This window comes from Lichenostomus cassidix, chromosome 6 (assembly GCF_008360975.1).
Source record: "Lichenostomus cassidix isolate B80296 chromosome 6, HeHo_3.0, whole genome shotgun sequence".
In the NCBI taxonomy this organism is placed as follows: Eukaryota; Metazoa; Chordata; class Aves; order Passeriformes; family Meliphagidae; genus Lichenostomus; species Lichenostomus cassidix.
In genome coordinates, this window is record NC_139487.1 from 18,283,667 (window position 1) to 18,409,522 (window position 125,856).

The window sequence follows — 125,856 nt, forward strand, 5'->3', positions numbered from 1 at the left end:
GGCAGGCACACCCCGCCAAGGCTGCCCCTGTGCCTGGGGTTACTGCAGGTTAATTCCAGCCGGGGCCCCTTGCCAGGGCCTTGCGGCTGGCGGATACACATGCGGCACAACACGTAATACCGGCAGCCACCTCCCGTCAGGCGGGTTCATCAACCTCAGCAAGGGGAATTTTCCTCATGCAAGAGTGACTGTCCCTGCTTCTCCCCACCCCTTTTGCAGCTGGAGGGAAGTGAAAGGAAAAGGGGGAAATCCCCATACCAAATCTCACTTTAATTGATAGTAGCTTCCCCACTTCCCCACCCAAACATCTGTTGATCACAGTGGCAAGTAAGGCCATCTCTGCATGGCACCAGCTTGCTCCATGCACAAGTGGGCAGAGGAGATGGCCTTGCTTGTGGCATCTTTGCCACCTGTAGCACACAGGGACCCCTAAGCCAGCCCATGTTTGCTGGCACCACCAGATCCGTGCAGCTGGGAATGCTGCATTCCTTGGAAAAACAGGCCTATGCTTTGGTTTCCAGCTGCAGCTACTGCTGCTGGAAAGCCCTTTGGGTGGGAAGGCCAGAGCCAGCACACTGCAAACTGGAGCACAGGGGAGAAGAGAGTTGAGACAGAAGGTTGAGGCTCTTCCAGCAGCTGTGTTCTTCCACCTGGAGGTGTTGTGACCAGCCCAACCAATTTGTCATGTGCCTGCTCCGAGCTGTGGGAAAAAGCAAGCCAAACGCTCCTGCTCTTCGGCTGGTCACAGCAGTATGTCCCTGGAAGTGACAGAGAGGTGCTGCTTCTGGTAATCCGGTGTGCTTTTGATCCCAGCTATGACAGCACAGCCCCTCCTAACACAAGTGAAACAGAGAAGGCCAGTCAAGTCTTCAAAACTCCTGATTATTCAACCAAGCCTAAAAATAAAGTTAATGATCCCTCTGTCTGGATTTCATGAGTGCAACTCAAATCGCGGCCTCTCCCTCTTCGTTAAAGACTGTTATTAAATCCCCTGCCCAAAATATGTTTTGCTACACTATCAAGCCCTTCAGCAGTGCCAGCTCAGCAATTCTCGATCATTGCCTGGAAGTATTTAATGCATGATCATTCCTGGTTTCCTATGTAATCTGCACATTTGGGTTGCAATTCCAGTGCACCCCAACTTTGCTCCTCTGAAAATCTCCCACCCACCAGAGAAGGAAAGGGAAAGGAAGAGTTAATGTACAAGCCAGCTCTGCTGGGTAGGAGAGGACAGGCAAACAAGTGCCTGCTTGTTCAGACCCAAGGGAGGGAGAGCAGGGAGGGCTGCAGGCTGTCAGGGGAGAGTTTGCTGCATCTTTTCACTCAGAACACAACATGCAGAAGATGACAATGTGATCTTTAGGGGAGACCAGGTTCCAGCTGCCATTCACTCCCCGGATATGGGATGCAGTGAACACAGTATGTGTGTCTGGCCCAGGACGCTGGAATCAGGACCAGGGAGGGTGCCCTAGGGAGGGCAGCAGTCCCCCCGGCAGCTGCCCAGGAGCAGGACTGGGCACCAGCTCTGCACCGAGCTGTGGGCTCCAACCACAGTGAGAAAGCACCAGCTGCTGCTGAGCCTCCATGAGGGCACCACAAGCCTGTGGGGACTTTCAAAAGGAGGGAGCGAAGAAGGAGAGCACGTGGAGGAGATGACACCCCAGCAGCCCTGCAGAGCAGAGGGATGGATGGAGTGGCATGTGCTGAAGGCCCAACCGAGCGGCCTCAGCCCAGTCCCTGAGGGAGCTCTTCTCCCGGGGGCCGCGGCAGCGCCCCGTCCCGCGGCTGCCCAAGCAAAGCAGCGCCGTGCGGGCGGCGCAGGCCCCGGGGCAGCCAGGCGCCCTCGGGCGGCAGCCGGGGCGGAGCCAGGGCCGGCACCGGGGGGGACACCCGCGGTGGGCTGGGCTTCCCTGGGGTTACTGCCGGTCAGCGGGCCCGGAGCCGCGTGTGTGAACAGCCCACAGCGCCTGACAGCGCCGGGCCAATCCCGCCCGCCGCCCAGCCCGGCCCGGCCCGGCCCTGCCCGCTCCCCTGCCATGCCTGCCCCAGCACCTGCTCCTGCCCCGGCCCGCCCTTGGGCTCTCAAAAAATCACCACAAGCTGGAGCCGTGGGAAATGCGAGCACTTCAACTTGTGTTTAAAAATCGGCTCCGCTTTTAGCTTTAAAAAGACAGTATAAACAATCCGAGAGGCAAAAAATTGTAATTCAGTATGCATGTGTAGTCACACTCAAATATAGACACTTATATACATACAAGAACAACTAGTATCATTCATAAAGTAGAATACTTAGATTTGGGATGGAAGCTTAAAAGTATGATTTTCATACATATAAATGTTAGCTGTGTTACAATCTGGTGATTTTGTAACTGTGTATTGAAAGCTGGCATTACATGAAGACAATCAAATCCTCACTCACTTCTAAACTGAATTAACTCAATTCTTAACTGAAAACCCCCCCTGTATAACTATGTCCTTTATTTATTTTAACTGCATGGAAAGATACAGCACTTTGCAGAACAAATAGTATTTCATAATAGAGACCACAATGATGACAGCTCTTACATGCCACTTTGGCTTTGTAACAAACACAGCTGTTTGTTTTACTTTTTTTTTTCAGTTCTCCTAAAATAGCTTTTTTACAAAACTCTGGTCTTTATCGCTCAAACAGAAGAAACGCCTCTTTTGAAAATGTCTATGACCTTCAGGCAGTTTTTATGGTGACTTAGTGAAGTAGTTATTTTGACAAAATGATCCTAAATAATTTTTCCTTCATCTACAGAGAGGTCTAACATTCTGTCACATTTACACAGTTATGTAAAATTAAAACTTTCTAAGCTAGTCACACAATTCTGGTAACCCCTGCCACGTAACTTTTGACATTCAGAAACAGGAGGAGACTTGCACAACATTGCTCTTCTTTGTCTTTCCAAGTTGCCTAATTAAATACTGGTGATTCAAATGTCACACATTTGACAAGCATATTGTCAGCTAAAATAGATTTGGCCTGATCCTGAATCCCAAAGAAATTATGCTTGGATAATTATTCTTGGGTGATCACTGGTAAGTGCATCATTAGAAAACCAAGATAATTAATTTGAATGCCCTAAAAGACTACAACTGTGACTGAGGTCAAGACATTTTCTCACCTCAAGCAGGTGACGAAGCATCAGGCTGCCCTGCACTCACTCCACTATCCCCCTTCAGCCAAAAGTCTTTCAAGATGACTTAGAATTCATGTGTCTCTTTTCAGAGGACAAAGATGGTGGGGGCAGGTTTCAATTAACTTCAGCAATTTTAAACATGTGTGAAATCCACTTTGGTTAAATAAGCATCCTCTAGTCAGGGGAGACAGGGAGGCGGTGCCCACAGTGACTCACAGCAGCAATCTGAAGATACCTGTTTTAGAAAAGGGTGAATCACCTGCTGATGGTGCATCTGTAACTTCTATATACGGATACCTGGATTAGTTTTTGGATGCCTGTCTTTTAGATCATGAGTTTGGTGCAATGAGTTCCACAACTGGATTTTAATGAGGAAAGCTCTCAACTTTAAGCATGGGCTCTGAGTACTCAGAGTGAGAAATATGTCATCTGAAGCATTTGGTGGCTTTGGCCTATGACTAAGCTTGCTTGTTTGAAGCTAAGGAGGTTTAAAAGGCCTCAAGAATCACTGGAAATTTGAAATGCACTTAACATGTAAGAGTACTTTTGTTTTTCCTGACTTCAGGTGATCAGCTTCTTGAAATTATTCCTATAGGATGTCATGGCAGCAGACAGCATCAACAGGTTCACCAAAGCTTTAGGGAGACTCACAGCAAAAAAGGTCCATAACCAGATGGTAAAAGCAGAGATGTGCCCTCTAACACACACACACAAAAAAGGTTTGTGGACACAGGTCTGAGTGGAGCAGAGCTGGAACAGCCTCAAAGAGAGCCTACAGAGAGTTTGTAAGCTCTCCCTAAACAGTCTCATCTGGCTGCCACTGAGGGAAAATATGACATGTCAGGCAGGTACAGCAGGATCATGAGTAGTTGCCAGTAGTTGCTGTGCTCTAAATTCTACTTTCATGATGGCCCCTATTGCAGCATGGGGACACGGAGGGCTGGAATCACTGTGGATCCCATGATCCCATCCAGCTTTGGAGGCAGCACTCCTATTCCTCCATGTCATTCCTTCCAGATCTTCCAGTTCTCTTCCCCAGGCTTTGTTTGAATGCTCCAAGCCTCTGAGAAGGACAGCCATCAAATTATCAAGATGTTTGATGGCACATAATAAATATTGAATCTTTGGGAATGAAGCTCATAACTGAGTTTGCCACTCCTGACTAACAAGCCCGTCTCAGACTCATAAATGAATATATTCTTTGGACTAACGACCACATAACATACTGGGATTAATGTTGTGGAAGATACTGCAGACATGAGAGTTTTCAAGAAATAAGTCTCTAGAACTGGTAGTAACAATGTGGGAGCTTTGTTTTAATATTTATGTGGTATTTATTTTCTGTGTTTATGAAGTTTTTTTGTCTCTAGTTGCTCTAATGCCAATTAAGCTGAGTCATATGCAAGCAGAGTGTAAGGGATTATAATACAGAAGCATCAAAAAAGGAAATTTTGGTTTCACAACTAGCTGTAATTTAGATTCAGAAAGGTGAAAAATTGAAGGAAACACTTTACAAACTTTTTTGATTTATCTTAAACAGACAAAAACCTGTGATCTCCCAGCTTTCTTGTGTTCTTGATTGTTCATGAGGCAGCTTCACCCTTAAGTGTTTGCCTTCCTTTGTCTTTGATTTTACTCTTTCCATTCCACATAATAGTATATAAGATCACCACCTTTGCATGCAAATGCAGCTGAAGAAACTTTTCCAAGCAACATCTAGAAACATTTCATTTTGAAAATACCCAAACCAGGAAGTTTCAAGATGTCCAGGACATCTTTTTTCTCCTTCTGGTTTCAGACATTTCAGTTATGAAGACCACACTTTCTGCTGGCAAGTGGCCCCCTCCAGAATTTATCCAGTCAGAGGGATGATGCAGTTTTATATGCTGTGGGCTGGGCCAGCCTCTAGTCTGAATCACTCCTAATGAATTGTTTGGTTCCCACTCTGCTCTTGAATTCCTACGTGATGCTGTGCAGGTCTCTTAATGCTCCAAGAACTGGGAAAATGCTGCTTTCCTCATTCCCAAGTTTTCTGCTGTACTCTGTGGACAAAAGACTTCATGTTCCACATCCAACACAGGGAAGACAGAGCATGGTTAGGGATGTTTTAAGACAAAGAGCCATCATGGAAACGTTCCATCTTACCTGCTCTACTTATAGTTCAGCCATTCCTGTTTCTGTGAAGTTCACAGGTCCTCAGTCTTTGAGGAAAACCAGAGCATAGTATCCTATCCTTTGCTACTGCAGAAACCCTTGCCATAACAAAACACCTGTGCAATGAAAGAAGCACTGAAGCACAGAAACTAAAGCACCTTCTCCCAGGAGAGGCACGCATGGTTTTTCCTCTCAATAGACTCAAATCAGTTCTGATTGTACATTTAAATACATAATGTTTTTGAATGATTGGTGGGTTTAGATACAGCTCTCCTACCTTATTCTATGCTCCCATATTCTATGCATCCTTCTCCTACCTTATTCTATGCATCTTTATCTGGATGCCTTGAGCTAACAGAACAGCACAGACTGATAATAAATGCTTCTGCCATGAGAAGTGGACACATTTTACTTTTTAACAGCTTGTTTACTGTCAGCTCCTTCTTCTATCTGAGCAGGTACAGGACTTCCTGCAAGGATCACTAATTGCCCAACACATCTTTGTCAGTAACCCCTTCGGCTGAGTTTTCTCTGCCATGATGAGTTACTTTCATTCAGCTGTAGTATGTGTTGTGCTGTGATAGATTTCTGTTTGGCTGGAGAAACATTTCTGCATCTCCTGCCCAGTGTTGCTTAGCCACCCAGCAGCAGAGCCACTGAGCTGGGGTACAGGAGAAGTCTAAGCTCAGCCTCTTTGTCCTTTATCTACACCTCCATCCCATATGGCCAGCACATACAGACATTTCCAACCCAAGTGTTTGCCTGGACACAGTGTATGGTGTCAATGCCAATGGCCTCCAGCCTTTTCTGGTCCCCAAGAGATAGGGCAGAGAGCTTTCCTGGCCTTATGTCATCAGCTCCAGCACAAGGGTGGTACTGCACACATCCTTATAAATATGCTTGCTGTTCAATGCCAACGTTTAAATGCACAGTACTGCTCAAGACACATCAAATAGGAAATATTTATAAGATCAGTCTAGGATCAGGCATTGCATCTTTAGCACAAACCCCACTTCAGAGCACATTAGCTTATTAAATGCACTCAATTCCCTTCTGTGAGGAACTGCTGGGGAGAAAGAACTGATTCGTGGTCATGAGGAGGCCACAGGGCAGCAGTAAAAGAGAACAGTGCTCACTTAGAAAGTGAGTTAGCTTAAAGATAATTACCCTTGTCCTCAACATAAAGTACTGAGATACTCTGGATTAGCTGGCATAGATAAATCACCTCCAGTAAAAGCTCAGGTTTATAACTACTGAAAAATTACCTCCTTCCTGATGTATTTGCAAATAGCTTTTCCATGGCTGAGAGGACAGGGTTAGGCAGCTCTTCCTGTTGGGGGAGATAGGGACGCTGATACAAAAATGTTCTTAATGCAAGACAGTGATTATGAGAGTTCCATCATAGAGAAATGAGCAGCAAAAGCTGAGAAATAACCTGGCTGCCGAAGAGCCATTTGACAGAACCAGCAGGGAAAGGTGGGTGGGAGCTAATTCCAGTTAAGGGCATGACAGAGAACAAATGCTTTAGTTGCCATGGCTGGCAGAGTGTCTCTCACAGTGACAAACAAATAAAGAGAAGGCACTTAGCACTGCAAACCACCAGCAAAGTCAGTGCAGAGCATGGTCTGTCCATAAGGGCTGCATGTGCCTCTGATTTCCGAAATGACAGCTCTGTAGTAAGCTGAGTAAGAAACTTGGCTTTGTGAAACAATCTGTAGCACTTCATTTAGCACTTAAATCCATAGCTAGTGACTCTGCTTCTCTGACATGTCAGCATGGCCTTTTCACACTTTCCTGCTGCTTAATACTTTTTATCATATGAGCCACAAGCTACCACATGTTTTAAATTTGTAATTCTGTGTGGAACTTCTGAATGTTGTTGAAAACTAACAGAAAATGCCAGCAATGTAAAGACATGCCATGTATGCTAACCTACACACCTTCTGACCTCACCTCCACCATCACAGGTAGTAGCTACAGAATCAACTATCACATACAGCAGCACAGCCCTCTCAGTTTTCTCCACTGTACTATGTGGTGAATGAAGTTAGTAATCCAGAGTGTTTCACCGTTTTACTTCCTCCTAAAAAGCCCATTCCCCATGTTTCCTTGGTTACACTTGTCAGATCTGCCCTGTGCATCCTGGTTCCCCTGCTGCTGGCTGTAATGTGGATCAGAGCATCAGGCTGCTGATAGATCAGATCCACTGGGTCTGCTGCAGTTGCACTGAAAGACAGCCCTCCTGGTAAAAGGGGGAACAAGATCTGAGGAATCCTGCAGTAGGGAAGGGCCCATGCAATGGTGATCAGGAACCCTCAAGCTTCTCTATCTCAGTGCTCCTTTAACTCAACCCTTATTTCCATCCACTGTGGCTTTTCAGGACAGGAGGCTCTTCAGAGGGCCAAACTCCATGGAGGTGAAAAGGCAAGGATGGATTTAGGAAGAATTTCAGAGCACTCACCCCTTTCCTTCACTGTGGGCACCCAAGATGATAACACTCCTTTCTCCAGGTTTGCTGGCTGGCTTCACATTCAGGCTTGCCAGCTCCATACCAACTGACAACTCAGACTTCTTTGGAGATGCTTGCTATGCAGCCAGCAATAGAGTTTCTTCTTGCAGCAGCAGGAGACCAAGACTCATCTCGGCAAGACCAGGGAAAGCCAACCAGGAGCACTAGCAAAGCTACCAGCACAAGGCAGTGCTGCTCAGAAAGGAGCCAGGTTAATTGAGCCCTGCTAAAAGAGCAGACTGTCTCATTAACCATACATATAGGAAAGCCCCAAGCAAACCTATTCAGGCGTAACCAGCACCGCGTGCCATATGGCTAAGATCCCACAGAGCTCTCTCCTGGTTTGAAAGCTTGGGCCATCCCACTCTGCTAAGTTCCCACACAGGGCAGAGATGTATATTGGTGTCTGCTGTGTGCCCCACAGTTACACTGCTCCTCCCAGCCCTTCTAGAGTCTGCAAAGAACTCTCTCCTTCACCAGCAACTTTACAGCACAACTGTCAGAGGAGGTCACTACTCCATGTATAAGAGGGCTGGATGACCATGGGGACCTCAACCAGCCTGCAAAACACAAAGAGGAGCTGTGGCAAGGAATCTTTCTATGTGTTATGTACTGGCTCTTAAACCAGTTGGAGTAGGTAAATGTCAACTCCATCCATAGAAAGATGACAGCATCAGTGTGCCCAAGTACTGGTATCCATCCAGCTTATTCCCAATGAATTTGAGCCCACCTCATGCCATAATATCACATATTCTGTAGAGGACATACATCTTCCACTACCCCAGTTGAGGACTACCTTCTGGTATAATAGAAGTCCCCTTTGTGCCAGTTTATGTGTTTAAGGTTTGTATGTTTCTATAGATTCAGATGGAGAAATAGTTACCAAGAAATATTACAGGCCAAAGTCAAGATAGATATATGCTAAGGAAATATTATGTGAAAGTTTCCTAGAGGCTGATAAGCTTCAGAGTTAAGTAATCCTCGTGAATTTGCAAGAAATTATAAATTTAGACCATCAGTGTTTAATGCTGTACAAGGCTGCCAGCACACATTAGCACCTGCAATAGGTTGTATAACTTGGATGACACCCAGGAGGGCAGTGGCTGCTCTACACAGATTAAGAATGCAGGGTTATGTGTACAGGTGGTGAAACAAAGTGCCCTCTGAAGGAATTTCTAAAGACCTACCCAGAAGGCAGTGGTGCGTCAGGATGACCTTCTGCTTTCAAGCGTGCACATTGGGATTGGCCTTCTAACAGCTGCTCCTGCTAACAAGTGAACATGAATGAGTGGTGTGTTGTGTGAATAGTTACCTGCTTTTACTAACACCTTGATTCTATTAATAATAGCAGCTAATAAATAAAAAATATTTTAAGAAATAGCAGTTGTAATCTGTGTTCCCCCTAAGAGTATTCCGTATCAGAGAAAAATGGAGTTTATACAACCCATTTGGGAAAAAAAATGTTGAAGGCAGTGTGGTACTCATAACTCTTCATGGTGGCACTCGCAGATCCAACTAGCACAGACAGTGCTAGCACAGGACATCTTCTGTGACTAAACCATCCATGAAATGGTTTGTGGAAAGCCAAGTGAAACTGAAACACCTGCTACTGTTTGCCAGAGAGAATCGGTGACTGTGGGAATACATTCATCCTCCTGAAATGTACTATAGGAAATTCAGTCAAATTCAGCCCTGTGGAGGGACTTGACAGGAACCACGTGCACGTCTGTAAGGGTAAGATCTGTTCAAAGGGAGAAGGTCCCACATAAGAGCCACCTAAGTGCTTTCTGCTCTGTCACCCACACGTTTTCTTCTCTTCATGCTTCAGTGCATGGCTATGGACCGTGAACTGGCACACCCAACTCTGCCACTTCATCACTCTGAAAACATGGGTATCACTTGAGTCTGCTGTTTTACTAAAGCATCTCCATAGGCAATGCCTTGTGGCTTCCACAGATGCCCAGAGAATCTGTGCAAACTCAGCACTTCTTGTGCTGAAAAGTAGCAAGTGTTGCAAGTCAGGCTGCTGCAAATAAGTGATACCAATGACAATTTATGTTGTGAGTCTCCCTTTTAATCTGCCTCCAGGTAACCTGCATTCCCATCTCTCCAGGGCTGTCAAGTTTGTACCTCCAATTAAGGAACAGCCAGATTTTTCCATCTGTAAAAAGAACGTGAAGAACTATTGCAAAAAAACTAGCTTTATTGAGTCAGACCAATAGTATTTTCTGATGAATTACAGCCAGCAGCAGATGCTTTGAGCCCTATAGAAGAACAGCCAGATTATATCTGGACCTCTATTTTTAATGACTACTATTAACCTCACCTTCTCTGAGGTCCATGTAAGTGCTGAGAGGTGTGAGCAGATCACACAATCTTGCAGCTCCTTCCCTGGAGAGAGTTTATAACGCAAGAGGCAAAATTCCTATATACAAATGCAGGCATGGAGCTACCTTGTAAGAGGCAGCCCAGAGCATTCATGGCAAAGCTGAAAATCAAATGCAGTCTCTTGCCACTAGGTTATATTTTCAAAACTATCTGTCCAAAACATGATGGGAGTGATAAAACTAAAGAAACAGAGGCTTTGACAGATGAAATTTCCTTCCAGATTTTCTGGCGCAGTTTCAGCCTGATCACTGAAATCCCTCATGCACACCTGACCTCCAAATGTGCACAAGCACAGTGCTAACACATGCTCAGTTGATGCACCATTCAAGCAAAACTTTCTGCTTGATGAGCTATCTGCTATTGCCTCCAGTAACTCCTTCAATACCAGCACACTGATATCAGCAACATTATGATTTATTAAGGCATGGAACAGACTTTTTCCAGTGTTTCCCCTCCCCCACCATAGTCATCACTGATGAGGTCCTGGCTTTGAGAGCTTTCTGGGTGCTGGCAGCCGCAGCTGGCAAGCTGTGGTCAGCAAACGTTTGCAATCAGCCGCTGACTTACCACTGTCACCTGCCTGCTCGGGCAGACAATGAAATGCTTTGCTTTTGTGCCCAGCATCTCACTTTGAGGGCAAAAGAAGGCCCCCCAGGCTGCAGGACCTCCTGGGCCTATATAGTACCTATAGCTGTTGGATTTGTTTAGCACTCAAGTAAAAAAACCCTAATTGTGTGTGATTGAAGAACGAGGGAAAGTGAGCTGACTCAGCTATGCTTTAATGATATTAGTCATGAATTTTTACTTACTCAATGTTCTCAAAGTTTGCTTTCCTTTTTTCTTCTTATCTCTTTCATCTGTGTGAAATGGGTGATATCCGTCCTTCTGAGACAGTCCTGAAACCTTTGCTTAGCTTTGTTACTTCCACCTCTGCCTCAGACTTTAAGGAAAGCCTTTGGGGTGTCAGCACCTGTAGAGCTTGAGGAACTCATTTCCAATCCTCTCTACCAGTGCCAAAACATTGTTAAATCTCCACACTTCAAGCAGAAGCCTCCCAGCTTCAGAAAGCCACATGCCTTTATCTCTCCCTGTGCACCAGCAAGTAAGGTAGCTTATGACATGGCTCCAGTGCCCTCTAAAGCTTCCATACTTCTGCTGCCAGCAACCCAAACAGATGTCACCTCCTGTAGAATTTAGAAAGCCTTATAGTATCAAGTGAGAGCTCTCCAAGGCTTTATTGCCAGAAATGCCAGAGGGGAGCCAGCAAGAACACTAAGATTAAATCCCATCACTTTAGGACTTAATTACAGTGCAGATGGAGTGGGCGAGGGAACCTGTATGAGGTAATTTATACACCTACTCAAGTTAAACCCCAGTTACATCCACTCCCTCCTCCCAGAGAACTGTCTCTGGTCTGGCTCTGTATGCAACAAGGTAAGCATATCAGCTTCTCCATCAATAGGGGAGAAATTGTCTGTAAAAGTTTCATGAGGATTTAAAAAAATGTGCTTTTTTTCCACCTGATGCATAAAACATGAACTGGACTGGATCTCATTCCCACTCTGCCACTGATCAGCCTCAGCCATGTCTTCTTGTTCCTTCCTCACAAGAAGTGCTAATCCCCACTGCATGGAGCCCTCTGCAACTGTGATCCTGCTGTAAGCCTGTGATCCTGCTGCACCCATTAAAGGAATAACTGGGCCTATACTAAATGGCCAGAGGCTTGGCAGAGCAGTTGGCTTTGAACCATCCACAGCCTATTTAATTCTGCGATCTTTTAGCAAATGAAGGAACAAGTTAATTTCAGGCCCAAAAGCCTTTAAAAATTTCACATCATTAAGTAATAAAAAGATTTGCAAACTGTTTATTTGCCTAGTGATGAAACAGCAAGGGTACAGCCACTGGCAGCCTTTCAGCTAAGATACCTGCTTTTCAGATAACAGAGGAGATATGATAGCTGTTCAGATTTAGTAGGTGTCCCTTTGGACACTGTTTGAAGATCAAACGTCTGTGATTTTCCATCAAACAGGACATCCTGTCAGCCACTGCAGGGACATGGTCAGACTAATGCAGGTGCCAGATTTTCTGTTTGGCTGCAAGTGCCAGGGAACTGCCAAGCCTTTGGCTGACCACAGAAACCTGAGAACCATCAGATAAGACCAGTGCCAGGCAAATGGTTGATGCACCCCCTGCATGTGACAAGCAAGGGGTTACTTAAGGGAAATGTCCTGAACCAGGCACTGCCAGCACACAAACCCTTGCTAAGCATGACATCACCCAACCAAGATAGCTTAGTGATAGACCTCATCCAAGGATGGCTTCAGTCTCCAGCAGTTCTGATGGCACTGCCTGGAGCTCTGCCCCTCCACCCCAGTATCTGAGAGGTCATCAGCTGAGAAATACTCCTGGCTTGCCCAAAGAGATCCCACAGCAAACCTGCTCTGGCACAGGGAAGGGCCTGCAAATCAACTATTAATGTTGATGTTCAGAGACCTAAAAACCATAGCTTTCCTGTGCTCCTGGAAGAGGGCAGAAAGGCAGTTAAAATAGCAGCTGTGCCCCCAGAACTAATTCATAAACTTATAGACCCTGATGATATCCCAGCAATAAGCAGAGAAGTGCCACAAGGGAGGTCAGACTGCCACATCATCATCAGAAGAGAGACTTTCACAAGCCTTCATGGCATGTAAGGCCAGGGACAAGGGCACTGCTTTCCACAACAGCGGGAGACCCGAAACCTCTTAGAAACACTTACAGGCTCTGGAGCCTCAGGGTTGCTTCAGACTCCCAGTCTCAGAGCCAAAAAGTTTCCTTTCCACTACCCAGAGCATACCTAACTACATAAAAGGGACAGAAACAAGGGAGAATTAAAGCAGGTAGGTCTCTACTCAACCAAGTATGCTTCCCTCGCTGAGAGCAGACCATGCATTGCTTTTCTCCCCTTCCTCTACACAGTACCATTTATAATAAGTGGTTTTCAAATTCATCTGCTTCCCCTTTTCTCTAGCAGCTGCTTTACCAGCCTTAAACAACGACCTAAACCACAAAACAGCATTACAATTTTGCAGAAGCCCATCCTTTCCCTAGCACATATCATCAATACCCTACATATCCACGTCACCCAAACAGTCTTCCAGAAGTTCTTGTCCCAGTGGACTCTTTCTGTAGGGAAATCCAACTGCTTAGCTGCCCTCTATTCCCTAGAAATCCCCCCACCTGGAAGGAGGGATAAGTCACAGCTGAGGCTCAGAGGGGGTCAGTCTACTTTTCTTCAGCAGAGAAGTTTCCACCTTGGGCTAATTTCAGTACAGACTCTCTAAAATGCACAGGCTGAGCTCCTAACTATGCCTGAAAGTAATTTATTAAGATATTTGACTGACCATAAGAGAATGATCCACCATCTTAGCCTTACACAGAGGACACCCAGCCCAAGGCTTTTATGTACAGGTGATTTTGAAAATCCTACCAAAGATAGTGTGAAGCACAGTTTTCAGAGGGCAGGGACTCTTGTTTTGGTTTTTTTCCGCAGAAATCAGAGATTTTATGACTAGGTTTTTTTTTTCCTTAGATGTTTCTGAGTTTTGTCCTTGGAAACCCACTAGTAATTGCTAGTTCCTCAGGAATTCTGGCTTTTGTTCTGTCAAGATAACCCAGAAAAGTAGGAGGAAGAAAAGCTCCAAATTAGCATTTAGCTGATGCTACAAACAACATATTTGGGGCCACCTTCTCCCTGTTATTATAGGGCTTAGCAAATTTTGAATGTGTGTGCTTTGACTCAGCTCAGATGAAGCCTCAGCAGTGTCTGCTGGTGGTCCAAGCCAGAAGAGTCACTCAGCTCGCAATGCGATCTATCACATCTAGGGCGTACTGTGGCTGAGGTTACAAGAGGACATGGCAGTGGACACTGTTCCCATTTGTTGGGACACCAAGGGCAGAAATCTTAGAGGATTCAGTGATTTTATTGCCTCTCTTGAGGCACATAAGGCTCTTGTTCCTTTGGTTTTTGGGGAGGATGGTGGACGTGGTAAGATGCTGCTGAATTCTCCTCTACTACATCATTAATGCGGTTTCTTTCCAAGAGAAGGGGGAAGAGACCCCCCAGTTTACTGGAATTGCTGACTGAATCCTGATATCCAGATGCTTCCTCTGAGAGCAGAACCTTGCTACTGGGGTCAGCTTAGCAAGCCAGATGCCATTTGATTAGTCAGTTGTTTTCCGGCAGTAGGGCCAGAAGTGATTGCAAACTGCTATGCCTTTGGCCAGACATTTGAGAGATTGCCACATTAGGTATTTATTAAAGGAGTGAAGAAATCTGAACTGGATAAAAATAGCAAGGCTGGGATTAGAAAGTGGCTGGCAAATGAGGAACAGAGGTTCACTGTTGCTTCAGGATACCTAGTGTTGCCAGGAAGATCCTGCACAATATGCATATGGGTCTGTTGAGCTGGGGTGAAGGAGACACATAAGACACAAAACTGGCCTAAGGAAGCACTACCAGGTCTTTTGGATGACTGACTGATGTATTGATCAAGACAGGTAGTACACCAATGAAATAAACTCTCTCTGGTAGAGGCTTCACACAGGTCTGCTCCTTGCAGCCCAGCAAAGCTGGAAGGCATTCTCTTGGAGGCCAGGTACACAGTGGGGTCTGCTCTTCTGCCACACTAGATGGGAAGTTCACTCTCTTCATGACGATGATGCAGCGTTAATGGTCCTCACACCGCTTATGCTAAAACCTTCCCATTAAAATGTCCTTTGGGAGACTTTTAGTCAAAAGGGAGTTTTCTGTAAGAACTGATGCTTCCTATCTCCTGTGGTACTTAAAAATAGAAAAGGGACCAGAGGGCTGGAGGGTCCAGTCTCCTGAAACCTTTGGTTTTGTTCCCTCCTAGGATGGGTCGAGTATCCCCTTGTAATGGAGGTACCAGTTCATTCTCTGGTGCCAGCATAGTATTAGTTCAGTATTAGTATTAGTTCAGCCCTCTAAGGAGTTGCTCCCTGCAGAGAGCCGCCACAAGTGCTATGAAATTGCCCTTTGGGATCCAAGACTTGGAGTTAACTTCTTTTTCTACTCAGAAGAAAGCTTCTAGCAGGCAATGGAGATGGCACACACATTGTGTCTGAGGTGCAGCGCTGCCACTTGGAGGGCAGTCACCTCCACTCAGAACCCAGAAGTTACACCTTCAGTCATTGCAAAGACAAAAAATGGTTTTATATCTTCACACTTTCCCCTGTCACTTCTTATCACTCTTCTGATCTGGAGTCAGTATGGCCAAAGGATTGTTCAGATAAGTTTTTTCATCTATAGACTTGGATGCTTCTCTTAAGATAATGAATGAAGGCTGCCATCAAGATCAAAGTCTCCATTGTTCTGGTGCTGTACAGTATCTATACTACCTTCTGTATCTCCACGCCATGAGACACCCACTGTCTCCAAAAGCTTACAGTCTAAGTAGGCATTTGAATGGGGAGGGAGACTGAGGCGTGCGAAAGAAGAATAATTTATCCATGATCAAAGGCTGAGCTAGAAGAGCCTGTGTCCTGGGTGGGATCTGTTATCTCCTCTTAGCATAACCATCTACCAATGACTGACACCATCTGTAAATACTCATAATAAAAAGCATCCCAGAAAAAAGACACACGTAATTCCTTAGGACATTCTGTTCTTCCTCTGGTTACAATCCATGGGCAGGTAAGGGCTGTTTCAGCAGCTGCATGCAAGGCTTCAGACGTAGCAACAGCAGGCAGACCGTGGCTGTAAGAATGACTCCTGTCGTGTGCAATCATCTCTTAGCACACCCTGTGGTGATAATAAAAAAATCCCTTCACAGAGTGCACAGTGTGCATTATTAGCTGGAGTAAGAACTGAGGCAGCATCGCCATCCCGGAGTCAGACAGGGAACTGCAGGTGCAATATGTTTGAATTACAGATTCTTCTTCAGTGACCCTGATGGTATGAGGTCTGAATTACGTTGCCAGATTTCTGAAAACTGAGGAGAGGAAAAGTTGGACTCTGTCTCCAAACAACACAACAGACAACACAAAGTCTGGGAGTCAGTACAACTTTCACAGTGGCAACGGGTTAGGGTAAAGCTACGTAAAGAACATTATTCAAAAAAATATCACCCTGTGATGGATAAATATGAACATTTGTATAAAGAAATTATATAAATAGTTTATTCCAGTGTGGTGGCTGGGGTCTTTTGCACCTTCTCTCTTGGTGTGGAAATGAATGCTTTGCCCTCCACACATAGGGTTCATTCCTACTTTACATATGTTAATGTGAAACAAGTGCAAATTTTGCTGCTGATTTTCATTCTAACACCGGATACAGGTCCCCATATAAATGCCAATGTTTGGGAACAGTTGACTTTATACAGGATCCTTTTTTGCTCCTGAAGCAGTGCCATCCCAGTGTTCGAGGGTCTCAGCCCCCAGCAACCTCTGGCCAGAAGCCAGGATGTTCTTGCAACTTCTGCTATAGGGTACCCACCTTCTGAGCAATGATACCTTGTATGGGCACCCTCAGCTCCCTCTTCTTCTCCCTATTAGCAGGCTATACTCTGGTCTGTTTTCAGCTCAGATGTACTATGTGAATTACCATTGGGCTGCCTGAGTCTGGGCAAATCATTATCTATGTCATGCCTCAGTTACCAGCCTCTAGTCAATAGCTGACACTTCATATATGTACTGAGAGGTTGCAGTACACCATGTCCTGAGATGCTGCAGTGATGGAGGGGACACAAGGATGACTTTTTGATGTTGTAAAACATTTATACAAAGCCAGCTTGACTGCTGTCAGTTGTGACAAATGAATATAACCAGCCAAAAGTTTGTCACCATGTATTGACTCCCCTCAGCAGCATCTGACTCCCCTCAGCAGCAGGAAGCCATCTTTTCTACCTGTGATTTAACAGTGGCACTCAAAGTTTATTATTTCTAGCCACAATTCTTTGTCCTTCACTCTCTGCATCGCTGGTTTTTAGGACTCAGGGAAAATCTTGATTAGGACACAGACCATGCTCTTACCTTGTAACCAAAATATCTAGTCCATTTTATATGGGAAAAGAAACATCTTCAGAGAGTGTTGTGCTTCAATAAAGCACCTCTTTGTCGTGGCCCATGTCAGCAGTGAAACCTTGTCCAGGCTGGCAGTATGAAAGCCAAGGGGTTTGTTCCAAACAGGCAAACAAAAGTGATGCTTTATTATTTTTGCCTGTTTCTTGGGAACGCACAAAAGGGGTCAACAATCCAACAACAGTCTGTCTGCAACATTTTTCCAACAACCATCAATAAAAGTGCTTCATGTTTAAGATTGTGACACAGAGCTGGATAGTAGCTCTGTCAGCAGTGGTATTTGCAAAGGATTGGTGATAGATTTTGTGGTGCCAGTTTATCCTGACCATCTTGGAGCTGTTTCTTCATCTTGGCTACTTGATTCAGCCTCCAAGCTCATAGTCATCATCATTTATTGGGACTGGCTGACTATTCTGGCAAAAGAAATAGTCCTAGTCAATGCAGATGACTGGGGAATGCTGGAGCTGGAGCCAGATCCTGCACCCTGGGTTTTATGGGGAAATGATTCAGCTTTCCTTACAGCTCGCTGGGAGCTACCGCACCCCATGGGCTGATCTGATGTTCACCACTAAAATACAGCCACTCCCAAGGTGAAGAGTAGCAACAAGCAATACACGGAAGGCCAAGAGAAGTTCTTGGTCAAGGACAGAGCAATAATGATCCAGTATTTTAATGTACAAACACTGAACGTGTGAGATTTCCCAGGCAAACACACAGGACCCACACTCAGCAAATTTTGGTCAACACAGAGAGGCCCTACATACCTCACTACCCCCATAATTTCTGGCAAGCCTTTTGACATTGGGTGTTCATTGGAAAATCCAATTGCCTGGAGCCCAGGACTGTCAGCTTGCCCTTCACACGAGAGAACAGTATGTTCCCAGCTCTGCCATTTCCAGAGGAAACAAGTCCCAAGAGTACCTTAAAGACTTGGACACAAATAGCTCACACTGTGTATTATTTTCAAGCTGATCTCATGATTTTACAGGTCTGACTCATTCTGGGTAAATGCAGAAGGTTAGTCATTATAGCCCGCTGTAGGCAAAGAGGAAGGATCTTACTGGACTTACCCCAAACCAGTTTTGTTGCTGTTGAAAGGCACAGAGCTGAGCCAGATTTGCCAGTCCCTGGCCTTGGGGTTTGTCCCAGGACCTGTTAGGGGGCACACCAGTGAGAAAGTGTGGATACAGATCTGTGCATACTACTGACAGCCTTATATCCATCTCTCCACTGAGAGTTGTTGAGCATGTGCTCCTTCCTGAGCAGGAAGGTGTCGGTAGGAGTCTCATGGGCTACCACAGTGAATGGCTGGGAAGTGTGCCATATGGCTGCACCATGGCACTGTGTGGCAGAGAGCTCACACCAGGGCACTGCTGACATCTACCCAGGGGCACAGCCACCAGCAGCTCCACACAGCTGCTGTGACACAACCAGTCAGAATCATCTTTGGACTTTACCGACTCTGAGGCCTCAAGATACTTGGCCTGGAGAAACAGGGAGGAAGAAAGGAGAATTTTTAAGCTTGGGTCTTGTGCAGAGCCCGTTGTCTGTGCTGGACATGGCCATGTTTAGCACAGCAGCATTTCCCTGCACCCCTGCAATCTAGGGATGCTCTTCCACAGCAGCACTGAGCTGCAGCCCGGCCGCCGGCCAAGCTGGGAGCACCATCTGCTGGCTTCGACATGGCAGGCTGGCTCGACAGAGGGACAAATTACAGGGTAACCCAGAGCTGTGTATGCCGCCGCACGGTCATTAGACCGCATAGCAAATTAGAGATGAAAAAGATCACAGGGTTGGACAAACCCCTCAGCTAAACCTCCTCCTGTCAGCCTCACAAAAGGGACTCCAAACCAGTCAGTCTTTCTGCACTAGAGCCGAGCAAACTGATTTGGGTGAAGGAGATCCAGTCGTGAGTTAGGTGGAGTAATCTAGGGCTCTTGCAGAGCTTGTGAACAGTTTCAGCTAAAGAAGTCTGAAGCATGTCACTGGGCAGTCTTATTAATGCTTAATTCTTACAGTTCAAAATGCAGTTTTGTTTACAAATATTCCTGAACATAATAATGTTGAGGGGAGCACTGGGAGCCTGAAGGGGCAACAAAATGTCTCTCTCTGGTACAACACTGGACCCATTTAAGCAGGTCCCATGTAGGTTTTTCTTGGGTTCCTCAGGTCAGCCAAAGACCCGAACTACCAATTACTGACACCATGCTGCTGAACCATCTTCCTGCTTTACCTGCCTTATCCTCCGGTCCACAGAGCTCTACATACCTGGCAAATCCATAGCACTTTCCTCTTCCAGCTACTAATATTTCTGGCCAGTACAGAAGGATTCCTCTGCCTTTTTTTTTTTTTGTCATGTCCCAGATTTCATGTGGAGGGCCAAGCATGTTTCCACCTTGAGAGACAGAGCCCTCGTGGGTGTTGAAGGGAGGCTCCTTTTGTGGAGCTGCCCACACTGATGCCTGTGACATTTATCCCCCATAACCCCGATCTTGTCTGTGGTGGCCCCAGCAAGGCTCTCTGAAGGATGGTGGCAGTGTCCAGGATGAGCAGTAGCATGCAGCCTGGGCTCCTGGTCCCCAAAGGGCCATGCTGGGGAACACTGCAGATGCCACTCCACATGGAACTCAGGCTTTCGTTTGGAGTGCATGGGGACAGGAGTGAAGTGTGGCTGGTGAGCTGCCAGGGTGTGTTGCTAGACCTGAGAGCTCAGTATGGTCCCTCCCAGCTCCAGGGGTTATCTCACCAACTGCCAGCCAGCCGGGAGTGTGCTTTCACTTGCTCAGTCCTGCTCAACTTAATTATACCTTCCTGGTGTGCTGTATGTAATTTCCCTCCCACCCCCACTGTCCTTTCTCTCCAAGCTGATCTTGTTTATCCTTTAGTGGCACACCACCTTCCCACTTTTATTTTCATCCCATACCCACCTCTCAGAACTTCTGTCCCTTTCCCCCTCATAGCTCTCAGCTGCCTGGTTTGTGAGTGCTGGAAAAAGATGCCCTAGCCATGTACTTACTTTCTGAACTGTCAAAAGAAGTACTCTTTTTGGCCAAGACAGCATAAGTCTGTGCAAGTCATTTTCCCAGCAAGACCATTCCTCTAGTACTGTAACAGAATATGTGATAAAGGAATCACTGTTGCTCATGTAAGAATGAATTGGAGATTTTGAAATGCCCTAAACTCACTTGCTGTGGGGCACAGGCAATGTCCTCATACCATGACTAAACCAAATGTTTCCCTAAAGATCTTTATCTCTCCCTTGAAACTGGCTGCCTTGAATGTCAGCTGGAGGCTGGGGTCATCCTAGGATGCAGGACACTGGATCTATCCCCAAACCACTGTCTGGCTTGCACTAGGCCTCAGTTTTGCATCCTGTAAAATGGGAAAAGTGGGGAAGCTGTTTCACTGAGGCACTTTCACTGCAGATGGAAAATGCCTTGTAGGTGTCCATGCCTTGAACCCTGAAGCAGCCCTCCATAGCCATCGCAATATTTCTGACCCTTCTGATGTGATTTTCCTTAAACTTTTCTCCAGCAAATGAAGAACAGCCTAAATCTCTGACCTTTCTGCCTTCTCCACAGTTGGGCAGAAGTCACTTCCTTTGAGATGTGTGATGGATGTGTGCTGTCCCACAGCTCACTGCAGTGGACAAGGATCCACTGAACTGTCCCTGCATGAGCCCTGTGGAGAGTCTACAAATGTGAGGGTACTTTCAAAACTGGTAAAGCACAAACAGACCTCACAGGAGGCTGCTCTGCGTGCGTCATCCATGTGTTAGGGAACAACATTAGGTTACAAAATCAAGCTTACAGCAAAGAATTCACTCAGCCGTTAGCGTGTCCTGGTGTGTCAATACTATCTTTAATGGCCCAATCTCAGGCTGATGTAGCTAAACACAAAAACAAACAGAGAGGCTTCTGGGTACACCAGCACCTTTCCTGCCTTTGCAGAGCCAAAATGCTAAAAATCCCATGTTTGCTTCCATTGCATATAAGTCAATCTCATGAAAGCTATTGTATTTCCCCAGCCTTTATCTGGCTTTATTTCTGGAGCCACTTGACTGAAGAAGCAGCATAGCACAGGCATGTTCAGTACAGGATTGTGTGCAACACGGACACCTTCTTGGGGTGCTGGTGTATGTTTTCACAAGCTTTAGACACTATTGAAGCTGCATTTAGCTGGTCCAAAAGACAAAGCTGCAGTCAAATCAATTAAAATTCATTTACTGCACTGGAAGTTAGACCTTCTTGAGACTATTTCAGCCCTTTCAGTGTTGAATTCTGTGTGCTGCCTGGGCATATCTTTACATATCTTTTAACATAAGAGTCTTCGAATTCTTTCTTGACCTTTTTAATGGCTTTTTTTTTTTTAGCAAATATGTCCTTTGGGCACTTTGCATTGACACCAAGAAATTTCTGAGATATCTGTGAGCCAGACTTGGAATTATTACCCCATTTCTTAACTTCTTTTTTCTTATCCATCAGTTGCATTGGTACCAGGGTGGAAGGCAGTAGAGGAGTTAGAAGCCTTATTTTTCATGTTTTCTGTGATTTTTGTGATTACTTGTACAAGTTCTTTTAGGATAGTTCAGATTTTCTCTGTACCCTGGAAATTAAACCTAGACATATATTAAAATTTTGTTGGTGTGCTTTTTTGTTTTTTTTTTTTTTAACAGACTGGAAGCAATTACTGCAGATAGTGGCAGGTTCTCTATCTGCTGTTGTCCTCAAGCCCTGCCTGGGTTTCTGGGAGGTGAACAAATAGTCAAACACACATTACAGTACTCAGTGCAAAGGTCAGAAGAGATCTGCATTGGCCAGTGGGTCAAGTGGGGTAAAGTACCAGTCCTGGCCATAAAATGTATTTTATTGCTCTCTGCATCCATTTAGTAAATTTACAGAGCTTTTGTCAGTAACAATAACAAAATTTGAGGAACATTACAAAACAGTTTTGCATCCCGTTTCTTTAGATAGTGCTCATAGAATCTTTTCAACAGCTTTTGAGAACTGTAATTAAATTCTTTGAAACATGTTTGGGACAGTTTCACTTTTAGGTTTTGCCTCCAGCTCCTTCGGTTTGAAAAACATGCTTGTTTCCAGGAAAGCAAGTATTGAATTTAATTAGAATTAGATGTTGACAGAGGAGGCTGATGTTTCCAAAGTTGCTGGTGCTTCTGTGAGCTTGGAGAAAGGCCGGGCTGCCTCTTGCAACAGTTAATGAAAACAATTAATTGCGCCTGTTTATTTTGGATCCACCTACTATTAATTTTTTCCTACTTTTTTGCAATCCTCTTACTTAATTTGTCTAAGAGTAACAAAAACAGCTCACCCCAGTTAACCCAGTGGTGTCCTTCCTTTTCAGGTAGTCAAGAAACGTCAGAAGTGCTGCATGATTTCAAAATGATGCTGCTGCTGGACCTGAAAAATGTGAAAACTCCAGTTCAAGAGTCCTGAAACAGACAGCTGGAGACTTACAAGAAACAACTGAAAATTCTTCACCTTCCTACCATCAGAAACAGATGCCAAGTGCAGGATGGTGGCATCTCCTGCATACCACCAGCACTGTCCCAGTGGGAATGAGCCCCTTGGCAGACCCTCAGCTCTCCTGAGGCAGCATCAGCCTCTGCAGCTGCTCCCTATAGTGAGTCCAGAACAACCTGCAAGGGGGAGCACAGCCACCTCCACTACTTGAATTAGACCACCAAAGCCATTAAACTGTTCTAAACATCACAGCATTGAAATTTTGTTTCAATCTAATTCATAATTTAAAATAGTAGTTTTAAAAAATAAATTAAGAATAAATAGAGGGCTCATTTCCCTCACCCTTCAGTTACTGGGGTTTTATCGTCTACTAGACAAACTTTCAAGCTTTTTCTCAGCATACATATCACCTTAGTTTTAAAAATGCTCACAGCCCCAGGAGCTGGAGCTTTAATGAGTGGAAATACCATCAGTCTTGCCATAATAGGACACATCTGGGGGCACAGCTGGCTCTGGGATAAATTGCTGGCACCTGCATTTTCTCTTCCTCTGGGTGCCCACAAATTGCCCAGCCACCCCTGGCATGAGGGGCTGTCCTGGCTGGGTGGGTAGGGCTCTGGACAAAGGTAGTATTTTGCCAGCAGTGTTCTGTGTGCTGTGCCTGGTCAGGGGTCCCTGAATGGTGCATAGCTGCACTCAATGTGAGATGGCCAAAGTCCATCAGAGAGCAAATCTCTGCTGGGCAGGTTGCCCTTCCTGAGACTGTGCAACCCAGAAGGGACTTTCATCCACCTGAAGTGTCCCCAAGCAAAGCTCAGGCTCCAGCCAGCTCTGCCTGAGGGCTCAGCCACAGGGTCTCAGTCCTCTTCAAATCCTGCCTGGATGCAGCCCTGCTGCTTGGCACCTGTGCCCTGGAGGAAATGAGTTTCACTGATCTCAGCCCATGTTTTGGCTGATCACGTCCACAGCACAAAATTCAACTGTGTAGTGTGGAAATCTTCCTATAGCTTTGGGACATGGTGGTAAAACTAGTCACGTTGATCGAGGGCCAGTCAGGGTGTCTGTGGTGGGTGCTGGGACGGAAAATGGGATATCCCACATGGCCAGCCGCCACAGGCTGGATGAATTTCTAAGTAGCTTCAGCAGCTGTTGGCCTCGGATAAGCCCTCAGTGAGAGACTGCTAACCCTCCCAAGCCAAAGACCCCCTCCCATGGACTTTATAGGAAATGCCAAAAGCAAAAAATTAGGGGAATGGGAAGGTTTAGTCAGAGGTCTTTCTCCTGGCCTGATGCAAATAGGAGGAGGGAAGAAAGAGCAGGTCACAATGATGAAGGAGAAGCAGATAGAAGTAGGAACTGGCCCTGATCCTCCTTAAACTCCTGGGAGAGCCTGAGGCAGAGACAATGATCACATATCTGTGACCCAAGCAGCAGATGCAGACAGCCTGAACCCAATCCCCCCATCCAAGAGCATCCAGTGCACCCCAGCTCAGTGGTGTCTCCAAGGCAGGAGGAGGAGAGGACACTCCAAAAGCAGCCCTTCCAGTTGCCTTTGCGGGGGATGGAGAGCCAGGGCTGTGCTGGTAGAGACTGAATTTAGTGATTGCTTTAAGGGATTTGCTGTCTCTTTCTTTATCCCTCTCTCTCTCTCTCTTTTTTTTCCTTTCTTTTTCCCCCCCTTTTCCCTCCCTCTTATCCCTTTCGTGGTGCATTTGTCTTCGAGGAACCTGGGGTGTTCTTTTCATCAGTTCAATCTCTCTCTGGCACTTGAGTCCTGATTGGCTAAAGGACTTAGGGGAAAAAAAATCTTTAATTAAGTAGATAATCTCTTCTTAGGAAGTTCTGCGGCTCCATTTCACCAGCCCCCTTTAGCTCTTACTTTAGGATTGGTTACCCTTTGCAGAAGGTGGGATTCAGGAGGCATCCGCCTCTTCATCACACCAGGACTGCCGGGTGGAAAATAACTCCATCCCTTCCCTAATTTAGTTGTGTTTCTTTTTTTTTTCACTGGTGGTAGTGGTGGTACCCAAGTTTCTTTTTTTTTTCTTTTTATTTTTTTTTTTTTTTTAGAATTTCATTTCTCCCTCTTTATTTGGATTTTATATTTCACATGGACCCTTATCTGGGCATCTTCTTCCTCACTCCCTTCTTCCAGTCCTGCTATGCCTGGTGAGTATCAAGAGCACCTCAGTCTGTGTCACAGGCAGGTGCTCTTCCCAGATACCCTCTGGGAATTCCTCTTCACCTTCCTAAATGTCCCCTCTTTCTCACCTAGTTCAGTTCTGTCTTTAATGGAATCAGATATTTAACCAAGTCCCTACACACTCACTGGCAGAGAGGTTAGATCTATGAAAGTCCCCTTTTTCCCCTGCAACTCCCAAAAATAACTATGGCCAAATCTTGAGCTGGGGTAAAACAGAGGAGTATAGATGCTGAGGACCTAACTCCTCACTTTCAAGTGGGAAGATAACCCAATGGAAGAGCCAGGGACTTCTGTTTTTCCAAAGGCTCCCAGTCAGCGTGTCTCTTGTCTTAATTAAATCAAGTGGGGCTTCTCTTGTGCTCCCCAAAGAGGACAGTCCCTGATTAAGAGCTCAGAGCCAGCAGGGGTGACTTAGATCCACAGGACTGTCATTCTGGATGAGCAGCCTGAGACCCAGGCTCCTTGGCACACACAGGGTCAGAATTACACGTCCGAAATTCGTATATTAAGATTTCCTTAGGAGAAGCTTTTGGAAATTGCTACGGCTTGGTTTCCAACCACCTGAGCCCCATCAGAACAGTTCTGCCGTGCACAAATCTGTGGTCATCCCCTGTGGACCTCTTGCTTTGTCCTGAGAGTGGTGTTGTATTTATTTCCCAAAAAGTTTCTATAAGGGTGAACAGAAAGAGATTATGCTTTCATCAAATCTCCTATTATTCCTTGTGGGATATATCAGCCCCATTCCCAAAAGGAGATGGGCTCTGCAGGTATTTTTCCTGTGTGATTTTTACAGAGTACCCAAACTTTATTCTCCGTTGCTGTGATGCCCTGGGGAATCTGCTTAGCGGATTACAGACTTATCTCTAACGGCAAGGAACGTCTTTTTCCATTCAATTACTAAAATCCCCTGCCTTCCCCATAGCAGATCTCTATGGTCATTACTATGGATAGAGAAATAAAAATTACAGAAAGAGAAACTAAAGAGTAAATAGGAACTCATTCATGTTAGTCTGGGAGTGAAATTTATGTTTTTTCAGAGATTTTCTACTCCCTTCATAAAAAGAATGTGCAACAATTTGTATATGTCTAAATACTATAAAGTTGCAAACTGAAGATAAACCTCCCTTCTGGAACAAGGGGAATATGTACGTTCTACAGAGAGGCTAGGCAAGAGCTCATGCTGATTTTATTGTTATTTTTCTGCTCTTCCTGTGTCTTGCTTTCCTCAGTAAAAACAGGTTTAGAATAAATTAAAAGAAAAAAAATCAACATTTTAAAGAAACAGTTCAAAGGAGAGAAAATTCAGTGCACAAAGTAGAGCTAAATACGGAAATCCAAGACATTTTCAGTCCAAAGCTGGATGTTTAAATTACCTGTCTGTGTCGCAGCAGCTTTTATCTAAGAGAAAAGTTTATAGATCAAGACAACCCTGCTTCTCTCTGCATGTTGCTCATAGGTCATGAGTTCCAGAGAGAAAGGAATACTGCAACCTTTATTTGAAATTATCATTTTGCAGACACTATCCCTTAACTCTTGAGGAGAAAAAAGACAAGTTTGTGGGAATCATAATATAATTCTGCTTGAAATTGGCACTGGTTTTCTTTATCTGATCCAACAGCTTAAAACACAAGAAGTTCTTTTTTTTTTTAATAGGATTTAATCACAAGAATTGGGAGTGGGAGCATGGCAGGGAGCAATATCAAACAACAAATATATATATACATATATATATATATATATATATATATATCTATGGCCACTTCATTTCTTTGAGTGTGGATTAGATTTTATGATTTAACTAACCATTCAATCGGTGTATTTCTAGGTGATCAAAATGTCAGGGTTGCACTTAGGAACAAACCCCCCTCCCCCAAATAAATATAATGAAATAGAAAAAAAAAGAAGAAAAAAGAAGCAAAGTTCCAAATGTTATGGAGTAGCCGCCCAATCTCTTCTCCTGTGAGAATAATATAACAGTAGCCTGAGTGGGTGGTAAGGTATCAGATATTTATCAGAAATAATTGTAATGAGAGATTAGATAAGGCTCTTAGGGCATATTAAACTGACGAGTGCGGTGCTGTTATTGGTTAAAGCTGTAACTGAGATAGAATTATCAGAGGCTTATTAGTATTTGATATGTATAAAATATAATGGGACAGCTGCTTGGCAGGGTTCTTTGCTTTCAGATTCAATAAAACTATGATAGAAAACTCCTGCTAAAGATATTAATTAGCTTTGAGATAATTTCCTGATACTGGATTGAATGAAAATCTCTTGCCCTAAATTTGCTTTTTACCTGGAGACACAGAGTTGTGGTGAGGAAAGCAGCATACCCTGGCCAGGGCCCTGCACAGCCTGGGGAGGGGGCAGAGGAATTCGGGGGTCTTTTCTCTCGACCTGCTGAGCTTTGAGTCTCCTCCGCTTCAGTCTGTGCTATGTTGTGCTGGAGTTTGAAGGTGGAGAGAAAGGGGTTTACACAGCTAAAAACCTTGTGAACTTTCTCAGAGAAGAGAAGTTACTTCAAGTGTCTCTTTTCGTATGTGTGATACAAAAAATCACCAAAGTCAAGGGAATTGGGCTGGTTAACACCAGCTGTGAATGCAACTACTTAGTTTAGTAATACATTCTGCTTTCCCTTACAATGGAATGAAAATCTAGTAGAAATACAAAATTTCTTTTTAAAAATTCCACCTCAAATAAAAAAAAATTAAGAGAATTTAGTAGTGATTCCTATTTGCAGCACAGAGGTGATTGTAGAGACATAGTCACTATTGCACTACATGTGTGTAAGTAATGGCTTAATTGCTCTCTGCCCTTACTGGAGACTGAATACAGAATGGAGATGCATTTCTTAGCTAAATCATAAGAGCAAAGACAGAGTACGCAGATTCTGTCTCCACCATTATTTTATTTCCTCCTCCCTCAACACAAGAAAAATTGTGCCATAAGACACTCCTATCTTCCCTTCTGAACGCACTTGCAGCCGCAAGAGTTAAATGTTGGGGTGTTAAGTGTGCCAAACACTTGAATCTTTGTGAATTCTTTACTTGTCTAAGTCCTACAAATGAAGCCAGCAGCATGCCTGCCTGTTGATCTGAGAGCTCAAATGTTTTCAAAATGCCTTCTGTTTCTGACTTTATAAAATGTTTAGAATATCCTGCTGGGAAATTGCTACTGTATCATTTGCTCAGCTGCAGATAGAGAATTGGCATATCCTGAATTTGGCCTTTTTGTGAACTTTGAAGTTTATCCTGGAAGGAACAGATCCTCTGCTTCAATGCAGTCATGTCAATTGACTCCCGCTAACAAGCTGGTTTGCTGCAAACTCTGAACTTGTGGATTACTGTCCTCCTCCTAAAGTCATCCTTACAAGCACTAGGATGTTCCTAATCCAAGGGTTTGAGGCAAATCCCTCCTATACACTGTGAATTTGGGTTTTCTTACTCACACTGGAAGCAATGCAGACAGGATATATCTCTTGTTTTGGTGACAAAAGCAAGATAAGAGAGGACTTGTAATTTTCTAGCTCTTGTCTATGCAGGAGCACTTTACCAGAGTTTTCTCACAGCTGCTACCAGGGGCTCAGATTCACACTGACACCATCCTGAGTGTGGTCCCCATAGCAAAGCACTTAAGGTCAAGGCAAAGGACAGAAGGGAAACCAGATGGAAAAATGACTTGTTCATGCTGCTACCCAGTTGCGTTGGGATGGGGACCCATGGAGCTTACACAGTCTGATTAGCCCCAGGTTCATGGCCCTGTGTGATTCAGGTCACCCGATGCTCTAATCACTTGGCTACAGATGCCGTCTCTCCAAGTCCCAGGAAATATTTAATTAGCTGTACAATGCAGAAGCAGCTTCCAAAGGAAAATTCCTCTGCAAAACATCTATCAACTTTGTGCTAAAGTACCCACAGGAGCTGGAGCACTGCCGGGTCTGAATCCCAAGCCTGGAACAAAGGGAAAGAATCTGCTGTTCCCACAGTGCCCTGGCACAGCATACTCCTGTTTTGACCCAGGGGAATCTTTCCCAAAGCAAGCTTGGTCAATATAAACACACTTTCACCAAAAAAACCACAAAACCCAAACCAATACAAAAGAAAGCTAGACTTGCCAGAACAAAATGTTGCAAACTCATCCTCTCAACTCTGTCTAAACTGTAACAGCAAAGATCAAGTTTCTTGTGATTTTGACCAAGCTAAAGTAAGGAGACCTCCTTTTGTGGTGTACTTTGGGAAAGATCTCTGTGTGCGCAATTCTCGTGGAGGTGAAACAGGCTCACTAACTGCACGAGTGGTTTTCCAGGGCAGGACAACATCTTCTCTCAATCTCTAACGTGTCTGATGTCTGGACACCAGTCCTGCCACCCTGTCTGTCCCTGTGTCTATGGCCGGGCTGCACTGTGACCCTCAGCTTGGGACAGCAGTGCATGCTTTCTGCCTGTGCTTGAGCCCACCCTGGGGTGCCCCACAGTGCCTGTGCTGGATTTGTAGCACAAAAGGACAGTAACTTTCTCTCCCTTACCAGGGGATACCTGTGGCTCATTTGAAGCAGAATATCATCTTGAGAAGAAGATGAAGAGCCAAATTTCCATCAGTGCATGCTATATCATTTTCCCAATCACTAACTTACTGCAAGGTCTTAATCCATTCATGCCTCCTCTCCGGCCTCAGGGTCCTCTCTGGGTGATAATAGCACTCACCCATTTCTCTGAAGTGCAGGGGTGCCAGCAGGGAAAATGCTCCAGAGATCCACCAGAAATAGTGATGCATGGTATTTCACAAACCCGGAAGGACTGGAATTAGGTATTTTTAGGAGACATCTCCCTTTTCTCACTTCATTTCTGACTCAGGATATTTGGAGTAGGCTCTTGGGCTTTTTCAAAGTGTCAGTCCTTTCTGCCACAACGCAGCTTAGCAGGATTCACCCAGCCATTCTCCAGATTCTGTAGGTGGTCACTGCACCATATGGAGTCCTAATGCTGACTAACCATTTGCACAGAAACAGTCTTTCGTACTGGAAAAAGACCTAGACTGGACAGCATCAGTTCCACAATCCCCTGGGGACAGTGTTGGAGAGAAGCCACACTGCCTGCCCCTTGGAGATGATTCCTCCACAGCTTCAGTGGGAACACAAGAAAGCTTAATTTGGTTTAAGACCTCCCACCCACCCCAAACCCCCAGGGTCCCTTGGACAGTGTCCAGGAGGATGAGGAGGATGAGGAGGATGTGTATATTTCTGCTCAACCATCACCATAACCTGACCAAGAGGAGAGTGTGATCAGTCAGAACTGGCACTACAGGGACAGAACTGGCAAGGGACTGTGATGGGAAAAGATGCATCTGGACACACATTGCAAAGGAGCAGCGGTGTGCTCAGTGGTGTCCTCATTCCCTGAGAATGGTCCCACAGGGAGAATGGTGCTAGCACACAGTCCCGCTCCTGGGGCTGGGGAAAATGCTACCCTGAGTTCAGTCAAGTAAGGTAAAAAGCAAGGCTAGGGGAACAGGAAAGCACTAAAATAATGGGTGGATTGGCACAAAGGGTAGCTGAGCAGAGGAAGCAAAAGGAGGGAGCAGTGAAGGAACTGCAGCCCAGTACAGCCTGATTGAGGGGAGCAGGGTGGGGGGAAGGAGACAGCACTGTCCTGTCCCTCAGGGAGCAGCAAGGGGACATAAGGGAGAGACCAGAGGTTCCTGCAGCCAGGAGACAGGCAGACTGTGGGGGCGGTGAGAGGAGAGCCCTGGGATGCCTGGCATTCCCCAGGCCCCTCCGCCATCACCCCCTCCCGGCTGACACTGTCTCTGTCTTCCAGGTCAGTGAATAATTTCCTGATGACGGGCCCCAAGGTAAGAGAAATCCCTTTGATCTCTGTCCCTGATTCCACTAAACCCAGGGAGGGAAGGAGAGAAAGAGGGGCTCCTCCTTCCCACTCCTCTCTACCCAGCCTTGGCCAGAGCTCCCCTCACTCCCAGGTTTCCAGCAATAAGGCAGAGAAAGGCCAGGAAAGATCTACCGTGATCTGCAATTTGTGACCTCCTTGGGCTGCATCAGCCCTGAGCAATGCTGCCCTGTAGTTGTTTTAAGCTGGGTGGGGCAAATTTTGACAATTTGTCTATTGACACCAGCCAAGGCTCTCACCAACCTCGATTGCTTCCTGAGGATCAGGTTGGCATCAAGGCCCACACTGATCCGGCTGGAAGTACTTTCTGTAGGCTTTGTAAAACATACTTCCTCAAGGAGCACAACTAGAATTGCCAGGACTTTGTTCCATATTTTTGACCCCTCACATCCTTGCGCTCCTCTTTCAGAGGCTTTTTTTCTTAGCTGGGACCAGTTGTAAAATTTACCCAGTTTTTGTTCTGGCTATTCCCCAGGGACACCTCCAGGCCCATCTAGCTCCCAATGCACTTGTGGAGCAACCTTACCCCACAGCACTAGCTCTCCCCCTGGGGCTGTGAAGAAGAAGAAAAAGGCAGATTGAGGCATCTGCTGACCTGGAGCTCCCTGATCTCCGAGCAGAAGGTTCCACTTCCTCTGATGGTGGAGAGATAAGGAGTTCCCCACGGCAGAGACTAGCTGGCACATTTCCTAATGTGGCTAACAGCCAAGAGCTCAGCCTTCTCCCCCAGGAGGCTCAGGTTCTGATCCAGCACAGCAGGAAATTGGTTTGCTGCTGCTGGTCATGAACACCACCTCCCAGGGAAGCCAAGCCTGGGAGACCTCCTCAGCCCTGTATGCCTTATCTTTGTAAGATGGCATGCAGGTTTCTTTCAGTTGAAAATCCACATCGTCCCCGTGCTGACCCCCAGCTCTGCTCCTAGGCCTATCTCATCTACTCCAGCAGTGTGGCAGCCGGGGCACAGAGTGGCATCGAGGAGTGCAAGTTTCAGTTCGCCTGGGACCGCTGGAACTGCCCGGAGAGGGCACTGCAGCTCTCCAGCCACGGTGGGCTGCGCAGTGGTAAGGAAAGCATTGGATACCACTACTGGGACCCCCTCGCTACAGGTTAGAGCCCATGGCCCCTCCTCTCTTCCCAAGTACCTCCTTTTCTTCCCCATCCCCACCTGAGATGTGCCTCTCCTAGGAATCCCCCAGAGGGATCTCTTCAGGAGACCCCTTCGCCCATCAGCTCCCAGACACACTGGGATCTAGCTCCAAGACAAGGCAGCCTTGTCTCTGGACCTGCGGAACCCCAGCTAACGCAGGACCAAACCACACACAACTGCCTCCCCACAAGGATGCATCCCCCTGACCTGCAGATGGGCTGCTGGACACACTGTGCCTAGATGGTGTCCCAGGGTATCCCAGGGAGGCTGAGAACCAGCGCAGGCAGGCTGGGTGGCAAGCAGAGGGATAAGGCTAAAGGAAGCAGGAAAGAGTTCATCAGTGGCTATGCTGTGGCCAAGAGGCAGGAGAAAATTCTTCCTACATCTTCCAGATACCAGAATCATCCTAGGCAGAAACCCAGCATCCCTGACCTGGGCCACTGTAGGGCATGGGGCTGTGGTAATTGTCACTCTATCCCATTCTTTACCTATTTGCAGGTCCCAGGAAATATTTCAGTGCATATCTGGCTCTCTAGACTCACGTTTGAGGCTGGACTGGGTTCATACCTGCTCTGTAAAGGCAGGACCTGGGTGTGGAGGAGAGCCTCAGGCCTCTGGTGGGACTGACAGCAGACAAGGGATCAGAGCACCAGGCAGAGGTGGACAAAGGTTTCAAAGTGGGGCCTTGAGATAATTGCAGCACAAGACCCACTCTGAGACCAGAAGCAGGTCCCTAAATCATTCCTGTCAAGGTTATCTGCTCAGATCCACACCTTGCTGGTATTAAATGAAAGCCAAAGGCTTAGTGATTTCAGCTGATGATTCACAAAATTATCCTGGTGGGTAGGTATGGCCAGAGCCCTTCCAGCAGAAGGTGAGGCTCGAGGGGGCTGTGGGGAAGGAGCTCTTTGATCCTTGGAAAGGACCCCTTCCCATCAGGGGTGTTTTAGTGAGAGGTGTGGGACATTTGGCTGTCTGTGCCATATTGCCATTGTTGAGCTCCCACAGCCAGGTGCTATCTCATCCACACCCTTTGAAATGGCTTGAGTCTCTCTGGGTCATATTTGGGAGCTTCTGTCTTCATGCAGTTCAAGCCCAAACTAAGCTAATCTGACATGTAGGGCCTCTTCTCCACCCCACAAAATCTTCCCCACTGCAGATGTCCAGTGCAGACTCCAGCATGATAGGAGCAATTTCTAACACTGCCCTTGCTGTGAAACCTTTAGCACATCTACTCTCTTTGTATTCCCCCTTGACAGCAAACCGAGAAACAGCCTTTGTCCATGCCATCAGCTCTGCAGGCGTCATGTACACGCTGACCCGCAACTGCAGCCTGGGGGATTTTGACAACTGTGGCTGCGATGACTCCCGCAATGGACAGCTGGGTAAGGAGAGATGAGCTGCTGCCGCTCACTCATCCCAAGTGGCAGGAGAAGCTCTTCTCTCCTCCACTGAGGCCTGCAGAAACACTTCCCCTTCCTGGTCCCCACACCCAGGAATAATGCTCCAAGCAGAGCTTTCCCTGGTTCAAACCAAAGTAGCTCTGTGGAAGCTAACAGAGCGACCTCCAGTTTACACCAGCCATTGCACTAAATCCAAGTTGGTGAAAGGTTTTCATTCTTCCTTTGGTCCCGGCTCTTAACTTGGACTGCATCATCCACTGCAATTACCCACCTCCCACGAAACACTCCTGCTTTTCCCTGGGAGAAGGGATCACAATGCCCTTGGGAAGGCCAGGCAAGCACCAGGCCTTTCCAGAGAGGCACAAGGCCATTAAACCACAACTCCCAAGACGTACCAATGTTGCACGTCAGGGTCAGAATGTTCCAGATTTCACATCTTCAGGAATAATTTGGCATCTTTCTCTAGGATGAAAAGAAAAAAAACGCATGATGTTTTTCCAGTCAGCTCCCCCTCAGGGAAAGTACCCTCCACATATTTCTGTGCAGTTTCACAGTTCTGTACTGACTCCCTTGTTTCTTTACGATAACTAGAAAATCAGACCCTTCTAAGATGCCAAACATCCTCTCAGAATCCTGGGTGTGCCAAAACCAGGGCCTCCTTGATACTCATGTGTCAGGCTTGGGCTGTTTCAGGCAGAGGGGAATCTGCTCCCTCTGACCAGGATGCTTCCACCAGTTTGCTAATCCAAGTTAGCAAGATGCTGTCCTTGAAAGCCACACTGAAGCAGCTGAAGTCAAGGTTTGAGAGGTGATTCAAGACCCAAAGACTTATCTGCATGTCTGCTAATGCATGATAAGTGACAGCTTCTAAATCCTGCTCTGTAGAAAGCCTGGAAAGCCCTGCATTTGTTGTACAGGACATATCCCTTTGCTGCCTGCCCGAGCCATTTACTACCCAGGCCTCAGTAGAAATGTCATTAACTCAGTGGGAGGGAATCTGGGAGTATTGCAAGGTGAAAGGCTGGATTTTCCCCACAGCCTCCATTCCCTCCCATCACTTCTGACACCCCTTCTGGTTCTTTGACAGCACACATCTCATCTCCTTTCTTAGGGGGACAAGGCTGGCTGTGGGGAGGCTGCAGCGATAACGTGGGCTTTGGGGAAGCCATTTCCAAGCAGTTTGTGGATGCCCTGGAGACTGGACAAGATGCCAGAGCTGCTATGAACCTGCATAACAACGAGGCAGGTAGAAAGGTGAGCTCCTCTCTCCCTCCAGAACTGACAGTGCATCCCAAATTGGCTCTGAACATGCACTGTGAGAGTCACAATTTGCTGGGGCTAAAAACACATGTCCAGAAGAACCAGCTTCTGGGGGGGATGGCAGCAGTACAATGGTGTCCTCTCTAAGGTAGCAAAGCTTCTGTGTTACAGTGTTAACGGCTTCCTACAGCCCCCTTTCTCCCAGTTCAAGGAAGGGAGCACTGTGGAAAAGCAAATCTGTGCACTTCAGGGGTACTGTGCAGGGAGAGTTGATGCTGAACTCCTCCACAGGCCTGCAGCCATGTTTCTGCATGCACTGCAGTACAGATATGATCCCTCTGGGCTTTTTTCCTTGAATCCCTCTCTCTGCTCACCCTGTAGGCAGTGAAAGGGACCATGAAGCGGACTTGCAAATGCCATGGTGTGTCGGGGAGCTGCACCACCCAGACCTGCTGGCTGCAGTTACCCGAGTTTCGGGAGGTAGGCACTTACCTTAAGGAGAGGTACCACAAAGCCCTGAAGGTGGACTTGCTGCAGGGAGCAGGGAACAGCGCTGCCAGCCGGGGTGCCATCGCTGAGACCTTCAGTTCCATCTCCAAGAAGGAACTGGTCCATTTGGAAGACTCTCCTGACTACTGCCTGGAGAACAAGACACTGGGGCTGCTGGGCACAGAGGGCAGAGAGTGCCTGAAGAGGGGCAAGGCGCTCAGCAAGTGGGAGAAGCGGAGCTGCCGGCGGCTGTGTGGGGACTGCGGGCTGGCAGTAGAGGAGAGGCGGGCCGAGATGGTGTCCAGCTGCAACTGCAAGTTCCACTGGTGCTGCGCCGTGCGCTGCGAGCAGTGCCGCAAGCGGGTCACCAAGTACTTCTGCGTCCGCAAGGAGAAGCGGGAGCGCAGCGGAGGTGGCGGAGCCAGCCGCAAGCTCAAGAGAAAGCTCTGACTTGCTTCTGCTCCTCCACAGTCCTGTCTGCCCCTCTCCTCTCCTGCCCTCCCCATCAGCCCCTGGCACCATTTCCGTTTGGCATAGTTTTATCTCATTCCCACTGCTGCCTCACTGGGGCTTGGGCAAGGCAAAAGGGCCTTGTATGAGTCCCCAGGCCTTGCCCATACAGGGCATTAGTGCAATGGGTGAGGTCTTCTGGGGAGACCTTCAAGCATTGACAAAACAAGATGAAATTTGGTCCCTTCAACTCCGTGTCACTCTATCCAGTGACTATGGTTTTATCTCTGAAAATACAGGAGGTCTTGGTGGCTCCTGTGCTTTTGAGCTTGTCTGTTCCCCAAACAAGCATCTGCTCTGGGCTTTTGAGTTAGATAAAATGTATAAGGAAACTGAGATGGCACCAACACTTGGGCAACTCAGATCAGTAATCTGTAAATGAGAAGAGGCTTTTAAAAAATAGAGGCACTAAGATACTTATTGCCTCAGGCCTACACTATGAGGAAATAGAAAAGGCATGCAACTCCTTTCTCAGCAAGCCAGCTTCCAGGAACCCCACAGCTTTGCTAAGCTCTCCAGCGCTTTACTTTGCATTTGCAATGGCAGCAGCAAAATCGAACCTGCTGCTTGACCTGCCCAGTACACAGCTGTCCAAAAAAGGGGTCCCATCATTCAGTTTTTACATGCTTTCTTTGTGTCTTCCAAGCCCCCAGGTCTGGTCTCCCTTTTTAGGCTAACATTCCTACCAACGCCCCTGACTGATGCCATAAAGATGCCCCCACACTTCTCCAGTCCCTCTTTCCTCCCCAGTCTCTTCCAGAGAGGAACTGCCAGCTGAGCCTACTCCCCATGTCCTGGTGTACTTCCCAAGCACTCTTACCCTGCCAGCTAACTAACTAAATACTTCTTCCTAGTCTGAGAAAATAATGTCAGTTACTATTTAATGGTGGTGTAAATAGGAAAGTGAAGCACTTTGAAGTTTAATTTATTGCACAGTTACTGTGATGTATACATAACAGTTTTTCCTCTACCACTTATTGTATATATTCTATAGGCTAAGCAAGCAGCAGGAAGATTTGGTTGATGCATCTCTGTTCCCTTGCTGTGGTTAGGGGAGGGAGGTAAGAAGCTGCCAGCTACAGGACTTGGGGAAGCTCACTGCACCATCACAGCAATCTTCCCCAGTGCTGTGATAACATCATCTACGTTGCTGTATGAATTGTCCTATAGCCAGATGAGAAGCCATCAGAGCTGTTACTGGCCATTAGACCCATCTTGTAGCCAATATTTGTAAACCAATAGCCAATGCAATAAATCAGTAGCCAAGTGCTTGCAAAACACTGTTGTGTCTACGTAGCTGTGTGTTCTTTCATCCCATTGCATGTACGTATAAATTTATGAGTCCTGGGCATTAATACTCAACTGCTTACCCGTCTGTTGAGCCCAGGAAGACCTAACCAGTTCCAGTCAGCACAACCTCAGCCCGTACCAGGAGGGGAAAGGGTGGGCTCTCTGCTGAGCTTGCCTGAGGATGCATCCAACTGCAATGCAGCTGCTAGGAGGAAATGGGGTGGGAGGTGGGCAGGCAGGGCCCAGTTGCCCACTTCATAGATGATATTAAAGACACTCAGCAGCCTTCAATATCAATTAGCTCCTTGATCCAAGGACTACCTCACAGCGAACAGGAATTTGGACTTAGGGTCTCACCAGGGCAAGAGCATTCATGTCAAGCAAGAATCTGGCCTTTCAAAAATTGCAAGAAATATGGCCCATTCTCAGGGAAAACTGAAACAGTTCCACTTCACACACAAGCCACCAGCTGTTTGCACAGAAGTTCTTATTAACACAGTGACGCTGCCCTAGGTATCTCTTGCATCCCCATCAGCAGTTCCTCTACGTCCCTGTGGTTGGCCAGGAAAGGAAAGAGGTGGCAGGAGGACCACGGCAAGTCACAGAGGACACCTTCTACTCCATTTTCCTTCTGGGCCATCCCTGTTCCACAGCCAGCTGGAAAAGCTGTAGAAGCGGTTTCCCTTTTCCTCCCACTTGTGCTCTGTGCCTCTCCTGTTCACACAGCTGCCCGTGAAGGCCGTGGCACAGCCCGGGGCGACACGGTGCCGGCTGCTGGCGAGGGGGCCGTGTGGGGCAGCTCAGTGCCAGCCCCACCGCCACACGCTGCTTCCGCTGGGGAACGGCGACACCGCAGCTGCAGAATGTGCTGACCTCAGCAGCGGCTCCCCCCCGCCCGGCGCACGGAGCCCTCAGCGGTAAAGGCCCTGCTGCCATTGTGGGCAGGATTGGATGCTTCCATGTATTCATTTCGGTTTAATGAAGGCGCATTCCTCAGAGGAGAAATATTTACATTCAGCTTCCCAGGTGGTCACCTTCGCCCAGATGACACACAAACAGGCAGCCCCCCGCTCCCTTTTCCAATCCAAACCTCTTTAGAGGGCTCGGGAGGAGGGGAGACAGGGGAGGGGGGCTGCTGGGGGAGCAGAATAGAGAAGGGAACAAAATGCTAATAAATCAGCCAGCCAACCCTTTTCCCCTCCCCTCAGTGGAGTCAATGGAAAGTGTCATTTCACATGCTAATCCCCCTCCGATCTCTTTACAACACCTTTTCCGAAAAGTGTTTGGGAAAAGTCCTTGTGGCCCGTTTACAGCTCCCCGCCGCTTCAGATTCCTTCTTGTCTAAGGCCGCAGCCCCGGTGTGGGTCTCTCCCTCCAGCAGGGCTCCTTACAAAAAACATCTCAACAAAGACTTTGGAGTTCATCAGCCTCCCACTGAAATTCACAGCTGCTGAACAAACTAATCCCCTCTCTTGGCCTTTCTTCCTTTCAATGGGTTCTTGGCTTCAAAGACACTTTGGGAAAGGACTTTGTGGGGACTCACACTGCTCCCTCAATAGAAGTTAGTGCAAGCATTATCTTCAGAGCAAGTGGCTTTACAAACAAATACTGCCTAACAATCTCTGCCCCTCCTGCTCCCCCAAACACACACAAGCCTAGCCTGCAGACATGATGTTATCTGCCACAGGATTAGAGCTCTGTTCTCTGTGCCCAGGGATCCTTTCCTACTACCCCCTTCCCCCCCCAAATTCTTTGTCAACCCAAAGACCTTCTCACCCAACTGAAAATGCTTTCTCTAGTGCCTGGGTGCTGTGAAACCATATGCCCATATGGGAGGGGGCAGTGCCCACTGCCCATAGACCAGGAGCTGTTGCCAGCCAGCAAAGTATATGTGCCATAAATGGAGGAGCACTTTTCAGCGGGGTTTAAAGGATAATATACCACACCAGGGCTGCAGAACTTCAGCCACAAGCCTCTCCAAGACTTTCAAGCAAATCACATCACTTCCCCCCCCACTCCTGCTTGCTTTCACTACCAAGACCTTCACAGATGGTGCTTACAGAGGTAAATATGGAGCACAACACAGCAACAAAGGCATAGGTGGGAAGGACTCGTATGAAAGGCAGGATAAACAGCCAGTCTCTGCACAAGTCCTGGGTAGAAGTAACTCTGCGTGCTGGAGGGAACTAATGTCATACGTATCTGAGAAATACATGGAAAATCTGTGCTTATTTCTCAGCAGCAGAAGTGGCCTGAGTTAAAGCAAGCAAGGGGCTAGGCTGCACAGGGTTTTATAACTGGATCCTGAAAGGCAGAATTGAAGAAATGCCAGGCTTGTTAAGTGATCTCAGAAAGCTGGGACTTTCCTTATACACTCATTAACCAAATGTATGCCACCTGGACTACCTGTGTTATGACCCCTTTCTAATGCTCCACAAGTGTTACCTTTGAAAATCAGCTTTGCATGTCCCTGCTGGGGGACAGCTGTTAGGCCAGGCTGTCTGCTAACTGCTCCAGACCAAGCTGCAAAGGCTTTTCAGAACTCCTTCCCATTGGGTGTTTGCTTCTGCCAGCAGCAGACCTAAAAAAGGTTTGTTTTCCCTGAATGCATGTCCTGTGTCTCTAAGACCCAAAACTCTCATAAACCCATGGCTCTTCCCACCAACAGCCCTTCAAATTTTCACCATCCAAACAACCGTTCCAAGCCTTTGCTTTCTCCCACATCCTCCAACCTCAGTCCAGGTACTACAGTCCTGCATGTTTCAGAGTTTCATGAGTGCTGACTGGCAGGCTTGTACATACATACTAGCTAGCTGACATGGGAAAAAAAAAATCAGAATTTCTTTCTTCTATAAGAAGCAAGTTTGATTCCCTCTAAATTTATCTCAGTACTGTTTCAACTCAGCCTTCTTACCTCCTTAAAAGCTTAAATTAAATCAGCCAACAGATTCCTAAGTTACTAACTAATGGAAGAACTGACAATTCAAAGGTATAAATTTCCACACAGGTCCAATCCTTATTCTAGTTCAAGCTGCATTGCTTCAGTGGTCTAACATTTATTTCCAACAGGAGAGGATGTGAGCAAGGGCTCTGTTTACTTACTGACATACTTGCAACTCCTGATGTCAAGTGCAAAATCCCCAACACTGCTGAGATTCCCCAAGAACACCTGAGCTCGTCGTGGGGCCTTCTTGTGTCTGATGCAGATGAACAGTCACAACTGATGCAAATGATCTGGAGAAGATCAGTACTCTGACCCTGCACCCTCAGGGAGTGGGTAAAACATGAGGTCTCACCACACCAGGATGGATGCTGCCCATAGCAGCAGAGCCCAAAATCTGGTATGCCCCACACAGTTTTCAATTGCCCCCTCACCAAAGCTGAAAACTCAGCTCTCAATGGGTGGCCATGAAGAATGAGGAAGGCCCCTGTAGCCAGAGGTGACAAGCCTATGAAAAAAAAGCATCACAAAACACAGCTTTTATTTCACCGTTCTGTAATTTCTCAGTGCATCAAACCGCAGCAATAGAAACAACACAGCAGCAACAAGGAGGCACTTTGACCTGGAAAGGAGAGAAGGAGACATGTCCTCTTCCTCCCTTCTCTGATTCTCCTCCCTCCTAAATCTCATGGTAGAGTAGGCTGATTTGTGTACGTCACTGAACCACAGGCCCATGATAGCATTATCACTCAAGCAGCTAGCAGAGAAAGCAGGGGCTGGCTGCACCCAAATCTTGCAAAGAAGCCTTGCTCCCAGCTATGGATCAATGATTATGCTGCCTGGTTCGTAAGAAGGATGTTAAGAGAGAAGGCAAGGAGGGCGGAAGAGAGGGAAATACACACACACACACACACACACACAGATGTACCCTAAAATCCCATCTGCATTCCCAGACTTCTTCATCAGAACAGATACGCTTCATTCATCTATTCCCAGAGGAATTGCCACAGTGATGACAAGTCTCAGCACAATCTATATCATCAAGTCCTGACAGCACCACCTCCTGCAGGATAGTCCTACCACCATAATGCCAAGGGGCCTTTGAGAACCACCTTTGCACGTATCTGTTATTTTAGGCAGTATAAATGCACCATATCCGGAGCAATGAGCTGTCTCTCTCTGCTCAAGTCTGGGCTGGTCAGAGTAGCTCAAGGGAAATCTTTCTTGGACTTAAACAATCCCAGCTGCTCTTGAAGTCCCTAGGCCATCTGAAAAGCCTGAAGTAGGAATCCTTTAGATAACACCAGTGGGTAAAAGTCCAGCTGTGCTAAAATAAAAGAAGTGAAAAAGGCCAGGAGCCAGAGAGGGCCGCTTTTAGGCCCAAGACAGGATGTGACCAGCTCTGGGGAGAAGTGCACAAAGCTGACCAAACTGCCAACATTCCTGAATAGGAGAGTCCCAGGAACTGAAAAGGGAAACCATCCCTGGACCTGAAAGATAATGGGTTTGAGCCTGCAGCTGATGGGGAAAAAGACAGAAAGGAAGGTAGACAGCGGGTAAACTGGAGACTTGACTTTTGCAAACAAGAGAGCTATGTGAAGAAGAGAACCAAAGCTGGCCCAGAGCAGACTAGTAGTTAGCCCTAGTTGTAGCAGGGTATGGATAGAGAGAGGTGAAAGGGTGAGTCAAGGATGAGAATGAAGAGAAAGCAGGAGCCAGGAGAGATCCTTGCTGCAGCCCAACAGAGTGAGGGGACACTAGCCGAGGTCCCCAAGGCAGCTCAGCTACCACTCAAGAAGTTTACTCTGCAGCAGGGAATAGAGCCTGAAGCTCTTCTGTGGTGGTGCTGCAGGTATCAGCCCTGTTTGTTTCCTGAAAAATAAACAGCAATGTCAGCCTAGGAGGGAAGGAGTTTCCCCTTTGTGCTGGGGATAAAAGGAAGAAGGAGCACCTCTGTGCAACCTGGACAGCCTGAAATTGAGATCCCTGGGCTGGAAAGTGGTCTCAGACTAGTAAGAAAGAAGAGAGAAAGAACAGTCTCCAGGAGCAGCAGGCACCAGTGGGCTGTCTGGAGAGTGGATGGGGCCAGGTGTGCTGGTCTAGCACAGTTCCAGGCACTGGCACAGATCTGTTTCTCCGGAGTCAGGAGGAGAGTCCACAACCTGCAGCACATCAACAGGCAAGGCAATCCACCAGCTCTTGGTGTGTACTGTTCCAGCTGCTCCACAATTTACACATTCAGCTTTCCTGCAATGGTCATGAGGACTTTCAGGATGGGCATGAAACCAGACACCTCACTGAAACTGCTGCTGCTCACCACTTGGGTATGAACCAGGAGACCTTGTGGGTAGTTCTTAGCCTCAATGCATCGGGCAATTTCATGGAGACCCATGAGGATGTTTGGAGAGAGCTGTGGAGAGGAAGCAGAAATTAGTTAGCACATTCAGCAACATAACACAGGTCTCTCTCCCTCCATACCCTTCCTTACTGCTCTCCACTTCATCTTCACCAAAAAGCATCTATACAGCCAAGCACTGGCAGGAAGAACAGTCTGCTTGTTCTCTTGCTTTCCCAGGATACAAAAACTGCCAGCTGGCACCAGCAGCTTCAGGGTTTTCTAAGCCAGTTACACTATGTTCACACTTAACCACCTCCAACTGCCCCTTCCCATCTGGGATCTGTCTGTGTGCCAGCATACCCTTCTTGAAGGGTAAAAGCACCCTGCAGATACCTCCTTAGCTTTTCCTTACACTATGTCTGGGCCAAAGTTAAGAAAGAAGATACAAGGCTGGCTGGATTCATGGTCATCACAAGGTTTGGCACTCCGCTTGTGTTTCAAGACAATTTGTGCTGATTACCTTTGTACAGACACCAAAACCCACACCACCAGTGCAAAGGTGGGCTGGACCTCATGGAATGGTGGCATCTACTTACTGCCTGCTCACGGAGCTTCTCATACAAACACTCCAGCCGCTGCAACGCGTCCTCCAGCTTCCTTCGTGTTTTCTGAAATGAAAAGACAGGTATTGCCTGTCTGCCAGAGCTTCAAAGCCACCTCTCCAGAGCCAAAGTGCTCTCACTCAGTCCCTCCCTTCCTCTGTCTTTCCATACCACCTTACAATTCAGCTGCATCTCAGCCTCTGGCAGCCAAGGACTGTGATATAAGCCAGCCATGCCCTCACTGTGCACATACATGTACATGTAGATACATACACATTCTCTCCTCAGGACAGAAAGATGGATTGCCCCTTTTCCCATCCCCCACCCTAGGCATTCCTCCCTTCTGCCAGTACTTGCAGACCACACCATAGAGTGACTATTTCCAAAGTGTGAGAAACATTCACTAGTTGACCCACGGGGCGTTCAGACAGCCTCACCCTGACTGACCCAAGAAAGAGCTTCTTCCAGGTCTCCTTAAAGAAAAAAAGGAATATCCTTCCCAGTCTAGGTAACCACCAAGGAAGGTGCCTGAGTACTGAAGCTCTGATGAGACTGACCTCATTAACCCCATCCTGAATAATCCACTCACAGGTAAGTTATTCCATGAACAGAAATGCCTGGCTCTGGGCACTGCTGGAACAGGCCTGGAAGCCACAGGAGTTCAGGTCCCTTGCACTGCTCTACAGAGCCAGCTATTCAACCAGCACCTGAGTCAAGTGCTTAAGCTCAAACCAACAGGCTTCTCTGCCCACAGAGGGAACCTTTAGGTTATCCCCCAGAAATTGCTAAGCTGCACTCTCAGAAAGCACAGAGCAAATACACTGATGATGCTGCTCCGATTGCCTGACTCCGGGATAGCAGTCTGGGCTTAGTGCTCATCCTACCACCTATCAAGCAGAGGTACTCTGGAAGGCTTCTTAGTGGCCCCAAGCCCTGGGAAGACTTAGCAACCTATCACGATGTGCAAACACTGCTCTTGTGCTTCCAGACAGTCTGCACTGACGCATTCATGCAATGTGACATGTGCCAACAGCGTTCCAGGAACGAGGGTGGAGAAATTACAGTGATTCGGACACAAAGATTGTTTGGCTTTCTCTTCCACCTGGGATATCTCAGCCTTTCCCTCTAAGCTCTAAGGACAGCTGGTAATACCAGCTCTGCAGGAACTATCTGCAGATCAAGCCAGTGAAATGGAATTAACTGAGTAAATTCTTCTACTTTCCTTGAAAGAGAGAACCAGGAGGACAGAATCATTGCTCCAAGAAGGCAATGAGAAGCAGTGGATAAATGCTAGAGAATGCACTGCAGTTCCCGAAGATGAATAAGCCTGCAGCCTAAAGGAAGGAGGTAGATGGAGATTAACTTGGTTATAGGGATAAGACTCTTCCTCTCTTTACCCAACCAAAAGAAGGAAGCACCAGTCAAACATCCATAGTCAAAGGATCCGTCTAAAGGATCAGCATCTAAAGGCAAAAGTCAAAGATCAGAGAAGGAAGCACTTACTGGATCAGTGGCAACAGCTGAGCAGCGTTGCACCAACCCTTCAAATGTGGCCTTCAAAGGCTGGTGCTCAGGGGGCAGCTCCTTCTTCTCAATGCTCTCCACAGGTAGCTGGTGATACTGACAGAAAAAAAAAGCAGCTGAATGAATGCAACAGGAGCATGAAAGGCTGGAGCAGGTAGATTCCCCTCCTGAAATTAAGAGAACAGAAGGAATTTCACCCCTTCGCAAACCCAGAGAATATCTGAAAGACACAGAGTTAGATTATCATCTTCAGACTGTCATACAGCTCCAGGCCTCTGTGGATCCCAATTCCCAATAGGCTGACAGCCTGTCTGGTCTCCCTCTCTCTCTCCCACCCATACCCAAGTGTCATTTTTCCAGCCTAGCAACTCCTCTAATGCTCACGCAGAGATGCCTTGTGAGGGCTAGGGAGCAACATAAGCCCTCTGCAGCTGCCAAGTAATAAGAACCTCAAAAGCTGAGGTGTTTTTCTACTTGACAAGATGCTGGTGGCTGGGGAATGCTGCACTTTCCCTGGTACCTGCAGGCTGCCTTCCTTGGGTGCTCCTGGGGGTGACTGACCCGATTCTTGCAACCTGGATAGCTGAGGATGGATCCCTTGGGGTTCAGCAGGCAGGCCCATTACTGGAGCAGTGATGGGGGCCAGAGGAGTAAATTTCTCAGGCAACTGTCAGCAAAGAAAGGAAAAAAAAAAAAAAAAAAAATCAAGAAAATCAAGTCCAAGGAAGAAGGGTTGGTTACCTCTCCACAGAAAAATTCAACCTCCTTTCTAATTTGAAGAGTCTCCAGTTCTCAAGATGATGTGTAACACATCCCTGTTCTTTCATCCCCCTGACTCAGAGAATGGGGCCCTTCCTCTTGCATCCTAGATGAACAGCCAAACGACAGCAAGAAAACCCCTCTGGAATTGTTCAATCAAACAGATCCGTTACCCCTGAAAGCACTGGTCCTCAGAAAGCCGCCTGGTCTCTGCAACGGCACGAGTCCTGAATGTAGAGATTAGCAGCAGTAAAGTGTCCAACTGAGCAAGTATTGGGGAAAATCCCACGACATGGGGGGAGATTCCTCTTGCAAACACTTCATCGTGCCCCTGTTAAGCCAGAGAGTCATGACAGATTCTCTCCAACAGGGCTAGATCAAAAGGAGATGGCTTTAACAAGAGGCTAATCCTGTTGTAGTGAGCACAGCCTGAAGCAGGTTCCCAGCTATGCTGCCAGAAAAAAGGGCGAGAAGTCTGTTCCAAGCTAAAGAAGAGGAGTGGGGGGTGGGAAGGATGCCAAAGAAGCTTCTTGTCACACCTGCCAGCAGGCAGCAGTGATAGAAATGGGGTACTGAAAGAAGAGCTCAGCTCACAGTCCCTCCAGTGCAATCATGACAAGGCAGAGAGCTGCAGGACCAACACGGCAGGCAGCTCACAGCTACACCTGTCCCACCTTCTCTCAGGTCAAGTGCCTTATCATTTGGTATCAGCATCTGGGGAAAATCACTGTTGGTCCCACTGTACTGAGGGAAAATGCTGCCCCCAGCTGTCAGGTGTGAAGGGAACATGACCTCCTCAGCCACTACAAAAAAATTCTATAGGCGAGGGCATAAGACTAAATCTGTATTTCTAACAATAAATGGCTGTAGCCAGCCTGGGAAGTACTAACAGAGGATGTAACACTAGAGCTGACAACCATGTTACAAAACAGCCACCCTGCAGAACAGCATGTGACTTTGGATGGCAAAGAGTCAGGATTACTTATACTCCAGTCCTAGCTATATGCATGCAGTGCAGATGTAGACAGAGCAACAGAGATAGAGACCTGCTGAGTTTGACAGTGAGCATTTATAGGAATGTATCTCTTACATGGAACTCCCCGGCTAAAAGACAACCAACACATATTGTACGTGGAAACTTACCTTTTTCTTTTGAAGGCTTCCTCTTCCAGTAGAGGGATCACTCCAAGATTCCTGAGCTGCCAGGACAGAAAACAAGACACAAACCTCAGACTGTGAGAAGGCGGCTGCAGCAACAATCCATGGCTGCTTGCACAGTTTAGAACTTCATTCAGGAAAAGGCCCTTTGGCTTCAATTCCCTTGTCATTTACACCTTTAGACTGTTCTAACTGAGGAATTTCAGACCCAGCCCAAAGACCCTTGCTTCCCTTTCCTTAATTTCATTCTTAGTATCCAAGTATGTGCACAGCCTTCATGAGGTGATGTCTGATCAGACTGAACTGGCACACACCCACTTCCAAACAGAAAACTTTTTTTGGAACTACCTGAAAGCTTTCTGGATCCTGTATAAGCTGCAGAAGTCAGCCTCAGAGTCAGGCCTGAACCTTGGTGGGGACCTGCATAAGTGTGCACACACCTCTCAGTTCAGGAAGTTCTTGGGGTTCCCCAGAGAATCTGGCAGTGTGGTAGCACAGCAAGAACTATCCAGCAGGTGAGAGGACTTCTCACCAGCACTCACAGGAGTGCTCATGGTGGCAGTCTGAAGCAATATAGGCTGTTTTGATAAAGGGGGAAAGATTTAGTGGTGGGCTCCCTTCCAAAATCATGTTCAGAACCAAAACTTAGCAAAATTTACTGACTGCCAAATAGAAGGGAATAGACTTAACCAGTAAATGCCCAGGGAGCTGAGGTGTGTCTCAGCAGATGCTTCTGTGGTACTCTAACCTCACTCCAGGTAATTAAAAATCCATCAGACAACATGACATCTCAAGACTTGCATCCACTCTTCATTCTGCAAAAGTCAAATTGCAACTACCTTGTCTGTTGCTGTCTTGTAAAGATACCTGCATCTTTAGACAAACTTCCAGTATTAATAACCCCAAGCCCATGAGACAGGAATAATCTGTGAGAAAATAGAGTAATTCTAAGGTGCAATATCAGAACTGCTGGAGCTCAGAGCCACACTTAATGAGCCACTGATCCTGAACTGAGCTTTAAAAATCACAGGGGAAAGATGCAAAAGGTGCTTCATTACTTTAATTACCTTTATTATTAAACTTCTGGCAGCCTCTTTTTGCCCTCCCTTTTCCCATGATTTCAAGACTCGCTCTCTGATGAGTTTGGATCAGTAGTTTAATTAAGTTGGCACCTATTTCTAGCTTGGGGATTCTGTGCCCTAGAACTCTGCTGGCCCCCACTGAGCCTGTGGCCTAGCAGTCCTTGGCACTATTCCAACCCAGTGGCACTCTGTATCCTCACTGGAAATAGGTATTTAAATTATACTCTTTAAGCCAGGCACTTAATCATCAGACATGAGACAACAGACCCTGTTGCATTTTGCTGGGGTGGAATGCTCTCTTTCCTATGCTACTTGTGAAACAGGATTTCTCACCATCCCTGAAAAGAGTGCCCCATGGCAGCAGTCTCCAGCAATACCTGTCTAGGAAAAACAAGACCATCAGAGGCTGGAATCAGGGATTATCCTGGCCAGAAAGGAGATGAGCCAACATGTTGCTGTCCTTCACCCTGCCCCTGACACTCTCAGGAACATGGGATTTTTACAAGTGGAGGTGTCTCTTCATTGTGTTAGTAATAATGTTCATGAGCTATAGATACCATGTTCAGGAATTTCTAAAGCAAGCAGTTTTGGCCAGTCAGATTGAGTGATCTTGCAGCTCCTTTTCAGATTAAGAAAAATACAAATCAAAACCAGAACAATAATAGCAGGCAAGAAAGCACCCCTCAAGGAAGCCAGTTTGCACACTGAACTGGGTATGCCATACATTGCCATTAAAACTGGGGGCAAATGCTGCCAAGGAGAAGGGAATTTCTCAGCAGTGTACTCCTGAGGGGCATCTTCAGCCTAAGGAAGTACTTGAAATCCTTGCCACGGAATCATCTTCTCTTTAACAGGGCAAAATTGAGGTATTTTGTTTCTCTGCTGAAGGGACAACTTCCTCTCTGGAGTCCCACTCTGCACAGCCAGACCTCCTCGGTGCTGTAAGTTCCTTTGAGTACTTGTATTTCCTAAATAAAGCTCTGATGCTTGTGCCTGGCAGATGGCCCCTTCAAAGACCAGCAATCACTGCAGTCACAAACCACTAAAACATTGAGCCTTACCCCACTGACAAAGTAGACCAGAAAATGACTACCCTTCAACATCAATGAATCCCAAGGAGAGAAATCAATATAAAATATCAGTCATAAAACCCCTTGGGTCCAAATTTTTTCCAGTAGTCAAACTAAGATTCAAAGCCAAACCTTGCCCTTTAACTGAAGTGAAAAGGGCTTTCCAGTTCCCATTGGAATACAGCCCCGAAATTCAGCTTGGGAAGCTCTACTCCATTACTGCTTCTGCTGGGACTCACCTCTTACAAACCACAGGGGGAAAGCACAAGCAAAACTATGCACAAAGCAGGGAATGTAACAGGGAGAAAATGAGAGGTGAGTTACAACCACTGGCCTGTTCCTTGTCTAGAGAACCAAGACAGGAAAACTGTCTGCTTCCCTGTCCTGCTAGCCTGAATCTGCCTGAAAAGATGGAGATTGAAAATGGTCTAATACCTCCAGAACTGGAGGGAAGTGGAGAAGGAGGAAGCAGGAGACCCTGTTTTCTGTACCCAAACTCATGAGTAATAGCATAGTACTTTTATTTCACTTCTACTATCCTCAGCTGTCACTTACTAGTCCTCAGGACAGGTGTATTTCCTACCCCAGCTATACAGCTCCCCAGGCATGCAAGGAAACAACAAACAGCAGTGAGCATGCATGCATGCACACACATCAAAGCATGCACACTCCACAAATTTCACTGGAAGCAGCAACACTGCCTGCCCCACAGGCCCGGAAGTTTCTCTGGGTACTACCTGCATGATCCACGTGGGGATCTAGCCAAGGGAAGAAACCTGAAAATCAAGGCAGGGTGGAAAAGGCATGATCACCAACAAGTAATTTCACTCAGCAAGTAATTTCACTGGACTACTATGCCAAAACGCTCTTCAGGAAGGAATTTGTGTAGCTGTAGCCTTTGTGTGTAGTCCTCACAGGCTTCACACAGTGGGATTTGCTATCCTCAGTAAAACACAGGTCAGCAAAAGATTTCAGGTGAAGGCAAACATCATAATCTCAGCTCCTTCACTCTCAGAATACTCACAGAAGCATCTGCTCAAAAATCTATGGATTGTCAGCCTTGTTGTTAGGGATCTCCACAGCCTGGCTAAACCTGTCCCTTGAGACAGCAAACAAAAAATTAACAAACACCAGAGGTGGTGATATTCTAGGAAATAGAAGGAATGCCCATCCATGGGGAACTAGGTCCAACAACACACTTTCTCTTTATCATGCTAGCAAGGACTTCACACACTGGACTGGATTCAAACTACAGACCTAGAGGGGTCTAACCACTGCAGAGAGGAATCCAGAAAGGATTCCCAGACAAGCCCTTTATGAAAACAGGAAAAAAAAATGGGAGCACTAGCGTGCAGCAGAGAGAGAAATTTAATCCTGAAGCTAAGTAAGGGGTATCTCATGGACAGGGAAGGAGCACCCCTCTCTCCTACCACTTCAAATGCACTTCTTGTGTAAGTTGCATAAGCAAGGGTGAAATGAGGAAACCTTCCAACAGCCATTGCATGGGAACCAACACGCTCACCCTTTCTATCAGAGCAGATGCCTTTGGAGTAGATGACTACTCAGGGTGAACTGAGGACCTAAGAGACAGTATCGTGCAACCACAACCTGGGAGACAGAACAACTGAACAGGCTGAATGAAACTGTCATCATGGTTGTGTTTCACCACCACAGCAAGACTAAGCACTCTGTGCCTGTAAGGTTTGCCTCAGCACCACATCCAGCCTTTATGGGGACAAACCAGACCTCAGAAGATCCAAGTCCATTAGGTACTGCAAACCCCATCTGGGCTTGTCCCAGACACACAAGTCCCATGAGCAGTACTTACCTGTGGGAGGAGGAGGAATGGCTGCTGGCAAGGGTTTAGTAGATGGAGCTCCAGGACCTCCCTGAGGATAACCCATGTTCATGGGGCAGTTGAAAGGTGCAGAAGAGAAGTTTAGGGGAGATTGGCTTGCCACAGGGAGAGGACAAGCTGCAGGAAGCTGAGATGATGGGACTGAGGCTGGAGTGAAGAGGGCAGGTCTGGGTGGTGGAACACCTGGAGATGTCATGGGCATGGACTGTCCTGGCAGAGAAGGCTGGCTGGAGAAGGGGGCAGGAGCAATAGGTCTGATTCCCACTGGTCCAAATGGCTGAGACTGTGACACAGCTACAGGCAAGAAAGAGAGTGTATCAGCATCACTTGTTTCATGTGCCAACTACTCATGACGCTCTCCTTCTTGGTAGTAAGTCTTCCCTTCTTCAAGCCATACCCTTTAACAGCCATGTCCTCTCAGCCCAGGCTACATCAGCCAAACTGCCATCAAGCCAGCTGTGGCTTCTCCACCCCTATTCATGCTTAGTATCAGTGTATATGCAGCAACAGTTATTACAATTAAATGTATCAGAAGCACTGAGAAGCCTCGCAGACAGCTGACTTGCTCTTTGTCACTACAATAGGCCTGTGAGGAAGAAAGTAGAGCAGCCACCCATGCTGAAGGCTTTAGTCTCAGAAAACCTAGAAAATAGATACAACTATCAGACAATGCTTACCTGGCCCTGAGACAGTTCCTGGATTCAAGTCCAAGTTGTACTGTGGGTATGGGTGCCCTCTGGAATAGACACTTGTTTGTGGACCCGTGCTGGCCTGGGGAGGGGCAACGTGGTGAGGTGTCACAGACATCGCTGGCACTGGCTGAGGTGTGAAGAGGGAAGGCACTGAAGGCTGAGGTGGTGCTGAAGGGGCAAATGATGACTGATAGTTGGGCTGCAATTAAAAAACAAAGAACTTACAAATGGCCAACAGAGAGTCATACAAGCAGATGCAATTTCTATCCCTGTCACTTCTCAGGCAAGAGAAGTTGCGGCTGTTGTTGGTGCCCTGGATGCACTTGATCAAAGGCCTTTCCCACCAAGTTACTTGCTCAACAAGATGAGCACCACACTCTTCAGAGTGTTCTCCAGCTCTCAAAAGGATTAGCCCTCAGGAGCAAGCTCCCACACAGTGACTTCCTGAAAGCACAACCAGAGGAAATAACGAAGGAATGATAGTGGAGTAATAGAGGTTGGAAGCAAAACTTCACAAAGAGTCTTCTTGTGCAAGAACTGAGGTGAAGCCATACTAAACTAATTTTACTCAGGTATGAAGGTAAGATGAGCACAGGAAAATGGCCACAGCCCCTTTCACCCTAAGATTTGAGATGTCAGTGGATCACTACACTTGCAACATTCTCTGCCAGGGACTGCATGTAGGACAGGGCTTTGTGAAAAGATGCCAGACAGCTTACTTTTGGATTATCATAGAGCTTGTGTTTGCTCCAGTGAAGGGCATCACTGAGGAGTTCCTCAGTGCCTGCAATTTATGTCATCTCATATTACTTCAAATGCCTTCCACAACCCAGTAGCCTTCTCCCCTCTTCCCAAGTCATGACCACCTGAGTTTAAGGCCTACCTTCTCTGGATGTCTGAGACCTGTTTTGTGGGCTGATCCTTCAAGGGCGGAACCACCCTTGGCTGCTGCGGGTTTAACGACCCCTACATTGACACGAGGGTAGGGAAAAGGGGGTGGCTGCTGATCACCCACATTCTCTCCTTGAGCATGAAAGAGCCGATCTCGGAGCTGTTCAATCAGGAGCTGAAACAAACCATGCTTTAGAAGGAGCATCTTGAGAGCCCCAGATGGAAAATGCTGAGGAGACTTATAAAATAGACTCTTATCTAAAGCCCTATGAATCAAACTGCAAAACTAACTATGTGCCCAAGAGCCACCAGGAAAAAATCTCAACAAATGGTGAATGACAGTCTGGGATATCGCCTGCTATACTCCCAGGCAGATGAAGTCTTACTGATTCCTTCCCCAGTCATTAAAGTATTCCCTACCCAACCCATACCCACATTTAGGCACTAGATGGATTTGTTTCAAACTGCTAGGAGAACCATTCCTTGCCATTCCCTTCCTCTACCAGCTAGCTTCAGGAAGAGAGTCAGCTTCCCTGGAGAGCTGCTTCCCAATGCTGCTCTCCACCAACTATTTTATAGTTCTATAGCTCCTTTCCTTTTCCCTGAATCAAAGGCAGTACAGAGAAAATGCAAATGAAGACAAAACCATATCCTGGGACACCTTTTGCCCCCTTCCCCCCTGTTCTCAAGTTAGCATAACTAAGGTGAAACCTTAAGTCCTGATGCATGTCAAAACCCCAGCTCACTCTCATACAAAGTACCATTTTCCCCTCTACTCTTTCCCACAGCAACTTGTTGCTCACTCACCTCTTTAGAGCTGCTGGGTAGATAATTCATTGCAGCTGCCAAGCATCCTTGTGATGCCAGGAGATTGGCATACTGGGTGATCCTTTCTGCCAAGACAGGGCCTGGTGCTGGTCCTGCTGTGCCTCGGAGCATCTCAATGGACCTGCTCAGCACCATCACCTTCTCTATAAGATCCTGAAAAAGCCAGGGGGAAGGAAGAAATAAGACTACTCAGAATCTGACTAGCTTTACTGGTCTATCTCATGACACCTGAGACAATACCGGATGTCTCTCCCCACTTTCAACTGACATAGAATCCAATGTGGACAGAAGTTACTCCACTTTGCACCAAATGCTGTTGCTGATGACCATTACCCCAGGTGCTCTTGGAGAAAAACAGGAACCAGGAAGCAAACCCTGACATTGCTACTTTAATAGTAAGGGAAAAAAAGAAAATCCGAAGCCACAAGAACATTCTGACCAACTATGATCATTTTACTAGGAAGCTACTACTGTTACAATCTATCAGCTTGGAAAATGAAGGCTTAAAACCATACTAGGAGAAATTCACTAGAAATAATTACTACTGCTGACTAAGAGACGTGAGGGTTTTTAGTTACTCAAAACTCCAACTCCTAGAAATCAAAAGTAGCTGTAGAATGACACATGCTGATATCTGGCAACTGGGGGGAGGCCAGTTTCAAAAACAACCAGGAGTGCTGAAGATGCCTTTTTGTTGCTTTTACTCACTAGCAGGATTACAAAGCCAGGGAACTCTGTAGCAGAGGGCATTATCTGCAGATATCCAAGTGGAAGGCTTGTCTAGCTCATTCTAGCGAGTGACATACAACAGGGGTTAGTGACTTAGCCAGGACTGGTTTAAATGTAACAGGTTACTGAGATTAACTCAGTTGGTCAGAGCATGGTGCTGGTAACACCAAGATTGTGGGTTCAATCCCCATATAAGCCATTCATTTAAGAGTTAGACTCGATGATCCTTGTGGGTCCCTTTCAATTCTGTGGTTCTGTGAAATAATCAATAGGAGTGAAGAGAGGTAAGTAACAACATTGACTTAGAAGCCCTGATTAAGCTGCAAGATGTGACTTCCCATATATGATCATTCTACTTGCAGTGGGAGTAACATAGTCCAGACTTCATTTTATTTTGCTAAGGCTATTCTGAAGGTGCAGCCCGCTAACTTGAACATTAAGTTATACACAATAAGCACAGCGGCAAATGTACTCCCAGGCTACTACCAGTAAAAAAACAGGTATAGCTCAGATTTCCCCAGATAAAAGGAAGCTTAGAGATGACATCAGTATGTAAGAGAGGCAGGTAGGCTCTAACTCATGTCCATGCCTGGATTTATATGCAATGTACACACAAACCCTGAGTGATTAAGAATGCAAGCCTCCTTTCGAAGTAAGTCTGTAATCCAGGCTAGAAGGAGATACTTTGGTGAATACAAACAGGTCTCCACTGTCTGCTGGAAGCCACACACTCTGATGGGATGATGCGAACAGCTAAGGGCTAACAGACTGGCCTAAAGAGGAGTCAAACCAATGTTATAGCAAGTGTACCTGTAGGGCAAGTGGTGATGAAGTCTCATGGTTTTTTACCCAGCACTCCACCAACCTCTCCACATTGCCTGATGAGATATAGCAGAGGCAGGCATCATTGGACAGAGCTGCATCTCCCTCTGACTCCAGGCGGGCACCCAGCATGTCTAGAGAGGAAGAAATGCAGCCAACATTTAACACACTCCCCTTTTGAAGAGCTCATTAACCCCAATGCTTTGGATCTGCACCTAGTTAGAATTATAGAATCATTTAGATCGAGAAAGACCTGTAAGATTGAGTCTAACTATAAACCTAACACTGCCAAGTCCCACAAGTTTTTAAGTGCCACATGTACATGTTTTTTAAATAACTCCAGGGATGGTGACTTCACCACTTCCCTGGGCAGCCTGTTCCAATGCTTGACAACCCTTTGAATGTAGGTGGTTTTCCTAATGCCCAATTTAAACTTCTCCTAGTGCAACTTGAGGCTGTTTCTTCTTGTCCTATCACATGCTATTTTGGAGAAGTATAACCTCCTTTCAGGTAGTTGTAGAGAGCAGTAAGGTCACTCCAAACCTCCTTTTCTCCAGACTAAACAACCCCAGCTCCCTCAGCCGCTCCTCATATGACTTGGGATCTAGACCCTTCACCAGCTCCATTGCATAACTACTGGATAACCAAGAAATGGGCATCAGGAAGGAATCCCTAAGCCAATGTGGTTGAAAACAAAGTACTTTTTATACATCCACCAATTTTTATATGTCTGCCCAAACATGTCAAAGAAAAGACAGATGAATTCAGTGAAAAAATCCAACACCTTTTTTTTTTAATTTCCAAAAGAGGTGTGGGAATCTCCAGGCAATAGTAGGGCGCTCAAACCTTTTTTATATGGATTGAAACCCACTGGACCTATTACTGTAAAGGAAATACCTTTCTCTACAGAATAAAAATCACCCTCTTCACATCTCAGCCTAGTGATAGCATCTATCCTGTTTTTTTCCACGCTGCTACTAGATGTTACAGGAAGCATCTACATATGTAATTTTACACCATGACTCTTAGCTACAGTTCATCTATCATTCTCCTAACTCAACAGCCCACAGTTACTTAAGTTCCAGGTAGCTGTAATGAGTAAGAAGTGCTTTTCTGTCTTAACTCTATCTGCTTCTTTCTGTAAGCAGTCCAGAGGTACCTCCTGCAAGGGAAATGGTATCAAAACAGTACACTGCATACCACAGAGCTGGGTATAGTCTTCATGCTTTGAGTATGTTAACAAGATGGCCAGTGCCTCTTTCCAACTCTGTAGATCACATGTGCAAACAATATCTTGCCAGTTCTGCTGCACAATGGAGGAAAGTAGCTGTAAGGGAAGCACAAGGCCTGTCAATCACTGAAGACAAGGATAAGCTGACAGCCTAAGCAACAGCTCACTTTCAAGCACACTTCCCACCATGCAGTGACTACCTCACTGTGCATTAAGGTCCAACAATCTCAGCATCCCTATGTTAATAGTAATTGGAACTCGATGCCTCTAAGGAAAGCAAAAAAACCCCAACAAAGCACTTGAGAGAATATGGAAACATCCACACTAGACAAGACTAACGATCTAGCACATATTGTATTTCAGAGCAGCTAGTATCAGTGACTGAGAACACAGTTTTAAAATATGCTAACCTCTGTTACACTTCCCCATTTGCAAACTAATAAGCTAGGAACTTCCTAGTTGAGCTGTAAAGGGGCAGTATGCCCCACAGGTTACAAGCATGAGGGGCTGAGACAGAAACCATTTAAAAAATAAAAAAGGAACAGAAAACACAGACACTCTATGTGGACAACAAAAAGTTGTTATAAAACTACCAAGATATCACAGTAACTCTCACATCAAATCAATAGGCGATGCACAGATTCTGCTGACATTCTACTTCCTGCATTATGGAAAAAGCATTTTCACATATATTCAGAGAAACATTTGCCAAGACAGCGCACACCTTCCTCTGCTCAGTGTGTACACAAAAGCATCACTTACCAGAGAGAGATTTGTTTTCCGCTTGGCAAAGTAGCGCTTTTGGGTTTCTTTTAGGAGCTTCTCCCCACCAGCTATAGCTAAGATGATGGCATCAGCAAACCGCTCTGCTCGCATGCACAGCTCCACTGCACCCTCAAAATTCCCCAACAAAAGGGCTTGGCTGATGAGTCCATCTGTATCTAGAGAGGTGAGAAGCACAGTCAACCCAAAGGGACATCACTCAGATGCATTGATGATGCTTGTTTTAAAGAGCAGGCAGTAAAAAGCAGTAACATATGGAAGCCCAGCTAAAAGAAAATTTGGAAAATAAAAAAGCCCACTGACTTAACTATAAGTCTTCCATCATCTAGAAGATTCTTCTATATTTTTAATGGGTCTCTTATCTGGGAAAAGTATTTCTTCTCAACGGGATATGCTGCATGACACTTGAAGGGGTCATATGTTTTAATTGTATCTGTCTGCTGCAGTGAACTAGACTCTTCCTGGTCTCCCCTAATTTTCTTGTTTTCCCTCCTCTCCGCTTTTTCCTAAGAGGGCAGAAACACTCTTCATTGTAACATACCTTCTGTGACAGGAATCTCCAATGTGCTCATATTCTGTGGGATGAGGTTATCAAAAAAGGCTGAAGAGGAAGAAACAGCAGCTACATCATCGCTGGAATTCATCAAAAGCTGTGCAAAGAGTGTAAGAAAATATTTAATTCACTGCACATACAGATCCTACCCAAAACATCCCACAGAGTGGGATGGGGCTGCTCTCCATTTGGTTGTGCATGCTCATGTAAATCTAATTTCAGTTTGGAAACTCCTGTCACTGTGCTATCAATCTGCACATGAAGGCAGCAACAAGAGCAGTGCTGCAATTGACAAAGCTTAGGAGATTGATGGTGCAAGACATGCAATGCCAACAGCACTGCTGGGCTGCATTCATCAGCTCAACTGTCAGCCCTTGAGCAACCTGAACTATTTTGGATAGAACAGGGACAAGACCAACAAGTAAAATCTGTAAGTAACAGGCTGGATCACAGCCATGCCTGGTGCTCTACTGAAATACAGGACATGATTACTACTCCTAGAATATCTCAGCCAGGGTTGTGAAGAAGATTACTAATCAGAGGATATAAGTTTTAGACACCTCAGAGGAGAAAAATTTACAGTGAACCAGGCCTTGGAAGGCATCTGAAGATGGACATCCCAAAATTATGTGAAAATACATTTCAGAGCATAGAGGTGAAAAGGAAATAAATACCACAGAAGAAGCTTCACAGAGGAAATCCAGAACTGTACCATGAAGTTAAGCTGCAGTGAGGCTAATTCTACCACTGAAGAAATCAACACAGGTGAAGCAAGCCTTTTTGCAGGAATAACAGCCAGAAGTCCTTCTTCACTGTTCACTGATTAGTTTTAATGCCAGAAGGGACAGTGATGCTCATTTAGTCTGATGCTGTGAGGGTCTGACAGGCCTGTGAACTGCGCTCTGCAATGCCAGCATTGAGCCCAACCAGTTGTGGTTGGAATCAAATCTTCCAGTTCATTCTCTGCTCACCCAGGCTGACAAGATGTACAGAACATACCTGATCTGGTGCAGCATTTGTACCATCTGCCTCAGGAAGCGGCTTTTTATCTGGGATCCTGTTACTCAAACATGAGGCAATCTAGAAAAGTAATAGACAGACACACAGTAAGTCCTTATCAAAGTAAGCACCTGAACAGCAGAACTACCAAGAGACTGGCAAGCCCCAGACACAATTCCCCCAGCTCCTTCACCTGTTTGAGAACTTCCACCTCACCCTATTCCTGGCTGGCTGCCTATCAGTAGCTATAAATCCTTTGCAGAGCATTATGCATCAGTCTGCACTGTCTCCACCTGTCACCTTCTACCTGGCTGAGGAACCCCCTGAGATGCAGAGAGCTGAATGCTAAAAGAAACTCTCACAACTGCACTGCTGTTAAACATTTCCCTGTGCACCAATAACTGAAAGCAAGATATTTTGGCTTAAGACCCCTTTGTTTCGATTCAGGATGGCTACACTTTCACCCTTACAAGTGCGTGCATTTGCTTTTTAATGGGGTATATTTCAGGCAACTCCCAGCTGACATTTCATACAGTTTGGTCTTTTGTGTGCTATGAGATCACTTGCTCAGTTCGAGGAGGGACACTACAACTCTCCTGCAGCAGCTTTACTCCTGTAAGGGTTTCTCACTATTGGAAATACCCCTTACCTTTTTTTGCAGATCCTCTTTACTGTAGCCCAGTAGCTTGAGGAGTTTAGTCCTGGACTCCTGCTCCAAATTCACCTGAGTCCCAAATGATATTGAAAGGACAAAAAATAAAAATCACAGACATCTACACACTGCCAATGGCTAGCTGCTCCTGGCAGTAGTAAAGTTTAGAGCTCAGTTTATAGATGAGGAACTCAACTATGAGAAGTCCACCTAATGACCCTTGTGGGAAGATTTATGGAATTTAAGTTATAATCATGATAAAACAGCAAAACTCAAGTTTGCCAGTTCCAACTGCGGTACAACTGTGTATCAAATCCGTGACTGCATACATACCTGGTGTACTTGGTCATTAATTCCCTGGAATTGCTAAAATAATCTCTTCATAGAGAGAATTGACTGATTGGAGTCTGGATGAAACTGAGACAAGGTGGCTCCCTGAATTGCTAGCAGGCTTCACAAGAATTAGTTAACTGTTACAGAAGCTCCCTGGATGAAGATTTCAGACACTCCCAAAGATTCCCACAGCCTAATTGATAGGCAATATTTATATGCTTTAATGTATTAACATTCTGCAAGGAGAATCTGTCTATCTCAGTTAACACCCATGCTGCTCCTACTACAGAAATGATCAGACTGTACATGGATAAGATACTTGTAAACAGCCTATTTCAGAAATTGTTCCTGCTGAGGCAGAAATGGTGCTGCAGGACACTTTTGTACAGAAGCCTGGTTTGTAGTTTAAGACAATTGATTGTAATAGATCCTTTCTGTGCTGGAGTAGTGTCTCAGGACCACAGACTAGATGGATTATAAAAATTGACTAAAAATGACAGTTTGATGTGTCTCATTCAAGTCAATTGAAGACATTGTTGCAATGGAGACCACTGTCACCACCTAGATGAACAGCTGGCCATCCTATTCAAAATTCCCCATGCAAATATAATACTATGGAAAAGATCCCAATGTTTTGCCCTCCACACAGTCTGCCTATGAGTGTCTGTAAGCCACTGCCAAGACCAAGCCCTGCCTCCTCAGAAGGGAGATCACTCTTTATTATCAAACTCTCATGTTAATAAATTGTCCATGAAGGCTAGTCAGACCTCATGCCACCACAGCTCTCTGTCTTGTTCTGGGATATCTCATTGTCCATTTCAAGTTCACCTTGAAAAATAATAATGTACAGCTCCACAGGCAGCAGACAGAAATAGCTTGGCAGGGTGTTGAGATGAAAAGAATCCTGCTCCAGGATGTCCAAATGAGTCTGCTGAAAAGATCATTCCTAATGAAAACAAGACAACCTCCAAGACCTCAACTTTCTTTAGACAAGTAGTAAGTCTGTTCATTAAATTCTATTTTATATCTTAAAGAACAGGAATAGAAAGGGTTAGAGAGGACCATATTCTCCCCCAGGACCATAAAAGAACTGACCTCTGTATTGCACCATAGCTATCCTACCTTCAAGAAGTTCCAAAGATTCTCATCAAATGGCAGCTTGGCTGTCTGAATCTTGCCCTGGCAGTAATCAAGGAGATTCCCTGACTGCAAGGCCATCTGCAGCTCTTTGGATCGGAGCAGGAATTCAGTTTCAGTAGTGACTTGACTGATGAATACCTGGTGTGGGTTAGTCTGCTGCATTTGCTGTCCAGGAACTTTGGTAAGACCAAAGGTAATCAGTTTTCCTCCGAACTGAGAATGACAGAGGGAGACACAGTAAGTATTCTCATAAATAAAGGCAAAAGCAACTCACTTAGGTCTTCATTTAGCAAGGGAGACCCAAGCTCCAGCAGTGATCACAAGGAACCCAGGAGTTTAGTGTGTATGGATGGTATGACCATTGAGGGAGTTAACACTAGGAGCCCTTCAGCTGAACACTGATAAACTTGACACTTGTGCATATCCAACCAGGCCTAGCCAATTGCATGTGCCAGAGAGGCACAGAGGAAAAAGTACCATTTGGTACCATTAGTTCTTCTGTTACATAAAGAGGCAGACTGCAATGATAGAAACTATCAGGTAAAGAGCAGATACTAGACAGACAGAGAACAGGTCAGTCAACAAGCTAAAAGAATTATTCAGCCTTCCAATTTAGGAGCAAAGATGTGAAGAAAATTAAATGCCTGGACAGGAAGGAGACAAAGGAGAATGGGAATGCATGTCAGCCTACAAGGACAGCTTTTATTAATATTTCTTAGATTTGTTAACTCCTACTTACAATCTCCCATTCTCTGCTACAGGACTCTTACTTTTTGGAAATATATCTGAATGTAGAGTAAACAGACTTCACTTCATGGGACTCAACAATGCATCTTAAACATGCATTAGAACAACTAGCAACAGGAAGCTACAGGTTTCACTAGTGAAAGAAAAGGATTGTGTCACAAGACAAGACATCTACTGCATTTTCAGCTAAGGATGCTCCAATCACTTACTGCAAATGAAACCCCCACAGGCCTGCGAATCCACTTGGGTGGTTTTTTTAATGGTGGAATCAAGGTGGTCTGAGTTACTTGCTCTGGCACCTGCAAAGGAGGAAGGCTCTGTCCTGTGCCAAAGGGATCCAGGTTGTTGAAGGAGGAAGAGATCTAGAATCAGATGGAAATACGAAGAAGATATAATTCAATTCCTCTCTGTATGGAGTAGGCACAAAAAACTATTGCTCAGGAATTAGCTACTTTCCACACTGATGAAGAATGAGGCTAGTACAGCACCTCCTTCTGGAATGCCACCAAGCCACTATGCAAGAGAAATGGCATTTTAAAACAGTTCCAGAAATAATTTCTCAAGAAAGTTTCACCCTAAGATTTTCAAGCATTTTTTCCTTGGCAAGATGCACATTTCCTAATAAACACTGCTAGGCCTAGCACCGAGCTCAAACATAGGAGCTGCAAAATTACTTATTTTATGCAAGATAATGACAACATATGGTCAAAAGTTGTCCAACTTATTTCTTGTTTTTCTCCCAAATAAATTCTGACTTCCTTTTTGTTGCTGGCGTCTTTCAAATGGGTTAGTTTCAAGGACGGTCTCAAGCTTTTATAGGTTATATGAGACTGATGAAATAAAACTTTCTTGTCTAGACAGGAGAGAGTCCAAAGTGACCCCTGAGCCCAATTTCTGACATTTAGGGAATCAGTGAACATACACACAATGCTGTTCACAAGCACTTTTCATTTTTAACATTGCTCACATAGATTTGTTGTTTGCTAAAGATAACCCTGTTCAAGTTTAACTGGACCATAGGGAACAGATTTAAAATTCAGCTAGCCAGCATACCCAAAACAACACAACATCAGGCTAAGCTTGCCAAACCTTAGAATCACAGGCAATGTTTTATCTTTCTTCAGCAGAAACCAATTCCAAAGAAAGAATATTTCTTGAGGAACAGCCTTTATCCAACAGATCGAACACCCTAAACCTTAAACAAACATACACAACCAGGTCTGCAACAGAGTTTCTGTCCTGAGACTGTTGAATTCGTAAGAGAGAAACCTCTTGGTCACAAACTCCCTGCCACCATAACTGTCTTTATCACCTCCTGCTTGTGTTCTTACTTGTTACTCAATTTATCCAGGAAATATTCAGCACTACTGTTCCCCAATTCTGAACAGTGGAAGTGTGGCACATGCACATGAAGAATGCAGAGAAAGAAAATTCTCCATGGGTTAAATAAATCCCTAATCTCCTGCAGCTGTTGCTTGATAAAGTATTTTCTGTCTCTTGCAAATCCTATGAAACTGAACTCAGTCAGCTGTAAATGACTACATAAATAACACTTAAGCCAGCTCATACATGTTCTCTTAAAACCTGTATTGTAAGGGAGCTGTTGGCAAGGACAGAGGGAGGGAATTAAAAGACTAGACACCAGATTAAAACTAAAATTTTAGACAGTAGTAACATTTAATCTGTTCAGACTCTGCTCATCTATTCATTGTCTAAGTAATGGGTTTCAGTATCAAAAATATTAATATGCTCCAAATTGTAGTCAATAGACCTGAGAAAAATTTCTAATAGTGGTTTATAAGCCACTTTAAAAAATTATTTTCTAATGAGGAATAACATATCCTATAAATTAGTATCAATAACATATCCTATAAATTAGTATCAATAACATATCCTATAAATTAGTATCAATGTATTTAATTTCAATGTAATGACAAGAAAAGGTTGTTGATCTAACACTTGTGCTGCTTTGTTTTTAGTCTAACAGAAATAATAAAATATATCTTAACATCACAACTGCAGTTGACCTTGGTTCTCCTTACATACTTTTTGAGAGGCAATGTGGTCCCCCTTTGGAATTTGGTGAGGTTATTAAGCCCCCACACAGGTAGCTTCTGATTCCCACACCATACAACCACAGGTCCTGGTGCATGGGACAGACTGCATCACTTAAAAATCCCACTGTTACACATTTGCTTCTACCACTCTGTGCAGACAGGGGAGAAACTGCAGTTTGTCAAGGTGTAACATGGTCACAGGACTTTACCTTGTCAGCCTGCGTCTTCTGCTGAGCTTCTAAATTCCCACCCATAACAGAATAAATGTTGATCCACCCATCAAAAGTGGCAGCAGAGAAGACTGAAGGATTCCTAGGACACCACTGGACATCAAAGCACCATTGACTCCGAATGGGCAACTCATAAACCACCTATCATAGAAAAAGAGAAGACAGAAGCACAACACAAATAGCCTCCTGTTTGCCCCAAATTATTTGCCCACAGCAAGCATGTCACTTTATTTACATGTCACCATTGCATACAAATCTCTGATTTTTGTTTCTTGAAGGCTGCATTTGCAACTAAATTATAACACATTGAGTCCAAACGGCTGAAAGCCACAGAAAGCTCCCATAAAACTGAATTCTGACTGTAGAACAAAATCCAAAAGCAAGAAGTCGCTTTTGCTCTGCTTTCTACGTACTGCTATATCAGAGTACTACAGCATTGTCACATTTGCTGTTAACCAAGGGAGAGACATCAGAAAACAACACAATAAAACCAGAAGTCAAGAGGTGAGAAGGTGTCATGAGCAAGAACACATAAAGAGAAAGAATAGTGTGGAGTAACAAATGTGACAAGGAAAATAAAAAGCCTAAAGAAAAAAAATAGAACAAGAAGAGAGGACTGTAATAGCTGCATGTGAACTACGAAGGACACTGCAGCCAACAAGTTTATGGTTCAGCCCTCAAAAACCCAAAGTTCAATGCAAGACCCAGACAGAGACTTCCTGCCTGATGTTGGGCAACTCACAATACAGCCTTGACTTTATACCTCCAGTTTGTAAAATGAAGATATTTCCTTTATGGTTTACAGGAGCAAAGGACAGATAATCATAACTTCATTTTCTGTGGAAACGTGATCTGTGTTTTCTGTTCCAGGTATAAACAAATCAATATAATTGGCTTATATTAAAATCTAAATTGCCCAATAGAAAAACTAACGAACAAATCCCAGAAAACCAAACATCCCTCAAACCCAAAGAAACCAATACTTCCCTCAAACTTACGAGAGCAGCCATTCTGTATAATTGTACTAATCCTTCATATTGCCAACTGTCACAACTTTCTTTTTCACCAGATAATTTTCTATTAATTGGTACCAAGTCAAAAAGAGCCCCCTAACAATAGTTTATACATGAAAGTATAATTTGAATTGGGACTCTGCAAATCTACAGCAGCATGCATAAAGACAAGTCAGCCACAGTAATTTTTAATTTTTCCACTAAAAGACAGTGAAAATACTTCTGTAAAAATTGAACATCAGTAACATTTCAGAGTCTCATTGTCTTCTAACCACTAGAGATGTGGACAAAGTGAACATCAAATCCCATGAAACTACAACCAGCAGCATTGCATGCAGTTTAGGAAAACTGATTAAATTTTTTTCCTTGCCTCCAAGGTAAAAGTGATCAGCTGAGTGATATTGTCCCATGAAATTAATCTAGCCTGGGGCTCCCAGCTGGACTTTGTTTCGTATTGTTAGAGCACTTTCCCCATGCTATCATCAAGATCACTTGCATTGTCCAAAGTTCAGTTTTAACCAGGAACTCAGCATTGAATAAATGGGTGTGCATAAAAATTTTTTAAACAGCCCCATTTTAATTCAGGTGATATCTATATATTCCAAGTATGGTAATTCTGAGATACATAACTAGATAAGCACATACATGTTAAACCATTTTACTACTAATAAAGTTTACACACGTTATTTAACTACATTGTTCCCTTCTCAGTGAGCCTAACAAACGTTCCTCGCTGCCCTTCAAATTTCCTCCCAAAAAAACTTAGTACTCTAGGAAAAGGAAAAAGAAGAAACACATGGAAACAGAGAATATTAACATGTGAGCATAGCAAGAAAATCATAAATAGTTGAAACCAAATTTTAGGTAAAGTTTTCTTCCCTCTATGATCTCTGGACGAAGATATATCAGCAAACACCTCAACCTGTTTCTCTTTATTTCAGTCTGGATATGGACAACACTCACTGACTCCAGACAGAAAGAGTGCAGAAGACACGCTTGAGGGACTTACACTGGCACTCCACAAGTATACAGGGAAGGAGACACACAGAGCAAACCACACAACTCCATAAAGTAGGCCATGGGTACTGATAGCTGTAGTTACATACCTCCCCCATACTTGGGTTCCAGCACAAGATCCGGTTGTCTTTGGCACTAGTCAACAGCAGTTCAGGGTCAGCCTGGCACCAAGAAACTGAGAGAACTCCCCTAAAATAGATCAGAAAGAAATGGGTCTTATTTCCTGTACAGTCCACTGCACCAACCAGTCACTAAGAAAGCACCATGCACCAGCATTTAGGCTCAGAAATAGTAGTTCTCATCTCTATCTTCAACCAGATTCATCTGGGAAAGAAAGCAGGCCCAGGAGAAAAATCACAGTTCCCCAAAATCCAGTCTCCCAGATGTCTGCCTTGAAAAAAACGCAACACGACATGCAAGTCCTCACCTCGTGTGCCCTTCCAGCTGGCTCAGAGGAGAGGTAGCAAAGCGTAAGTCCCATATTTGGATCACTGGCAAACGGTCATCCTCAGAGGAAAGGACTAGCTGGGTTGCAACTTCTGGATGCCAGGCCATTCCTGAGCAATGCATCTAGGGACAAAAATAGCACAGGCTGGAAATTCAGCAAAGCAAGCTGGCAATAGCACAAATGGCCCAGAGCCATGTCATTCTGTACTGAACTCGCCTAGAATGCTTGACATAAACCAAGTCTAGCAATGTCTTGCTCCAGGCAGCAAGTATTTCTACCTTTCTACACAGCAAAAAAACCCACCTAATCACACAGAAGTCAAAGTTGACCTAGGAAGAAAGCTGGGAGGCTTCTCATAAATGAGTTGTGAACACAGAAACTGAATGGAAGAGTGCCTGAATTTTAAGAACAGTAAGGGGTCTTGTTTCCCCATCTCATTAGAGAAAAAAACTAAAAAGAGGTGCTTTGATGCTACAGCTCCAAGAGAACTAGTTTCGACAGCACCTAGAATAAAACCATTCTTGTCCCAGAAGTCCATGCCACTGCTTTGTAGTCACATGTGGCACACTGTAAGCTAGTTAGAAACGCAGCCTTTTCTCCACTCACTCTGTTGCTGTGGTCACTGACTTTGATGATGGGCTCATTCTTCCTGAGGTCCCAAACCACAGCCTTGCCGCTGGGGTGAGCAGAGGACAGGATGTGCTGCACCTGCCGATTCCAGGACACCACACTGATGTCTTCATGAGGCTGCCAAGACAGGAAAGGCCACACATCCATTATTCCCAATACAGCAGAATGTGAGCTGAGGGAACACCAATCACAGGAGTCTGTCACTAGTTTAACTACGGGATTAGGGATTTGATGATACACAGATTCCTCTCTGCAGCTGCTGATCAACTAACTGGAAATACCAGCAACACTGATCAGAAAGACTAGGGAAAGTCCTTTACTCAGAGAACAGTGGACAGTAAAATTCTATCGGGGAATGTCATTTGGAAAAGTACCTTTGTAGTTTCGGAGCAGGTACTGGATTCTACATTGGCCAAATGTGTTATAAATCACTCCAGAGAGAACTGCAGTTGAGCACACATATATGCTTCTACCCTAACTTCTCAGATGAACTTAAATGGAAAGATGGCCTTGTGCAACATTTCAGGAATGCAGTGAGATGGAAAACAATGAAGTATTCATGGTTAATTGTTGTTATTGTATCTACTGCAATGCAGGAGATAGGTAAGGAAACAAACAGGAGACTTACTGGAGGAAAAACCTGGCCTTAGCCAAGTTTACTATGATTTTTCTACTTTCACAAGTTGATTGCCCTGAATAATATAATAAGCACCAGAAGATCAGAAACTTCTTTCTCTTCAAACTCGGGAAAATTATCTGGGAGCAATAGCCAAGATGCATTTAATGGCTCGCTGGCTCTGCTAGGGATATGACTTTCATGAGATACGAAAAGCCTCAGCTGAAGCCTGAAATAAATTCATTCCTCAGAAAAGGTCCAATAAACCTTCTTAATCCATCACACATGCCCCAGCTGGATCACAAGATAAACTGGTCAGTTACTTGATTCAAATCCACAAAGAGCTTACCCATCCATGCAAAGTGCATCCTTCCAGAGCTTGTCAGCCTACCTCCCCTCCCTTTACAACACTTCTTCCACCCCCAAGAATGAAACCAATCAGTCACTTCTGATTCATCTTTCTCCTGACAGACATCAAAGTCATTCCCCTTTTACACACTGACTTGGCTAGGATGTCTCCACACACATCTTTTTGTCTTGCCTACTGAGATACAAAACTGCAGGAGTATGGCCCAGAGGAAAACTCATTTACCTGTGATTTAGTCCCTGGAGTCATAGGCACACTGAAATTATTCAAGTCCCAAATGAAAATTTCAGAATCATTGGCTCCGGAAGCCAAGAGATTACTCTGTTAAAAAAAAAAAAAAAGGAAAAGCTGCACTGAGATTCCTGCTCACAGGGAAAGAGGACAGATTTCTTAAAAATAAATGGAAACAAAATCTTCCAAAATCTTCCAAAGTGAAATGAGAGCTACATTTCACAGTCACTAGCAAGCATAAAGATACTAACTGGATTATAAACCAAGCATATCTCTGGCCTCCATGCTTTCCACTGTGGCATAGTACAGAGCCATTTAAAATTTGTCTGTTTTGGGCAGGTGGCTGCAGTTAATCATGATGAAATTCTGCCACAGGCCTGGAAGCCACTGTCTCTGGCCAGCTGAGCCTTTGCCCTGCATCCTGGCACCAAGGATATTTCTTCTGAGAAGATGCAAGTTTCTCACAACTGACTGCAGCAATTTTCAGTTTGCCATTTTGCTATCACAAGAACCATGTTCTGTTCATTCATTTATTTTGCAGTTCCTTCAAGTGTGATCAGAGCCCCACTGAATTAAATACCAACTGAACAAATGAAAAAAATAGAAGTTCTAATTTCGAATGGACAATGGTTTAACATGTAACAATATCACAAGACATGCTTTTATAGAGAGGCAAGAGATTTGATCAAGGTCACAGGGGAATTCAGTGGCAAAGCTGTGAAAAGAGCCCATATCTGAGTCTCAGACCAGCCTTGTATCACAACTGTCATGCCTCTTAAGTTAAACACTGTTTCTTCACTTTATAAATCTCTATACACAAAGGAATGTACTTTCTAACATGGAGGTTAACTTTCCTTTGGTATCTTAATGTTACACACCTGGAAAGGGTTGAAGTCAAGGGCTCGAACAGGACCTGAATGCTTCTCTGTCTGCCCAATGACAGGGTCGCTCTTAGAAGTCAAGATGCGCTGCACGCTGTACATTGTCAGGACTCCATTATCCCCTCCACCAACGATCACTCCAGAGGACTCCGGAGACCCATTTCCAAAGTTCCCCCAGATCAGCTTATGAAACCTAAAAAAAGAAAATAAAGCTGGCATAGGCCACAATGTTTGGTGGAAATCAAGACACCCTCTTCATTACCAAAACTCACATCCATGTTTCAACCTATCACACATATCCATCAGTCTGCACTTTAAACAATCATCTCCCTTTTAAGTGGACTGTGGCTCTTGCAGGCAAAAAAAAGACATAAGAATCCTTCCAAAGACCTTTAAAGGGAACTTAAAAAGGAAGAGCTTATCTCTATTTTTTTGTTGTTTTGTTGTTTGTTTAAACCTTTGAGGAGCTCACATGGGATTTAGTGGGTGAAATCCTCTAGCCTACACTTTATTGAATATTAGATTAGAGGTCTATGTGCCTTCAGTTCTAGAGCTGTTATCTGAAAAATACATTTACACCCCTTAAAATCTGCTAGTTAGAAATCAAGGCTGTGTTTTACACTGGGTGCAAATGTCATCCCCACTGATAAGCCTAAGAAATCATCTTGTCTTAAAAAGCTGGAAGGTAAGTTTCACTCTCTCTATAGTCTCTTCAGTGCAAATTGTTAGCCCTAGCAATTCACATTATACATAATGTCTCTACTGACTGACTACCATACAAGCAATTTCAGACTTCTTTAATGATCCAACTGCTCTACTTCTATATCCTCTATGACCAGTGTCAACAAAAATGTTCAATTTTTGAAGACAGAAGTCAACAGATTCAAAAGATCACTTTATACGCTGTAAGCATTATCTCGTCCTCTTCTTTCTTGCACCAGAAAACCCTTTTCAGTTTCATTGACTGATACATCAGTATGAGCCTCTAGTACCTGTTTGAGGCAGGAAGTGCTCCTTTCTGTTTCATGTCCAGGGAGGGATCCCTGAAATCAACCTCAAATATTTCTAAGGTGGCATTTGTACTGAAGGATGCATCCAGCTGCTGGGCAGATGTTCCTAGAAGAAGCACAAGAGCAACACAAGTGGGCATCTTTATCAAAAGCCAAGATACAAAAAGACCAAGGCACTGAAAGCCTATTCTTCATAGGCTACACAACCTTGGTGTTGTGACTGTTCAAGAGGACATGTCTGAACACCTCAGAAAAATGAATTAATTATGACAAAGACTTTGAAAGAAATTAGAAGTTCTTCAAGACATTCTGGGCACCAAGGTTACTGCTGCACAGATAACTTTCTCTCTTGGGACAGATATAGTTCATGTATCTTCCTCCAAGCAACTGTGGCTTCTGATACTAAGTTCTACTCTACATTATAAATGCCATCGTATTATGAAATCCAGCTACAGTCATGATCCCAAGTACTTCTGCATCCTGCTCTTCAACCATGGTCAACCAGGTCTTAATCACATGTTCTAAACCTACTCCACAGCTTAAGTTCTTCAACCTTAACCAACCAAAGATGTCTCAACAACCCATAGACAGCTAGCAGTCACAAAGTGGTGGCTTCCTTCCTTCTCATTATTCTTACAGAATAAAAACTAGAAGTTGATTTAACATTACCTGGTGGGACACTGCCAGGCAAACAGTCCCCCAGTCACCATGGGGATGCTTACAGCATGGAAAGTGCCCCAAGAACTATTAAAAAGCAGTACTAATTATAAAACTGCACAGCTTCTGGTCTAAAGCAAACTAAAGCCAAGACCTTTGGTTCAGCCAAAACTCTGGCCTTGTTCTCTACAAACTTCCCCAGTCTGAATCCTTCCCAGAGGCTGCAGTTCTTCACAAATTGCTCCAATGTGGAGTGGTCCAGTGGGGTGGTCTTTCAGAACAGATTGCTCCAGCCTCAGTCCCCCATAGGGTCACAAGTCCTGCCAGCAAACCTGCTCCAGCGTGGGCTCCTCTCTCCATGGGGCCACAGGTCCTATCAGGACCCTGCTCCAGTGTGGGCATTCCACAGGGCCACAGCATCCTTTGGCACCCACCTGCTCCAGCATGGTGGATTGCAGTTGGGTATCTGTTCCACCATGGACCTCCATGGGCTGTGGGGGTGACAGCCTGCCTCACTAAGGTCTTCACCAGGGGCTGCAGGGGAATCTCTGCTCTGGCACCTGAAGCACCTCAAGCCCATCCTTCTGCATGGACCTTGGTGACTGAGAATTCTTTCTCCCACATATTCTCCTCTATTGTGCTTCACTTATGCAGACCATTTTTTCTCCCTCTTAATGACTACATTATCCCAGAGGTGCTACCACTGCTGCTGACAGGCTCAGTCTCTGACAACATCTGGAAGCCACCTGGCATTGGCTCCAGTGGACACAGCAGGAGCCTCTAGCAGCTTCTTACAGAAGCCACCCGAGCTATCAAAGCCTTACCTTGCAAACCCAACAAAACCACTGAAGCTGGCAGCTCCACACAGACATTAAACTTGCCTGCTGCCAACTCAATGAACAGGCTTTCTGCTTCAGGAAATAAAATTACTGTAAGAATAGTGATTAATTAATAAAATCAACAGAGCAAAACTTAATGTTTTGCAAAAGTACTGAAAGTGGAATGTTAACCAAAACAGACAGCTTTAGGGAGAAGAACTTTATAGTATTTGATTGTCAAGCCACATGACAATGACTGAATACAGACAAGTAAAAGTGACCTTCAATGAATATCACTTGAATTAACTTCCCCTTTCCCTCATAGGCATAGCAAGTATCTAATGCAGAATAGCAAGCAGGTGCTGGAGTCCATACAGTCTTAATTAGAAATAAAAAAACCATGTATTCATACTTTGAAAAATCACTCACCTTTAAAATGTCAAAGTTGGGCATAGAAGTAATCTTCTACCACTTACTTTAAAAAAACATAAAAGCTGTAATGTTTTTTGGTACATTGCTTGTACATTTGCCATAGACTGTTAAGGTGGAAACTGTTGAAAGCTAAAAACCATACAACTCTACATAAAATTTCTTGGCGATTCATACTCTAATATTCACAAATTGTGGAGAACTTTACCTGTTGCTAGATAAATGGGGTGGTTGTTTGCTGGACTCCATGCCTGCACAGCTGTTCGCTCAATTTCTTTTAGCTTCATTTTCTAGACTCTGAAACAAATTTCACAGAGTTTAGAACAGAGAGATAAAGTTGATGTGAAAATATTCACATCAGAAACAAAATATTCCCTTTACCATGATGAGAACACATTGCTTTCAATAGAGTGAAGTTAATTGCTACTTCCTGAGGTATCGAATACAGTTTTACTGGAATGAAGCAGAATATTCAAGAATTCATTAAAAAAATACACCCCACAACCCCACTGTCTGACCCCAGATTTTTCACATACAGCTCTCTTTTTCAGATGTCCTAATTACAGGAGAGTTACAGAAAAAGGAAGGGGATCTAAATTAAACAACATACTTAAGTGTTCAGTCCAGGCCGGTTTAAATCAGCTGCAGAAATTAATTTAAACTAATGTATTTTGCTCTAGCGCTAGTTGCTCTCGCTGAACAAGCTAATGTCAGTATATACATAAGCAAAAAGGGAGCAGAAAGAATCTCACAGCAGGCTAAGTTCCAAGCAGAAAAGTGACGTGGCAACAGAAAACAAAGTGCAATGCTATCATGGGCCAATTCAGTTAATGTACTTTGTTCTTGCTCCTCTGAAAAGCAAAAGGAAAAAAATAATTTGACTTTCTCTTTGAGACTGCAAATGGTAGAAGGTGAGAAGAAGTAATCCAAAAGTAACTACTGGGTTTCAATCTCAGCACTGACAGCAATTCTTTTTATTTACTCCGGATAGATCAACTGACACCTGTAAAATGGGAGCAAAATTTCCCCATGACTCTGGAGAGACATTAGTTGGGCAATAATGTAGCAGGTTAACTGAAAGTCAAACACCAACAGCAGGTAGCTGGGAGGGTGCAAAAGTAAATATAAATACAATACAAATATAATAATTATACAAATTATCACTCTGTGTAGGATTCCATTCTTGCTTAGGAGAAAGCACCCAGCACCTCTCCATCACTGACCACAAACAGGCCTTCTAAGCATCATAAATGATGTGTGGACATAGCACTCACAGGCCAGTGGGGTCACTCTCATGAGCAGTTCCTGAACCTTTTGAGCTTGGCTGCACTGCAGTCTTTAAACTCTAGCTAAACAGAACTGTTAACTATGCACTCAGATGGTATCATGGTGAATAAAGTAAAACTATCAGCAGGCAGCACAGCAAAACCCTCTGCATCTTGTCAGCTTGCTGTGATTAACCTCTCCTGGTTACCTGACACTGTTTGTGTAAACCACAATCGGCATCAAGGCCCTCTGTTCAGATGCAGGGCTGCAAGTCTCAGTGCTTCACAGGTTGGTTTTACTCAGGCCAGAGTACAGGTGCTACTTCATAAATGTACCTTGCTGTGGTCACCCCCTGTCTGGCCAAACCATCAAAAAGAAACCCTCAAAATAAACACCCCTCAAAAACAATGCAGTTTTGAAAAAGCCTTCCATCATCTTGTGGCTTATAAGAAACTATGGCCTCCTGAGGTCCACACAAGGAGGAAGTTTGGTCAGCATTACTTCTTGGGCTTGAACCTCCTAGCTAATAATTCTACAGCTTTTTTTAGGGTTTCTTCTCCCTCACCAATAGGAAGTTAAAGATATCCTCTCTCTCTCCCAAGCATTATTAGGATATGCTGATTGATTACAACCTATTTAATGTTTTTTAGCATTAGTCCACAGCAGTGTGTCCTAAAGCTCAAACTGCTAACTGCTATTCTCACATTAAGCTTAACCCAACTTAGTTAAGGCCCAACAGAATTTAAAAGAACTCTTGTACAATTAAAAAATGCAACTATTTCTTTATGCTCCCTAGGAACAGAGGTGGAAAGATCATCTCCTCATCACCATAACAAATCTCTAAAGCTTACTTTCCAATCTTCCAGTGCACACTTTGTGGGGTACTTGTTAGGGGTCCACTGCACTCTCTCTGTGGTGCATCTGTCAAGATGTTCCAGCACCTACTCATGTGTCCCATACTTCTGCAGGAACCCTGTCCAGGTCTCCTTCCTTCATTGTCAGAGGGGAATGAAAATATCCACAGAAGTCAGGTGAATCTGCTAGCAACAGTCTATTGCACTTGGCTCTACCTGACTCCACTGATGTTGGGGGCAGGACAGCTGGTATGTTCCTTACCAGTCCCTTTCTTGCCTTTTCCTCCTCAATCACAATCCATCAGTTGTAGCAGCTGGCTGTACACTCAGGCCTCACTGCTTCTTGGTTTTTGAGAGGGCAACTTCCCAGTGAACGTTAAAAGAGACCAGCCAAGAGGCCTGTTCCCTAGAGGAAATTACCTGGTAAGGAATCAGTGAAGAGTGCAACTATCACAAATTTAGTCAGGTGAACAGTACAAGCTCTCCCTCCTTAGCTCTGTGCTAGACTGACTGCATGGCTGAAATAATTTACATTTAATGTGCAAAGATAAGCTGCAAAAATTGTGCAGAACAGTATTGATAAATTGTTTGACTTTTCTTGTCAATAGAGCATTTTACATAAGAAAGTCAATCACTGCATCCCTACTGCTCTTTTTTCACAAATTTAAGCCAGGACAGAATGTGAAGGTAAAGTGTCTTGGTCATGGTAACCTGTCCAGATGGAGGAAAGCAAACACCACTCCATTTAGAGTGGCTCAATGTCAACAGAACAACTGTAGAAGTGCTGGATCATAGGTATTGAACAGGTTCACTGTGTCCCTGGCCCTAAAAGCAAACCAGCTGTGGTTCCAACAGACTTGAGAAGGTCCACAGAAGATGTGTAAGAGGCCAAAGCATCACAGTATCACACCATCTATTAAGAATTTCTGAGCAGTTCAGCTCCACTGCAGCTGAGGCTCTGCAGAGATGCAGCAGCATTTCCCCCTTAAGTCAGTAAACTCTGAGTTTGGAAGGGAAAAAAAAAGCCTGATTTGAGTCTCACTCTTAGAGAAGTGATCCTTCTATACACTGTGCATGTCTGTATCCAGAAGAGGACTCACAATCCTTAAAGCAAGAAAAAGCCCTTCTTTAGCAAACTCTTGTGGCTGCCTGAGAAAAATTCCAAAGTATTGAACTCTTCCACAGAAGAATTTTTAGGGACAGGCTGCCACCTGCTGTCGTCTCTCAAAATAGCATCGAATACTTCCAAGAAAGTTCATGCTTTTCTCAGGACCTCTAATTAATTCATCATGACAATTCCTCACCCTTTTCTACAGACATCCATCCAATTACAGATCTAACGTATTAATGAATCTCAGCCCCAAAGGGAGTGGAAGGACAGAAAGAAGCATTTCCCCACAACTTTCCTCAGCCATAGCTTCCTGCACAGACCTTCAAGGGTAACAGAGCCTACAATGCAAAACCTGACAGGTCAGAGCACCCCTCACCACTGAGAAATGGAGAGCATGCAGCTAAAGAGTGAAAATTCCCAAATCACAACAGACCATGCAAACATTGCTGTCAAAGGCAAAAACTCCTCACCTTTGCTAGCCTGAAATACTTATGGCTTTGCAGTACATTACGAAAGACCATGGTTATTAATGAGCTGACCCTCAAAGCTGTCATGATAATTATCCCTGATAGCATTCTAGTGAGGCCTTCTCTCTCTTGCACCATCCAGATGCTGTCAATCAGAAATCCCCTCCCACTGACTTTCCCAGTCCTCCTCCTGCCACTGGACATCCAAGCATTCCCCTCTGAACAGTTCCTGCTGATATTGGACTTCCAGCACGGCACACAAAGGCTGATAGGCTGATCTCCCCCTACTTAGCTGAGAGTGAAGCTTGGGCAGAACAAAAAAGATTTGTCCAAGGTCACCTGGGTGACAAGCAGCCACCCCAAGACCTGAGCAGCCCCTCAGCCATGGCACAATGGTTAAGACACAAACTGTTCCTACAGTTTCCACAACCCAGCGTCGATTTAAAATCTCTGTACTGCCCCTTCCGTTCGCCCTGTTCTGACACCCTCCTTCGGCAGCTCCCCAACACCCTATGGCCAGGCTGTTCTCGTATATGCTTATTATAAACCCCGATTACAGAAGGCACGGAGGCACTCAGCTAATCTCAGCTAATCACTGGTGTGTGCAAGGTGGGGTTGTTGCAGGGCAGGGCTCAGCACATTCCTCCATGACAGCTCCCATGGTATATAAAGAAACTTCTTGTGCTCTGCGCACTTTCAGAAGCTGTTGCCCATTGCATAGCACCGCTCAGACGGCAGTGCACACACGTCTCAAGTGTGCTTGTCTGAGCAACAGCAGCACCCCACGGGATGGTGACAAAGAGCGAGGGTCCAGGAGGAGAGCATTGACCTCGGACACCGGTGTCAGACACGGGCTCTGGGCTACGCCAGAGGCCTCTCCGCGGCCCAGGTCACACAGTGAGCTCCCCCGCCCGCTCTCCGCCGGCCGGCGGAGGGGAGACGGGGCTCCCGGGGCAAGGACGGGGCCACGGGACCCGGGAGCGGAGTCGTGACACCGACAGCGAGGCGGGCAGGGCAGCACGGCAGCCCTGGGCTGGGGGGACGGGGGCGAGGCAGGGCAAGGGCGGTCCTCGGCCCCTGGCTCGGTCTCCGGGGGACGCGGGGCCGAGCCGGGGCGGGGCGGGGGGCGGGCGGCCCTTACCGGCTGGCTGCCGTGCCTCCCGCGCCGCTCGCTCCCGCAGCCCGGCGCTCCGACGGTGGCCGCGGGGAGCCCCGAGCGCCGCCCGCCCCGCCCCGCCCCGCCGCGCCTGCGCGGGAGCGGCCCCGGAACCCGGCCCCGCTCCGCCGCCCGACCCGCCCCGCCGCCCCTGTGCCGCGCCCGGGCAGCCTCTCCCTTCGCAAGGTACCTGGATCGGCTCCGTCCATCGCCCCCGGACGGTTCATGCTGGACCGGCTCTGCTACGGCTGCCCTCACGCCCTTCCCCCCCGGAAGAACTTTGCCTTAGCTACAAATTTAATCCATCCTGAAGGCGTGCAGAAGGGAATGTATTTTTCTAAAAAATATTTTAACTGCCAGGAAAAATTATCCAGAAGGACCCAGGATCCCTTACATATCTCCTGCTTTAAGAAAAAATTGCCTACATTACAAACTCCATTTTTAAGGATTTCTGAGCCATATTATCTGCCCAACCCATTATGCCTTCCTCATGATGAAAACCATAATTAAGTTACCGTGTGGGCCTTGAGCTGCCTCAGTGCAAGTGCTGCACTGTCACAAACACCACGGCAAAGTTCCTATTACTGCTCTGATCATCTTCATTTTGCTTGAAGACTCTTAAAACTCTCATAACATTGTATATAGTGCTGTCACGTAACTGCTGTGGAATGGTAATTCTTGACTGAAGTATCCCTAAGGAGTGTTTTACTCTGCAAAACAAAATTCAGTTTTAAGGTGCCCACAGTTCAAAATAAAACCACTTAAAAACCCTTCTGGGATAAAACATCATTGACCATAACTTAAAAGGAAGCACTCCTGTAACTAGAAGAGAAAGTGACAGATTACAAAAGCTATGAGGAATGTTGATTGTTAAGCACCTTCAAAGGAGTTACAAATATTCATATGCAAATAAAACTATGTCTTAGCATTCAATCTTGTAACTCCCTTGAACATATATCCTTACAGAAACCCCTACACAAAAATCAAGCTAATAGTCCCTTTAGAATTTGGGGTTTCAAATCTTTACCGACAGAAAAACCATGAATCACTGTCTTTATATACCTGCTTCTCTTAAAGCACCAAACCATGAGCCATGACAGGGTGCTGAGAGAAAGCATCCAGTTCATAGGAAGCACCTGGAGCGGACCAAGCCCTCAGCCTTCTGTGATCACCCACTCCTGCAACTCAGCAGTGGGGTCTCAAGCATAGCATGGCACACTTGAGAGAACATTCACTGTAAAACAGTACTAAAGGTACTATCTCCTCCAGTAATGAGGGAGAAAACCCCATGTTAAAGGAAGAGTGGAGCTGGACAAATCTAGATGATTAGTGTAACTGTATGAATAACTTTCCCAAGCAAACTGTTGCTGAAGCCATAGGAGGTCTGAGACCAGTGGTTTGCAGAAAAACAGGCAGACTTTGTGAGTCAGATGTAACTCCAGGTCAGGTGGACGAACTCAGGCCATAAAGGAACAATTCTGGGCACCTGTGCACTTGGACCAAAACAGGTCCGGCCAGAGCTGAAATTGCTGAGTAGCCTCTTCATAGAACTGCTGTCCACATAGCTCTGCTATCAGCTTCAAGCTACCACACTGCAAGGCTCTGTGCCTCATGAGTGCTTCCTACTTGGTTGTGCAAACTTCACTTGAGAGAGCATCTAGACCAGGAAGAGATCAACTCCCAGCAAGGGCAGACAATTACCCACACAGTAAAAGACTCCCAAGGACTGGCACTTGCCAATCTGTTTCTCCCTGTCATTGCACAGTACATGGTGATGCTCCAGTTCAACTCACAGTGGCACCTGCATTAAACACCTTGGTAACAAGCAGTATTGCCTACATAAACAGGCACAGTTGAAGGAATGTTTGTGCACAAGGTATATAAACGAGCAGCAGTCCTAGAACTGTGCTTCTAACTTTGCCCCACAGATACTATGCCATTTTAAAAAATGGCAAAGGTCACTCCATTCCATTAGCTACAATTCAGCCTTCTCAAACCAACAGAAGACAACCAGGACAATAGGTGTCATTGATGTATTTCATGCAGTTATCAGTTGAACATTGAAGAACAAGTGTTAACATATGCCAGTGTACACTAGAGAAGATGCTTTCTCCAGCAGAACTGACGGAAATGTAGCACTTGAACAACTTTTAAATTTCATAGTGTATCACCGTTGGTGGTGCTTTATTGGGATCTCCTCCTTTCTCCAGATACAGGTCATTGAAAGGATATTGCTTCGGTCCCTACAAGGAGAGACAAAGACTGTCAATTCACCAAGCAATTTAAGGGATAAGAGGAAAATGTCTCATCCCATCCCCACCCAAATGAAGACTTATCATTTTTATCTAACTTTCTGTTTCTTTAATGCTTGAGCTAGAATACTAGAGTATGAGGAAAGTAAATTCAGAAATAGGGGGTTCCTTGCATAAATTTTTTTAACGGAAACATTAAGGCAGTCTTGCTTTTAATCTTAATCAACAATTTATCTCACAGCATGAGGATAATACATTGCAAAAGCTCTTTGTGTATTCAGACACATTTTTTAAGAGTACATTCCCCAAATGGTACAGCTCATGAGATATAACTAAAAGCACAGGCCAGGAAAAGAGTTAAAGGATCTCACTTGAGCAGATGCACACATAGGGAAGGAGAGTACCTCAAACAAGACAGGATACTTTAAGCAGCATAGTTAAAATTAGTTCCCTGTGAACAGGGACTGCCCACTATGAAGCAGAATCTGTCAGCTGAGCCAGGCCATACAAGAGAACAACTCAGGCTAGGTAAGGCCACAGGACATCCCTTGGCCAATCCACTGCCAGCAGCAGTTTTGCATTCATACCCATCACTCATCTTCAGCAAAACCACTCTTCTGGGCATTGGCAATGACAAGAACCACAGCTACTTTTCCTCCCTTTACCCTTAGGTTTTACTCACCACAGGCCTGTAAGATGGGTAGATCGTTCCAAGACCAAACATGATCAGCATTGTGCTCAAAAAGATAAGGAAGTGTTTGGTCATGGTGTGCCAGGGAACGACAGTGGGGGATGTATCAACCCGGTTCCGAATGTACATGTCAAAGTCCCAGTGCATCTACAGAACAAAGGAAAACCATTGCACAATTACCAACAGTAGTCAAGCTGCTTTTCTCAAGGGAAGCAGCATATTATAGCATTCACAAAACTGCCACCTGTTTCATCTCTACTTCAAAAGTGGAGAGAAAGCCACAGAGGAGGTACATGGTTTACCTACAGTCACAACAAATTGTTGCTTACAGTAAAACTCAAAAGACTCTACATTTCATCCTGTGCTTGTACCAGGCAACATGCTTAAGTATAGGATGGCAGCAGTTTTTATTTCTATGCATAATCATTCCACCTCAGTTTGCTCCCCAAGACCATTGGAAAGGAATGGTATAAACTAGAACCCTCATTAATGGAAGCTCAGACATGTACCCAAACAGAAGCAGTGTTACTTCAAACAAAGATGCAACTACCTGACACTTGGGACCTGGTCCCTTAAAACAGGTAGAGAACCTGCTGCTGTTACTCCAGGACAAGAGCAGGGCTGGTAGCAAGCTAATACCCTTCCTGATAGAAGCAGAAGGACATTTAAGCTTCTGCCTTGAAGTATGAAAGTCCCAAGCATGTTCTGCCTGTAGTCTCTTTTCACATTAATAAATGCAGAAAACTTATTATTTTGCAGCTCAAGTACTGCCTCCAGATTCCCAGCTCTAGCTCCCCCAGAGCCATTTACTATTAAACCCAGAGCCAGACTGAACAGAAGTTGAAGTTGCCTAAATGAAGGCATCTGCTGACACCTGGAATACACCAGTATATTCCTCTTGGTTCCCAACTGCCAACATCATGTGCAAGGACTTGTACACAAGCCTTCCTGCAGCAAGCACTTCAAAACCATAAAATCAACATGGGTTTTTTGCATGTGCTTTTACAGTCATTACAACATGCACTTTGCTGTGGCACATGTTGAAATGCTCTGACATGGTTTTACTCTGATATATTACACACACATACTTACATGAACTCTTGCTTTTAGTAAAGAGCTTGCAAGTCAGTTAGCAAGCTCAGTAACTGCAGTCAGACTGCAGTCATTTACAAAATGATCACGCATTATGGGAAGAGCTACTCTTAGAAGGCATTTGAGGAACTTAGATTTCCAAAGTTAGCATAGGAGCTCTATTCAGATTTGTCTTAAGGACAGGTTGCAAACTTCTTTTAGAGAGAACATCCTTATTTGTAGTCTACCTCAAAAATGCCCTGGAGTAATAAAACAACAGTAAGTACTTCCATTGCACTAAAAGGACTTTATTCAAATGGAGGTTTTTTTGCTAAACAATTCTGAACCAGGCTCTCATACTGAGCCCAATCAGGCACATAAAATTACTCCTGCAGGGAAAATTAAGTTTGTAAAGTCTCTCTTTTCACATGTAATAAGTTAACTGTCCTCAGCACTTTGACAGTATTTACCCAGATGGCCATAGCCTAACTTTGCCTTGAACACACTATCCCTGCTTGCACAGGCACCACATACCTGCACTGGTGATGAAATGACACAAATATTTCAACAGAAAGCACCAACAAGATGCACATGTTAGAATTTAGTAACAGTAGCATTGGTGAGCAACTTGAGAAGTGGTACTAGCATTCCTACCGGCTCTCCCCAGTTATGCCTCAGTTCTGGCTGGTCCCACTGGTACCAGGGGTCTTTCTCGAATTGAGACTTATGAGGGAGCATGGGATAGTCACCATACCTATGAGAAACAAACAAAACATAAAAACACCAAACATAAAGAAATATGTACATATTTAGATACAATTTGTAGGAAAGACTATAAGACAGGCCTAGGGAAATAGAAGAATTAAACATTACTTTGTTTTCATACCTTTTATGCATATACATTTTTGAAATGCACTGAAACAACTAGCACAACAATAATTACCTTGATACCAGCCACCATAACAAACAGCAGTCCCCAAACTGGCCTTTTTGGGCTATACTAGATGAAACAAAACACAAGCCTAACTAAAATATGGAACCCTAGTTATGTTGGCACATGTCGAAGTATACCCCAACATTTCAGACATTTCCAAAACCTTTATTCTAGAGATGCCTGTCAGTTCATCACACTTGGCCTTGCACTACAACAGCATATGAACTCTCGTATTTCTCTCATGAAGTCTCTCGTATTCTGTTCACACAGGCCTATAACGCATTCCATTCGTTCCCATTTTAAAACACTGAAGTGCCTTCAAAGCTCTGAGCTCACAGGCATCAGTCCAGCAAAGGCAGGCATTCACCAGGGACTACCAGCCTGCAGCACCTCCCCACAAAGCCGGAGCTGCCGCCCCGGCCCGCTCCCGGCTGCGGAACAACCGCACCACCCAGCTCACCCGAAGCCGTCGTCAGGGTAGGGCTGATAGTCCTCCACCCGCATGTTGTACTTCTTGGCAGCGGCTGCCCGCTCCTCCGGAGTCCGCGGATAGGGCCCAGGCAGCATGTCCTGCGACATCTCCGAGGCTGCGGGAGAGCAACGCGGCTGGGTGGGCGCGGGTCCCGCCGGCAGCCGCAGCCAGGCCGGGGAGGTCGCGCCGCCCTCTAGCCCCGACACGGCAGTCACAGGCCCGCCGCCCCACACAGCCCCGCCCCGCCGCCGATCCCTCGCTCCAGCCTCCCCGCTCACCCGCCCGTGCCCCCGGAGGCGCCGCCAAGGCGGCCCGGGCCGCCCTGAGCCCGGCGGCCGCCCGGGGCCAGAGGACACCGCGGAGAGCGCCCGCCGCCATCGCTCCCAGCGCGCAGGCGCAGCCGCAGCCGCCGGAGGAACGGAGGGGCGGGAAGGGGAGGGGCGGCGGGAGCGGGGCTAAAGGGGCGGAGCCAGAGAGGGCGTGGTTTGTTTATTTATGGGCGGGGCATTGGCGGGTGGGGCTATAAGGGGGCGTGGTTTGTGGAGGGCGGGGCCGTGGGGGCGGGGCTCCCGGGCTGGCTCTCCCGCCAGCACAGCCCCGCCGGGCTGAGCCAATCGGCCGCTGTTACTGTAATGCTGACACGGGCTTCATGGACGGAAAGGGCATCGGTGCCATATTTTGCTCTGTCTGTCACCGTTTGAAGCGGGGCAATGGGGATTTGTGGCAGGTGCTGCCCTGCAGACGCGGGAAGCCTCCTGCGGAGCAGCCGGATCGATGCTCAATCGGGTCGATGCCGTGCCTGGCGGCGTTATGCAAATCGCCTTCTTTGTATCAGTATCAATATTATTAAAGTCAATACCCTAATGTAATCGTCTTATCTCCATGGATCCAGGGGAAGGTGGACAGCAGAAATGGCATGTTAATTTAGCAATGTGATTCTTCAAATGTGAGCAATGTATTATTGTAAATAAAATCAATACGAGCATTAAAGGATTTTGCAGTTTACTTCATTATGTAAACTCTGTGGTAGTTGAACTCATTTTCCTTCAGTTATTCACATCAGCCATAATGGGTAATGTCTCTATAACGATTTACATTATAAACCTTTGCAGCTCAAAAACTATCACAGACAATTTGTCATTAAAGCCATTTCTTCTAATAACAACATCAATTGTAAACCTAATAATTGAATGAAGATAGTGATGAGCCACAAAAATATATCTGAGATACACCATGCCTGAGATGGGGGGCTTTATCACCGACAAAGAACAGCATCCTTTCACTTATCCCAAAGCAAGGTCATTTTATGGATGGTATTTTAATTCAGCCAACTCCCTTATGAATGAGTACGCAGTCAAGTTATTCAGTTATCTAATAAAGTCATTAGCTCAGAGCCCAACCCTCCAGTGCAGATGCTGCTGCTGTTTTCCGTGGAGCAGCATTTGGTGCCTGTCCCACCTCTGCAGCACACAGCGCTGTGGGGTCAGCACTGGGAGTGAGGACCTCTGGTTCCCAGTGACTTGGGCTCAGGCCTCACTGCAGGTCTGGATTTGGGTCAGCTGCGTCTTACATCACCTCTTCACCGCTGGGTATTTATTTTCTGACTTACGTTTGAATTTTCCACAGCTGTGTTTCAGGGTTCCTAAGCACCCAAATATATTTGCAAATACACTGTAAAAAATGTTATTAACCTGTACAGCAGAACTGCTGTGGATTTAAAAGGTGAGAGGGCATTCATTTTCCTACAAACTAGGTATATTAATAAATTTTGGAAGAACAAAAACAAATTGCAATATTCTCATAAAGGCAAAGTTCTGTGCAGCCAGAAGAACAAATCCCAGCTACTGTAAAATGAAAACCACTGCATGCCAGAGACCAAAATTTTCTCCAGCACTGATACCTAATGTGGCATGCATTCTTGGGGAAAATCGACCATCATTCTTGCTGTTTGCAGATTAAAAGCCACATGTAGACTTTGCCTCACGTAATAAACATACAATAAGAAAATAATTCAACAGCTTCTGCTTCAGTCAGACAGTTCATGAAATCCTGCTATAATGACGCAGTTGCCATCACAAGCTGGGTGTTAGCTGCGCCAGGCAGTACTACGCTTTTTTTTGGTAGCAATTGTTAATTAAACTTGTCGTTTTCAGGCGCAGAATTGCACGGTACATTTCCCACGTCCAGCGGGCAGCGCTGTTTCCATCAGGGACACGGAAATGCCCGGGGAGCAGCGCTGGCGCCCGGCGCGCTGCCTTTGAGGAGCAGGGGCTGCCGGCTGCAGGCACGCAGGGCGGGGCACGGGGCCCGGCAAGGAGGCTTCACAGCCGATCCCTTCTGTTTTCCGCAGCAGGTGTTCCCCGCCTGCGCTCCCGGCCGCAAGGAAGGCCCGACAGCCCTGCGAAGGCACAGCAGGCGGAGAGGCGCCGAGCCCCCTGCAGCCTCCGCCCGCGAGGGGGCGCTGCTGCCGCAGCCGCCGCTCCCTCCCCGTCCTCTCTATGGTGTTCCTCTGTCCTCCGCCTGCGCCCTCCGCTTCCGGCGTTGCCATGGGTGCGCAGCTTCCGCTTCCGGCTGCCTAGGTCCGGGCTCTCCGGCGGAGGTGGCGATGGCGGCGGCCTCGTCCTCCTCCTCCTCCTCCTCCTCTTCTTCCCCCTCCTCCTCCTCCTGCTCCTCCTCGGCGGCGGCCGCGGGCTGCCGGGAGGGCCCGGCGGTGGCGTCCGGGCCCGGCTGGAGCGACTCCCAGTTCCGCCGCTACTCCTTCGAGACGCGGCCCATCCCGCGGCTTAGCCACAGCGACCCCCGCGCCGAGGAGCTCATCGAGAACGAGGTTAGGCGGGTCCCGGGCGCACTCACCTCCTAGTCCCGGCCCTGTCCCTCCGGGGTACCGCGCGGGCTCCGCTGTAGCCGCTGTCCTGCTTCTCTTTGCTGCAGTGGACTTTTTTCTTCGGCGCTACAGCGTTGAGTTGTGAAATTCGCGGGAAACGTTTGCTTTAAGCCCTTTGTTGTCGGGATGGAAGTCATGGAAACGTTGTGTAAAACCGTGGGCACGTATTGGTTGTTTTCTAAGTGCGAGCGGCCACAGGTGTAAATGTTCCTTTGCAGTGGTGGCTCTTGTATTGATTCTGTACCAGCTCAGTCTCGTTTTGGTAAGTTTGCTAGGACGGATTTGAAGGAAAGTCTGCAAGAAGGGAGGTTGTGCATGCACAGCTTCAGAACACAGCACTGCCATCCTTGGTTAGGTTGCTTACTACTGGTAGATGAGGAGATAGGCAGTGTCCTTTGTCTTTCTTTTGTGATTTTTTTTTTTTTGCTGTAGAAGAGATGGTCAGTTTTTTGATGGCTGGTTATTTGCAATCCTTCGAGAAAACAGATGCATTCTATTTCTGGACTCAGAGGTATCTTTCTGCTGGCATTTACCCCTTCACAGCTGAGGCTGCAAGTGACCAGCCAAAATCTACTGTGTCTCCTGGCTCCGTGGCAGGACCAAGCAGCCCAGAAGTGTTGCCAGCTTGTGATGGTCTAACCTCGCTGATAGAGATTGGCTAAGTAGATAGTGCAATCTGTGCCATAGCTACCACTGTAACCCCAGGCCACCACTTTCTTAAAACTTCCTATCATGTCTTGCTTGTTTTTCTCCCCAGAACAAGGTGTCTGATTACTTCAAATGCCTTTTCCAATGCCCTGTTTTGAAAGGGAGTTTTTGTGGGTGCAGTAATGAATGTGATCATTCTTATGTTCAAGAGGTCCTTGAATCAATCAACTTCCTGTTTCTCTCCAGGAGCCAGTGGTGCTGACAGATACGAATCTGGTTTATCCTGCTCTGAAATGGGACCTGGACTACCTCCAGGAAAACATTGGCAACGGGGACTTCTCTGTGTATAGTGCCAGCACACACAAATTTTTGTACTACGATGAGAAGAAAATGGCCAATTTTAAGAACTTTAAACCCAAGTCAAGTAGGGAAGAGATGAAGTTTGCAGAGTTTGTGGACAGACTCAAAGAGATACAGCAAAAAGGGAGTGCTGAGAGGTAAGTGATATGTGGAGTGTGGAGGTTTCTCTGTTTCTTCAGGTCTAAGCAGGGGCTAAGTGTCTCTTCAGTGACTGTTAAAATGTCTTGAATTTTTTAAACATTTTGTTTCTTTTTAATAGCCCTGCTTTTCCTCCAGGGCTGTTTGACAGCAGCCTTGTTATCTTATTAAAAAAGTCATACTTGACAAACTGTTCTGCACACTGGCTGTAGCAATTTATTTATTTTCTTCCTTTTCTGTGTGAGGCAGGGCTTGTATAGAGAAAGAATTAAGCTGCACTTTCTTTTGGCAGACTGTGGTATTAGTAGAGAAGTTTGTTATCTGATGAAAAGGTACAAGCTATGGCACTCATGCTTTCCCACAGAATCCAAAGGCAGCTGTAGCTAACCCTCTTTGGCAAATATGAGGCCACAGCATTTGCTGTGTACAGGTGTACCTGTGCCACTAACGGAGCTTTAAGTTCCTGAGAGGAGCTTCAAGTGGAATATAACCACCAGCAGCTGTACTTAAACCCTTAGTGTTTTCAGTCACAGTCCTCTAAAAGGACTTACAGATGCTTAATTGGAAGCAACACTGTATCCATGCCCACTTGTCATCTGTGCCTTTCTCTTCTTTTTTGGCTTTGGATGTGCTTTTTCCAAGAGAGAAGGCAGTCCGTGCTCTTAAAAATGTGTTTTTCTTCCAGCATTGCAGACAGCAGTCTGTAATACTGTAATTGTTGGTATAGATGCTTGATTCCTCTGATAGTCTATGTCTGAATGTAAACATGGCTTTAAGTAACTTGCTACTGAAATGTGCAGGCTCTCCTGAGCCCTCTTTTTCCCTCCTGTACTTCTGCTAGAACAGGTAACTGATATTGCACATGAGTTAGTGTGCTGGCATTTATCCAAGGATTAGACATGAACATAGTTGATGATTGCCAGTCTGTTTAGAGCTTCCTCCTCCTGCCCTGCGAGGAGTTGTTCTTGCTTAAAATTATGTTTTTCCCTAGTAATTGTTCAAGCTGAACTGAGTTCTGTTCTCTCCTGTATTGGGAAACCTTTTGGCAAATCTGGGGACTTTTTGAAACTGTTTCCTTCCACAGGTGTTTAAGGTGTGTAGTGATAGAACAGAATCTCCAGGAAATATTTCTCTGTTTTGAAATCTTTTGGAAGAGACAGAGATGTGGCTGTGTTCCTGACGAAGCTTAATACTCGATTTCTGCTTGTCTCTTGGAAAATTCAGGCTATATCTACAGCAAACACTGAATGACACAGTTGGAAGGAAGATTGTGGTGGATTTCCTTGGCTTCAACTGGAACTGGATTAACAAGCAGCAAGGCAAACGTGGCTGGGGTCAACTGACTTCTAATTTGCTTCTTATTGGCATGGAAGGTAAATAGTTTCCTCAGATTGGAGGAGGAAGGGAGAACTTGGGTCAGCAGTTCTGTATTTCAGTTCCAGAAGGTTTTTAAAACGGATTTTCCATTAGCTTCTATGTGTTCCTTCAGAGGAGGTAGTTTAAAGCCTTGGGTTGGGAGGGGACTGTTGTCACAACTTAATTTGGGTTATAAAGAGGAAACAAGGAAAGGAATAGCCTTTATTTTGCCAGGGATGTACTGTGAATGCCTGAATGTAATGTGCTCATGGAAAGGCTCTGTGTGATGCTGGTGGGACAGTGTTTCCAGTAACTGCTAATCATATCCTGGGACCTGTTCACTGTTTTCATGCTTCAGGTGCTGTAGATTTATAAAGCTCGGAGTCTGCAGATTCAAAATGCAGAAGGGTTTGCAAGTTGAGCAGCATTAGACTTCTGGGCTTTTCTGAGTATGTCCAATGTCTGCCCAGGAGGAAATGTGATTATTTTGTGAAGCCTTTTTTCTTATTTGAGCTAGTACACTGTAAGGAGGAATTCTCTTTTGATTAAGACCTGATTTTTTTTCTTGGAAGGCTAGAGGACGGTGGGGAACTTGAAGATGGGTAAATTCTAAAAATATCTAGATGGAATAGAGTTCCAAATCCATGTGGAGCCTGACTTCAAGGCAGGTGTCTTAGAAGACAGAGGTACCACTAGACTGTTGACAAGGAGAACATTCTTGTAGAAAATAATCTCAATAACTGGGCAAGAAATGTACATAGTTTTGTGAAGCAGGATGGCCTATAATCAATGTGGCCAACATATGCAATTATAATTGTTCAATTACACAATTTGGATTTATTGCCCCCTTTACAAGAAGTCATACTCAACCTACAGTAGTTTGTCTTTGCCACTTGTTTTACTAGCTGAGAGAATTTAAGATAAAAACAGGCCATAAAAGAATCACTAATATCCTATTAACAGGTTATGCACAAGAGCCAAGGAATTGTCTTGAACCAGCATGTGCTAGAAAAAGGAATGTCTTTGCAGGAGTGTGTGATTGTATGATCTATCTAATGAAGTTATCATCTTTCTTGCAAGCCAAGAGAGTAATATCTGAATTGGCAAACAGCCTGAAAAACAGTTGTGAGTGGCACAAAGTGCCCCACTGTATTTAAAGATTTGGTTAAGTTTAAGATCTAGTGGCAACAGTCAAGCACTGTTAATCAGAGTGGGTGCTGTTGGAAGCTCCAGTGACAGAGATGGTTTACTTGTTTTCTTGCAAAACTTCTAGGACTTTTTTTCAAATCTGACTGATAAACTCCTTTTCTCTAGACTAATAATTTTTGATAGTCCCTTACACAACTTGTCGTTGAAACAAAGTGTTTTATGAAAAAGCTTCCTGTCAACATTCACCATCTGCTGTTCATTGAAACAAGCTGGAAATCCTAATCCTGTAGAGCATAAGTTGCTGAATATGGATTTAGAATGGAAATTAAGCGGAGTAGCAACTGCTCAATAAAGGCTGACTGATAGAGTGATCAGTTTGTAACATTCCTGTAGTCATTTTCCTTGTTTAGTTTCTGAATATGCAGGAGTGTCTTTTCTGTCTTTACCAGGACAAGGTATATAACTTGCAAGGAATGCAAGGAATGCAAGGAATATAACTTGCTTCTCTCTTTCGTACCTGTTCATGAGAGTGTCTTGATTATCTTTTCTCTCTGTGTAGGGAATGTGACACCAGCTCATTACGATGAGCAACAGAACTTCTTTGCTCAGATTAAGGGTTACAAGAGGTGTATCCTGTTTCCTCCTGATCAGTTTGAATGCCTCTACCCTTATCCTGTGCACCATCCCTGCGACAGACAGAGCCAGGTGAGAGTAGCAGATTTGTTCTCTGCTCCATGCCAAAAAGGGCATTTGTAAAGATGCTAGGTGGGAGGAAGCTGCACTGGAGTTAAAGCTGCAAAATACTTGCTGAGCTTTTGCAAAACCTCTGTTCAGATCTGTTAAGTGGTGAATGCATTGATGGAAGGACTGGTGGTTTTCTGTTTGTGTCTGGTCCCAACTTGGAAGTGCTAGGGCCACAAAAACCTTACTGATAGCATAACTGAGCTGCAGTTGCTAACTTCTTTGTTCTGTTTCATTGATCAAACACATTGGTCAAACACAGATTTGCTGACAGACAAATTGCAGGATTCCTGTCTAAACACTACTTTGAGGATACTTCAGGACCTTGCAATGACGTTAGGATACAAGTGGGAATGTAAAAACCATGTAGGGAGGACCAGGATGATTTGACACTGAGAGCCAATAACGAGGACTGTCATTGCAGGAAGTTCTTCTAAGCTTCTTGATGTTTTCTTCTATTAGGTGGACTTCGACAACCCTGACTATGAGAAGTTTCCAAACTTCCGGAATGTGGTTGGCTATGAGACGGTGGTGGGTCCAGGGGATGTGCTGTACATACCTATGTACTGGTAAGAAGGATGGCAGGACTGCACAGTGATAAAAACCAGAGGTTTGAAAGGTTTTCTACATCGTGTTGGGCTGGCTCTTAATAGTATTTTGCTTTGACTTCTCCAGCAACTGTGGTATTTTCTGTTATATCTTGGGCCAATACACTTCTAATTCCTGTCTGTTGAATGGGAATAGTAATTCTCTCTGAAGCCACATTAATTGTACATGTACTCCACAAACATGTGTGAGAAAGGGATTTATATTTGAATAAGGATAGCTTTCCAGAAGTTTTGAGGTCTTGATGAGGGAGATATAGGGCGATGCTTGTCTACTGCTGACTGAACTCATCGTCCAAGGTATTTCACTATAAGCTACAGCAATAGCTTTTCTTTTTTTTGTGTGATTTCCATGCAGGTGGCACCACATTGAGTCTCTCCTGAATGGAGGGATTACCATCACTGTGAACTTCTGGTACAAGGTCAGTATAAGCGCCTTCCAGCACAGCTTGGATAGCACTATCCCAGAGGATTTATTCAGGTCGAGATGTATAGGCACGCATTGTCAATATGAGAACTTCATGGCAACAAGTCCTTTGCTTCTGAAAGCTACTTTTTCCTCTTTTGAGTTGTGTGTGTGAAGAACTGGGTGACTGGGAGAAGGTGGAATGAGCTGCCAATTCAGGAAGCATGCAAATGAACTCTTTTTGATATTTCAGGGTGCCCCAACCCCAAAGAGAATTGAGTATCCATTAAAGGCTCATCAGAAAGTGGCAATAATGAGGAACATTGAGAAGATGCTGGGAGAAGCCTTAGGAAATCCACAAGAGGTATGGAAAAGAACCATGTGGTCACTGCTGTTGAAATTGTTAAGGTGTGATGCAAAACTTGAGATGACAGCTAGTTGGCTGTGCAGGTCCTGCAGTGAGGGTAGGAGAAAATAGATTGCTCTTTTGCTGTGAATGGTTCTTCCTGCGGTCTTCAGAAGGTCCTTTGCATACAAAAAGGCAAGGTCTTAAAATTATTATTCTGGAAAGGACCCCTACAAACAATGAAGTAGTTGTTCTTGTATGTGGGAAAAGGTGTACTTTGACTTTGGGCACTGCCAGGAAAGTGTTGTTCTCAAACACTCCTTAGCCATCTGTGCAGCAGTGATATTCATTATTTGCCAAAAAAGTAAAACTGTTTTACCTGTTGAATCCAAGTCTCTTAAATAACAGAAATCTCATGTATTAAGTCATGTGCTTCCTCTTTAACATGTGTCTTGCTCTTCTCCGAATTCTTTGCAATCTTAACCAGCTAATATATCAAAAAAACCCCTGAGGTACTAAGTCTGAAAAGACCGAGGTACTGAGAGTATGCCTTTAAAGATCTGATAATCTGAAAGTGGAAATGGGGGTTGAGGATAGAAATATTTTCATGCTTTGTAATCCTTACTACTGTGCAGAAACTCCTCTTTAGCCTCTCCCCTGAGATTATTTTTCTGCCATAACATACTGAACTTCCCTCTGTGATCAGGCAGTACTGAGACATGGGAGTGGTCTTTACTGAAAACAAACCTTAGCAAAATCATCAGTCCTAGCCCCACTTCTGACTGACCCCAAGGGCCAGAGAGGATTCATTGAGTGAAGTGTTCTTTCTCTGCTGTGAAAAAAGCAACCCCTGATGACTACTGACTCCCTTTAATTGCATCTACATAGAAATCACAAATGTAGAGTGGGAAGTGAAAATGTTTCAAGTGTGTTCCCAACCTGAATGGAATGTTTTGGTGTCACCTGAAGTCAGATGTTGATAGAGAATCCTGCAATTTTGGTACGATATTTTAAGAATGTGTTTGCGGGTGCCCCAGTGTTTTATCAAGAAAATACTTCAAAAGTGATTTGGTGTACCTCAGGCTCTGTGATGCAGAGGGAGTAGGCTGTGCAGCTGCCATTTCTGTGTAACTGTCCCAGCTAATGATCTGTTTTTCATTTAAACAGGTGGGTCCCTTGTTGAATATGATGATTAAGGGCCGGTATGACTAATGCCTGGTGTCCATGGGTGATGTTGGAGCTGCTTTGTTCACAAGCAATGGAAGATACTGAGCGCTAGTATTGCACGCAGCACTTAACAGACTGATGGGTTTCCTGGCCTATCCCAGCCCCACTACAATAAAGGGGACTACTGGAACTGCAAAACCATTAGTACCCTATTCATCCTCCACTCTCATCTAACTGAACCTCCCAAGAAAGAGTCTGCACTTACTGGAAGCTGGATTCATGCTCACTAACTTGTTTATTTTCTTCCCTCTGCCCTGTTTGCCACAACAAGGAGCATGGCTTCCAGCAGTTGGATGTGTTACTTCAGGATTTTCAGGCATATGAAGAAGAGCTTGGAGGATAACCAGGAGCGATATTGTTTCCTCAGCCTCATGGGGTTTGGACCTCTTGGCTGGGTTTGTGTGTTGGTGCCTGCAGTGGGTATAAGGTGGGAAGTGTTAGGTTTCACAGTCCTCTGTTGATAGAGGACCTGTCCCTGCTCAGCTCTGGCACCTTTATGTATTAATGGAAACAAACATGTGAGATGGCTTGTGTGTGTTGAGCAACGGACAAATGATTCAGTTACTTCAACCTAAGACATCTGTGGTTTGGACATAGTACAGGGTAGAGATCAGAATGAATTTATCTAGTGTGTGAGCACCAAATCCTGTCTCTCCAAATAACATCTGTCTTGTATGAGTCTAGATAAATCTCCTTTCTGACAGCTTTTTCTGGGGAGTGAAGGCTTCTCTCCTGCTCTTCTGAAGCTCCAGTGTGGTTAGAAGGGGATGTAGCATTATGAAGGGAGATGCATAAATGCCAGGGCACTCTCCAAGTCTTGAATGATTAAGCCACATTTTTAAATTAAATTCCCAAGGGATGCTGAGCTCAGCTGTCAAAATACAGTATCAGATAGGTACAGAGCCTCGATTCTCCCCAGCAGGGGTGCTGGCTCCTCAGACTAACACAGGAAAGTGCCCTTTTTACTGAAACTGCAAGAACTCAAGTGTGTGTGGCTGCGCGCAGGTGCGCATGTTCGTGTGATTTTGTGTGGCTCCTGTCCATCAGTTAAATCCATGCCAGTGTGTGGTTCCCTTCCTTGTACAGTCATGTGAAAGAGTTACGGGCTTTTTGTTTAAATGTGATTAAGTTTATCTTGATCCTTTTTGTGTTCTGGGACTTGACATGGCAGACTGGGAAGTGACAAGACTAGAGCACAGGAACCAGATAAGCCTCTGTTGGAGTCCGCAGTAATCACCCTGAGAAATAATTTTGCTTTCCTCCTCCTTGTCTTCCGTGCAGAAGCCTGAGGCTCATATGGAAGCTGGCTTTTTATTCCCCGAGGTGTGCTGCACTGCTGTCCCTGGTTTGGGGGATGGTGCAAAGATCTTGTATATTTGATGCAGATGTAATGGGTTGCAAGAGCTAGAGGTGGGAGAAGTTGTTTCATAGCACATGTATCTCATCCCAGAAAGCAGAGAATTTGTTCTGTTGAGACTTCCCAGTGTTTTCCCTGTTGTTCTGGGCTTGTTCTGATGTGGGTTCTGGTAAAAGTGTTGAGAACATACTACTTGAGAAGTGCTCCACCTTTGGCCTCAGGTCCCATCTTCTGCTGGGACAGCTCATGCACAACTTGTAGTGGGCTTGTCTTTCACAAAGGTGAAAGGCTTCCCAAACAGGAAGTCCTGAGGCAAGTTTTCTGGCTGCTTTACTGGTCAGAATAAATGAAGTGTAATTGGCAGCTATGGGGTCCTTGTTCAAGAAATACGTGTCACTTTGTAGTGTGACTGCCATGTTGCAGACTCTCCGGAGCGGTGGTTAGATCCAGATGAAGGTCACTCAGCTGGATGCTTATCAGTGCTCAGCTGGATGCTTATCAATGCTCAGCCTTTGGGCAGCTGGGGAAGGCTAAGCTCCTGACTGGCCAAAAGCAAGGCCTTCCCAGGAATCCTGGGGCATATGCCCTTTGTTGAAAGATGCTCAGATTGAATCCCATTTCTGTGCTATTTATTCAGCACATGGTAGTCCTCAATACTGCTTGTTAGACACCATCAACTCTTGAAGCTCAGGGTGGGAGTTCATATCCCATGTGGAGAGAGAATGGTACTTACAGAACTTTTAGGATCCTTTTTTTTTCTCTTTTATTTGCCAAAGGTCTAACTTTTAAAGTGTCTGAACAGGTTTTGCTGTACTTGACTTTGTGAAAGCTCATTTACAATGCACTGATGGACTGACTCCCCCCCTTCCCTTTTCACCTTGTGCTTTCAATGCCCCTTGCCATGGTATTGGGAAGCTGTGTGTTCTCTGCTAGGGGTGTGTGTGCAGGGGGTGGGGTGTGACAAACACATGGTACCTTCTGAAGTGTAGTTCTTAAATACAACCAATGTTGAACAACAGAATGGTGTGGCTTTTATTTTGTGAGTGGCTGTGTGGAAGAGCTCTATAAGGAGATGTGCACATAAAGCTACTTTTCAGTCTTTCTAGCAGTTCCACTTGTGTTCTTCACTTGTGAAAGCTGCTGGTCTCCAGAACTGCCTTCAAAACAGCAATACCAATTGCGTTATTGTGTGTCTTCATAACTTTCTCCGTACTGCTTCATCTTGGAATCTAACTATTGGTGAAATGATTAATTCTGAGCAAATGTCTAGCATGTGGTAAAACAGGAAGAGTTGAACAGTAGGTGGGGGATTTTGGGATAGTGGGGGAGAGAGAGAGACAGATGTCTTAGCCTGGGCTACCCCAAATGGCATTCTTACCTCACACCCTTGGGGGACAGGGTGAAGGGAATAGGAAAGCCAAGCGTGGGAACTCTGACTGTGAGTGTTCACCATTCCCTCCTGTGCCTGCTGGGATCATCATCTCTGAACACCCTTGCTTCTGTTCCACTGAACTTTTTGGTCTGCTATGTCTGATCCTGTAGTCTTTCTGCTCTGCACTTGCCTCTTGGGTAATGTACAGCTGGCATCACAAAGCTCAGAAGTGTTTCAGGTTGTGCAAAAAGTGGAGGAACCTGAGGGATGAGAACTGTGTCATTTGAAAACTAGGTCAGAGTCCAAGATTTTTCACTTGAACTTTTAGTCTTTTTCTTGTTTTCTTTTATTAATTTAGGTCCCTTAATACCTTTCTTCTCTCATTTATTTCTTTTCTCCTCATTTCCCTGTTCCTTAAAAAGTGGGATTTTTCTAAGGAGAAGTCTTAATCTTTGTAAATCATGGCTGCAGGATCTTTCTGGTATAAAGAGAAGTGCATGGGTTTTTGAACTGATGCACTGGTTCACACCCTTGTTGATCAGAGTCATGCTCAGCTTAGGGAAATTCAGAGTGATAAATCAGGTCCAAGGTAAAGCCAAGAGGTGAGGATCAGGCCAGAGTTGAGGAGGTATCAGACACAGCTGCAGTGCAGGGAGAGTCTAACTCAGCTGGGGGGAAGGGGGACATCCTCAGCATCAAAGCAGCTCTTGAGAGAGAGAAAAGCAAGCCTGGGCTGAGACCTTTTGTTTGCAAAGGTTCTTGTTAATCAGCGAGCTGACCTTGAGCACAGCCAAATGTGCTGTAAAGCCCTAGAATGGGGATAGTGCACTCAGGGTCTCAGCAATCTTCTGGCAGGCCTATGTTGTTGAATGGTCTCTGCCCTGGAAGCAGAGCAGCAACTGCAGCAGAGGTACTGCCTTTGCTTGTGTGTTTTGATGTTTAGAGAAATGCATTTCTGCCACATGTGTGTGAGGCACTTCCTTACACTCTTGTTTATGGTGTTCATCTGCTGTTCCTGCTTTGGAACAGAAAGCACCTTTCCATCAATGTCCTTGGAAGCCCTGTAGCTACCATCTTCCCTGGGCACTTCTCTGCATTGGTGCTGCCCAGAAGGAAAGGGAAAGATGCTGTTACTGTGACAAGCACATGCAAAGTAAGTTCTAATTACTGCCTTGAAAAGTCAAATATTTGTTGCAAGCAGAGGACTAATTGTGGGGGGAGGGAGCGGAAGTCGAGGCTCTTGGAGTGTAAGTGGAACAGATGCCCGGACGCCTTGGGGAAACGCAGCTTTCCTCTACAAATCAGAGCTTTAAATTACAAGGCTTTTACCAACGAGAACAGTTGTGGGAAGTCGTCTGCTCTCATTTGCGTAATGGCTTCTGTCACTGGTGATTAGACACAGGATGAAAGAAAAGAAATTTGACAATTAGGAATGAGCGATCATTAATCAGAATCTTTGTTAGAAGGAGGGAAGGGGGGGAGAATATCCCACAAACAATGGAGGCAGCCACTAGAGCCACAGTGAAGTCCACAAGATGCATAACTAAGTGCTCCTGTTGCTCTACAGAGTCCTCTTTGCCTAGGTACAGAGCAGCAAAAAGGGTTTTGACTGGAGTGGAAAGCCTGTGGAGCAAGGCAGTGAGGGAAAATCCTTCCAGTCTTGTTCAGTGATTCTCAGATACCTACTTAGTGAGGGAGAGAGAATATCTGGGAGACCAGTCCTTTCCTCATTGACACCTTCCACTTCCATCTCACTGCCTGGCCACAAACTGACAGCAAAAACCACAAAACCGACATCTTAAATTTTCTGTCTTCTTTCTGCATATCTCACATGAAGTTTCTGGTGTGGAGGAGAGCAGGCAGGGACCTTGACTGGCATGCAGAAAGCTTAGGATAGGCAATGTGAAAGCAGTTTCAGGCTCTTTTCCTGATAATGTCATTTTCTACAAGAGCAGGGAGGAACCTGATGGACTGCATGACAGGTAAAGAAAAGAAGGCAGTAGTGACTTCTCTGTGTCTGTCATTTGCTGGCTTACCTCATCATCCAGTCATGCACCATCCAGTATATGCATTTGTTTGGGTTTTGTGGGCTTTGATCAAATTAGCAGTACAGATGAAATGTTATGTCTTTCCTAGAGCTGTCATTCAAGGCCTTGTCAGGTTAAACATTTTGGTATAGTTTGCATGAAGAGGCATTGCCTCTGATTAAATCAAGAGCTCTAACTTAGGAAGAGGCATGACAGACCATTTGTGGGACATACAGTGTTGGTTCTTTCATTTGAAGACTTAAGCTTACTAGATCCATTGATTTCAGTGGCAATCCTGTCTTTGCAAGGCTGGGTCATTTACTTGAGGTGAAGGTCTCCATCAGAGTGATTATTCTTTCTGTGACTGGAAATCAAAGCAGATACGAAGGGGAGAGCTGAAGCCATGTTGTCTCATTCTCAGCTGTCTCTGAGCTCAGACAAATGACAGCAGGTTGGATTTTCAGCCTCTTCCCGTGGCTAGTGTTCACACACGAACTCAAACGAAAGAGGAAACAGTGGATCTCAGGACAGGATCTAACAGGGCTTTTCATCCAGAGCTTATCATGACAAAGGTTAGGAGAACCACTGGTCACATTGCTTAGGATGGGGAGAAATGTCAGCTAGTGACTTTTATCCCCTCTTGAACACAGGAGGAGGGCTGCTTCTCATTCACAGCAACATTTTAGATGCATGTTTACAAATGGAGGAGTGCAGCTCCGTGCTCTTTGTAGAGGGAGGGGAAGGTAGGCTGTGGTGTAGTGGGGTCAGAATTCACAAACTTGCAGCAAACCCTGAGCAACCCCAGACTTTGATATGGCAGGGCATTGCCCTTGCTGTACGAAATGTCACCGTACTGGATGGCAGGGACACAAGTCTGACTCATCTCAGTGTCAGCTGTGATGATTTTTTTTTCCCTGATTAGTCAGGATTTGCCATTGAATGCCTTGATGGGGAGGACCTTTGGATGTGACCTAATCTCTGGGGAACGGAGGCAACTGGATGCTGTCCTGTGTGTAGGTAATCTGTGTTACAAGATCTGCTGCATGCTTTGTGCTCCCTGAGCTGCTTAAGCACTGCTGGCCTCATGCAGGGAGCTGTGTGAGGGCTGGAGCTGAGCTGAAAGCAGCTAAAGGGGTGAGGTCAAATCATTTGCTTCTATAAAAGGACAGTCCCTGTGCCCACAGAGAGGGCACATGGGGTTATAATAGCATCCAAGGGGGCAGTTTCTGTGGAAGAGATTAGTACCACAGGCAATGGGCTGATTCTACTGCAAGTTCCCCTGCCAGGACCTCTGACATTCAGAAGCTGCTCCTAGCCATCTGTGTTTCATTGGGTTAAAATCCTTCTGGCAGCAAAGAATTACTGGTGCTGGTGGGTATTTGGGTCAAATTCCAGCTACTACAGGCTGTGGAGCTGGAGGCAAGGCCTTGCATGGCATTTGAGGTAATAAGCTTCTGGTCTGTCTGCTCACAGGAAGTGCAGACATTTGTAGAACTGAGGTGTCACAGGGCCATGTTACTTGGGCTGTCAGGTCTGACGTTGCTCTGGTGGGGTAGACTTTAGTGCTCTTGGAGCTTGTGTTTGGAAGTGGTGCACACCTGAGGAAGGAATCTCCAAGTGGAATTGGGGGCTGTGAAGGACCCATTCATCTGCCACCAGTTCATTCCAAGCACAGCCTGTGGCCTCTTGCTTCCAATTCCTCCCCAGCACAGAGGCTATCCAGTGTCTCCTGCTTTTGCTGTTTGTTTATAGCTCTCTCCATTCCATCTGTCTTTCTCTCCTCCTTCCTCCCCTTCCTTTTTCCTCCCTCTCCCTCCTCCCCCTCATTCCCTGTAAGCGATTAATCATTTTGACAGGCTCAGCGATGGCCTTTATTTCCTTGAGGCAGCCAAGAAATGTCTGTGAGCACCTTCTCTGACACCCCTCGTGTTCTCTCGCCAATCAGATCAGCCACTTCGCTTGGAGTGACACCATCAGAAACGTGGGGAGGGGAGCAGGGGGGAAACTCCAGCAGAGTCAGCTGGGAAATGGGCAGTGGGGCAGCATCCAGTTGGGGTGCCATGTGGGTCCCCATTAGCTGTGATGAATATGTCATTTCACTATAGCTTGAATGTGTCATACTTTGCTCCCTCCCTCTCCTGAGGCTCCCCTTCAAATCTTGGTTTCAGTGCAAAGGCAGTTGAGAAGAAATCAGGCTTCTCAAGAAAATATCAGCCTCTGACAGAGTGGCTGGAGGGAAAAGCTGTCAGAGGAGAAAGAAGAGCAGGCTGAGATCATCAAGGGGAAAAAATGGGGATGATTTTGCAGATGGATGCAGAAGTCTTCCTGGGAAACCCCCTTTTTTCACATGCAGGAAGGAAGTTGCTTCTGAGTCTCTCTTGTGGTTCACCTGGACTTACCACATTGTCACGAGGATGCCTTCCATTCACCTGCAGCCTGGGAAGCTCTCAGACCACAGTACCTGCTCTTGCAAATGCCCTGTTACCTAACTAGAATGAAAATGGGGTACACCAGAGTGCAGGATGTTCCCAAAAGGATTTTATCATCTGCTGTAATTGAGCTTTCCAGTACCCACTGTTCCCTCAGCATGGAACCTAGGAATGCTGTACATCTAGAATTATTCTTTTCCCTCTTAAGCATGAAAGCAGATATGCTCTGCAGTGGGAATGAGAGGTCCAGAAATAACCATTCTGCTTAGGGGCTCTGGGGATGTCTAGGGACCTTTTGTGCAGGGCAAGGGACTGTAACTAACATTTACAGAAGTAGAAGAGATGGTAAAGGAGAGAAAGAAGTTGTAGGTGATGCACCAGAGGTCAGATGGAATGTGATGTAAATATCTTGGACAATGTGGTCAAGTATTGTAAGGCAGGAGACTGAATACAGTGACCTGAGGGATCCTCTATAGTCTCATGTATTAAACAAGTAAATAAGCCCTGAGTTGAGCCTAGAGGAGAGTGAATAGGCTCATCCTAGATAAAAGGCCCTCGCATGAGACTGTTCCAACTTTTTATTAGACCAAGGAGCGTGGTGGATGGAATAAGCTGTGCTTTGAAGTCACCACATCTTGAGATGGGATGAAGCAGCAATGCAAGGCCAAACCCCAAAGCTCAGCGCAGCTTCTCCTCTGTGAGGAGCAGGCAGGCAGGCAGGTGATAGCTCCCAACTGAGTCTAAGAAGCTCACAACCTCTTACTATTTGCCATGTGAGGTTGAGTTCTTGCCCTACATGAAAGGCATGAGAGTTTTAGCAGCAGGCTGAATGGGTTCAGTGAGGCAGCCAAGGAAAAAAACCACAATCTCACTCCTACATCTCCCCGTTGTTTGTTTGCTTCTCAAAATGGTTGCCCTTCAGGTACAGACCTAAAAACTGATACAGCCTGTGTCCCAAGGGAGGACAATGAACTCAGCTGGAATAAACAGCTTTGCCCCTTGAGGGCTGACTGTATCAGATGTCTGGAAGGTAGGAAGTCTCAAACAAAGGAGTAGTTAACAGGCACTTTCCAGCAGGGAGTGTGTGTTCCCTCTGACAGACATGCTGCCCCATGTCTTGGGAGTGGCCTCTGCCAAGGTCACTGCTGGGTTTCTCTCAACCAGCCTTTCTCTCAAGGAAATATTGATTTTGTGCTGGTGGTGCTAATCAGTGTTGTTGAAAGAGAGGCTGTAAATGCTTGGCAGAACAGTGGTGGCCCTTCTTGGCAGCTAGGCTCACTCATCTGCCTCATTTTCTGCAGACTTGTGCTCATGGGTCCTGGCTGAGGAACACCACTTTGGGCTTCCTGACTAGTGACCACTAACAGCTTTAGTGCCTCTTCCCCAGTGTAGGGTAGTTATGTTTGGTCCCATGAGTTTGGTCAAGGATGGAAGATGTTCATTAGTAGCAGAAAATGGCCTGTCCCTGGACAATTTACATCCAGTAAGAGATAGTAACATTTCTTTCTTGGATATAAGACAAGAAACAAATATGCCAGAGATCTTAAACAGTTTATCTTAGTTTTCAGAAAGAATGTATGAAATTAAGTCCAACCAATGCACTTAATGCTGGCTGTTCTAAAAGCCTGTTTAAAATCATCAACAGATGTAGTGAAATCTAGGTCTTTAAGGGTCCCAGCTTGTTATGTGCACTCAAGGCTTTGAATCACGTAGCATTGCAGTGACAGAATTTGTGTCTTTGCCCTCCCAGGCCATGAGCAACAAGATAAACTCAATTCTGTCTGCTTTCCTTTTCTCTTTATGAGGCCACACCATGGAAAGAGGAGACTGAGGATAAGCAGCAGTGGGTTCTCACTGTTGGTTTCATCTGTTAAATTCAATTTTGGTTGCCCAAAAAGGTTGTTGTGTCTTCATCCTTAGAAATATTTTCTTGAACTGGCCAAGGACTTGAGCAACATGATATAATTTTATTACTTTAAGTGGGAGCTTGAACTTCTTGAGGCCTCTTCCAATCTAGGTTATTCTGTGTTCCTATGGGTTTGCTCAAGAGAACTCATCAGCTGAAGTGCTGTGTTTCATAAAGGGGTTATAGAGCCCAGATAACCCCGGATGTAAGGGAAGTATCGGGTTATTCTATTTATCTGTGTAGAATCCTTTGTGGCAGAATGTTGTAGGCTGCTTTCTTTGGTCTCCAGGGTTCTGAAGAACTTCCTCACCAAACACCATGTCTGTCAGCAGAGCCGGTCAGCAGTGCAGGCTCAGGTGGATGGTAATTGATTGAGAGCTCTTGATCATGATGTGGCAGATGTTTGTCACTTCCCCACAGTGAATGTCCACACCAGGCAGTGGAGAGGGTGGGACATTGCAGGGTGAGGACTGCAGAAGCAAAAGCAACATTGCCACATCAGCACACTATTGAGGCTTGGCTCACTGCTGCAGCTGAGCTGATGTTCTCTGCTCTGTGTTGTATTGAACTGGTGAAAAGAATGAGCTCACATGGGGATGCCAGTGTTACTGTGCAGATCATGTTGCCTGTCCTCTCCTGGAAGGCTGTGACCTGGTTGCACTAGCACTGTTGTGGCCCTGAGCCAGCTTGAGTTCAGGGGACTCCTGTTCCCAGGCAGGAGCTGACCTTCTGGCCAGCGTGCTTAGTGCTATGTGAGGTGACAAGGTGACTTCCCCGGTTGCAAATGGGAAGATGTAGCCATCAGGAGCTGAATTCCTCCACAATGGACAAGCTGGACGATGTCCAGTTAGTTGAAGGCTGAACTAGAACTTGCCTCCACTTTTTGGGGTTCAGGATCTAATTTCAGAACTGATCTGTGCTGCATGCTGTGCTGTTGCTGTCCCTATGGATTTTTTCAGGTTCGGGTGCTAAGTATCCTTGTAGCAGTCTGGGTCATCCCCTGCCTCCTGGAAAATCTGAGGTATCCTTGGTTATTGGCAAGTATGCCCATGTTGTGTAGCTGTTCCAAACTTACAAGCAGCACCTGGTGCTTAATGGGAAAGCTTGGGCATGAGTCAACTTTGCACATTCTGTTAGGTGGCTGAGGTGTTTGTGCCCTTGGAGACTTCAGAATTGGAGGCTGGGTCAGTTGGTTTTAGGAATCTTACATTTTGCAGTGCCCATCCGGTGGAGACATTTGTGTCTGAGCTCTGTCTGTCTGGGCTGCTCTGAACATTATGGATGTGTTGCTGCTGTCTTTGCGGAGTGGATGAAAGTGTTTGTGGTAAAATGTAATCAAGTGGAAAATTGCAGTGCATATAAACACATATGGCACTCAATGACTGGGCATTAGGCACAGTGACTGCAGGCAAAAAAAAAATTATCTGTAAACGTTTCGCAGCAAGTTTCGAAATCTTAAAGAACAATAAGATATTAGCAATTTAATGGGGTGATTCAGCGAGGCAGCGATCCTTAGGTTGGGAGAACAAGGATGCATGCAGCTGCAGTTACAGGAGTGGCTGGGATTACTCAGCCAAGCTCAACAAGCCCTGTCTCCCAGCACAAGACAGCTGCCAAAGGTTTCCTCCACATGGCAATGTGGCTGTGCTTGGAGAGGAGAGAGGCAGGAGGTGGCCCATGAACCTTACCAATGCCACCTTCCAGCCTCCTCCAAGAGCCTGCTGTTTACAGCAGCATTTGGAAGAGGTTGTGTGTGGTCAATGAGGCAGAACTGATGGGTGAGGTGGATCAGGCCTGGCTCAGGTTGGGAGCTGTGGAGGCACTGTAGGTCAATGGCTGCCTTGGCCTTCCGGAAAGGGAGAGCTGGGTCTAGTTCATCTCCTGTGCCTTCAGGCTTTATCTGCTTATGCTGCCCAGGAAAGCACCTTTCCAGCTACTGCAGAACACACAGCAGTCCAAATCCTTCCTCAGGCAACTATTTTGCACCTTGCCAAGGAGCTCTGTCATCTACTGGAACTGCACTTGGATCTTTCACATCTAAAACCATAGGACTCACTGCCCAAGCAAGGTGTCAGTCTCTAAACCTCTCACATTGATCCCACCACTTAGAGGGAACATGCCGGCATGTAAAAGTGTTTTTTCCTGAGTGACAGAAGTACAGGAAAGGTGTTTTTCTTCTCTTGATGTACGCTGACTCCCCTTTTTCTGACAGCAAAAAGGTTACCTGTGAGTGGGGGAAGGAAAGCACCTTGCCAGTGTCACCTGGCTGTACCTTTTCCAAAGGACACAGGAAAGTAGTTTGAGTACTAGGAGCAATATAGCTTTGGTGGCTGTACTGACTGCCCTGATGTTCTGGATCTGGGAGATAACATTGCACAGCAGTTAATGGGAGAACAGCTTCTGAATGAGTAAAGAGGGAAACAAATGGAAAAACCAAGGATAGCGGCAGGTTGGTCCAGCAAAGCCTGACTGAATCCAATCCTCTCTGGGGAGAAATCTTCTCAAACTAACCTGTGAGTAAGATCTGCCCAAGTGAAATAAAAATAAACAAAATCAGTGTTTCTGGGCCGTAAGTGGCTGCTTTCCAGGGATTCAGGGAATACAGTGGAGCCCTAAACTGATGCAAGTAGAGCAGTAGGTTCTCTTCAGCTCTCTGCGTGGGATCTTTAATCTTCACACTGGTTCATACACAACCATGAGAATATGCCTTTTCTTCTATTTGATCCTGGAAGCAGAGACCGAAGTACCTGGATCATTAACAAAGTGTAACTTTGGTGAGATTACAAGCAGGTGTGTCATGGTGTCGGCTTCATCTAGCAACTGCCTAGGGCTGGACTTTGACAAGACAACATAACTGCCTCACTTGCATATTCAACTCTGAATAAAATTGGTGAAAATAATGGTGGGAGAAGCTTTTAATGGATTGTTATTAAATAAAGTTTATTTTCAGTATGTCTTTATCAATTTAAGAAATTCCTGCTTTTAATCTTCTGTCTTTAAATGTGGTATATTAGAAAGAAAGATTGCATTTCTTGCCTTGTGTCACCTGCTGGTTTAGGCACTCGTGGTGTTTACATCTATAAGAATTCTTGCTCTTTCTGGTACGTAAGTACCACAGGGAAGTCGTTGTCCAGCTAGGAAATCAAGCTGATGAGGCATGTCTAACACTATTGAGTACAGATACATTTACCTACAGAATTCCCCTGTCTTTATAACAATCAGATGAAGTCAGCCCTCCAAGGATTGTCCAGAAAACTCACAAAGCTCTCTGCCATGGTCAGTTTTGAATGTGAAGTTCTTCTCAAGACGTGTGCCTTTTAAAGGGCTGCGAATTTGCTTGAACTAGATGCCTGCCTGTTCTACTCTCTGCTTTACTACCTTTGCACTGTAGCTTGTTGCCAACTTCCTCTTTTCTCTGGGTATTTCCATGCTCCCGCAGCACTAAACCCAGTGGGTTTGAGTCTCCCTCCCTCAGATGCTTTGCCTGCTTGATGTCATCAGTCTGTACATAGATCTGGAGGCAGAGGTCTCCTAGACCACATACATAGATGTGGTGTCCAGAGCAATAAAGTCTTTACCTACCTACCTTGGCTTTCTGCTGAGAACACCAACTCTCACCTCCTGCCAGCTGAGAGACAGGATAGTTTCTGCTGGGTTTTGGGTGGAGATGTAGTGCCCAATTTCCACAGGGAAGTGCAGTACTATAGAACAGCAAGGCTTTCTCTTTCTAAGTACACTGGTATCACCAGTCCTAGTACTTTCTGCCCTTTTCTCTGTCCATCCATAAATCCTCCTGTGAGCCTTGCATGCATGGTGCTAAATGAAAACACATTCTCAGGACCTGTGGACTACTCAAAGCTTCCCACTGTGATTTGCATTTGCTTCATGTTACCTGGATTCCACATGCATCAGAAGTAATTTTCCTTCATCCTGCCCAAGAGCTGGGGTCAGATCAGGCATGAAGCTTCTGGGTGAAAGGAACAGAGCTGTGGTCCAGGGTTGAGGGGATTCAAGTGCAGATGGAAGTAAATGTGTGATGGCTGGATTTTCTTGGAAGTATTTATTATGGTGTGTTTGCCTGAGGCATGCCTTGGCCTAGATAGAGGTCTCTGGCATAAGAGGGGGCTTCTATGTGAGCTCTCAGTCATGGCATTGCCCTTCAGCATGAGAAAATGAACAACAGGCTAGGGCAGGATCCTGCATGTGTGAGTTTACGTGTATCAGTTTCCCCAGGGAATTTCTGAGAAAATGTGGCCTTACTTGGGAGAGCCCTTGCTAAGCTGCTTACAAGTGTGAGGTGCTTCTGAGGAAGACTAAGCAAGGGAGGGCTTTCTGGTTCCCAGTGGACAACTGGTATCTGCCCCTGGCCCTGAAGGTCCTACGTGCACTGGCAGCTGCTTCTGTGCCCAGGGATTACAGTACAGTTGCTGTCACCCTGGTGAATTTCCTTTGGAGGATGACACATGGATCTGCCTTCTATCTTATGACTAGAGGAGGGGACAAAGTCCATGAGCAATTGTGTGAGAGACTTTGTAATTTGTTGCTGAACCAGAAGACTGCTCTCTTTGAGTAGGTATGGTTACCTCCACTGCTCTGTGACTTAAATACTCTTCTGAGACCAGCAACTGATGGTGGTGCCCTTTACACAGGTCAAGAACAGAAAATGCTCCTCTTGTTTGCTGTAGCAGGTGGTTAGATGCTCAACAGGCAAACTAGAAGTGGTAGGGTTGATAGAGTGCATGTGCTGGCTATTGCTGTGACAGATTATGAAACCACCTGAGTCACTTGTCCTTTTGTCTCCACCCACACGGAGGCTATGGTACTTGAGGCAGGCCTGCCTGTCACACCTGAAAGAACTGTGCAGCTCAAGCACAGCCAGGGAGAGATTTTAAGTCAAAAAGCAGCTGCTCAGTCACTTGGTATAAGCTTGTGGGTAACTGAGGGAATTCTCCTTGTTTCTTTTGTCTAAACCCCTCCTTCCCAAAGGGCCTCCTGTCAGGGTTTGAAGGCACTGGGACAGAAAATCTACTGCCGCTCTGAAGAATTTGCTCCAGAGGTGAAAGGCTCCCATCACTTCATATAAAAACCATCACTGAATTCCATTTTTGACTGAAATTTTTCTGGGTTTACTGTAGGTTCTTTTCTTTCTCTGTCAGATCTTGTATGGAAACTGGAACTTGTATGGAAAGGGTCACACTCCCCTGGCCCCCAATACTCAAACCACCTTTGACCTCTGGGTGCTGCTCTAGCTGCTGTGCTGGCTTTTAGTTTATTTGGGCTGCAGCTGCCCTTGCTGAACAGCAGCCAGACCTCTCTGGTCGGCCTGGCCCACAATGTGGGAGGATTTGCCTTCAGGCCGGCTGCTGCCTTTTCTGTGCCTGCAGTCTCTGGTGCTGTGATGACAACCTGCCTCTCCCAAAGTGACTCTCCAGCTCTGCAAGGGAGGACTCTGCTCCTCAAGAGCAGCTGTGATGAGCTCTCTCTTGGTGCAGTGGCCAAGGCATTGCTGTCACCTCTGGCAGTTGCTGTACAGATGTCAGACTCTCTTGCTCCTTCCCCAGCAGGACAGAGCTGCTGCTGGTGCCTGCCGATGCTGGGATTGCCTCCCACATCCAAGAGACTGGATTGCTGTTGCTGGTTTATGAGATGTTGCTCTGGAAATGCTCTATCAAATTCTGGCCTTGCACCCAAGGCACAACCAGACAATCACTGCCCAGCATTTCCAGGCACTGGACAAGCGTATCTGCCTTATGCTGGATGTGTCTGCAAATGCCTGTTCACACTGGGACAATAAAAGAGCAGGGGTGGGTGGGCAAATCCCATGTTATGGCCCTGCATGAGGGTTACAGTGAAAGGCGGTGTCTGTGGTGGAAAATGAAAGCCCCAGGATCTGACAGTGGTAGTGCTTTAAAGCAGATGTGTAATTGGTTAGTGAGCAAATAGAGAGCCATCCTGTGGGTCCAAAAGAGGAGAGCTCAGACCCAAAGGGACCGGGTTTTGAAGTGCTGGACTGTGATTAATTTTGGGGACTACGGTGTTGATGAAAGTGTCTGAGGTGGGTGGAGGGGGAGAGCACTGAAAAAGCCCTGCTAAAGGGAAAGCAGACAGACAAAACCAACCCCTTCCCTTGTAAGAAAGACAGCGAGGGCAGGGATCGGAGCGGGCAGCTCTAGGGACATGTGGCAGTGACATGGGGCGGGGGAAGCGCGGGCACAGCCGCAGGTGACCGCCGGGGAGGACGGGCAGTGCCGCCCGGAGCTGCCGTGTGCTGCGGCGCGATGGCCACGGCGTGGAGCCCGCGCTCCGTGCGGCGCTGCCGGGGCTGCCGCGGGGACCGCGCCGCGCCAGCCGGGCGGCGGCGATGCTCCCGGCCTGCCGAAGAGCGACAGCCGCTGCAGGGGCTTCCCGCTGAGCTAGCGGGAGGGTCAAAAACCTAATTCGGACCTGAGATACCTTAGGAGCATCTTTCCCATGAAAATCTGCCCTGGCACAAAACCCTCACACCAGGCATGAATCTGAATACAATTCCAGCCTCAGTTTGGAACCCATCTGCTAGATCTGGATTGGACTTGCCTCTTCTAGACCATATCCAGAGTTTCTGGGGATGTACTTGAGACCAGGTACCTACACCTGAACACTGGCATTAGGAAGGATGCTGTCTGCTGTACTAGATGCTGTACAAGTACAAGCATATGGTGCAAGTCATATTTTCATTGTGCCACATATGCTGTCATATACCAACACAAACCAAACCTGCTAAGGTCTGCGAGTACTCTAGTCACACTGCCAGGAGATCTTGTATGTGTGAACTCTAATTTTGGTTACTCCCATTTCTCTCACTTTGTCCTCCCTTCATAAAACAAAAGAAAAATTCTCCCCCATTTAATCTGATTCTCTATCAGGTAAATCAAGTCCAGGCCTGTTTTCCATGGCTTGCTTTGTTTCTTTGCACCACTGTCTACTTTTCTATCTTTCTCTGCACTAGAAATAACAGTGGGGTGTACCTCATGTCAGCTTGGAAGTAGCTCCCAGTACCTCTCTGTACTCACAGCTATCTATCAAACAACCCCAGTAGCCCGTGGACACATTGGGCTCAGCTGTGATGTCTCACTGTCCACAGGACAGGAGAAGGGACAGATGATATGTGATGCCCCTTCCGAGGAGGAGGTGATGCTCTCACTCCTGTGAGCACTGTCCCTGGAGCAGGGGATTCTTGTCCTGCACCCTCTTTTACACCACCAACAGGGTTGGGACTGGGTCCTGGGACCCCTCTGAGTGCTTCTCACACCACTTCCCTTGTCCAGACCCAAAACGGGGAGCTGCCTGCCTTTTCCGCCTTGCTCTTCCTCCGGGCAGGGAAGGAACAAGCAGTGCCGTGGCTCTCCGCGGGGAAGGTGCAGGTGCGGGGCTGCAATGAGCGCTGTGGACCCACGAGGGCAGCAGAACACTGCGGGAGAAGCGGGCTCGGCCCGAGGTGGCCTCGGGCTGGTGACAAAAGAGACCTCGACTCGAGGCTCTTCACAGGCAGGGGAGCCCGGGACTGCTGCCTGGCAGGGTCAGCAGATGCTGCGGAAGAGGTCAGGCACACTGCCTGCCCAGGGAAGGAAGGACCGTCTCCATCCCCTCTTGGGACCAGGGCTCGCCCCAGGCTTGCCCAGGGTTTGACACTTCGGGTCATGGGAATGGGGCTGTGCCCCAGGCAGCTGGCAAGGGCATGGATCTAGAAAACTGTCATCACATTGCTGTGTCCTTGCCCTGGTGCCCGTTGGATCATTTCTGGGTCTGCCTATGCTTGGCCATCACCCCCTTTGCCAAGGAGGTCTGTGCTGGGAAACACATTGGAAGGGAGTCTGTTTTGGTGGTTTCTCTGCACCTGCATGCCAGGATTCTGCACATGGCTCTCACAATGCTCACCAAGTGTCACCTATATTTCTCATGGCTCAGAGAAGCTTGAATTCCCTTTTCAGTGCCCCTAAGCTAGAGAGCACCGTGACTCAGGCCAGGTGTGTGGTCAGTGGCTGAGTTTATGCCTTCCTCCTCTCCCAGCAGTGGTAAAGCCCCTCTGGTGGAAACGAGGGAGTCAAGGATCTGTTGAACTCCTCAGCAGAGCCACACAGCTCTGGTTCCCTGATGCCAGTGGCTAAGCGAGCTCTGACCTAGGCTGCAAATGCAAAGCCCCCAGTAAAGCACAGCTGTGAAGAGCTCATACCTTTTTTCCCTGGTAGTTATGTACCTACCCCTGCAACCAAGCCACGCAGCAGCTGCAGTGTGTGACTCAGAGATCCAGAGAGGACAGCCAGCCACTGCCATCCCAGGCCTCTGCTCACCAGGTCTATGCTCCTAGCCCTTCTCTGCAGCCCCCTCCCTTTCCCTTCTTTCCAATCCTCTTGTACTGTATTCTTGGCAAGGGTGCTGGCTCTCAGCCGCTGCACCTCATGTGCCCTATTGATAGCTGGTAATTTATGTAAATCTCCTAATATATGGATTCTGGGATCAGGACGGAGGGTTTGTGTGTGAGATGAGATTAATATGTTTGCAGATTCTCTCTGCAAAGAGAATGAGAGAGGCAGGCAGGGCTGGGACGCTCGCCCTAGGTCTCTATTAGTACCTCTGCATGCACTCGCCATGCCCAGTCTCTGCCTCCACGTGGCTAGCAGTGCAAGGGACTCTCCCTGCTTTGGGCACCCTGGTCAGTCAGAGCCAGCCTTGTGGGCCAGCTGCCCGGGAGTGCCCATTTCTGGGAGACCACAATATCCCTGATATCTCTTTCTGTCTCTGTTCCACCGAAGTTTCAGCATCTCCGGAAGGTGGCCAGGCTGAGCTGTGACAGGGACTGCTGCTGCTGCAGGATTGTGTGGCCCCCTGAAAGTGCTGGAAAACTGTGGCTCAGCTTTATTCTCCCTGTGACAGTTCAGGACAAGGGAGGCTGCTTGCAGCCACTGGCCTCATGGTGCAGCTGGGGCTCAGCCCCTCCTGGTCCAGGTCAGACTCGGGGATGGGGTGGTGCAAGCAGCAGGGCATAGGTGGGGGATCAGCGTGACAGTGGGGTGGCAGGGTACAGAGCCCTGGGCAGGGGGAAGATGTGATCCCAGGTTTGATTCCCACACACTGGGCTGACATGCTGTGCCCAGGCTGAAGGGTGGGCAGGGGACTCCCATGTGCCCCTGCCCTGTCTCTCCTGGGGACTGCAGTCTTTTGGGTGAGAGGTGCTACAGGTACATCCAGCACTGTTCAGGGTGTGTGCCTTATCCATGCACATCTCCCAGCCTGGCAGCAGTGCTTGGCTGCCTGGGCTTGGGATGGATGGGAAAGCAGAGCCCACCAGAGCATGGTGGAGGCCAAGAGGAGTTGGGAAGCTAGGGAGTAGATGGCGGGGAAGGAATCCACTCTCTGATTCAGAGGTTCCTGAGAAGTTCCTGTTCTATACCTGACATTTAGAAACCAGGAATCCTGCTGATGGATAGGATTTGATGTGGTGGAGTATATTTCACACTGTGTCATTTATCGTGGTGCTGCCTCATGTGAAATGTCAGCCGTCCAGGAGGCTTTTCTGATCGCTCTTTGAAGTACTGGCTTCTGATAAACCCAGGAGAAAGATGCCTTTACCAAGCCAGGTCAGGAACCAGGAGCAGCAACAACTTTTCTCCTCTCTGTGCGGGGTCCCTTGCTAGGACCTGCCAGAGCAGCCTGACTTACTGAGGGTCACAGTGAGGGTCCTGCTGCCCTTCCTGCCCCTGGGATATCCCTGCTCCTTTTTGGGCCATACAGACCCCTTTCTTCCACCCCATTTCTCTCTGACAGCACCCTATCTCCTTCTCCCTCTCTCTCTGCTTGTGTCTGGATTTGCTCCCAGTACTCTTTTTAGCCTTTGGAGGAATATTTTCAAGTCTCCTGGGGTTGCTGCTGTTGACAATGGAAATCTATTGTGTTTTATGTGCCTGGAAAATGAATTTCCATGTCAGAAGAGGAGAGCAATTACCACAAGCAAGAGAGATCAAATTGGGTCTTTAAAAAGAAAATAAAGTTCAGATCTTATCTGATTAATGAGATTTCTTCCAAACCTTAACAAATCTTAATTACAGTGACTCTGCTGGAAGGGATGAGGTAAAGCTAGGATTGGGGGCTATCTAAACAGAACCGCTCTCTTCCGAGCTAGAGTACATCCCTGCATGAAAGCAGCAGGGACGGCCATTGAGTGCGGAAAGCTGCTCAGCTGGAAATCAGCAAGGCAGGATTCTCCATGGAGCCTGAGCAGCTCCTTCCCCAAAGGCTTGCAGTGCTGGGGGAGAACAGCACCAGCCTCAACCAGCAGTGAGCCTGCTGCTTTGCTCTGCCCCAGCTCCTGGCATCCTTTTTGCTTCAGACCCCTCTGCTTCTACACATTTTTCCCCTTTTTTCCCCCTTTTCTGTAGTAAGAACAATTATTCAATTGCTGAAGATTTTTATTCTCCCTTTCCCATTTTTTTTAAAAATAAGCCTCCTGCTTAAAAATAAGCTGAGGGTTGCTAAGTTGTTTATTCTGTTTAAGCTCACAAAACATTTTCTGATTATTTGATTGGATCGCCTGCATAACACAGACCAGAGACTGTCCCCCTTCTACCCCTTTATTGAACACAATAACTTTCTTCCCAAAAGAATATGAGTCTTGAGCTGAAGATGTTGAGAAAGGGAAACTCTAGTGCTTCCCGTAACAGCTGCTCTGATGGTTAATCACCCTGACTTCCTCGAACAAAGTGAAACAAAATTTAAAAAGGTCCAGTACTTTATTTTTAATTGGACTTGTCTGGCTTCAGCATTTATCCATTGGCTCTTGTTACTGCTTTCTCTGGCAGGTTAAAGAGATTTTTAGTACCTGGTATTTCTTCCCTAGGAAGAAATTTATATGCAGGAAGCAAGTCACCTCTTGATCCTTTTAACAAATGAAATAAATGGTTCCCTTCAAATGCTTGGTGTAGTGCATTTCCCCCCCAGTTTTGAGTAATGTTTGGGGTTCTTCTATCCTGTTACCTGTTTCTGTCTCAAGCTGAGACAGAAAGAGGAGGACACAGAAATGAGTCTAAACCACTAGAAAATCAGACAGCCAAACCCTCCCTTCTCTTTGTCTGTATGAACACATTGCTTCCCTTCACATTATCTTTGGAACAGATTTGGGGCAATATCACTCATCTAAAAGGTATTTTCTCAATCTCTGTAATTATAGACTAATTATTAATAGCTATCACCAGAGATGGAACTGGCTGTCAGCATTTGAGTGAGGGGTAAAATGACAACAAATCAGTGTATTTAGGCACATGTAGATTTTCAGGGCATTGGTGGGAATTACAGGGGGGCTGTGGAGTGCCCAAGCATCCCCTCTCTGTGCCACAAGGCAGAGCCTGGCTGAGGTGGGGAGTGAATGTTCCCCACGGGAGTTTGCTCTCCAGTCGGCTCTGGGAGTGAGGCTGCCCGAGCAGCTGAAGCCGTGCAAGAGAGCCAGACACAGCAGGATCTGAGAAGGAGGAAAATAAGGCAGCTACCAACGATGCACATACATCCTCGAAAAACTTTCTCCTGTTGGACTCTCGGGATCTGTACCTAGTGTGTTTCCAGCTTAAACTGCTAGGGACAAATTTTGCTTGTATCCCTGATTTATTCACCCTTTCTTCTCAGTCCTGCAAAGTTTCAAAACGTGTGAATAATTTGAATTATTTTTGCCTCATTTCCACTGCCTGATAAGATTCTCATCTGCCTGTCTTGTTTGCCTGATTTATGAAGGTTTGGGGTTTTTAGGCAATGCTTCTCTTTTTACAAAGGGAGACAATTTTTTTTCTTACAATAAATTTTGGGTTTACTATCAGCTTTCTCCTCAAGGCTCTGATTTGGTGGACTCCCTCTGCAGTTACTCTACTTCAGGCATGTGCTTAAATCTTCTCAGAAGAAAATATCTTGGGCACAGAATTAAAAATAAATATTTTCATAAATTGAGAGTCAAATCTTCAGCACATATCCAGTTTTGCCCTGCTCTGAGCTGTGATTACATTTGCAAATTTTAATTTCTTTCAGGACAGTGGGAGAGGATCAGCCACAAATACATTTAGAGAAAACTGTTGTTTTCTTTCCGTTTCTCTACACTTTACCACGAAAGCTTGTTTTTGCATTTAAAAAAAAGGACATCTATCCCCTAGTATTAACAACTTTAACTGTTGAAAAATCTCAGAGCAAGCCCTCAAACCAGAAAGATTGTAAAAATAACATAGCTGGGATTCTTGTACTGGCTTTCTGTGTTAAAGGGATGCATGCATCACATTTTCAAGCCATTCTCTGCATTATCCAAGGTTAGAAAGTTACTTTTTAATTGAAGGCTGAATTCCTGATCCTAATGCAAACTTTTTCTTCCCATGCCTCCTTCTTCCCCCAGCTCTGCACATTATTTTTAGCTCAAGGATCTGATTTCTGCCTGTGATACTTCTCTCCCAAGGCAGTGCCACTGGGTTAGAAGCAGGCAAGCTGACACTGAAGCTCACCAAGCAAGTGTGAATCTACAAGCAGAGCCTGGTTTGACTGTGCCGACTCTTCAAAAATCATGGGTTTGATCCCCATTCACCTTTCACAGTTGCAAAACTGGCTTAAAAATCACCATGTTAAAAAAAAAAAAAAAGGAATTAGCAAGTGGCTTCTTTTCTGATGCCATTGTATTGTGGAACAGCAGGCCAGCTTTCAAGCTTTTTGCTGCATCCACAACAAATAGTTATTTCTTAAGAAAAAGGATTAAAAAAGTCTGCTTAGAGCTTTGCATATAATCCTATGACTCCAGGACCCAAGGCTTTGAGTAATATCAAAATCGAAATAAATTCTCCCTGTGAGAATCATAAGAATCTGCCAAATTAGTTCACAGGGGTAAACAAACAGCCAAATATTAGTATTCTACACTAAGAGCTAAATCCTATAAGTGGGGCCAGGGTTGCACATGGATTATCCTTTTATAGTTCAGGCATGGATTTACCAAGGGGATTATAGGCCTTCCCCTCCCCACCCTCCCTTCCTCCTCTCCATCCCTGGTGTTGCCCAGTGCTGCACACTCCCACTGCACCATTGAGTTCCTCCCACCACCCCGACCCTTCCCTGGACACAGGGATGCATCTGCCCCCTTGCTCTTCCAACCCTAGCACCCTGGGAACAGTCACCCCTCCTCTCAAGATGACAAAGGCAGGACTGGGAGTGATGAAGAAGTCAGTTGGTTCCAGGTCCTGAATGGGTGCTGAATTCCTGGGGGATGGGGGATTAGTCCCCAGATGTCCCAACCTCCTTTCTTCCTGCCACTACTTTGCCTTGCCCGATGCTGTTTCCTGAACAGGGATAATGACAATTCAAACTGACACCCTACTTCAGTTTTCCTTCCCTACTGGTCTGAGAGTGCAGTCCTGATGACTTGTCACTCTTAATATCCTCTACACTTCCACTGAATCCCTCAGAGGGTTGGAAGGCTTTGATTGCACCCAGGGTAGCTTGCATGATGCTGAGGTTCCACATACTTAGAGATTTGATGAACTTATTCCTTCCTTGACTCTCTTTCCCTACAGTACACACATATATATATCTGCATGTGCATGCACACTCACACACATACATTTTATTATCAAGGTAGACATGGGTATTTTTAACTGGAATGTTGCTCCTCTTTTTAGGCAGAAACAATTCTGCATCATCATTTATTTGCTCTGATATTTTTATTTGTGAATTTTATAAGTTATTACTATTATATAAAAGTGCCCAGTGCTTTACAAGACACAAAATACAGATAATCTCTGTCATGAAGAGTGCACAATCTAAGCAAAACAGACAACATAGACAGGGCTGCCTGAGAGGCACAGAGGAGTGAAGATTAGTCTTGTTTCAGATTTATATATATATTGTTAACATTATTGGACAAGAAATAGACATGTTTTCTTCTTCTTCCCCTTCCATCCTCCCATTTATTAATGCCTCCCTCTCATTCACACAATAGAATTATGATGCAACATGAAATAAAGCCTGGTTTAGGCTGCTGGCCCCAGTTCAACAACCCTGAATCCCATCCTTGCTCCCTGGTGCTCACGTGCTTAAGATTTCTCTGGATTGGTGCTTTAGATCATGCAGTCTATTGACAGCTGCCCTTTTGCTTACAAATGAAACCGACCCTAGATCAATAAGAAAAAAGCGTTATTCTCTTCACCTGTTTAATGCCACGGCTGTGGGTTGCTGTAAGATTTGTAAACAAGCTGATGCCTACAGGGAAAGCTGTAAGACAAAGAACACCTTCCCTACCAAAGGGAGCTGGTGTTCTGTGTTTACATACCAATCACCTTCGGGGGCTTTTCTTCGTGGCCTCCAGAAATTTGCTGTGTGGACTGACAAGCAGGGGTCGTTTATTGTATGGTGTAACTCTGCCTGATGCACAGACTCAGCACTTTAAATGGGCACTTGCTTGACCAGTTTTCATCAATGCACATTTTGGAAAGAATCTGCATTTATGTAAGGGACATTTCTGAAATCATTTTTATGATCATTCTTTTCTTTTCTTTTCTTTTCTTTTCTTTTCTTTTCTTTTCTTTTCTTTTCTTTTCTTTTCTTTTCTTTTCTTTTCTTTTCTTTTTTTTTTTTTTTTTTTTTTTTTTTTTTTTTTTTTTCTTTTCTTTTCTTTTTTTTTGCCTCCTTCCTCCACAGCCATACTTACCTCTCCTCCTAATAATTTAAAGGCTTTGAGGCTTGTAAGAGCAATAGAATTCTGTGATTCAGAAGAAATCATGTGCACAGTCCTGTACAAAGGCAGTGGAAGAGAGGGGTTAAAGTCAGTCCCAACCACATCAGGTGCAGGTCCCCTGGAGTAGAACTGTCTGGCTGCAGGGGGCTCACCTGGCACTTGGCTGACAGATTTAATTGCCTTTTCTTGCATTGTGACCCAGGTCTGAGTCACTGGATGTCTTTTATGGCTCAGATTCCTATCTGGAAGATAGAGGTGCATTGTGAAGTTAGGGAAGTTCATGTGCACAGAAGAGAATCAACCATCAGTTGAGATGCTTTGCACACGTTTCTCATCTCAGCACACTAATTGCTCAGACTCCACCTTTTCCTGGATAGTGGCTGGAGGGACTTCTCCCTAGACATCAGTTACAGAGGTTTCTAGAACTGGGGAAAGTGCTAGTTGAGCCCCCACAGGTATCCCTAAGGATAGGGAGGAGCGCACTTCAGGAAGGTACACCGGAAAACAAAAAGATGAACAAAAACCAGGATGTTCCCACTTGAACTCTCCCAGAAAGACACAAGGAGGCTGAAGTGCTGACTGGAGAGGTGTGCATGGCCACAACTGTGGTTCTGCACTGGCCTTGGACAAGTCACTTACCCTTCTGTGCCCTCTTTCTCTTTTGTTGCCTGCCCTGTTGGTCAGCATTCTGGGGCAGGCCAGTCCTCTCCCTTGGCCATCCACGGTGCTTGACTGCTACCGAAACAACCAGCGGCACATCTGTGGCCCAAGGTCCCCTCCCTCCTCCTCCAGGCAGAGCTCAGTGGGTCACATTGCTGGCATGCCATGGCCATGACTCAAACCCTACTGATGACCCACATTTGCTTCTGCACTCAAGTTAAGTCTTGCATCAGACCAGCCGCCTAGGCAGGGGCTTTGGCTAGTGCCCTCAGACCCTGTTGGTCTGACACTGAAATCAGGACCTTCTCCCTGGGGGTATCTACACTGTCATGGCTAACCCAGGTGACTGTTGTTTTTGCCCATGCACAGTTTCATTCCCAGCACATTCTTCTTCTGAAACTGATACATCAGTTTTAATTAGTTAGGTTTTCTTTTTCTATCTAGAGGAGCCTCCTGCCTTCAAAGACCAACTTTCAAACATTAACTCTTCTAAATGTTTCCCCCCACATATGAACCCCTCCCCATCCTGCCTTGTAAATTATGTCCAGTCCTTTACTTTTAGCAGGCAGGTACTTAATGTGATAAATTCAGGTTAGTGTCTCCTTAAGTGTATATATGTGTGTGTTTATCTGTGTGTGTGTAAAGAAGGAACAAAATAAAGTTGTATCAAGCCATAAATTACTTCTCTAGCATCATAAATTGCCAAGGGAAAACTCCATTTTTGGACTTTTCTTTCAACTAAATGAGATAATTAATGTAAGAGGAAAAAAATGAGGGAGACCTTCCTCCTCCCTGGAGCCCTTTGCCTTGATGTTTGGCTGTGAAACTCCAAGGTTGCAGTGCAGTGGAGATCTCAGTTCTGGAGTGGGGGGAAACGGTGAAGGAGACAGAGATCTGGGAGGGTGGGGGTCATGGGGACGGGCAAGTGTTTTCATTTTGCCAGGGCTGTGGGAGGGACTCTAACGCGGGCTGTGACCCTATTTAATAAAACGCCTAGGAAAGCAAGGGGCCAGAAGGGGGGGCGAGAGGGAGACACAGTGGCTGGGGCTGGCAGGAGACTGTCATGAGATGAAAGTGTCCCTTCGTCCATTCCTTTCCTCCCTCTCTGCTGTCAGCACTTTTTAATGTCAAACAGTGTGAGTGGTCGATGGGGCTAGCTTCTTTCTCCTCATATGTACTTTTTTTTCACTTTCCCCAGAACTTCAGCCAGATGAATTCACTGCTTGGGAGCAACTAGAGAGCAGTGCGGGTGGCCCTGCAGGCGTCCTTTTCACTAGGACCTTGAGCTGAACTTTTTTCAAGTCTTTCTCTGAGGCAAAAGCTTGTCAGGGAATGTCTCCTTTCTGCCCTGCCACCCTCAAGCCCTAGACCACCCTGGGTGTAAAGCTGGTCTTACAAAGCTTCCACTGAGACCAGCGTGGGCTTCACACAGTGAATACTGTCCATGTGATAATCCAGTCCCTGCACACTGCACTGAAATTTAGGGAACTTGGGTGTCCCTCTGGTCCCTGCCACCAGTCTGTTGGGAGACACTGGGTCATCCATCATGCAATACCTCACTTTCCCTGCCTTTATAATGAGGGTAATCATCATTACTTCCTTTGTGATGAACTTGGAGGTGTATGAAAAATGCAAGGTGAGAAACTGTAGCTTTTGTCAGGTGTGGTAACCTGTAGGTGAGCTAGTACCATATAGCCCTGTAACAAGGTGACTGGCCTTGCTGGGACTGTGGCCACAGGGCTAGGTCATAAGCAGTGCCACAGTCACCACACATGTGACATCAAGATCTGCACATCTCTGCTGTGCCTGTGGACCTTGCTTGGCAAGGTGAGCAGCTGTGGGAGTGGGTTCAATTTTGATTGCCCCAGGGTATTTCAGAAGGTCCAGAAGTGCCATGTGTTTAACCTACCTGTCAATGTCAGCCATATCTGACACATGGACAGAGACTACTAAACTATTCTGTGCCTACAAAATGTGTTTAAATTAATGATGGGGTAAAGAAGAAAAGTTCACATTGGTGCCAGCACCAGGACTACTCCATCCTCTCTGCTGGCCAACCACCCCTCCATGCCCAGTGACCAAACAGCACATGACTTGGAGCCAGTGACAGCATGTAGGCTGAGGGTCCTTCTGGGGCAATGGGAGACACTGAAGAATTTGTCAACTGTGCTTATTTGTTGATAGAGGGAGGGCAAAGGTATCAGGACACAAAACCAGGTTTCACTAGTCCGGTTGATCCCGAAACTTACTTTGAATTCTCTATTTTATGTCCATGGAAAATCCTGCCCCCTCTCTCTGGCCATTGGGTTGCTTGAGTAAGACAAAATAAAGCTGCAAATAATTTTCTACCTGGACAGGTGCAGATGGGAGGGAGGGGAAGGGTTTGAGCTGGGCTCCTTTTCTGGGGTAGTCAGAAGTCCAGGTGAGCATGGGTGGAAGCTTTGGCACCTTGGCCATGCCACACTGGTATGGGGCAGGGACAGAGGGGATGGTGCCCATTTCTCAGGTGTGCTGTGAGAGGGGCAGGGGGGCTGGGCTGCCTCTCTGCAGCCTGTGGGCACTGCTGTGCTGCTCACAGCAGTGTATGTTTGGTGAGGAGCTTTGGCTGTCTTAAGCACCTTTCGAATACATTGGGCACAGCTCATTGAATCCTCTAACAATCCAGCTCCTGTCTTCTCTCCCCCCTCTTCCCAAGAGCCAGTGTCTTTTTTTCAAGAAACAGCAACAATGTCTGTGCCCCATACTCCTGTGGGCTCTGTCCCTATCCCTCCCATCCAGGGGCTGTCTTTCCTTGCTGCCCCGTGACACAGAGGCCCCTCTGAAAAGAGGATTTTGTTGCTGGCAAAAGGTTCCTTGATGGTGAGGATTTTCCAGAATTCAGCACTTCCCAGGCCCTACTCCTGCACAGAGAGAGCTAGTTAATGAGCCATTAACCAGAGGAAGGGGAACTCTCTGGTGGCTGCAAGCAACAATAACAACAAAATAACCCAAAAACAACAAAGCATACCCAAGAAAAATGCACCAAACATCAGGAGGAGTTTCAGGGAAAGGAGAAGGAGAAAACAAAAGCAAATCTAGAGAGACGTGATTGTAATATCTTGTCTAAAAACTGAAGCCTTCATAAAGTAATTGCCTTCTCTGGTGAAGAGGAGAAGGGTTTAGACTTGACTCACACAGCCCCAACAGCTACTCTTACCCCTGCCCTCTCCAGCCCTATCCCAAAATTCTCACTTTGGACTGGCCACATAGCAGGAGGACAGTGAGCAGTAGTGCCTTGGGACCCAGCATGTCTGCCCATGGTAGTGGCCCAGCGCTAGGAAAGGTAGGATGCTATGTAGAAAGGTGAAGGAAGGAGAGGATACAGGCTCAGGAATGTGGGTAGTCAGGGCGAGGGTCCTCTCTGGAGAATGCATGGATGTGTTAGAGCCTGGGGATGGAGATGCTGGGGAGCAGGGGTGCTGAGTGTGTGCAGATGGCAGCTATGCAGGGGTTTGAAAATGAAGCCATGCAGGAGCAGACTTGGTACATGTAATAGCCACAATGTCCCTGAGCTAGCTCATGTCAATGGCTTGTAAATCTTTAATGGCCTACCCGTTGAGTTGAGCTGTGCACCCAATATAACAAAGCTTTCTGGGCAGGGAATGAGCACCCACTTGGGAATTAGACCTGTGTCACTAAGCTGAGGCACTTGTCTCACTAGCACATGCTGTGGAGAAGCTCTTTTGCAGTAGGATTGCAGAGTGCCTTGCCCAGGAGATTCTCAGGGCACCTGTAACCTCCAGCATTGCTGCAACACAAACAATGAAAGCCATTTTTTCCAGAACTGCATCCACAGTTTCACTGTTCTCATTGCAAATTTGCTTGCTTTGCTCTCCAGCTAAATACTTTGCACCTGGAAACATGCACTTGAATGCCATTTTGGTGGTGCTTGCTGGTTGGAAATCAATATTAATTTACTTGTGCGTGTAAATACAGAAATGTATTTATAAGTTTCAGATCAGTTGCAAACACATGCAAATTCTGTACATAAATTCTCACTCATTTATGTAATCTGTTCAGTAATATCATTAAAGAGAGCACATCTACTGCCTGACTAGAGTTACATTTGCAATGTGCTGAGATCAGCTGTGCCTGTTCATGTACCACACACCCTTGCCCATGCAGCTCCCCGCAGTGGGTGATGCTCTGGCTCCAGGTATCTTCTGCTATTTTCCTATGACGTGCTACTAATTATTTCAAGGGATTTGGGTTTTGTTTTTGGGGTTTTGTGTGTGTGTGTGTGTGTGTGTGTGTATGTGTATGTGTGTGTGTCTTCTTAGCACACGCAGGTTTGAGTTACTCTGAGATTTGTGGCATAGGGAGGGAATTGTGGTTTCTTTCAGACTAAACACCTGCTGCAGATTGCAAATGCACTGGACTTGGTTGCATAGCTGGTCTTCTCCAGTCTTGTGTCTCTCCAGCTACAGATCACAAGAAGAGCAGGAATTATTTACAATTCTACAAAAAAGAAACATGGTCAAGCAAGACATCATTAAAATACACTTTTAACAAGACATGGTGTGTGTATTTCTCAGAGTTGTCATTTCAGAACTGCCCACTAAATTACTGCTCAGAGAAGTAACTCTGAGTGAAAGGAAAAATCGTCTGGTTAAACATATTGTATGTCAGTGCTGAGAAAATCATTAACATATATATGCTGTAGAGAAGAGAATGCACCAGCTAAAGTCTATCAATAAAGATATACCACATTTTTATGATACTGGAATTAAAGAGACCTGATAGAAAAATATCACACTCATTTTATTAAAAAATATGATCTTGTCAAAGCTGTTTCCTTTCCAGGATAGATGAAACTCAGCTATATCAATATTACTAATTTTAAATTGTCATTTTTAAGCTCAATGCTTTATTATTTGTAATTATTTAATAATTCCAGAAGATACGAATTGGTCAAACTCCTGATTCCTTAAGCCATTTTGACTATTAAAAACACTACAAAAGCAATCCTGAAAAAAGGCATTGAATGTTATAGGCACAACAATATATTCCATATATTGCCACTTTTCACATCAAAATGTTTCTGAAGAAGGCTTTCAGTTCAATGAATAGTCCTGCATTTAAAATTGTAAAATGAAGCACACAGGAACTATGATTCTTCTTTGTAGGTACCTAAGGTGGAGGAAACTGTGTACTGTGTTGAATTATTTGATAGGTAAGACATGGTTCTGGCAGCTGACAGACTTTTACCCCAGGGCAGAATTAAGGCTAGATATTCAGTTTTGTAATTTTTATTTCCTGTTGCACAGGAGTCTGCATTGCGTGAACATAAATCTTTGCATTTCTTTCCTACACTATTTTAAAAAAGGAAAAATGAAACAAAGATGAACAGAAGCAAATAAAACTCAAGAGAAAGCACATGCTGATGGTAGCTGATTGCAACAAAATTGGAACCGCTTTAGTCAGCCTGTATTAGGTCTAGATACTCAAGCATGTATCTGTGGTAAAAACTTGAGGGTGATTACTTAGTTCAAGGAGAGATACCAAAACACCCTGGTTACAGAAACCTGGAGTTCTTTCTGCTTGCCATGGTAGCTTCAAGATTGAGTTCACGATAATGTATCTCTATATAGGGCATATTGGTATTAAAATAACTGTCTTGCAGATATGTTTTATTGTGCACTGGATATACAAGATCTTTGTTGCGTACATGCTGGCTCAGTTTTTCTGAGCTGAGGACATGAATCATCCTCCAAACTGCCATCAGAGTTGATGAGAACTGGGTGGCTATTTGACTTAGATGTCTCAGTCGATGGAAGTAGATCACACTGGAAAACGTGGTGGAAGCACACACACATTGCAAGCGGGTGTTTCATGCTGGCCTGTGGCTTTGCTCTGGAGCCAGAGGGAAGCCAGGCCTGGCAGGATGGTGGAGAGGTGCGGGCAGTGTTTCTTTGCCCGCACATCGCGCTGAGGCTGCGGGGCTGCCGGAGGCACAAGGGATGTGTGTCGGATACACTCCGTACGCACGCACTTGTTAGTGGGTAATCTGATGGCGCACGGTCGCTGTGGCTGGTGCAACTGAATGACTCCACTCCGGGGGCTGGGTATTAATTACACGCTTGAGAGCCGTGTGTCTGTGCGTGTAGCCGTGGGCCCGGGGAAGACCCCGAGCTTGTGGCGCGCTCCGTGCGCTCGTGTGGCTGCGGCAGGAGGTGTGGAGCTGTGATCCACTACCTGCACCCTCTGGGTTCCGCTGACCTCGCCAGGCAGCCCCTGCCCGTGCTGCTGCCACGGTGTGTGAGGCAGGGTGGGCTTGCTGCCCACTGGGTGGGTTTTATAGACTCTGCATGTACCATCCTGAGCACAGCGCTGAGACTACAGCCAGCTGCTGAACTCCGGTGGTAACAAACAGCCCCATTAATGCAGTGTCACAGATTTCATTAGGGCGTCAGTCCCAACCAACGTGGCCATAAATCAGGGAGATGGTACAAGGGCTTGCAGGCCCTGGTTTCAAGGGCCACATAGCCAGAGACTCATAACGCTCAAGAGGAAATGATCATGAATATTATTTAAAAAAATCAGAAATGTATATTAGAAAATCTCTGAGCTTATCAGATGGAGTGAGGTTGGGTAATAGCTGTTATTTATACTGCTTGTGCAGAGTGATAAAGTGGTGCTTTATGACCTGTGGTTTATCACTTAGAATAAGAGTCATGTGACTCCATTAAGGATCCTTCTGTAGAAATGAAAAAGGGTAAATTAATGTGGTTTTTTTATTGTTAAATATTTGCACTCTCCTAAACCCGGTTTTTATTTTCTCTACTTAAGAAGTAGCGCATAAGCACAAATAAGTTTAAGTTTTGATTGATGAAGAGGTGGGGTGAAAACTCCCTTTATGTCAAAGGCTCTCTGGAGTGAGCCAGCCTCCCACCCACTAATGTCTATCAGCGGGGCTGTGTTCAGAGAGGAGGGAAAGGCAACACAGTCAGCTCTGTTACACCCTAAAAGTCGCTCCCCTTGGCCTCTCCAACCCATCAACTTCTGCAGAAACACACTGGAGTCCTGCTGCAGTCTTGCTGCCGCCTCAGCCTCTCTGCTGCTCTGGGAAGGGAAAAGGAGATCTGTGGGACCACGGACGGAAGCAACCCTGGGCAACCAAAGCAAAGAGATGAGATGAGACACTCAAGAGAGGACAGTCTCTGTTCAAGAAAAAAGAAATTGACCTCAGTGATGTCTTGAACACTAGAAACTGTCCTCGCAGACATCCATATAGGGCTTGCCGTGGCAATGAGCTCCATGGGAACCATGGATAATTTGCCAGAACAATGCTGTCCCTGGAACCTGAATGGGAGAGCAAAATCACAGCAGTAGTATTCAAGAGGTCATACAATTGCTGTGGGGATATGCCCCACAAGACTTGTGAGCTGCAGGTGCCAGGAAGGCAAGGGAACACACAGAGCTGGTGGGCAATGGCCAGGTTCACCAGGGCATAGGAAAGCAAAAGGAGATAGAGGAGATCAGCAAACTCCAAGAAGTTGCTGGGATGCCACAGGAGTCACTCTGAAACTTTCCTGGTTTAGTCTGAGATGCTCAGAGATGGGGTTTCAGGAGAGAACCAAGACTGAGCTGCTCAGGAGGAAAGCATGAAAACAGGCAGATGTAGACAAGGGCTTTGCTGAGGGACAGTGATGGACACGCTTCTTTGTCACCTCTGGTGACTCCTGTGTTCACACCTCTGCACCACCTACATGGTGCCTCAAGCAACTGAAAGGTTTGGCAGCTTCCTGCAGGACTCCTTTAGAGATGTGATGAGTGTGGGTCAGCAGAGTAGTGGAAGTGTTGGGTTATTAACAGCACCTTTACAGCCCCTGCTATACAAGTTGATCAGAGCATGCTGTGCAGCTAATTAGGGGACTCTGCAGTAAAAAAGAAGATTCCCCAGAGAGGCAGGAGCACAATATTTGGTTTTATCTGTATCTGACTCAGTTTTCCTGCTTGTAAAGTGGGGTTTACCATATTTGGCTTCATCAGAACATATGTGGAAAGGATTATTTAAAAAATACACGTGGAAATAAAAAGGACTGCTAGCTTGCTAAAATTTCTGATAAAAGTTTCTTGAATATTCACTCTCAGAATCAGAATAATTTTCTGTTTGGAAGAATAACAGTATTGTTGACATCTCAAAACCAGAGGAAATAAGTTTCAGTAAGCTAAAAAAAAAACTCTGAGAAAATTGTCAGCATATTTTTTCAATCTCCTTTCCCCTTTTATTTTGAAAGAATGAGTTTGAATTCTTGGTTCTTGTTTTAAAATCCAAGTCTGTAAGAGCACTTGCAGGGAGGGAGCTGCCTGGAAGTAAGAAAGTGATGGCCTGGGAAAAGAAATAGACAAACCTGAAAAGAAAGAGGAAGATTATTGCATTATTTTGGTTGGGTTTTTTTCAATCTGTTGGTTATGTTTCATCTAACAGTAAAGCTTTCTGAAGCTGGAAGTCAAGTCTGTAGCCTTAAGGACAGTTGCTGTAATTCTTTCCAAGGCTGAGTTACAACTTCAGGTCATACTGTGTAAAGAGCAGGGTGTCACAGTCACAAAACAATTCAGATTGGAAGAGACACTGGGAGGTGTCTGGACTCACCTCCACCTAAAGCAGGGTCAACTCCAAAAAGGCAGGCAGAACAGTCTTTGAGGGGACACACAAAATCAATGGCATAAGAGGCAGGAGGGGTCTCTACCTCCTCCTGGCCAGTAGACACCAGCTTTCCAGAGGACTCTGCATTCAAACTGCACCCTGTGACCAGATATGCCCCAGAGGTGGTTCAGTCCATTTTGTTGTGTGCTCTACCCAGTGTTGGGGGTCGCTTTTCTCTACAGGTGAGGAAAGCATAGGTGGTGGCTTTCAAGTGACCTTGTCTGTAAACAGAATTCAGCCCTCTGTCTAGCTCTCACAGCATATATTGCCTGTGTGTTCCTCACAGTCATTTCCCATCATGGCTATGTGCTAATTGTCTCTAGGGGAAGTGAGAAGAGGACTTATTAATCTGTGCACTCAGAAAAGGTTGTAAATCACCGTGTGTTTCCAGCGATAAAATTGGCTAAATAAATTAAAACAAGCACTAATGACCCAAAGAGAGCTCTGATGTAGTGGGAGTGGGCTGGGGCATATAGCTGGGTTTGGGTATAGGGTACATCTCTGTCATATACTTTCTTCTGACAGTACTCCTGGATATCTCCAGCCACAGTCCCTTGACCCCAGCCAGTGCATTACCAAAACTGCACACTGTTTTCTCCCCTCTGCTGCAGAGATGGCCTTAGATTTTTAGCTCAGTTGTTTTATTCCCTTTGCTTTTCAGTCCAGCAGAGCTTAAAGTTAATTTATCCCTGTTCTCTGGCACTTCTAAACAAACCCAGTGAACTTTTCTTTAATGCAGATATGCTGAGCAGATTCAAAGCCAACAGAGGTATATATCCAGCTATCCTTTTAGATACTAGTGTAAAAAGTCCATTCAGAAAGATTTCACACAGTAAATAAAAACACAGGTTTGCAAACAGCCTTTCTGGTGATGAACAACCAGGGTGGAAAAGCCACCCCACAGTCCTGTTTTCCAACAACCTCTTTCATCTGGGAGGCCTGAAAAATCCTTCAGTGACTATTTATCAAGTGCTACTGAAATGTCTGATCTCTCTCTAGAGGAGATGTTAGTACCACACTGTTCTGTTTTCTATGCAGCAACTGTCCCTACAAGAAATCTTCTGAGAATATCCTCCTGCATTTTCTAGGATGATTAAATACTACCTGTTTTGCCACACCATTCAGCTTCAGACTTTGGATATTAACCGGGAATAACTCATTTTATACCCACCAATGTAAGAGCTGCTTCTCAAACCAGAAGCAGTCTGCTACTGCTTAGGATTGCTCACCTGCTTGTGGATGCACCTTGCTACCTTCCTGGGAGACCATGTCTCTCAAAAGAGATCATAAGGAAGAAGAATTTTCTCGGTATGATCTTCACAGAGGATGCACTGAATCAGCATATCCCTCAGCCCCTGTAAGCTCACCAGCCTTCTGCTTTTTCCCCAGAAGATGCAGGTCTCTGGGCTTTCCCTTGCCAGCAAAGGCTGAAAGAGTGCTCCTGCTGCAGC

The 125,856-nt window shown here is 45.8% G+C and overlaps 4 protein-coding genes across 7 annotated transcripts; 2 read left to right on the plus strand and 2 right to left on the minus strand.

The window, feature by feature from the left end:
- Positions 1 to 24,882: 24,882 nt before the first annotated feature.
- WNT8B (Wnt family member 8B) lies at positions 24,883 to 36,188 on the plus strand. The gene is made up of 6 exons (XM_085064522.1): positions 24,883 to 24,941; positions 30,791 to 30,824; positions 31,800 to 31,938; positions 33,284 to 33,409; positions 34,539 to 34,681; positions 35,069 to 36,188. Exons 1-6 carry the CDS (start codon positions 24,883 to 24,885, stop codon positions 35,624 to 35,626), a joined length of 1,059 nt encoding a protein of 352 aa, XP_084920648.1. The 3' UTR covers positions 35,627 to 36,188.
- A 4,267-nt stretch (positions 36,189 to 40,455) lies between these two features.
- SEC31B (SEC31 homolog B, COPII component) lies at positions 40,456 to 77,839 on the minus strand. 4 transcript variants are annotated; one of them, XM_085065392.1, is made up of 27 exons: positions 76,482 to 77,839; positions 71,321 to 71,409; positions 69,191 to 69,314; positions 68,196 to 68,391; positions 67,312 to 67,407; positions 66,080 to 66,220; positions 65,453 to 65,595; positions 65,115 to 65,214; positions 62,975 to 63,136; positions 60,918 to 61,070; positions 59,944 to 60,174; positions 58,486 to 58,560; positions 57,837 to 57,917; positions 56,826 to 56,934; positions 56,264 to 56,442; positions 55,471 to 55,597; positions 54,259 to 54,404; positions 52,699 to 52,872; positions 51,884 to 52,066; positions 50,986 to 51,199; positions 50,279 to 50,602; positions 49,188 to 49,226; positions 46,284 to 46,339; positions 44,902 to 45,048; positions 44,361 to 44,477; positions 42,852 to 42,923; positions 40,456 to 42,327 (listed from the first exon to the last, which is right to left on the minus strand). In XM_085065392.1, exons 2-27 carry the CDS (start codon positions 71,397 to 71,399, stop codon positions 42,148 to 42,150), a joined length of 3,648 nt encoding a protein of 1,215 aa, XP_084921518.1. In that variant the 5' UTR covers positions 71,400 to 71,409; positions 76,482 to 77,839; the 3' UTR covers positions 40,456 to 42,147. The 4 variants fall into 4 exon arrangements, with proteins under 4 accessions (XP_084921518.1, XP_084921517.1, XP_084921520.1 ...); XM_085065391.1 differs by lacking the exon at positions 76,482 to 77,839 and adding an exon at positions 75,952 to 76,058; XM_085065394.1 differs by lacking the exon at positions 76,482 to 77,839 and adding an exon at positions 71,723 to 71,827.
- Positions 77,840 to 77,984: 145 nt separating this feature from the next.
- NDUFB8 (NADH:ubiquinone oxidoreductase subunit B8) lies at positions 77,985 to 81,819 on the minus strand. The gene is made up of 5 exons (XM_085065396.1): positions 81,665 to 81,819; positions 81,375 to 81,501; positions 80,635 to 80,734; positions 78,901 to 79,056; positions 77,985 to 78,209 (listed from the first exon to the last, which is right to left on the minus strand). The coding sequence occupies exons 1-5, from the start codon at positions 81,762 to 81,764 to the stop codon at positions 78,117 to 78,119; spliced, it is 576 nt and encodes a 191-aa protein (XP_084921522.1). The 5' UTR covers positions 81,765 to 81,819; the 3' UTR covers positions 77,985 to 78,116.
- A 2,122-nt stretch (positions 81,820 to 83,941) lies between these two features.
- On the plus strand, positions 83,942 to 93,624 carry HIF1AN (hypoxia inducible factor 1 subunit alpha inhibitor). The gene is made up of 8 exons (XM_085065397.1): positions 83,942 to 84,213; positions 85,165 to 85,415; positions 86,641 to 86,789; positions 88,481 to 88,626; positions 89,125 to 89,231; positions 89,626 to 89,689; positions 89,927 to 90,037; positions 91,187 to 93,624. The coding sequence occupies exons 1-8, from the start codon at positions 83,992 to 83,994 to the stop codon at positions 91,229 to 91,231; spliced, it is 1,095 nt and encodes a 364-aa protein (XP_084921523.1). The 5' UTR covers positions 83,942 to 83,991; the 3' UTR covers positions 91,232 to 93,624.
- Positions 93,625 to 125,856: the final 32,232 nt, after the last annotated feature.

Excerpts from the sequence above, each read along its gene's own strand:
- WNT8B (XM_085064522.1), top strand. The coding sequence starts at position 24,883 with ATGGACCCTTATCTGGGCATCTTCTTCCTCACTCCCTTCTTCCAGTCC. Across the intron at positions 30,825-31,799 it reads TCCTGATGACGGGCCCCAAG|GCCTATCTCATCTACTCCAG; the intron begins GTAAGAGAAATC and ends CTCTGCTCCTAG. Across the intron at positions 33,410-34,538 it reads CTCCCGCAATGGACAGCTGG|GGGGACAAGGCTGGCTGTGG; the intron begins GTAAGGAGAGAT and ends CTCCTTTCTTAG.
- SEC31B (XM_085065392.1), bottom strand. The coding sequence starts at position 71,399 with ATGAAGCTAAAAGAAATTGAGCGAACAGCTGTGCAGGCATGGAGTCCA. Across the intron at positions 56,935-57,836 it reads CAAATGCTGCACCAGATCAG|CTTTTGATGAATTCCAGCGA; the intron begins GTATGTTCTGTA and ends CTCTTTGCACAG. Across the intron at positions 50,603-50,985 it reads AGGAACTGTCTCAGGGCCAG|CTGTGTCACAGTCTCAGCCA; the intron begins GTAAGCATTGTC and ends TCTTGCCTGTAG.
- NDUFB8 (XM_085065396.1), bottom strand. The coding sequence starts at position 81,764 with ATGGCGGCGGGCGCTCTCCGCGGTGTCCTCTGGCCCCGGGCGGCCGCC. Across the intron at positions 81,502-81,664 it reads GCCTCCGGGGGCACGGGCGG|CCTCGGAGATGTCGCAGGAC; the intron begins GTGAGCGGGGAG and ends GCTCTCCCGCAG. Across the intron at positions 78,210-78,900 it reads ACCCATCTTACAGGCCTGTG|GGACCGAAGCAATATCCTTT; the intron begins GTGAGTAAAACC and ends CTCTCCTTGTAG.
- HIF1AN (XM_085065397.1), top strand. The coding sequence starts at position 83,992 with ATGGCGGCGGCCTCGTCCTCCTCCTCCTCCTCCTCCTCTTCTTCCCCC. Across the intron at positions 88,627-89,124 it reads CCTGCGACAGACAGAGCCAG|GTGGACTTCGACAACCCTGA; the intron begins GTGAGAGTAGCA and ends TTCTTCTATTAG. Across the intron at positions 89,690-89,926 it reads CTGTGAACTTCTGGTACAAG|GGTGCCCCAACCCCAAAGAG; the intron begins GTCAGTATAAGC and ends TTGATATTTCAG.